At 44.5% G+C, this 144,179-nt stretch overlaps 1 protein-coding gene and 1 pseudogene across 1 annotated transcript; one reads left to right on the top strand and one right to left on the bottom strand.

The window, feature by feature from the left end:
• Nucleotides 1–27,453: 27,453 nt before the first annotated feature.
• Nucleotides 27,454–131,523, bottom strand: LOC141476654 (polycomb group RING finger protein 3-like). Its single transcript, XM_074165447.1, has 10 exons — nt 131,299–131,523; nt 88,758–88,800; nt 73,585–73,702; nt 58,513–58,609; nt 54,492–54,547; nt 53,384–53,494; nt 52,515–52,603; nt 50,620–50,757; nt 44,356–44,436; nt 27,454–30,266 (listed from the first exon to the last, which is right to left on the bottom strand). Exons 3-10 carry the CDS (start codon nt 73,691–73,693, stop codon nt 30,219–30,221), a joined length of 729 nt encoding a protein of 242 aa, XP_074021548.1. The 5' UTR covers nt 73,694–73,702; nt 88,758–88,800; nt 131,299–131,523; the 3' UTR covers nt 27,454–30,218.
• On the top strand, nt 63,892–69,844 carry LOC141476732 (uncharacterized; annotated as a pseudogene).
• Nucleotides 131,524–144,179: the final 12,656 nt, after the last annotated feature.

Genomic DNA, 144,179 nt, shown 5'->3' with positions numbered 1-144,179 from the left:
CTGTTCTATTGCCTCTGATCTCAGAGCATGATCCAGACAAAGTAAAAAGGGTGGTTAATAGAAGGGAAATGTTGGACAGTCAGGAAAACTTTCCTGTTCGGTGGCAGCATTATTCGTTGTTTGGCCTTGGAGTGGTTCTTGACTATCAGATAAAGGTAGACTGCCTGAGCAACAGACGTCATCTACCTGGACTTATGCAAAGCATTTGACACTGTCCCGCACGACATCCTGGTCTCAAAATTGGGAACTCATGGATTCGATGGATGGACCACTCGGTGGATAAGGAACTGGCTGGATGGCCGCACTCAAAGGGTTGCGGTCAACGGCTCAATGTCCAAGTGGCGGCCGGTGACGAGTGGTGTTCCTCAGGGTTCGGTACTGGGACCAGTGCTATTTAACATCTTTGTCGGAGACATGGAGAGTGGGATAGAGTGCACCCTCAGCAAGTTTGCCGACGACACCAAGCTCGGTGGCATGGTCGACACGCTGGAGGGAAGGGATGCCATCCAGAGGGACCTGGACAGGCTTTGAGAGATGGGCTTGTGCAAATCGCATGAAGTTCAACCAAGCCAAGTGCAGGGTCCTGCACCCGGGACATGGCAATCCCAGGCACAAATACAGGTTGGGCGGAGAATGGCTGGAGAGCAGCCCTGAGGAGAAGGACTTGGGAGTGTTCATGGATGAGAAGCTCAACATGACCCGGCAGTGCGCACTGGCAGCCCAGAAAGCCAACCGCATCCTGGGCTGCATCAAGAGAAGTGTGGCCAGCAGGTCGATGGAGGGGATTCTGCCCCTCTACTCTGCGCTCGTGAGACCCCACCTGGAGTACTGTGTCCAGCTCTGGAGTCCTCAACACAGGATGGACAGGGACCTGTTGGAACGGGTCTAGCGGAGGGCCACAAAGATGATCAGAGTGCTGGAGCACCTCTCCTATGAAGACAGGCTGAGAGAGCTGGGGTTGTTCAGCCTGGAGAAGAGAAGGCTCCGGGGAGACCTTACAGCAGCCTTCCAATATCTGAAGGGAGCCTTCAGGAGAGCTGGAGAGGGACTCTTTGTCAGGAAGTGTAGCGACAGGACAAGGGGTAATGGTTTTAAATTGGAAGAAGGGAGATTTAGATGAGATACCAGAAAGAAATTCTTTACTGTGAGGGTGGTGAGGCATTGGAACAGGTTGCCCAGGGAAGTTGTGGATGCCCCATCCCTGGAGGTGTTCAAGGCCAGGCTGGATGGGGCTTTGAGCAACCTGCTCTAGTGGAGGTGTCCCTGCCCATGGCAGGGGGTTTGGAACTCGATGATCTTTAAGGTCCCTTCCAACTCTAACCGTTCTATGATTCTATGATTCTATGATCATATTTCAGAGAGCAACATGGTTACTTTAATCTTTACAGAAGTGGAATTTCCAACTTCTGGATTCAGCTGTGAGCTCTCCAGTTGTGTCCAGGTCTGGTTTTGTTGTGTCATTTCTACGTTTGTTCTTGAAAACATTCTTATAGATTGCATATGTTTAAAAATGCATAACAACAACTTTTTCTAGGTGAGAAAACGCGCTGCTCCCATTTCAGAAACAATATTGGCTGCCTGTTACTCAACCACTGTGCACACTCAGTACATCATGCTAATTTATTGTTGCTGTTAACTATTGTAGCATGGCACAAATTCAAACTATTGCAACAGCAGATATTTCCACAGGTAGGAAGTAATGTATGAGATAGGCAAACTAGAAATGGCTTTCCTGTTACAAAAAGAAAGAGCTTTTCTCGCAGTGGTTATTCTGCAAGTGGAAATTGAATCCTTAATAATGAAGTTAACTTTTTTAAGAGAAAATTAACATGAAGACTGATCATTAAGCGAGCAGAATTTTCATTATCAATGCCAGTCAAAATATTGGAATAGTAATGAACATGTCATAGAAAAGCCGGTTTTTGAAAAATTTATAATTTGTGCTCTCAGATTGAAAGAGCTATAAAAATGCTATAGAGGATATTATGTTGGGAGTTTCTTTTTAAATAAAATACCACGGTAGATGGGGAGGGGGGACTTAACAGTAGAAGCCAGGAAGTAATGAAGTTAGGAAATCTGCAAGCAAATAAATCTGGAGACAGTTAATTCAGAGCAGGGACTTGGTAGAAATACTTGGGAAATTAATACATATAGTGTTGGAATTAAAAGTAAACACATTGCATTGCTCTGATTGCTTTAGTGATTGTGTGGCAGTGGCACTTAGGGACAGCAAATGATTTGCTACACAAATCCTGGTCCATGTACATTAAATTGAGGGAGGTCAAAAACACAAGCAAACATGAAGTTCAGTGTTCTTTGCATTTGATTTGGTTTGAAAAACATAAGCATGTTTTATGGTGCGCATGTGGATAGGTAGATCCAGAGCTGGTGAAGGTGGTGAAAAGCAGAAGTTGCCATCTTTTCTGCAGCTGAGACAGCCTGGAGATGTCTATACCACTTCTGTGTGTTCAAAAACCACAAGAACACAGAGAAGTTGAGATTTCTAAAGGAATAATAGCCACATGTGATGAAGTAGAGTTAATGAGGTTTGACACTGAATATCAAAGGGAGATTACTTACAAAGGAATAACCCCCCAGGCTAGTAACGACAGCAGCCTTATGCGGCGATGATTGACCAGGATGCAATTGTATGCTATAAGCAGAAGCAGAAGCAGAAGCAGCCTTTATTCACATACACAAAGCTATATATATAGAGCTAGTTTCTGAGCTGTTTTGCCAAACAGGGCGAGCACTCCCATTCTCACAGAATGCGACTGTCTTCAGCCACATCTCTCTACACACACTCCTCCAGGTGGTTTTCCAGCCTGACCTTCACAGACACACACAATGTTTGGTTTTTTTTCCTTCTGTCCAGCCAGCTCGCACAATCTTATTCTTAAAGCAATATAGTCCTAGTTCTGATCAAGTTTTGCTTGATCTGCCACATGCTCAGAAGGGCTCCAAAATCAGTCTTAATCGATCTTCCAGGTGTTCTGCACGGCCCCAACACTCTTGGCCTCTCTCATCCACTCCTTCGATGGCTTGCTCTGTCTCCTTCTAGCTCGCCTTCCTCCATGCTCTCTCTTGCCCTTGGCACGTCTCAAGCTCTCTTTCTCATCCAGTCTTAGCACCCCACTCTCCTCCCCTTCCCTCCCTCTCTAGAGTTCTATCAGCATGTCCCTATCTCTCAGTCTTAGCCTCTCTCCCTTGGCCTCGGCCTCTCTTGTGGATGTGGTCTTGCCATCTCTCTTTTTTGTCAGTCTTTCCCTCTCTCTCTTCCTCTCCCAGTCTCACCCCCAACCTCAGTCTCACCACCCTCCTCTTGTTCTCCCTCCCCCATTTTTATTTTTTTTAGGTCTGCTCCCCCAGTCTTTGGAGATAGCACGCTCGCTCTCTCCCCTCCCACCTTGGCTCCTGTCTGTCTGCCTGCCTGTCACTCTCTGTCTACATGTTTCTCAATCCCTTTCCCCCTTGTTTGGCTTCAGTCTCAGCCTCTCTGTCTCCTGGTATCAGCCTTTCCCTCTCTTTCTCTCTGTCTAGCCCTTTCTTTCACCCCCCAAATGCCTCAATCTCTCTCTCTCCCCCCTCAGTATAAATCTCTCTCTCTGTGTCTTAGTGCCTTTTCCTCTCTCCCTCTTCCCATCTACCTACCCCTCGTCTCAGGTGTTTCTCAGTCACGCCTCTCTCTGTCCCTCTGTCTCTTGGCATTTGGACCAGTCTCTCTCCTTACTGCTCTGTCTCACCCTCTCAGCCTCTCTCTCGCCTTTCCCCCCCTCTCGGTCCTGGCCCCTCTCTCACCTTTCTCCCTGTCTCAGCCCCTCTCTAGCTCTATCAGCTTTTGGATTTTTCCCTCTTTCTCTGTGCTTCTGCCTCTCTCTCTCTGGGCCTCTTGCTTTCTCTCAGTTTCGATCTCCCTCCCCCTGCCTTTGGACCTCTCTCCTCTCTGTCTCTCTCTCAGGGTCTCTCTTAATCTCTCTTGGTCTCAGCCTCCCTCCCTCTCTGTCTCACTCACTCTCTCAGTATCACACCCCTTCCCCTGTCTCGGTCCTGGCCTTTCTCTCTGCCTTGTCCTCCCCCTTCCTTTCTCTCTCTCTCTCTCCACCTCACCCTCTGTCTCTCTCACTCTATCTTTAAGTCTCTCTTGGCATGTATCAATCTGTCCTACCCATGGTCCCCCCCCATGCCTGGCCTCTGCGTGCTCGCTCTCTCTCTCTCCCCCCACATCCCCACCTGAAACACACTCTGCAGTGCCCTCCCTCTCTGGGTCTCTGCCCCTCTCTCTTTAAGTCTTTCTTGCGTCTTGGCTCCCCCCACTCTCTTTCTTGCCATCGGCCCATCTCTTTCTTGAACCCCCATATGCAAAAAGTGCAGTTAGTTAGAAGAGACTTAACTGAAAAGTAAAACTACCAAAAAGAAAATTGGTTCTATTTTACCTCAAACCAGGACTCTCAGTCTCAGCTCCCCACTCAAGCTCTCGCACTCTCTCTCTTTGCATGTAGCACTCTCTCTCTCTCGGCCGCCTCCCCTTCCCATCTTGGCCTCCCCCCCACCTTTGGATACCCCCCCTTTTGTTACCAAAGGCAGGCCTATAACCATATGCTAACTAAAATGAGTTATTGAGAGCACCATCAGCAAGTTTGCAGATGACACCAAGCTGTGTGGTGTTGTCGATACACCAGAGGGACGGGATGTCATCCAGAGGGACCTGGACAGGCTGGAGAGGTGGGCCCAGATGAACCTCATGAGGTTCAACAAAAGCAAGTGCAGGGTTCTGCACCTGGGAAGAAACAATCCTCAGTATAAATACAGACTGGGGGATGAGGTATTAGAAAGCAGCCCTGAGGAAAGGGACTTGGGGGTGCTGATGGACGAGAAGCTGGACATGAGCAGGCAATGTGCACTTGCAGCCCAGAAGACCAATCACATCCTGGGCTGCATCAAAAGAAGCGTTGCCAGCAGATCCAGAGAGGTGATTCTGCCACTTTGCTCTGGTGAGACCTCACCTGGAGTACTGTGTGCAGGTCTGGAGCCCTCAACACAGGAAGGCCATGGACCTGATGGAGCGGGTCCAGAGGAGGGCCACTAAAATGATCAGGGGGTTGGAGCACCTCTGCTATGAGGACAGGCTGAGGGAGCTGGGGTTGTTCAGCCTGGAGAAGAGGAGGCTCCGGGGAGACCTAATAGCGGCCTTCCAGTACCTGAGGGGGGCCTACAGGAAGGCTGGGGAGAGTCTGTTTACAAAGGCCTGCAGTGACAGGACGAGGGGCAATGGTTTTAAGTTGGAGAAGGGGAGATTTAGATTGGATATTAGGAAAAAGTTCTTTACCATGAGAGTGGTGGAACACTGGAACAGGTTGCCCAGGGAGGTGGTTGAGGCCCCTTCCCTTGAGATATTCAAGGTGAAGCTCGACGAGGCCCTGGGCAACCTGGTCTAGTTGGGGGTGTCCCTGCTGACTGCGGGGAGGTCGGACTAGATAACCTTTGGAGGTCCCTTCCGGCCTGGACCAATCTATGAATCTATAATTACTGAGCTTCTTAATGTGTGAGAAAATAGTTGGTCACTGAGCTGATAGTGATAAGGATGGGATAACAAGAAGTTAATTTAATACGCATGTGCAAAAGGGCTATTCAGTCATCCTAATGAATATGTAAGCCTAGGTGGAGTTACGTATTAGATAAGCAGAATAATGATAATCTTTTGTGTATAAATAATGGGTGAAAGTCCCCAATAAAGTGTGCTAGATTTATGGATTTCCACCTAGTACCCGACATCGAATAAAGCAATATCTCCTCTCTAAACTGCTTCTGGTTTTGAGAGCTTTTGTTTCAGGTAACAAGATAGTGGATGAGACTGAGGAGAGGGAGTAAGGGAGAAATAGAGGAGGGCAGGAATCTAAATGCTGAGAGGTCGAGAGAGCACGGGGATGGGGGGATCAAAATGCAGGTGTGCAAGAGCGAGACTGAAAAACAGAGAGGCGGGGGTGGCAGAGAGAGGGTGAGGGCAAAAGAGAGATTGAGAAAGGCAGACTGAGAGAAGTCCAAAGGCAGCGAGACAAAGACGCACAGGATGAGAGTGGGTGGGCGAGGCCAAGACAGTGGCCGGTACTGAGAGAGAGTGTGTCTGAGCAGGAGGGGCATACATAACTCCACCTAAGCTTACATATTCATTAGGATGACTGAATAGCCCTTTTGCACATGCGTATTAAATTTTGCGGCATCTGCAAAACACTTCTGCGCAAGCGTGAGTTCCTCAGTGGTTGTTTGGGTAGGGATACCCTTCCTCACATTATCCTTTTAAGGTATTGAGTCATCTCAGGACAGTAAAAGTTTACTGCAAGTTTCCCAGCTTCTGAGGATGATAAGGATGTTCTTTGAAGTAGTCACAGCTCTGTCCTAATTGGTATAGGAGTACATACTTTGACATATGAGAGAACCTTGAGGTGATTAACTACTTCTTGTTATCCCATCCTTATCACTATCAGCTCAGTGACCAACTATTTTCTCACACAGTAAGAAGGTTAGTAGGAAGCAAACAACATTTTAGTTAGCATATGGTTATAAACAAAGCAGAGGCCTGTCTTTGGTAATAATCTCTTGCCCTCTCTCACCCCCTGAAGGTTTCATAGTGTATGTGTGTGTCTCCCCCGCCTCCTTCCTTCCTTCCCCCCCTCCAGCCCCCCACCTCCCTCCCTCCCTCCTGGTCTTGGCCTCTCCCCCACCTCTGTTGGTTTCAGCCTCTCCAGATCTCTCCCTCAGCCTCGGCGGCCTCTCTTTCAGTCCCAGTCTCCCTATCTTGATCACAGAAAGGGGATGAGGGACAGAGATTTTCTTCAAAATTTTGGAGCCAGGAAGATGCTCTCTCCACAGTTTTTGTATCTGTACCTGTGCCTCAGCACAGGAAAGACATGGAGCTGTTGGAGTGGGTCCAGAGGAGGGCCACGCAAATGATCAGAGGGATGGAACGCTTCCCCTATGAGGAAAGGCTGAGAGAGTTGGGGTTGTTCAGCCTGGAGAAGAGAAGGCTCCGGGGAGACCATATTGTGACCTTTCAGTATTTAAAGGGGACTTATAAGAAAGATGGGGACAAACTTTTTAGCAGGGCCTGTTGCAATAGGACGAGGGGTAATAGTTTTAAACTAAAAGAGGGTAGATTTAGACTAGACATAAGGAAGAATTTTTTTATGATGAGGGTGGTGAAACACTGGAATGTGTTTCCCAGAGAGGTTGTAGATGCCCCATCCCTGGAAACATTCAAGGTCCGGTTGGATGGGGATCAGAGCAATCTGATCTAGTTGAGGATGTCCCTTCTCACTGCAGGGGGGTGGGAGTAGATGACCTTTAAAGTTCTCTTACGACCCAAACTATTCTATGATTCTATGATTTCCTCTTATCCAACATTCTACCAAGGTGTCAGGGCTTCCTGAAGAAACAGCTTATCAGCCCGTAGAGCTGATGAGTTAAATGCTTAGAGTCAAAGATGTCAGGCTAACTTGATACAAGAGCAGAACTTGCGAGTTCTGCTGCGCAAGCAAAACTGCAATACGAATAACTGTCTTGGCCTACCTGAATTCCCTCAGATTTTTCAACTGGATATCATATTCTTCACTTTCTGGCCTTGCTCAAATGTCTGTGCCCTGCTACTAGGCCCTCTTAAAACAGTTGTAACATTTCACTCAGATACACCAGCATTTCAGATGTGACTGAACTGATAACAGTGTATTTAGGTTTTAAGACAAAGTAGCTGAGGTCTTTTCAAATAAAAGAGGTCAAAAACACATCCAGTGGCAAGGTAGTGTATCCTGCTTTGTTCTGACGTGTATACTGTACTGCAATGCTGTCTTCCACACTATCTTCTTAGTACCTCTGTTTCAGAGAGAATATTAGAAAAGAACATATGTCAAACTCTGAATACAGTGAAGTCAAATGAAACCAAGGAAGCTCCTAAGTAATGCAGAAACTCAATTTGTGCAACATTCCTGTACACTGCAAGGTCTCTGGAAACTGAATCGCCTTACGTCTCTGTAGTGATCCTGACCAGAAGACCATTGTACATCGAGGAGTAAGTGATCCACAGTACAGTTAACCCGAGTAGGTCCAGGCCTGTACTGGCACCTACAGCTCGGGCTTCAGGCCTGTGTTGGGCTGTACAAATTCCTTGGCCACGGGATAAACTCAGTCAGTTCACTGTAACACAGGAGCCTGCAAGCAGCTCCCACTTGGTACCAGTAATTATGCCATCTGCGTGGCCTTGCCTTTATCTAACAGTGCAGCAAGCAGTTTTCATGAGAACATCGTTTCTGTTTGACAATAGAAATGATGACTAGAGTTGTTTCCTTGTAAGAAAATCCTATAATACCTTGAATGACTGAAAGGGTAGAATCTCTTCTATAGATGGTGTCTGCCCAGCGTGCTGCGCATGGATTGGAGGCTTGTTCAATGCCACACCACTCGGGGTTCCTACCATCTTAGATTAGCTATGCTATTCTCTTCTTATAGAGTTAGCTCTAAGGAATAGCATTTTAAAGGATACTTACAGAGTCAGAGTGTGTCTTTCTTACTGGGATCATAACAGACCAGCACCTGCTGCAAAACAATCTACATGCTGCAATTCACATGGACCTGAGAGAGTAGGAAGGAATTTAGACTAGAGTTTCATTCGCCATTCTGCATTTTCTTGATTCTGTACGTTTCAGTCACACATCAAAAGCAAGCATAAGCCTGTAGGTCCCACTGTGTGAGTGCGATTAAAAAAGAATGCTAGTCAAATCTCCAAACATCAAGCATCAGGGTAACTGGTCTAAGGGCTCCTTTCAAATCAAGATGGCCTGTTTAAGCCATTGCTCAAATAGTGAGCAAAACAGAATGTGTTTGGAGGTCTGGACAAAGGCAGAGGAAAGGCAGAGGAAATAGCCACAGACTATTCAACCATCCAAATCTTTGCAAGAATGCTATAAAACTAGTATTGTTGAGGGGAAGGAGATTTAGCATCTTCCAGAAATGCTGATTCAGGTTTGCTTGAGGCTCACAAAAAACCCCAAAGTTTTTGCAAAGGCCAATGCTATAAGCTCAGTGCACCTGCTTTTAAACTGGCACCTGTTCCTACTGTTATTAGGAGTTGAAAGTGAATTGAGTGGTAGGACTCTGAAAGGAGAGTTCAGAAATCCACATTATACTCCAGATTAAAGGTTAATCTCCTCAAACACAAAGCAGCAGAGGAACAGTGCCAGGCAGAGAAACCCCAATAACCTAATCAGAGCCAACAAAGCACTCTGACCAGGCTACTCTTAAGGCTATCAGAGGAGGATGATCAGCCTCATTGTCTAGTTGTGACACCCACCAGATGAGTCAACTGGACAGGCTCTCTCCGACCTCCCAATCACCTTATAGACTGGGCATATGTGTGTGTTTATTGCCTACAGGGGTATGGGACTCATGGGATGCTAGGAAGAGCATCTTGGAATTGTACAAGACTTATTATGGGATGTTTAGAGGAAAGCCCGAAGGCAGGTGATAAGATAGGGTTAGGAGTGTCTTTACAAATAGGGGAGTTAACTGAAACTGCAAAAGTTAGATAACTGAAAAACCGCAAAGGCTGAATTTTTCACCTTTTCAGTTCAGTGCACGTGCTTAATAAGCTTATGAATATTAACCTCTCCGCCTCTGGGTGGCATAAAGGTAGAGTTAATCATACATGCGACGTATGATATGTATGATGGGGGGGGTACATGTTAGAGGAAAATATGTAGTAGGTGGATCAGGAAGTCTGTACCTGCCAAGTACCTCAGCTAATGGGGAGAGGAAGAGGGTCATATGCGGCCGGGGAGTTAGGATAAAAAGGAGGCTGTGTCCTCCAGCAATTTTGAGAGACCCCACAGGGGTATGCCCCAGTGGACTCTCCCTTTATTCAAATAAAGTTAACTGTTTCCAGGACTCCTCTGTCTCCTTTGTGAACACCGACCTCTGGCAACGAGATTTTCTGTGCACAGGGAAAGGGAAGGATCAAGGTGGTTTGGGGAGGAACAAGCATGGGGAAAACAGAGGTAAATAAGGGGTTGAAAAAGGGGTTGGTCATGCATAAACAGGTCAGTATACTTGTCTGGCCATGCCCTGCGCCTGATCACAACAGTCTGTCTGTTCTTCTCATTAAACTCAATTTCTAACTCTTTTTCCTGGGTGAGGGACTCTATTCTATGTGCACGTGTGTGTGTATGGGTGTCTGAGTGCCAGCAACTGGATAGGGGGCTATGGGTCATAGGGTCCTATGCATCTAGGGTGCCAGCAACTGGAGAGACTAAAGTGCATGCATATTATGTGTGGGTGCGTATGTAGGTGTGTGTAATTGCTAGTAAACATCAGAACCCAAATTAGCCAGTGAGTAGGATAAGAAGTGAGGGAGCCAAGTATCAGAGAGGCCCTGATCATTCTTTTCTTATGTTCTTTCTTCCTCCCCTTCTCCCTTAAATAACATTCTGCAAACTAAATAGTGTTCCTCACTGGTATAATTCCACTATCTTTAGTTAAACCCTCCATTTTAGCTGTGCAATTGCCTTGAAAGTGTCTCTGGGGCTAGAAAGTATATTAGACTCCAGAAGCAGGCAATGACAGAGGAAGAAAAGAATGTGGCTTATTTCCAGTTGGTGAGGGTATCTGGTGAGATAAAACCTTCTCCCCCTCCATCTGTCAGTACTATTTTGGTTGTACCCTCTGTGAATTTGAACCAAAAGGAGGGTCAGCACATCATTTTTAAAGTTACATCAATTTCATAAGCAGTCATCCTGGATGAGAGAAGAAATCCCTCCTAAAACCCTGTCGTGGTTTGGCCTCAGACGGCACCAAAGGACCACGTGGCAGCCGCTCGCTCAGATCGGGCCCCCCCCCGCCAGCGCGGCCGGGAGGGGAGAATCGGAGGAAAAAGGCAAAAAACTCGTGGGTTGAGACAAAGGCAATTTAACAGAACAGCAAGGAGAGCAAGAAACAACAACAATAATAACACCGACAGAGAAATACACAGCCACGAGTACGATACCACCGCTTGCCGATCGCACCCGGGACGCCCCCCGACCGCTCCGCTCCCCTGGGGGAATGACTTCCTCCTCCCCCCCCCCCCGACTTCCTGCCCCTCCCCTTCCCCGGCTAGCTCCTGTTACCCCCTGGGCATGGCTCACATGGGATGGAATACCTGTGTCCCTGCTAGGTCCTGGAGAGAATTAACCCTATCCCCGCCAGACCCAGGACAAACCCTTAGACTCAGTTCCTAACAGCAGTAACAGAAAAGGGCAGGTACTCTGTCATCCGGATAGGAAAATTCAGCTGATGTTCCAGCTCTAAGTCATAGTGGAAAAAGGAAAACATAGCACCATGCAAGCTACTATTAAGAAAGTTAACTCTGTCCCAGCCAAAACCAGTGCACAAAGTTAATGTTTTAGGATGTACACAATTTACTGGCCAGTCTGCTTCTCCTGGTTAAATACTCTATAAACAAAAGGGCCCTAACACTATGTCAGTGAAGGTTTTATTGTGGAACATTTTTTAAAAAGCAGATCAGTACCTGAGAAAATGAGACAGGCAGAATGCCTCTGCATACCTCCTTGCTGTGTGCTTTAACTTCTCTACATTTAACATGGAAGTTGAAATCTGTAGTTTTGCACTGAAAACCTGGTGTTGGGAAGGTGCCTTGTGGTGCCAGGTCTGGAGTTTGTAAGTTACTATCTCCAGAGGGAAGACACGAGCAGTCCTGACAACCTCACTTCTCAAGCTGATCTTTCCTTTTAAAAGTGTGCCCATCGCACATGAGGCCAGAGTGAAATTTTCAGGGAAAATGAGAAAGGATGAACTTATTCTATGGGACAGACAATCAACACTGGATCTTTCCCTCCAGTTAAAAGTTGAATACACTCTGTAGTATTTTGAAAGAACAGCCATAAACAAGACAAGCTCTGCCTCCCCCTGCTCTCTATCTGTACACCTGGCTCCTTGCTAGGCATCATGTCAACCTGATAGGCGGTAGTCAGGAGGATACAAACTGTAGACAATATACTTCAACTACATCTGTGCAGTGGACAAATCTGAACTGAGAACCCTGGCATAAGCCATCCGACCCTGGAGCAGACAGTCTGCTGTACGGATGTGTATGACCTATGGTCTCTCCAGTAGCCAACCCTCAGACTCCCTGGTCTCTACATAACCTTCCCAGCAAAAGAAACCTTGTGGTTGGTGTTTACTACAGTGTCCTGGTTTGAGGTAAAACAGAACCAATTTTCTGTTCAGTAATTTTACTTTTCAGCTAAGCCTCTTCTAACTAAGTGAACCCTCTGAAATGAGGGTCAGAAGTGGAAAAGCATAGAGGGGTTGCACCTGCGGGGAGGAGTGGACAGGACAGGTGACCCAAAACTTACCAAGAGGGTATTCCATACCTTCTGCCTCATTCTCAGTATAAAAGCTGAGGGATCAAAGGGTCAGCCCTCTTTCTTCAATGGCCAGCATCCTAGGAGGACTCTCTCTGTTAGTCTGCCTTGGATTCTGATCTGTGCATTCCTGAATCCAAATCCGGAATCCAGTTCCTGTCCATCTCTGAGTCCAGCATGGGACTTTTCCCTGTGCCTGCTGTTGATGTGATCATCATCCTGGGAGCTTGATACTGGTTTTGTATACATTGTATATATTTCATTATTTTCTTTTCTGATATTATTATATTTTCTTTTAATTATTTTATTATTAATATTTCATTAAAGAAGTTTAGTTTCTTTTAAACTCATAAATCTCTTTCTTTCTCTTACTCCTCTCCCTGAAGCGAGATGCTCTTGCTTCTGTGAAGAGAAGTTCAGAGAGCATCTGTCATTTGTTTCAGTGGCCAGTCCAGCCCAAACCACAACAGATTTATTGGTGCCCAACTTGGGGCACAACTGGGTGACCAGGGCTCAACCAGGGCTCCTATAGATTGCCTGAATAGTTTGAATTACAGCTTGCTCAGAAATTATAACAGAAAGCTCACATCATGTCGTTCTTAAGCGAAATGTTATATCATGCCTTTAGAGAGCTTTGTTTAAAGTTAATTGATGCAATGCTACTTAACCTGCATGGTTTATTTACTCTTTGTGTTTGTATGCAGTGGTTTAAATGTGCTATTCTGCTGTGGTTTGGGACAAAGATGTATAATATGTTTACTTGGATAATGGTTTTACCTGCATATCTTGGGCATCACGTAATGGATTCTATTACTAATTACACTTTTGATTTTACCTGGGGAAAGTTTACTTCGCCCTTTAATGCTTATGCCAAATTGACACCATCAGAGCTAGGGGATGGAGACCTTTTGAATTTCAGAAATGGTTGTTACTTTCTTAAAGTCATGATTTTATTGCTGATTCTTCTGAATGTGTTGCAGGGGTGGTTTCTTATTAAAAATCAGTGTAGGAGTAGGTATTATATGACATATGCTGCTGCTACTCAAATCCCACAAGCCACTCCACCACCTGCACTGGTACAAGTGTGGCGGTGTGCTCTCCCTGGTTTTCCCCCTCTTCCCTCCCCCGCCTCCTGCTCAAGCCATAACCATCAGTGGGAGTTGTGATGAGTTAAACCTGGACTTTGGGGGATGGCTGGCAACACAGCCAAAACACTGTCTGGAGTGGGGACCTAGATATTTTGTTCCCATGAGAATATGACTATAGGTCAATTATCTTACTCTATAAATAGTGGACAGCCCAAGAGCCCTTTGAGCTCTCCTGCACGGCAGCGGGCTGCACGCCAGGATCTCCCCTTGTGTGGGGATGCTCGCCTAAGGTTCTACTCCTTGAGGTCAACAGATTCCTTGCTGCAACAGATTCTCGGTAAGTGACTAATAGCATGCTAAACTTTGAAATCTTAGGTAAGTGATATAAAGGATTGATTGCGCATATATAATCCTTTAGACATAAACCGTTGACCAAGTCTGGGACTAGGATTGGATCCAGCCGCACCTAGACTCCTCTCTGAGAAGGAGTTTAGAAAGCAAGGGGGTCCTTTCTGAACCTCGTGACTCAACGGGAGGGTCTCCCTGACAGCTTGTCTGACCCTGTCCTCTGTGCAGTAAATAATCAAGTGTACCTTGCCATCGAATCTCGCAAAACACTGTCGCATTCACTACCAACTTTGTTAAATCACTGTTGCACCTTAATAAATATTTCACTACTTCTCTCTTACCAGTGAAGTTAATCACTCTGCAGCCTGCACTGGCACAAACCACTCTGCAGCCTGTGGCAAAAGCCATTCCCCTGCCTGTACTGGCACAAGTAACTCTGCTGCCTGCACTGGCACAAGCCACTCCACAGTCTGTACTGGCACAGGCCACTCCACTGCCCGCACAGGCAAAAGCCACTTCACCGTCCATGCCGGCACAAGCCACTCCATTGCCTGTACTGGCACGAGCTACTCCAGCTTCGACAATGAACATCACCGCTACTGCAACTCTGACAATGACCAGTGCCACAATTCCAGCTGCTCTGACAATGACCACTGCCACGATTCCACTCCTCAAAAGGGAGGCACAAGCCATGCCACCCTCTGCACCAGCACAAGCCACTCCACCACCCGCATAGGCAAAAGCCATTCCATTGCCTGTACCAGCACAAGCTATTCCAGCTGTGACAACAAACACTGTCACTACTCCAGCTGCTCTGACCACGAGTACTGCTGCTATTCAAACTCCATCAGAACCAGTACAAGTTGTCCCGGTGACCAGGAAACAGAAAAGGAGGTCACCTTGTTCCCCTGCCCCTTACGACAAAGACCAGCTCAAGCTAGAGAGCATGGGAGAGAATTCTTCTGACTAAGAGCCAAGAAAGGGTCCTTCTAAAGTAGGCAAAGGAAAGGGTCCTTCTAAAGCAGATCAGGGAGAGGGTCCTTCTCAGACAGCATCAATGCAGGAGGAGGAATCAGATGCAGAGATAATCATTAAATCCTTCTCTATGAAGGACTTGCAAAATATCAGAAAGGACTTTAGCTGTCGTGAAGGTGAGACACTTATCTCCCGGTTGCTCTGGTGCTGGGATAATGGGGCTGATACCATACACTTAGAAGGTAGAGAAGCTAGGCATCTGGGAAACCTGGCTGGAGGTATCAATAAAGCAATTGGGAGAAAGACAAACACTCTCAGTCTCTGGAGGCAATTGGTGTCAGCCATAATGGGCAGGTATCCCTTAAGGATGATATCAAATGCCGTCCAAGCAAATGGATGATCATGGAGAAAGGTATTAAGTACCTGAGAGAATTGTCTGTGTGAGAGGTGATTTATGGTGACTGGCAAGTGAATGTAGGCCCTGATGAAATGCCATGCAAATTACCTATGTTGAGAAAATTTGTGCTGATTGCGCCATCAATCTATTGTCACACACTAACAACAATGGTCTGGGGAGGATCTGATGCTGACACACCAACTGTAAATGAAGTGGCTAACAGGGTACAACAGTATGAAGACAGTCTCTCTCATCCCCTTACTGTGGCAGCTGTGGAAAAACTTGCTGAGAAAATTTAGCAAATGACCAAAACAAAGGCTGAGCAAACCGAGAGAATGACTAAGAAAACAGCTAAGAAAAATGAGAAACTGTTTGATAAACTGCTTGAAAAACTGCCTGGGATGGAGAAAGGATCTCACTCTTCTCCTGAATGGACCATCATCGCAGTCATTAAGAAAAAACACCCTCCTAGAAAACCAACTCAAGAGAAACAGGACCTGCTCCGAGATTTCCTGTGTCTTTGCCTCTGCAACTATGGAGAGGACAGGAGTAAGTGGGATGGACAGCCTAACTCAGCCCTAAGGCATGAGTTCTTGAGTTGCAAGGTAAAACATATAGAAGAAAGAATTCTTCCAGGAGGATAGCTCCTCCAGTACACAGGGGACGGTCCTCTGGTCCAGGTAGGAACTCATCTGCTAATTGCAGGTATTATGCTCAAGATTAGAGGGGCCATGCCTCCAGCCAGAAGGAGGAGAGGGACAACTGAGTTTATTCGACTGTGTGGATTCGATGGCCTGGCACATTAGAGCCACAAAAGTATAAAGTCCTGGTGGACACTGGTGCACGGTGTACCCTATCACCATCAAATCATAAAGGGACAAAATCTGTCACTATTTCTGGAGTGACAGGGGAGTCTCAAGAACTGAATATATTGGAGGCTGAAGTTAGCCTAAATGGGACTGGCCCAGATGCTCCATGCATGCTTGGCATAGACTACCTCAGCAGACACGGAAAGGGTATCACTGAGCTTCTGGTATAGCAGCTGTAGAGGCTGAGGACATTACACAGCTGTCTACCTTGCCTGGCCTTTCAGATGACCCTTCTGTGGTGGGACTGCTAAAGGTTAAAGAACAGCAGGTGCCAATTGCTACTGTCATGGTGCATTGATGACAGTATAGCACCAACAGAAACTCCCTGATTCCCATCCAGAACCTGATTCGTCAGCTGGAGAGCCAAGGAGTGATCAGCAAGACTCACTCACCCTTTAACAGCCCTATATGGCCAATGCGAAAGTCTGATGGAGACTGAATCTTAACAGTAGACTATTGTGGCCTGAATGAAGTCACACCACCACTGAGTGCTGCTGTGCCAGACATGCTAGAACTTCAATATGAACTGGAGTCAAAGGCAGCCAAGTGGTATGCTACAATTGACATTGCTAATGCCTTTTTCTCTATTTCTTTAGCAGCAGAGTGCAGGCCACAGTTTGCTTTCACCAGGAGAGGCATCCAGTACACCCAGAATTGACTGCTCCAGGGGTGGAAGCACAGCCCTACTTTTTGCCATGGACTGAACCAGATTGCACTGGAGAAGGGTGGAGCTCCAGAACACCTGCAATACATTGATGACATCATTGTGTGGGGTAATACAGCAGAAGAACTTTTCAAGAAAGGTAAGAAAATAATCAAGATTCTTCCGAAAGCAGGTTTTGCTGTAAAAAGAGGTAAGGTCAAGGGACCTGCACGAGACATCCGGTTCTTGGGAATTAAATGGCAAGATGTTCATCACCAGAACCCAATGGATGTGAATAACAAAATAACAACTATGTCCCACTCCCAGGCGGCAACTTCCTGCCCTCTCACCCGGCTAGCTCCCTGCTACCAACTGGGCATGGCACATGGCTCACATGGTAAGGAATACCTGTGTCCCTGCTAGATCCTGGGGAGAATTAACCGTATCCCCGCTGGAACCAAGACAGTCTCCACCTACTAACACAAAGGTAACACAAGCCTTTTTAGGTTTTTTGGGTTTCTGGAGAATGCATATTCCAGGTTATAGTCAGATTGTGAAACCTCTCTATGAAGTGACTCAAAAGAAAAATGAGTTTGTGTGGGGTCCTGAACAATAATTCTTTGAGCAAATTACACAAGAGATTGTGCATGCAGTAGCACTCGGACCAGTCCGAACAGGATAAGACATTAAAAATGTGCTGTACACCACAGCCAGGGACAATGGCCCTACCTGGAGCCTATGGCAGAAAGCACCAGGGGAGACTCGAGGTCGACCCCTGGGATTTTGGAGTTGAGGACACAAAGTCTCCGAGGCCAGCTATACCCCAACTGAGAAAGAAATCTTGGCAGCATATGAAGGAGAGCTGCTTCAGAAATCATTGGTACTGAAGCACAGCTCCTCCTGGCGCCCCGATTGCCAGTACTGGGCTGGATGTTCAAGTGTAAAGTTCCTTCTACTCATCATGCCACCGATGCTACCTGGAGTAAGTGGGTTGCCTTAATTACACAGCGAGCTCGAACAGAAAACCCAAGTTGTCCAGGAATCGTAGAAGTGATCACAAACTGGCCCAAAGGCAAAGACTCCAGAATGCCACCAGAGGAGGTGGTGACTCATGCTGAGGAAGCCCCACCATATAATGAACTCTCAGTTAATGAGAAACAGTATGCTCTGTTCACTGATGGGTCTTGTTGTATTGTAGGGAAACATCAAAGGTGGAAAGCTGCTGTGTGGAGACCTACACAACAAGTCACAGAAGCTGCTGAAGAACAAGGTGAACGGAGTCAATTTGCAGAGATAAAAGCCATCCAGCTGGCCTTAGACATTGCTGAATGAGAAAAGTGGCCAATGCTCTCTCTCTATACTGACTCATGGATGGTGGCAAATGCTCTGTGGGGATGGTTAAAGCAATGGAAGCAGAGCAACTGGCAGCGCAGAGGTAAACCCATCTGGGCTGCTGAAGATAGTGCTTACCGGATAGGGAAACTGGTCGTAAAGGTACATTATGTAGATGCCCATGTACCCATGAGTCGGGCCACCGAGGAACATCAAAACAATCAGCAAGTAGATCAGGCTGCTACAATTTTCCAGACAGATTTGGGCTGGGAACATAAAGGTGAACTATTTTTATCTCGGTGGGCCCATGACACTTCAGGTCATTGTTATGGTTTGAGAAAACCCATAACAATTTATTGTCCTTTAGACAATTATTCTATCACCCGATGACACCTCCCCACTCGGAAAGGGGAATCAGGGAACACAAAGAAACACGGGGGTGGAAATATAAATAGATTTAATAGAATAAGACTAAATAATTAACAATAATACTAAAGAACTTAATCCTGATACTGATATAAGGTATACAAGAATTATACTCGGCCAATTATATCAGCAGGAAGCTGTGCACTCCCAGCAGCAGACTACAAATGTTGGACACTGCGACCGCAATGAGTCGGGAGGAAAGGAAGGCCTCAGAGGTCCAGCGCTGGGGCAAGGATTTCTCTGGACTACTGCCATCAAGGGAGAGAGAACTACACAGCAAACTTTTCTAATTTATATTGAATGTGACGTTCATGGTATGGAATAATCCTGTTGGTCAGCCTGTGTCAAATGCCCAGGCCTTGCTCCTCCTCATCCCTGCACCTGGCAAGGCTCGAAAACACTGAGACCTTGAATCCCACGTAGCCTAGCTGGCTATGAAGTAAATATTTTAATATATATACTTCATATATAAATATATGAAGTAAATATTTTAATGAATTCAGACAGTAGAGTCTTCTAAAAGTGGAGTTTTCCCCAGCATTAGAAAAAAAGTTAGTCCTGTGTCGCTCAACCCAGGACAGTCATCAAGGAAGGGACCGAGGGGTGGATTTAACCATGGATGCTATTGCGCAGGTTATCCATGACTCTGAAACATGCGCCGAAATCAAGCAAACTAAAAGGTTAAAACCTTTGTGGTATGGGGGATGATGGTTGAAATATAAGTATGGGGAGGCTTGGCAAATTGACTATATCACACCCTCAAACCCGCCAGGGTAAGCGTTACGTGCTTACAATGGTGGAAGGAAGCACCGGATGGTTGGAAACCTATGCCGTGCCCCATGCCACTGCCCAGAATACCATCCTGGGCCTTGAAAGGCAAGTCCTGTGGCAACATGGTACTCCAGAAAGAATTGAGTCAGACAGCGGGACTCATTTCAAAATCAATCTTGGGCAAAAGAACATGGCATTGAGTGGGTATATCATATTCCCTATCATGCACCAGCTTCAGGCAATATTGAATGATACAATGGACTCTTAAAAACTACCCTGAAAGCAATGGGGGGGTGGAACCTTTAAAAATTGGGAGAAGCCTTTATCACAAGCTACCTGGTTAGTTAACACCAGGGGATCCATCAATCAAGCTGGTCCTGCTCTATCAGACCTTTTACATACTGTAGAAGGGGGTAAAGTCCCTGTGGTGCATGAAAAGAATATGTTGGGGAAAACTGGTTTTTTCCTGCTTTCAGGCAAAGGCAAACCCATTCGTGGGACTGTTTTTGCTCAAGGACCTGGATGTACTTGGTGGGTGATGCTGAAGAATGGAGAAGTTCAATGTGTACCTAAAGGAAATTTAACCCTTGGTGGAAGCCAACTGTTCTGGTTTTGACTGGGATAGAATTAATTTTCTTCATAGTAACTAGTATGAGGCTATGTTTTTGATTTGTGCTGGAAACAGTGTTTATAATACAGGGATGTTTTCGTTACTGTTGAGCAGTGCTTACAGAGTCAAGTCCTTTTCTGCTTCTCATGCTGCCCTGCCTGCAAGTAGGTTGGAGGTGCACAAAAAGTTGGGAGGGGAGACAGATGGGACAGCTGACCCCAACTGACCAAAGGGATATTCCATACCATATGATGTCATGGTCAGAAATAAAGCTAGGGGAGAGTTTGGCAGAGGGGCCACTGCTCAGGGACTGGCTGAGCATCAGTCAGTTAGTGGTGAGCAATTGTTTTTATTTGCATCACTTGTCTTTCTTGGATTTTATTTCTCTCAGTGGGAAAGTCTGGATCAAGGAAGACTTACCTTTGGTGGAGGAGGATCAAGTTAGGGAACATTGAAACAGACTGGACATACCCAAGTTCATGGAACCTGATGGGATGTATCCACAAGTGCTGAGGGAGCCAGCCAATGTCACTGCAAGGCTACTCTCTATTATCTTTGAAAGGTCTTGGCAATCAGAGAAGGTTCCTGAACGCTGGAGGAAAACAAATGTCACTGTCTTCAAGAAGGGAAAGGCAGGCTTTGTGGAACTACAGACTGGTCAGCCTCACCTCAGTCCCTGGGAAGCCAATGGAGCAACTAATCCTGGAAACCACTTCCAAACATTAAGGACAAGAAGGTTACTGGGAGTAGTCAACATGGATTTAGGAAGGGAAAATCATGCTTAACCAACCTGACAGATTTCTACAGTGGAATGATTGGCCAAGGTGGATGAGGAATAAGCAGTAGATATTGACTTTAGGAAAGCTTCCAACATTGTCTCCCACAACATCCTCATAGAAAAGCTGATGAAGTACAGGCTAGATAAGTAGTGAGGTAAACTGAAAACTGTCTCAACTGACAGACTCAGAGGGTTGCGACCAGTGGCATGAAGTCCATCTGGAATCCAGTCACTAATGGTGTACCCCAGGGGTCATTATTTGGGCCAATCCTGTTTAACCTCTTTGTTAATGATCTGGACAATGGGACTGAGTTCACCCTCAGCTAGTTTGCAGATGATACAAAACCAGAGAGTGGTTGATAGACCAGATGGTTGTGTTGCCATTCAGAGGGATCTGGACAAGCTGCAGAAATGGGCCAACAGGAACCTCGTGAAGTTCAACAAAGGGAAATGCCAAGCCCTGCACTTGGGGAGGAACAATCACATGCACCAGTACATGCGATCCTTATCCTCTCCTCAGCACTGGTGAGGTCACATCTGTTGTGCTGTGTCCAATCCTGGAGCTCCCCAATACAAGGACATGGGCATACTGGAGCAAGTCTAGCAAAGGACCACAAAATTGATTAAGGAATTGGAACATCTGACACATGAGGAGAGGCTGAGAGAACTAGGACTGTTCAGCCTGGAGAAGACAAGGCTCAGGGGGGAATCTTATCAATGTGTGTTAAAACCTGATGGGAGGCAGTAAAGATGGAGCCAGACTCTTCTACTAGTGCTCAGTGACAGGACAAGCGGCAATGGGCACAAATTTAAATACAAGAAATCCCACTTTAACATAAGAAAAACCTTTTTTACCATGAGGGTGATTGAACACTGGAACAGGTTGCCCAGGGAGGTTGTGGAGTCTCCATCCTCAGAAATATTCAAAACCTGACTAGACATGTCTAGGTGACTGTACTTTGAGAAGAGGGGAATTGGAATACATGATCTCCAGCTGTCTCTTCCAATTTCAACCATTCTGTGAATCATATGCCAATTAAGAATCCATAGCTTATACACTGTATATTATGTACTTCTGTCCAAACATGTTGGGTTACAGATAGCAGTCATTTTAGTCTCACTATTCCAGCATGGTACAGGAGTTGGAAAAAATAAAATCTATATTTATACTACTATGGAATAGAACATTTCTAGCACTATTTTTTTTTCTGGATTCCTGAAATTTGCTAAAAACAGGACAGTAGGGAAAAGCAAGCTGAACCAGATGTGTCATCAACTAGTTCACAAATAGATGAACAGCAGTAGAAAGGACAGGGGAAGTGTCAAAACCACTAATAATGAGAACATGTAAGATTTAAAATTTGCAGTGCTGCTCTGTCTGTAGAATTAGTGCTAATGCTTATCCACTTTTAAATGACTATTTATAAATAAAGTGTCCTTCCTCTGTTAGATCTCTCATGTCATACATTTAATGAACCAATCAGTGGCAATCTGTGGCATCTCCTTGGGATGATTATACATGATTATACATGGCTACTATTTGTGTGAGAACTGTGTGCAAAAACAAACCTCTGACTTTGAAACAATTCAAAACTCTTGACAATTCTTAACTCATTAGCAGGAAAAGAACCATTCTGCATTCCTGTGGGAAAGTAATGGAAGATTGGCGAGGAGGACTGTAAAAACGCTCAAATGACTTGCATGTGGGGTGCTGGAAAAAACATATATCACACTAGAATCATAGAATCATAGAACGGTTAGAGTTGGAAGGGACCTTAAAGATCATCAAGTTCCAAACTCCCTGCCATGGGCAGGGACACCTCCACTAGAGCAGGTTGCTCAAAGCCCCATCCAGCCTGGCCTTGAACACCTCCAGGGATGGGGCATCCACAACTTCCCTGGGCAACCTGTTCCAATGCCTCACCACCCTCACAGTAAAGAATTTCTTTCTGGTATCTCATCTAAATCTCCCTTCTTCCAATTTAAAACCATTACCCCTTGTCCTGTCGCTACACTTCCTGACAAAGAGTCCCTCTCCAGCTCTCCTGAAGGCTCCCTTCAGATATTGGAAGGCTGCTGTAAGGTCTCCCCGGAGCCTTCTCTTCTCCAGGCTGAACAACCCCAGCTCTCTCAGCCTGTCTTCATAGGAGAGGTGCTCCAGCACTCTGATCATCTTTGTGGCCCTCCGCTAGACCCGTTCCAACAGGTCCCTGTCCATCCTGTGTTGAGGACTCCAGAGCTGGACACAGTACTCCAGGTGGGGTCTCACGAGCGCAGAGTAGAGGGGCAGAATCCCCTCCATCGACCTGCTGGCCACACTTCTCTTGATGCAGCCCAGGATGCGGTTGGCTTTCTGGGCTGCCAGTGCGCACTGCCGGGTCATGTTGAGCTTCTCATCCATGAACACTCCCAAGTCCTTCTCCTCAGGGCTGCTCTCCAGCCATTCTCCGCCCAACCTGTATTTGTGCCTGGGATTGCCATGTCCCGGGTGCAGGACCCTGCACTTGGCTTGGTTGAACTTCATGCGATTTGCACAAGCCCATCTCTCAAAGCCTGTCCAGGTCCCTCTGGATGGCATCCCTTCCCTCCAGCGTGTCGACCATGCCACCGAGCTTGGTGTCGTCGGCAAACTTGCTGAGGGTGCACTCTATCCCACTGTCCATGTCTCCGACAAAGATGTTAAACAGCACTGGTCCCAGTACCGACCCCTGAGGAACTCCACTCATCGCTGGCCGCCACTTAGACATTGAGCCATTGACCACAACCCTTTGAGTGCGGCCATTCAGCCAGTTCCTTATCCACTGAGTGGTCCATCCATCGAACCCATGCCTCTTCCAATTTTGAGACCAGGATGTCATGCCGGACAGTGTCGAACGCTTTGCATAAGTCTAGGTAGATGACGTCTGTTGCTCTGCCCTTGTCTACCGAGGCTGTTGAAATATCGTAAAAGGCCACCAAATTTGTCAGGCATGATTTGCCCTTGGTGAAGCCATGTTGGCTGTCTCCAATCACCTCCTTATTTTCCATGTGCCTTAGCAGAGATTCCAGGAGGATCTGCTCACAACACTAATTGTTGTTTAGTTTTGTGTGCTCAACAAGTAGAACATCTGCACTTAGATAATGTAGGCCTGGGATGGATTCAGGGGCACCTTATCGAACACGCCTGAGATTCCTGCCCTGCTGTTGAAGAGATCAAAGCACAGCGGAAAACTATGCCTGCCTGAATCCTTGAAATACAGGCCAGAACAGCAAGTGTGAGCTCTCTCGCTCTCGCACTCCCTTGCTAACAAGGACTCTTGCTAATAAGGACTCTCTCTCACGCTCCGCGGTGCCTGCGTCCCCTGCTTGCATGCCTCTGCCTGGGTGCTGCTTCAGAGATTACCCGATCCATGAGGTTTTGAGATTAAATTTGTTCTTTGCCTTTCATCCATGGTTTTGTGGTTGTTCCTGCACCCTGCCTGCATCAGCTCACACAATTCCTCAATACAAAGAGCAATAGAATAGTCTGTAAATTCACAGTACTGTAGGAAGATGCTGCAAGAACACCCTCTCCCAAGCCCATCAGGGACAGCTGTGCTCTCTTCCTCCCTATTCAAAAAAGAGAAAAGTCAGAATTTGGGTTAGCATGTTTTTTAATCTGACAAATGTCCAAAAGAGTGTCACAGTCCAGTCTACTCCTCTGCATCAGCATCATCAGATAAGAGCAAAACTTGAAGTAACACGTATAGGTAGGGCAAGTAACTTTTCTGGATTTTAGTAAGGCTTTTGATACTGTCCCTCACAGCATCCTTCTGGACAAGTTGTCCAAATGTGGGATGAGTGGGTTCACAGTGAAGAACTGCCTGAAGGGCAGGGCTCAAAGGGTTGTAGGGAATGGAGCTACATCTGGCTGGTGGCCAGTCACTAGCGGTGTTCCTCAGGGCTCAATTCTAGGGCCAGTCCTGTTCAATATTTTTATCAATTATCTGGATGCAGGAGTTGAATGCACCATTAGCAAGTTTGCTGACGATACCAAACTGGGAGGTGCTATTGACTCTCTCTAGGGACAAGAGGCCTTGCAGAGGGATCTAGATAGATTGGAGAATCTCCCAACAGAAGACATGTTAATTAACTGATAGGCTATTATGGCCACACATTTGGCATAGACATTTCAGCTTCACATGTCATAAAGTACTCCTTTGGGCCATGCCAATGTCTCAACTGAGTAAGATGTGAATAAAGATTGATTACAAAACCATGTATGTCATTTTTCTTCCAGTCACACTGTGTTTGTTTAAGAACATAAAGGACTAGATCACATAATATAGTACATGCGGGGTGGGGAGGGGGGAACAGAACAACTATCATCAGTCTGGCAGGATTTCAGTTAGCTTTTTTACTTTTATTAACAAGCATATAGTATCATTTGGCAAAACACTGGATACAAGCATCACTATCGTAAAATCAAAACATTAAGCAATAATCCCAAAAGGCTTCTTCAGACCAAAACTAGCCACCAATAGTACAAAAATCACACAGGAAACAGTATAAAAAAGTAATCTCTCAAGTGAAGCCAAAAGTGAAGTCAAAAATATGGTCTTACACTGTGATAGTTTCAGTATCTTTATTATGTCACATATCAAGGATTGGCTTAATGATTGTACTGATTTATTGTCCTTTAACCTTAATTTAATGTTGTTGCAGAAAAAGAACTGAATTGTCTAATTAAATTACTTGGATAAAAGAACTTTATTAAACCAATGCTTTTTAAGTTAAAAGATACAGAAAAATCAGTCTGTCCTTCAAAAATTAGGACTCCATCTTGCAGACACACATTTAAGCAATTTTGTCCGCATGAATGATTCTACTGCTTTCAGTGGAACCATCTAGGTTAGTAATAAAGTTACCACTGTAAGAATTTGCAGAATTGGCCTTTTAGCCCCCATCTTGCAATCTGACCTCAGCAGATCATGGTAGCTTCAAAAGGTTTCCAAGAAGCATTGAGGATCCACTCAAGTAGCTCAAACAAGAACAGAGTTTTAAATTTGTGTATAGGCATATCAAACTCTATTGTAAAAATATGACTGTTGGCTTCCCACAAAAGGCAGGTACCTAGAGAGTGTCTGCACATGATTATAGATTTTGATGAAAGCAGACATTATTTTTCCATGCTGATGTTAGGCACCTTAATGCTCTCTCTGCACCTTTAAAAGAGACACAAGTTGATACCTCTCAATTACAGTTAAGTGAATCTTAGCAAAGATTCTAGTATTTATGACATTTTTTCTTGTTATTAACTTCAGGCAGAAAAACTGAATCATATATTGCATTAACATCTCTGGTAAAATGTCCAAACTGAATCAATTATCTGAGGAAATATAGAAACTAGATTTCTCTGTAAAATTCAGTCTTATGTACTAAATAAATTTCTTAAGTACTGCTGAGAAAACGCATTTATTAAGATTGTGTTATTGTACAGAACAGCTGGCTCTTTCTAATTATACTTAACTCAATGGTAAGATTCATATAATTGAAAAATAGGCTAGCTGTATAGTTTCATTTACCATCCAGTAGGAAAAAACGTAAATCTCCTAAGACTAATTGTGCCATTATAACAACAATAGAGCCAGATAAGCTTTCAAAGGCTCATAGTCTATTGAAAAAAAAAATAGTACCATCATAAATGTAGTCTCATTTTTGCAGTCCCACATTCCCAGAGGTGACAGTGTTGTGTATATTATTGCACAACCAATAAAAATAAATATTCTCAGGTTAGATGACACACAAAGATACCAGACATAACAATGGCACAAACCAATTTTGGATAGGCTGCATCTTTTGCATATTACTTCCACAATTCATATTGAAGTTTCTTGCTATATCATCCATTTTAAAATATTGCTGATGCGTAGTTCTTGCACTTAAAGATTTTACAACCCCAAACTTCATTCTTAAAAAAACACAAAAAACCCCAACAAACCTCAAATGAAAATCCCAAGCAAAAACCCACTGAATGTATATATGAAAATCCCCATCTACGTTGTTTTTCAATTTAGAAGTAGATGCTACATTTACAGTTTAAACATATGCTTATAAATGCATGTTTCTGACCCATTGTACAAAAGAAAAAGCAAAGCTCTTTAGCCATACATAGCAAAGACATACAAATAAAAGCCATTCAAATCTAATATAACAGGAAGAAGCTGTAAAAATGTTTTACAGTTTTATATGCCTGCAAATAAAGCTGGACCTTTGAAACAAAAAAAATACTCATAATGATAAAATAAAACAGAATGCTTAATATAATAAATAATTTTTATAAAGTTAATTTTTCCAAGCTCCCAAATCTTGTTTAAATTCAATATTATATATTTCTGTTAATTATCTATTTTTAATGAAAACTGTATCTAGTGAGACTCTGAGCCTGGGATAACTTAGTCTCATTGCTGCTGAAGACAGTGCTACAAGATACCGCAATTATTTACCAGCGTAAGTGGCTGTAAAAATTAATTCACAGTAATGCTATCTTCATTAAGATCAAAATAAATTAATCATGACCTCATCAGGATTCAAGAAATATCTATACTGAGTCCAACTTTCAGATTTAAAAGTTTAAAAAAAGAAAAAAAATAGAGAAGTCAGTATTGTTTTAGCCAATATAATCTTGACATTAAATCAACTGTTTCTTAAGCTTGAAAAGAAGTAAAACAGAACTTTGACCTCAAGGCTTGCCTCTAAATTGAATTCAGTTGTAGTCTAGTCTTTCTATAAAGCTAGAAAGCAAACAAATGGTGCAGACACCATCCCATCTCTCCCCATGGGAAATATTTTTTGTAATGAAGATATCTATTGTGACAATAGGGCTGTGGTTGGGGGGAGGGGTGTTTGTTTTGTTTTTAAAAGCACTGCTGAGGTTTTATCAGATTAAACACATTACAAAAGCAGTTACACACAATTATGAGCAATCACCAGCTATAGGTGTTAACACTGGCTACAGATGTGTACCTATATAAACAGATTTAAATATATTGATATAGCACTGTAACAAATTCAAGTGATTCCAAAGGTAGTTACCAACTTGCAAACATATATTCTATACTATAGACTGTTAGAGCAAGATTTAGAACTGAATGACAGAGAGCTTTCTGAATTTACATATTTGTAACTGCCAACCTCTCAGTTGTAGAGCTCCATGCTAAAATCCCAATAAACTTCAACAGCACTGCATCAACATCCGATCTTGCAATAAGGTTCCACAGTGTATATATACTGAGGTAGACCAATCACAAATATATTTATTAAACCCTTAGACTATAGCTGAACAATGAATTAGGCATTTACATGGTCTATGGGCTTGAGCTCCATGTCTGTGTCAGGTACATTAGGGGTGCATGGAGGATGGGTGTTTATAACCTTATTTGCGCTCTCTGAAGGCCTCACCAACTGGAACCAGCCCCTGATTTACACTGGGAAATATACAATGACTGCCACATGAAGAGCTCCAGAAAGGCCTTTTATGTTAACTTACATATACATCCATATCACCTACATTCACTATTCTCTGAAAAACTACCAAAACCAGAGACTAATTAGATCTCACCTGTCCTCTTCTGTCACTTCTATTAATGCTAAAAACAGATAAAAGCAAAATTGTAGGTAAGCGAGTCCAGAAACAGTACAGCAAAACCAGAGCAAACTTCTAATTCCATCACACACACATTCTCTAAGCCTTTACATAAAGAAGTCCTGTTTAACTCAGGTGTTCAAATGTAGTGGTCTCACATCATCATTTGCAGAGATGGCAGTACTCCGCTGGCCTTACTGTGGCTCTCTTGACCATCCCCATAGTTCAGTAGACTTTTTCTTTCTCTTTGCATTTCTTTCAGCTTCTTCACCATTCACCATCTATGGCCATAAATGAAAACAAGGGACCCATTTCCTAAGACAAACAAGTGAACTTAGCGCTTCCCTCTGGTAACAGCAGAACTAGGAAAAGCACTGAAAAGTTCAATTAAGAAAAGCATGGGAGATGCATAGAGCAACATGGTGCTTGGAAAACTCAAGAAAAGGCAGTAGGATTTAGAATACTTGAATAAGCCTCTTATGAGATCAATTTCCTATTATCAAGTAACATTAAGCAATGCTTTCTTGCAAAGTAGAGGAGTGCAGCTAGAAGAAGCGGGACAGTGCAAACAGGCATACTGATTTTCCTAGTCATTGACATTTTATGAAAGTGTTTGATATAACTGCCATTTTCAGCTGACAGGAAAACTCAAAATTCTTGGCAGCCTCCAGCTGCTAATAATACTGCTTATCTTCTTTTCAGTTACTTAAGACCCCATGTCAGACACACAGCTTGCAGAAGTCACTTTCAACTACTACCACATTTTTATGAAGCTGACTATTTTAAAAAGCCTTTCAATCACTGTAGTCAACACTGCTAAGCACTACTGAGGGTGGATTCTCTAAGGTGCACACATGTCTGTACACAGACACACATACACATATGGTAGTTTGCATCTCTCAGGGCTTGACACAAGCAAAATTATCAGTTAAGGCCAGACGGTGCCCCTGTAATCTAATCTGACCTCAAAGATAAATAATAATTGAGCTATAAACAGCTATGGTTTCATATAGAAAAAAGTAAAAGAAAGACAGAATTGGTTTGCAGTTAACTGAAGAATTTTTAGTTAGTGAAATGGAAACTTGTGTAACATCAACAAAAGATGCCCAACAGCCACAGTTTTAACAGCTAATGAAATAGCAAATACTCCCTTAAGTAAAACTTGATTTTTGCAAGCCCCAATTATATGACATATTTGCTTTAAAACAATTTAAAACACTTATGAGTATTTGTTATGATTGGATGCAATTTATGCCACGGCAAAACATTACGGCATATTTTAAAAAATCAAGTGAACTCATTTCAAATCAACGTGCAAAGGGTGGATATTAAAACTGAAATACACTGAAATACAAAATAAAGAACAAATATTGTGCAAAACTAATGAAGTAATTGGATCTCCAGATCTTCAGGAAGTTTTTAATGCAGCATAATAAATATCACCAGTCACTGTACCGTTAGGTCTGTTCAACGCTCTGTAGAACATCTTGATTAAAGCTGACATAACTGGGCATGCTACATAAAACAAGAACACCTCAGAAAAACATACCGAAACAAATTGTAAAGTTTAAAGACAAAAAAATAAGTAAATGTAGTAATTTGGTGTTAAAAGCAACATTTTAAATCTCTCCCACACCATTTTAACTTATTTTTGTGTAGCTACAAATAGATGAATCAAGCTGAGCTCCATGGAACTGTGAAGTGTTTTCACTACCTGTAACTCAGTGCTGGTAGAATGTTGTTGAGTTGTGATTTATTTCATTTGTACAAAAATAAATATTTTATTTTATTTTTGTCCAAAAATCCATGCAGTACATCCTTAGAATTATTCAGAAGGTACAGTCTGCTATAGAAGTACTACAGTCTTCCAAAATGATTTTGCTGGTTCATGTCACATGAGAGTTAAGTGGTGCACTAAGGTGCCAGATGATAGTCTCTGCAAAAAAAACTGTGCAGAAGGACAATAAAGTTCTCCTACAGCAAGTCCATTTTGGGTCTGTAATGTAGCAGTAGAGGTGCTTTCTGCAAGACAGAATCATCAGACAGGTTAAGGGGCAAAACCAAAATTAATTCATATACTTTATAAATAAAACTTATCTGTTTCATAAATTAAAGCTTAGAGAGACTATCAGAGTAGCTATATTCCAAAATTTCACCAAGATACCCCACCTACAGAGCCCCCCCAAAAGAATCCTTCTACTTTTGTCTCAGTAATTGATCATCCTGAGTAGCTAACTAACACTAGGTCTGGCCATCTAGAATAGAACCTGCTTCCAGCAGGAGTGAATTGCAGACCCTTGGGGAAGGGCATAATAACAGGGCAAGTAAACAGCAATAGTCTCCAGAATGCTCCACATTCTCAAACAATTCAGGAATTTCCTAAGCCAGATGTAGAGCCTTGTATTAATAGTCCTCACTCAATAGTTCTGTGAATTTACCCATTGCTCTTTTAAAGCTATGTAAACTTTTAACATCTACAATATCCTGCAGTATAGAGTTCTACAGTTCAAGTTTACATAACATAAAGAATAGTCATAAAAGACTCTTCTGAATGAATTTGTGTGAATTGGCTCTTTAGGTACTTATGTGCATGGATGGAGCAATAGCTACCTGAAAAGAGCAGGCCAAAGAGAGGAAAAGTACATGCTGAGAATCACAGAATGATTGAGGTTGGAAGGGACTTCTGGAGGTCACCTGGTCCAAGCCCCCTGCTCAAGCACGGTCACCTAGAGCCAGTACAATTACTTATCTACTGGATGGAGTTAGTTTTCTTCATAGCAGCTCTTATAGTGCTATGTTTTGGATTTGTGACCAAAACAGTGTTGATGATAACTTGTCCACATTTTAGTTATTGCTGATCAGTGCTTGCATAGCATCGAGGCCTTCTGTTTCTCACACTGCCCCATCAGCGAGTAGGCTGGGGGTGCAAAAGAAGTTGGGAGGGGACTCAATAAAAGCTGTACGAAAGAAGGAGGAAGTGGGGGAGATGTTTGGACCATTATGCATAAGGAAGCCCTGCTTTCCTGGAAATGGCTAAACAGCTGCCTGCCTACAAGAAGTAGTGAATGAATTCCTTATTTTGCTCTGCTTGCACACACAGCTTTGCTTTACCTAATAAACTGTCTTTATCTCAACCCACAATTTCTCTTACTTTTACCCCTCCAATTCTCTCCCTCATCCTGCTGGGAAGGAGCAAGCAAGCGGCTGTGTGGTGCTTAGCTGCCTACTGGGGTTAAACCACAACACACAGAATTCTTCCAAGCAGATCCCTGAACAGACCACAGCCTGCTCTCCTGAAGTCCAGGAACATGATCTGGCCATTTACCTTGTTCCTTTCTTTCAACACAGAACCTGGCTTCCCCCTGCCTCATTGCAGCTGCAGATTCAGGCTCTTGTATCTCTAGGGTCTTAGAGAAAATCCTATCAATCTCCTTTTCATCACCTTTGATGCCATACAGTCTGCTGACTTCCTCCCTGCAGCTCCTTTACTTTGCAACAGAGATTCTCCACCAACACACGTCTTCTGCAGACAAGGGCACGATCTCCTTCTACTCCAGCCTCAGCAAGAAGCCCCAGGCGCTCCCTGCAGCCAAAGGCCTGGAGAGATACATCTTCCTCTGGAGGTCAGAGTCTAGACCTCTGATATTCCAGGTATAGTTGCTCTCGTTAGTACTGGGGACCATGCCCTAAAGCACATCATTACTGTTGCTGAGAGGATGGAGAATGTTTTATGAACAAATGTGGGGTTTCTCAAACACTGGCAAGACATGATATCTATTCTGTACTGACCACCCTTTCCTGATGGGGTACAAGTAGTTCCAGCTCCCCTGACAGAAATAAGGATGAATCAGGTTCCTTGAACAGTGGATGAATTATGAGAATTAGCTGCCCAATGCACCCCTGCTATTCACAACAACTGTCCATGCAGCAAAATGCAGGGGGACCTACTGAAATCAATGGGTAGAGATAACACAGTGTGTTACGAAGTATTAGGGACTAGATTCAGGAGAAAAGGGAAAATTTTTTTTACATGAATCAAGAAAAAACAGGGACAGTAAAGAAGTACAGTAGAGAAGAGGTTGCAGAGAAATAAGGATGAGATAAATAGGTGCAGGAAACAGTGACAATAAGGTTAGTAAATCAGAAGAAATGGACCAAATCTGTCTAAGGCTGTGGAAAGTGTTAAAGGATTCAGGAGAAAATATGGCAAAATGGATTAGTAAGAAAACATGGGATAAGCTAAAAAGAGTGATACAACAGCTGAAAAGAAGAGCAGTAGCAGCAGTATACCTCAGTGCTCAAGCTCCGCTGCCCTACCCCCAATTGATGAAAACCAACAACAGGGAAGTCTGCAGTCCTGGCAAACTGGGGAGGTCCTAGCTGACTGGCATCTAGCAAATGTGATGCCCATCCACAAGAAGGGTCGGAAGGATGATCCGGGGAACTACAGGCCTGTCAGTCTGACCTCGGTGCCTGGGAAGGTCATGGAACAGATCATCCTGAGTGCCATAATGCAGCACATGAAGGACGTCCAGGCGATCAGGCCCAGCCAGCGTGGGTTCATGAAAGGCAGGTCCTGCTTGACAAACCTGATCTCCTTCTATGACAAAGTTACCCGCTTGGTGGATGAGGGAAAGGCTGTGGATGTTGTTTACCTGGACTTTAGTAAGGCCTTTGATACAGTCTCCCACAGTATCCTCCTGGAGAAACTGGCTGCCCATGGCTTGGATGGGAGTACTTTCTGCTGGGTTAAAAACTGGCTGGAGGGCTGGGCCCAGGGAGTGGTGGTGAATGGAGTTAAATCCAGTTGGCGGCCAGTCGGTCACGAGTGGTGTCCCCCAGGACTCAGTACTGGGGCCGGTTCTCTTTAACATCTTTATCAATGATCTGGACGAGGGGATCAAGTGAACCTTCACTGAATTTGCAGATGACACCAAGTTAGGTGGGAGCGTTGATCTGCTGGGAGGGTAGGAAGGCTCTACAGAGGGACCTGGACAGGTTGGATCGATGGGCCAAAGCCAATTGTAAGAGGCTCAATACGGCCAAGTGCTGGATCCGGGACTTGGGTCATAACAACCCCATGCAGCGATACAAGCTTGGGGAAGAGTGGCTGGAGAGCTGCCCGACAGACAAGGACCTGGGGGTGTTGGTCGACTGTCGGCTGAACATGAGCCAGCAGTGTGCCCAGGTGGCCAAGAAGGCCAACAGCATCCCGGCCTGTATCAGGAACAGTGTGGCGAGTAGGACTCAGGAGGTGATCGTCCCCCTGTACTTGGCACTGGTGAGGCCCCATCTCGAGTACTGTGTCCAGTTTTGGGCCCCTTACCACAAAAAAGACATTGAGGTGCTGGAGTGGGTCCAGAGAAGGGCAACGAAGCTGGTGAGGGGTCTGGAGAGTAAGTCTTATGAGGAAAGGCTGAGGGAGCTGGGGTTGTTCAGCCTGGAGAAAAGGAGGCTGAGGGGAGACCTTATCGCTCTCTACAACTACCTGAAAGGAGGTTGTAGAGAGGCGGGGGTTGGTCTCTTCTCCCAGGACACAGGCAATAGGGCAAGAGGAAATGGCCTCAAGCTGCGCCAGGGGAGGTTCATACTGGATATTAGGAAAAATTTTTATACTGAAAGGGTTATTAAGCATTGGAATGAGCTGCCCAGGGAGATGGTTGAGGCACCATCCCTGGAAGTATTCAAAAGACAGGTTGATATAGTGCTTAGAGACATGGTTTAGTAATGGGGGGGGGGGCGGTTGGGGTTTTTTTGTGTTGGTTTTTTTTTTTTTTTTTTTATCAGAGGTAGGTCGATGGTTGGACTAGATGATCTTAAAGGTCCCTTCCAACCTAGACAATTCTATGATTCTACGATTCTATGATTTGGGCCCAGGACTACCCATATGCCTGGGTGCTGAATACATTGGGATCCTGGTGGGGGGGAATCCCAATATTTTGTATGAAGTAGAGGAAAAAAATATGGTGTTTTTCTGGACACAGGAGCATGAATCAGTTTGTCTAAAACTTTTCTCAAATAATCTATTAAACAAGAAAATATTAAAGCATCCTCTTTCAAGAGGAAGGAAGGAAGGAAAAGGCCCTAAATATTATATTATAAATCTAATAATAGGGCAGTGATCTGTTGATACCAAACATGAGATTGTAAATAATAGCAAAGAACCTCTTATTTTAGGAACTGACTGCATAATGGAACACCGAATCTTAATTTTTATAGTGATATTTTGTAGAAATATAAAGGAATACAGGAAGCAAGGAAAGGCTGGTATAAAGATTCAAGAGAACAAGTACAAACTTTAACTGAAATTGATAAAGAATTCTGGAAACAATAGATACGTCAGAAAAAAAATCCTGCAGTTTGGAAAAAAGAAATGACCAAGTTGAAACAGTGGGACCCTCGGTTTGTCCCCCTTACACAATATCCGTATCCTAAAAAAGCTAGGACTGCTCTGGGAGAAATCATTAAGGAATAGATGAACCTGGATGAAGGGACAGAGTGTACCCTCAGCAAGTTTGCTGATGACACAAAACTGGGAGGGGTGGCTAACACACCACAAGGCTGTGCTGCCATAAAGCAAGACCTGAACAGGCTAGAGAGTTGGGCAGAGAGAAATCTAATGAAGTTCAACAAGGGCAAGTGTAGGGTGCTGCACCTGGGGAGGAAGAACCCCATGCACCAGTACAGGTTGGGGGCTGACCTGCTGGAGAGCAGCTCTGTGGAAAAAGACCTGGGAGTCCCGGTGGACAATAGGATGACCATGAGCCAACAATGTGCCCTTGTGTCCAGAAGGCCAATGGCATCCTGGGGTACATCAAGAAGAGGGTGGCCAGCAGATCGAGGGAGGTTAGCCTCCTCCTCTACTCTGCCCTGGTGAGGCCACATCTGGAGTACTGTGTCCAGTTCTGGGCTCCCCGGTTCAAGAAGGACAGGGAACTGCTGGAGAGGGCACAGCAAAGGGCTACGAAGATGATTAGGGGACTAGACCATCTCTCTTATGAGGAAAGGCTGAGGGACTTGGGTCTTTTTAGTCTGGAGAAGAGAAGACTGAGGGGGGATCTGATCAATGCTTATAAATACTTAAAAGGTGGGTGTCAGGAGGATGGGGCCAGTCTTTTTTCAGTGGTGCTCAGTGACAAGACAAGAGGAAATGGGCACAAACTTGAACATAAGAAGTTCCACCTAAACATGAGGAGGAACTTCTTTACTTTGAGGGTGGCAGAGCACAGGCTGCCCAGGGAGGTGGTGGAGTCTCCTTCTCTGGAGACATTCAAAACCTGCCTGGATGCCATCCTGTGCAACCTGCTCTAGGTGGACCTGCTTTGGCAGGGGGGTTGGACTAGATGATCTCCAGAGGTCCCTTCCAACCCCATATCATTCTGTGATTTTGTGAGTATTTAGAACAAGGTATTTTTTGGGAAATTATAAACCAAATATGTCAGGGTACAGTGAGGGCCATCAGCTCCCTAAGGGATGAAGAGCCAAATGCGATAACAGGGCTAGAAGGGCAGGGATCTTGCTGGCCAGAGCCCTCACAGTACCTGAGCAAGGTGAGCAGGGTAGACCCAGGGATGGTAAACAGGTTCAACTAAGAGTCCAGATCATCAGGCAAGTTCATGGTGATCAGGCAAGTCCAAGATCAAGCCAGGAAGTCAATCTTTGGATTAGTATCAGGATCAGGTCTGATGAGAGTAACCAGAGTCAGACAGTGATCACCGAGTAGGTCCATCGTGATGAGGCAAGGCCAAGGTCAGACTAGGAAATCAGTCTGCAGGTCGGAGTCCAGATCAGTGGGGTCTATGGCCAAGCACAGCTGTGGCTGAGCTGGAGTCCAGTACTCCTATGACATAGCTCAGGCAGGGACTGAAGGCCCAGGTCTGAGCTGAACTGGGGCTCCTGGGCAGAGGATGTGGAGGCCCCAAGTAAGGCTGGTCAGGGCCATTAAAACCTATTAGTGCCCTCAGGGGCCTAAAAATATAATTCTCCATTATGGTCTGTTAAAAAGGCTGATAAAAATCCTGGAGAATGATGTTAGGCTACTGTCAGATAAATAAGTTCATCCTGAGGATGGCTCCTATTGTAGCATGCATGTCTGAGATTATTGCTAATTTACAAGAAAATAACAAGTGGTTTTCAGTTATAGATCTGTTTCATTGCCATCTGAATTACTGAAGAATCAGTTTAGAGATTTGCTTTTACATTTAGAGACAAATGATATACCTTTACTTAGGTACTGCAGGGGTTTTACAAAGCAGAAACATGCAGATAATATTCTAGTGACTGGCACTACAGAAGGGTAAGAGACAAGTATCTGAGTTTTAAGATTAACAGATCAATCAGGATTTAAAGTCAATTTGAATAAGGCCTAATTAGAGCAACCCCAGGTAAACTACTTGGGAATTATAATTGGGGAAAAAGAAAGCTTTGCTGGTATCAGGAGACCATTATGGAAATTAGTGAGAAAGAATCAGGAATGGAACTGGAACAAGGAGCACGATGCTTTAACTAAACTGAAAGAAGTTGCTTTAAAAACCTCTGGCTGATTCCATGGGAGCAGTACCATTACAAAAATAAAACGTGCATCCTCTTCAGAGGGCAGAACAAAAATTATCTGGCTGTGAGAAAGACTGTTTAGCAGCAGCCTGGGCTATAACAGTCTTTAAGGCTTTCACCCTTGGCAGTCCAGATGTAATCCAGTTGTATTAGGTGTCTGTGGCAAGGTTTTGGTAGTAGGGAGGCTGCAGGGGTGGCCTCTATGAGAAGAGACCAGGAGCTGCCCCATACTGGACACAGCCGATTTCAGCCAGCTCAGCAATGGACCCACTGCTAACCAAAGCTGAGCCAATTAGCGAAGCTGGTGGTGCCTCTGTGAAAACATATTTAAGAAAGGGCAAAAATGCCAGACAGGCAGAGGAGAGGGAAAAAAAAGTGAGAAACAGCAGTGCAAACAGCAAAGTCAGAGAAGAAAAAGGAAGGAGAAGTGCTCCAGGAGCCAGAGCAGAAATTCCCTTCTAGCCCGTGAAAGAGACCATGCTTGAGCAGATATCCCCCAGAGCAGATAGTCACACTGCAGCCCATGGAGGACCCCCACACTGGAGCAGTTGGATATTTCCTGAAGGTATTGTGGCCTGTGTAGAACCCATGCTGGAGCAGATTTTTTCCTTATGGACTGCAGCCTGTGGAGAGGACCCAATCTGGAGCAGGGGAAAAGTGTGAGGAGGAAGGATTGGCAGAGAGGATGTTATGTACTGACTGTAACCCCCCCAGTCCCCGCTGTGCTGCTTGGGGGGTGGGTAGAGGAGTTGGGAATGAAGGAGTGAAGTTAAGACTGGGGGAAGGTGGGGGGAGGTGTTGTTTTAATTTTTTTTTGTCTTTGTTTCTCACTATCCAAATCTATTTTCATTGGTAATAAATTAAATTAAATTATATTAATTAATTTTCCCCAATTCTAATCTGCATTGCCTGTGACGGTAATTGGTAATTGGAGAGTTGGGGTTGTTCATCCTGGAGAAGAGAAGGCTTCAGGGGGACCTTATTGTGGCCTTTCAATATATAATGGAGACTTATAAGAAAGATGGAAAAAGACTTTGTGCCAGGGCCTGTAGTGACAGGACAAGGGGCAACAGTTTTAAACTGAAAGAGGGTAGGTTTAGACTGGACATAAGGAAGAAATTCTTTACGATGAGGGTGGTGAGACACTGGGACAGGTTGCCCAGGGAAGTTGTGGATGCCCCATCCCTGGAAGTGTTCAAAGTCAGGTTGGATTAGTCTTTGAGCAACCTGATCTAGTGAAAGATGTCCCTGTCCATGGCAGAGGGGTTGGACTAGATGATCTTTGATGGTCCCTTCCAACCCATACCATTTTATGATTCTATGATTCTGTACTGGGGCCAAAACCATAACATCTTCCTAAATGACTTGAGCAATGGGACAGTGCACTCTCAGCAAGTTTCCAAATGATACAAAATTGGAAGGAGTGGTTGATACACTTGATGGTTTTGCTGTCACTTAGAAGGACTTTGTGAGACTGAAGAAATGGGCTGACAGGAACCTCATGAAGTTAAGCAAAGGAAAATGCCAAGTCCTGCACCTGGGGAAGAATAACCCCAGGCACCAGTGCAGGCTGGGGGCTGACTAACTGGAAAGCAGCTTTGCAGAAAAAGAGCTGTGAGTCCTGTTGGACATCAAGTTGTACAAGAGCCAGCAATGCACCCTTGCAGCAAACAAGGCAAGCAGTATCCTGAGCTGAATTAGGAAAAGTGTTGCCATCAGGTTGAGGGATGTTTTTAATGCCCTCTGCTCAACACTGCTGAGACACCACATCTGGAGTCCTGTGTCGTCACCACAAGAAGGACATGTACATACTGGAGGGAGTCCAGCAAAGAGTTCATTAAGGTATTGGAGTGTCTGGCATTTGAGAAGAGGCTGAGAGAGCCGAGATAACTGGAGAATAGAAAGCTCAGGGAGGAACTTATCAATGTGTACAAATACCTGATGGGGGGCAGTAAAGAAGATGGAGCCAGCCTCTTTTCAGTGGTATCCAGTGAAGGGATCAATTGGCATAAATTGAAATACAAGAAATTCCATTTAAACGTAAAAAAACTTTTTTACTGTAAGGGTGACTGAGCACTGGATCAGGTTGTCTAGAGAGGTTGTAGAGTCTCCATCTGTGAAGATATTCAAAACTCGACTGGACATGGTCCTGGTCATCTAGTTGACCCTGCTTTGAGCAGGGGAGTTGGACTACATGATCTCTAGAGTTCTTTTCCAACCTCGACTATTCCTTGATTGCATGGATTTGCCAAGAGTGGGGACACAGAAATTTCCTGAAAGATCTACCTCCAGAGGCTATTTAGTCTAGTTTCCCTTTCTTCCTACTCACAGTAAGACCAAATGTAATCATATGCATAAAAAGTAAGGCAGGCGGTATAGCTTTGCAGGTCAACATACTTAACTACAATTCCATCAACAAGCAAGGGCTGACAAAGTTATAATGTAACAAGGTAAACTCTGAGGCAAGACCAAGGAGTAAGATATGCAGCCTGCCAGAAGAACTTAATTCAGTAGTGGTTAGTAGACTTGAGCTATAGTGAGTGGTACACATCAGTGCCTATCAGACTCAGAGGTTTCCCGAAATCGCAGGAATTCTTAACTTGGCTCTACACCCTTTAGTAATAGTTTGCTTGTTTTTATAAATCGTGTTAATCATAGACATTTAGCAAATCAGGTACTGACTATACACTGCCATGAAGAACTGTCAGACCTTTACAGATTATCATGAGGCAAGACCTGATAGGAGAAAGCAAATGCCTCCAAGAAGAGTCTCTGTTCAGTCTTGATTAGGAGCCCTGAGCCATAGGAGAGTTTGCAGCATCCTTGTTGGACTCATTGAGCAATAACCTGTGATTCATGGACTACCAAAGGAGAGAGAAGTGACCTTGTAGCCCAGGAAACATGGCATTGCTGTTGCTAACAAGGCCACAAATTCAATATAGGCCTCACTTGTCATATTTTGCTTGTTTGGAGCTTTATTTTTGTCTGTTTAAGTGGAGTAGCCAGTAATTCTTACAATAAAGTTTTCCATGGCTGGATAGCTAATCTGTGACTTAACCTTTTTTTGTCCTGCTTAGCTTGGTCTAACTATTTAATGTAATAACAACAGTTTAAGACACTTGAATTAAGACTCCTTTTAGAGCTCTAAGAGATTTAAGTGCTACAAATCAGGATTTGGGTCCACCCAGGCTGGTGGATCACAGTTAAAGCTTTGGAAAATGCTCTAAAGTTATAATAACCTTACAACCTTGGTAGTTTTATTTGTTTACAGGATAATACTCAAAGAAACAATTTGAATAGAAGCAGCCAGACCAAGTGACAGAATTGTTGATTTCAGTAATGTTCTTTTAAGCAAATGTGTAAATATAAAAGGAATTTGGGAGAGAGATCAAAGAAGAAAGGAAAGAGAAAGAAAGGCTTGAAATAGAGGGGAAACAGAATACTAACGGTACTTAAAGGTTGAGAGAATTGTGGGTTACACATGTGTATATATCAAGGTCTGAAAGAGGGTAATATATAATGAATAGTGAAATATTATGGTTGAACCAGAATAGAAGTAACACTGACGTGAGATACTTATCTATGCCAGGTATTGGAGGTTACTTATATCTAATAATCAGAACTTAATCGCTAAACTCAATATTTCTGTAAGAGAAAAAAAAAAGAAAGAGAATGGTAGAAGTCTATACATGAATGTGACGACTGATTAGGTGAACAACTCTGTGTATTTTCTCCTCTACTATATCTCCTTCTCCCCTCCCCCAACTACTCAGATGCCTGTGTTCTGAGGATCCAAAGCCCAGCTCTGATGCTACACAGCTGCATAACCTTGGGACACATATCTGAGAAAACCACTAAGTTATGAGAGAACCTGCAAGAAGATAAGAAGGGCAAAAGCAGGGCGAGGCTAGCTGAGAACTTTGGGTCAGATGAAGCCACTACTATCAACAGTGAAAGCTAGATGAAACTGGTTTGATCATTACAATCATGTGTTAACTTCTTCAGTAGTGACCAGGAATATCACTATTCCTGTACTGGGGCTACATTAGGTGACAATTATATTAAGATACCTAACAAGATGTATGTTTAATAGAATTGGGAAAGATCTACTGTAAATGCAATCTTATTCATGATAAAAGAGAACATACTGGTTAACTAAACAATTATATGAGAAATTAATAAGAAACATTTCATCATTGTCATGTGTTATGAGGAGATATTAGATAAAAAGTTTTAAGGAATAAAGCTTAAGGAAATATTAGTATATCTCTTAAGACACTCTGTTGTATGGTTAATCACATTTGAATGGTTTTATTAAATGTGATAATCATAAAAGAGTATAGAATCAAAATGTTTATGCTTATAAAGATTATACAGCTAATGAAACATTCTGTGATTATGTAAACTAAATGAAAATTGACAATACCATAAGTTTAACTTAGGTATCAACAGGACTGTTTGAACATCTACCTAAAAGCTACTGGCATGTCAGTATGACACTCTGCTTCTGAGTACACAGCTGGGGTTGGTCTGCCTGCTGTTCCTCCAACTGGATGACTATGACCGAATGTGTGAGGAAAAAAATGAATATACTATATAAAGTTATCTGCTATTAATAATAGCCTGATGAAGTTTGCTGATGACACCAAACTGAGTGGGGAAGTGGACACTTCAGAAGGGAGAGCCACACTGCAGGAAGACCTGGATAGTTTGGAAGAGTGGGCTAACAAGAACCTTACCAAGTTCAACAAAGACAAATGTAAAGTCTTGCACCTGGGAAAACATAATCCAGGAGTGCAGCACAGGCTGGGATCTACCCATCTGGGGAGCAGCTCTGTGGAAAGGGACCTGGGGATCCTAGTGGACAAAAAGCTCAATATGAGTGAACAGTGTGCTGCTGCAGCAAAGCAAGCCAACAGGATGCTGGGTTGCATCAACAGGGGCATCACCAGAAGTCATTATCCCACTCTACTCAGTGCTTGTCACGCCATACCTGGAATACTGTGTTCAGTTTTGGTCCCTGCTATGCAAAAAAAGATGTGGACAGGCCAGAGAGGGTCAAGAGAAGGGACACCAAGATGATCAAAGGACTAGGAAGCCTGCCATATGAGGAAAGGCTGAGAGAACTGGGTTTGTTCAGCCTTGAGAAAAGAAGGCTTAGGGGAGACCTTATCATCATGTTCCAATATTTAAAGGGTGGCTACAAAGAAGATGGAGACTCCTTTTTTACAAGGAGTCACATGGAAAAGATGAGGGGTAATGGCTACAAGTTACTCCAGGGGAGATTCCGATTGGACACAAGAGGAAAAATTTTCACAATGAGAACAATCAGCCATTGGAATCATCTTCCCAGGGAAGTGGTGGATTCCTCAACATTGGACACTTTTAAGATTCGACTGGACAGGGTGCTGGGCTCTGTGTTCTCTCCTATAGCTATAGAAATAAACTGCCTCTGTTCTGACCTGATCAAAATTGCATTCTGGTTATTCCATGGCATTCCTCACAGGTCTAATAACAGAATCACAGAATCACAGAATAACAGAATCATAATGGTTGGAAGGGACCTTTGAGATCATCGAGTCCAACCAACAAAAACCAAAACAAAACCAAAACCAACCAAACAAAACCAACCAACCAAACAAAAAACCCCCCAAAAAACCCAAACAAAAAACCCCCCACAAACAGACACAAACCAACAGTCTCGGGCACTAGAGCATGCCCTGAAGTGCCATGTCTACACGTTTCTTAAATACCTCCAGGGATGGCGACTCCACCACCTCCCTGGGCAGGCTGTTCCAGTGCCTGACCACTCTCTCAGTAAAGTAATTCTTCCTAATATCTAATCTAAACCTCCCCTGTCGCAACTTCAGACCATTTCCTCTGGTCCTGTCATTATTCCCTTGGGAGAAGAGGCCAACACCCACCTCTCTACAACCTCCTTTCAGGGAGTTGTAGAGGGCAATGAGGTCTCCCCTCAGCCTCCTCTTCTCCAAACTAAACATGCCCAGTTCCCTCAGCCTCTCCTCATATGACTTGTTCTCCAGACCCCTCACCAGCTTGGTGGCTCTCCTCTGGACACACTCCAGCACTTCAACGTCCTTCCTGTAGTGAGGGGCCCAGAACTGGACACAGTACTCGAGGTGAGGCCTCACCAGTGCCGAGTACAGAGGCACCATCACTTCCCTGGTCCTGCTGGCCACGCTATTCCTGATACAGGCCAGGATGCCGTTGGCCGCCTTGGCCACCTGGGCACACTGCTGGCTCATGTTAAGCCGGCTGTCCACCAGCACCCCCAGGTCCTTTTCTGCTGGGCAGCTTGCCACTCTTCCCCAAGCCTGTAGCATTGCCTGAGGTTATTGTGACTGAAATGCAGGACCCGGCACTTGGCCTTATTAAAGCTCATCCCATTGGCCTTGGCCCATTGATCCAGCCTGTCCAGGTCCCTCTGTAGAGCCTTCCGACCCTCAAGGAGATCAACACTCCCACCTAGCTTGGTGTCATCTGCAAACTTACTGAGGGTGCACTCAATCCCCTTATCTAGAACATCAATAAAGATATTAAACAAGACTGGCCCCAAAACTGAGCCCTGAGGGACACCACTGGTGACCGGCCACCAACAAGATTTCACCCCATTAATCACAACTCTCTGGGCATGGCCATCCAGCCAGTTTTTTACCCAGTGAAGAGTACACTTGTCTATGCCATGATTCGCCAGCTTCTCCAGGAGAACGCTGTGGGGGACGGTGTCAAAGGCCTTACCAAAGTCCAGGCAGACAACATCCACAGCCTTCCCGGCATCGAGAAGGCGGGTGACATGGTCATAGAAAGAGATCAAGTTGGTTAAGCAGGACCTCCCTTTCATAAACCCATGCTGGCTGGCCCTGATCCCTTGGCTGCCCTGCACTTGCCATGACAGCTCACTCAAGATGATCCTCTCCATGATTTTTCCCGGTACCGAGGTCAGGCTGACAGGCCTATAGTTCCCTGGATCCTCCTTCCGGCCCTTCTTGTAGATGGGCGTCACGTTGGCCACCCTCCAGTTATCTGGTACCTCTCCTGTTGACCAGGATTGTTGATAGATAATGGAGAGAGGCTTGGTGAGCAATCCCGCCAGCTCCCTGAGTACCCTTGGATGAATCCCATCCGGCCCCATAGACTTATGCGTGTCCAGGTGCATAAGCAGATCATTAATTACTTCCTCCTGGACTATGGGGGGGTTGTTCTGCTCTCCATCCTTATCTTCCAGCTCAGGAGGCTGTATACCCTGGGGGTAGCTGGTCCGACTACTGAAGACAGAGGCAAAGAAGGCGTTAAGTATCTCAGCCTTCTCCTTGTCCTTAGTTGCACATTTTACATTTTCTCCCATTTTTCTCTTAAACATAGGTATTTTTCTTAATTCAAAGATAGTTTATTAGACATTTAAAAATATATATTATAACCATTTTGAAGTCATTGCAGTATAGGCCTGCATGATGTATGCTCTTTGAACTTTGTTCTTTAGTCAGCTAATGATTTACATGGAACATGAAAATTTTGATGAAAAGCAGTTGTGTCATACCTTAAATCTCCATCTAGTAACAACTACAAACTTGAGTGTGTGGTCCTTGCCAAGAATCTCTTCATTGCATAATATATCCAGCTGATGTAAAAAGAAGAAATAATTAATTCACTGAGATACAGAACATGGCTTTGAAACAATACACTTCAGATAAGGACCAATAAAAAGATCAAAGAAACAGAACTCAGTTCTCATGTAAAGACAGCTTTGTCCTTTGACATGCTATGAAAATGTTTACACAGTACCCAGCAAGTAACATTCTACTTTGAAAATACATTTTTAAAAGGCTATCCCCCACTTATACATCAGTGTTTAGGGCTTTTTTTCCCCGAAACTTTATAGTTGTTTTTACTTTTCTATGTCAGCTTTGAAAGATCTTGATACTGGAAACAGCAAGGGTATGGACTCATAAGCAAATGTGAGATCATGTGACCAGCCATCAGCTGAATTGCAGTAGATGATCATGCACATGATCTTAGCCTATTTGACTGCAAGATGACATGTACTGAAAGGGTAAGTCACCATGAAAGTGACATATGCTAATTGTACTTTACCACAACCTAAGAAAGCTAAGAATGCATGCAGTCCGCTAACATGGCTTAGCTGACAGACAATAACTCAAACCAGGATTTGTCTATAGCATTCAACCAAGTGTTCACATCCTTAGGACCTTCATCCTAAAAACATATTTTTCACTGGACATACCAATACACTGTTTCCACAAAAATGCCATGTGCCCTTAAAGGGGGAGGGAGGACTCCTGAAACACAAGTACTGTTGAACGAACATTTCATTAAGAACCAAGTAGGTTGTAAAACCAGAGATTGCTGCAGTGGAATAGTGAGTTTAAACACAAAAGCAAAAGGTGTAATTAGTAAGAAAGCAATCCAGGTTTATGAAAGGTGTTAGGAATTTTAACACAGATGCTAGATGGGCCAACCATAGGTGACATACAGCTGGATCAACTACTCACGAAAAAGGAAGAACTTTCTGGGGACATGATAATCAATGGCAGCCTTGGTTGTAGCAACCATAAAATAGTGAAGTTCAAGTTCCTGAAGGGAGTGAGGAAATCAAGTAGCAGAGTACAGATCCTGGGCAGAAATTTGCTTTTTCGGGAAGCTGGTAAGTGGGATCCCATGAAAGGCAGCTCTGAAGGGCAAAGGAGCTCAAGAGATGACAAGACCTTAAAGACATCATCCTCCAAGCACAAGAACAGTCCATCCCAATACTCAGAAAAATGAGTAGATGTATCAGGACATCAGCTTGGCCAAACAGGGAGCTCATGAGAAAAAGGACATATACAGGAGGTGGAAGTGAGGACAGGCTACAAAGAAGGAATACAGAAACATTGCCCAGGTATACAGAGATGGTTTGGGGAAAGCCAAAGCTCAGCTGGAGCTGAAACTGGCAAGGGCAGGGCAACAAGAAGAATTTCTACTGTTACATTATCAATAAAAGAATAAACAAGTAAAATGTGAGCCCACTGCTGCATGGGGTGGACAATTTAGTGACAGTGTCTGCAGATAAGGTTGAGGTACTCAGTGCCTTCTTTGCCTTGGCTTCCACCAACAAGGTCTCCCAGCCTTTTTGTGCCTAGAGACAAGGTTCAAGGAGGAGATGAACTGCCAGTAGCAGAGGAGGATCGAGTCAGGGATCTATTGAGAAATCTCAACCCATACTAGTCCATAGGACCAGATGGGATGCATCCAAGGGTGCCACAAGAGTTTGCTGATGTTATTGTGAGGCCACACTATCATCACTGAAAGGTCACAGAGATCAGAGAAGGTACCCAATGACTGGAGAAATGTTGTACCCATCTTCAAAAAGGGCAAGAAGGACTATCTAGGGAACTAGAGGTCAGCCATCCTCACTTTGGTGATCCCTGGGCAAGTCATGAAGTGGGTCCTCTTGGAAGCCATTTCTGGGCACATAAAGGCAAAGGTAAATCCATGCTGGCTATTCCCAATCACCAAGGGAGAAAAATCATGCTTGACCAACCTGATTGCCTTCTTTAATGAAATTAATAGATCGATGAATGAGGAGAGAACAGTGGATGTTGTCAACCTTGACTTAAGCAAGGCTTTCAGCACCATCTTGCACAGCATCCTTGTATCCAAATTGGGACGTTATGATCTGGATGGGTGGACTACCTGATGGGTGAAGACCCAGGTGGATTGTCAGGATCAGAGAGTAGTGGTTAAATGAGTTGTACTCTACATAGAGGCCAGTAACACATGGAGTATTGCATGGGTCTATCCTGGGACCTGTGTTGTTGAATGTCTTTATCAGTGACCTGGAGGAGACAAAATTCACCTCATCAAGCTTGTGGATGACACCAAACTGGGGGAATGCAGCTGACACACTTGAGGACAGAGCTGCCATTTAGAGGGACCTAGACAGGGTAGAAGGATGGGATGACAAGAATCACATAAAATTCAACAAGAATAATGGCAAAGTCATGAGACATTACAAGCTGGGTAGGACCTGCTGAAAGGACCTCGGGGTCCTGGTTGAAAGCAAGTTGAACATGAGTCAGTGTCCCGGTTTGAAGTAAAACCGAACCAATTTTCTGTTCTGTAACTTTACATCCTAGCTAGGCCTCCTCTAACTCTCTGAAATTAACGGCATATTGTGGAGAAAACTGCTCGTTCTCAGAATGATAAGACCAATGTTTGTGCTCCATGCCAAGGAATGGTATGCAGAGAGGCCCTTGCTTATACTTATTGCTATAACAACCAAGGTCAGCCAATTTTCGTTATTTGCCCCCTTAGAGGGTCGGAAATGGAAAAAACGTAGAGGGGTCACATCAGTGGGGAGGAGTGGACAGGACAGGTGACCCAAACCTGACCAACTGGGGTATTCCATCCCATCTGCCCCATGCTCAGTATAAAAGCTGAGGGATCGAAGGGTCAGCTCTCTCCCTGATGGCGGCGGTCCAGACAACTCCTTGCCCCGGTGCCGGAGCCCTGAGGCCTTCCCTTCCTCCTGAAGCCATTGCGCTCGCAGTGTCTGATACTTGCTATCCACTGCTGGGAGTGCACAGCTTCCTACTGATATAGTTGGCTGAGTATAATTTCTGAATATCTTATATCAGGGATTAATACTGGTTCTTTAGTATTATTGTTAATTATTTAGTCTTAGTCTATTAAATCTATTTATATTTCAACCCTTGTGTTTCTTTGTGTTCCCCGATTTCCTCTTTCCGGGTGGGGAGGGGTCATCGGGTGATAGAATAATTGTCTAACGACAATAGATTGTTATGGGTTCTCTCAAACCATAACAGTCAGCAGTGTGCTTTGGCAGTGATGAAGCCTAACAGGATACTGGAGTGAATCAACAGAAGCACAGACAGTAAACTGAAGGAAATCAATGGAACAATGTCCAAGTGGAATCCAGTAACAACTGGTATCCCTCGAGGGTCCATAATGGGACCAATACTATTTAATATCTTCATCAGTGACATCGACGTTGGATTTGAGTACACACTCAGCAAGTTTGCAGACGACACCAAGATGAGCAGTGCAATTGATTAATTGATTCCCTAGAGGGAAGGGCTGCCATCCCTTCAAGGACAGGCTTGAGGAGTGGGTCCCTGCGAACCTCAAGGAGTTCAACAAGTGCAGAGTCCCACACGTGGGTCAGGGCAATCCCCAGTATCAATACAGGCTGGGTGATGAAGGGATTGAGAACAGCCCTGCAGAGAAGGACTTGGGGGTACTGGTGGATGAAAAATTGGACATGAGCTGGTAATTCCCACTTGCAGTCCAGAAAGCCAATTGTATCCTGGGCTGCACAAAAAGAAGTGTGGCCAGCAGGTCGAGGGAGGTCTTTCCCCCCCTCTACTCTGCTCTCATGAGACCCCACCTGGAGTACTGTGTCCAGCTCTGGGGTCCCCAGTACAAGAAAGACATGGACCTGTTAGAGCGGGTTCAGAGGAGGGCCACAAAGATGATCAGAGGGCTGGAGCACCTATGCTATGACGACAGGCTGAGAGTTGGGATTGTTCAGCCTGGAGAAGAGAAGGCTCCGGGGAGACTTTATTGTGGCCTTTCAATATATAATGGAGACTTATAAGAAAGATGGAAAAAGACTTTGTGCCAGGGCCTGTAGTGACAGGACAAGGGGCAACAGTTTTAAACTGAAAGAGGGTAGGTTTAGACTGGACATAAGGAAGAAATTCTTTACGATGAGGGTGGTGAGACACTGGGACAGGTTGCCCAGGGAAGTTGTGGATGCCCCATGCCTGGAAGTATTCAAGGTCAGGTTGTATGGGGCTTTGAGCAACCTGATCTAGTGAAGGATGTCTAATGAAAGCTGCCTGGTAGAAAAGGACATGGGGGTATTGGTAAACAGCCAACTGAATATGAGCCAGCAGTGTGCCCAGGTGGCCAAGAAGGCCAACAGCATCCCAGCCTATATCAGGAACAGTGTGGTGAGCAAGACTAGGGAAGTGATTGTCCCCCTGTACTTGGCACTAGTGAGGCCGCACCTCAAGTACTGTGTTCAGTTTTGTGCCTCTCGGTACAACAAAGACATTGAGGTGCTGGAGTGTGTCCAGAGAAGGGCAACGAAGCTGGTGAGGGGTCTAGAGCACAAGTCTTATGAGGAGTGGCTGAGGGAACTAGGGTTGTTTAGTCTGGAGAAAAGGAGGCTCATGGAGACCTTATCGCTCTCTACAACTACCTGAAAGGAGTTCTCCCAAGTAACATGTGATAGGACAAGAGGAAATGGCCTCAAGTTGTGCCAGGGGAGGTTTAGGATGGATATTAGGAAAAATTTCTTCACTGAAAGGGTTATAAAACATTGGAACATGCTGCCCAGGGAAGTGGTTGAATCACCATCCCTGGAGGTATTTAAAAGACGGGTAGACGTGGTGCTTCGGGACATGGTTTAGTGGTGGTTTTGTCAGTGTAAGGTTGATGGTTGGACTCGATCTTCTTAAAGGTCCTTTCCAACCTAGATGATTCCATGCTTCTGTGTCCCTGCCCGTGGCAGAGGGGTTGGACTAGATGGTCTTTGAACGTCCCTTCTAACCTTCCATTTTATGATTCTAAGTGATTATTCCCCTTTACTCAGCACTCATTAGACCACATCTGGAATGCTGCATCCAGTTTTGAGCAAGTTCAGTGGAGGGTCACCAAGATGGTCAGGGTGCTTGAACACAGGCCCTATAAGGAGAGGTTGAAGGAACTGGGCCTATTTATCTTGGAGAAGAGAAGGCTTAAAGTGGACCTAGTTACAGCCTTCCAATACCTAAGAGAAGGCTATAGAGAAGATAGAGCTAGGCTCTTTACTGATATGCATGGTGGGAGAATGAGGGACAATGGTCATCAATGGAAACAGGAAGTTCTGACTGACTATAAGGAGCAAAAAAAATCTCTACAAGGATAATTAAGCACCAGAACAAGTTTCTCAAAGAGGTCATGGCATCATCACCCTTGGAAGTTTTCAAGATTGAAAGATGGCAGTTTGAGAGTCAAACTGGATGGAGGCAGACTGTGACTAATACCAACAAAGAGGGAACAGAGGATGCATTTTCACATGCCTGCTGCCATTATGTGTTCTAGTTTTAGAATCTGAAATGATAGAACTTGCAGAGGATAGAAAAGCCTCTTTCTCCCCTTACCCTCCACCATGATTTCTTCCTACAGACAGTCCAATTATGTACTCCCTGCAGAGATGGTGGCACCAGCTGATACTACACAAGGCTGAGTTTCACTCAGAGTAGAGAAGCAGAAGAAAGTGTATGTGCTTTTATCCATTTATTCAGTCTTTCAGTAGTTTTCAAGTGTTATAATCCATTCTCTGCATTGAGTGAAAAATCTCTGCTAGGGCAGCATATCCCTTCATTTAAGCCACTAAACAAAGCATCTTGCAGGAGTCAGTTTTAACACAGATGGAAAACACATAACCAAGCCTTTTGGTATGTTTTAAAACTGGTCATGGAACAACACACTGAGCTGCACTGCCAACTCTTTATAAAGCCAAGAACCAATAAGAACGACATCTCCATTGTATTGGAGGGGGAGAAAAAAAGGGAAGTTGATCAGAATCCTTAAATTAAAAGGGGGGGGGAGGTAAATTTGGAGGAAAACTTATTTGTCTGCATTCAGCTCTTCAACTTAAATAGCCATTTTCTGTTCCTTTATATTAGGAAATAGTGTGTGCTTCAGTTTTTTAAAAAATCTGTTTGCAAGGAAAGACACTGTTTTGAAAATAATCCATAAGATTTTCATTTGCAAAATCATTTTAAAACATTACCTCATTAAAAGAAGAAAGGTTAAGTTTTTTAGCAATGAACTTCTTTAGATGCAAGACTGTTGCTTGTGCTGAACAGCGGATCCATTTTCGTTTCAATCCACGTAATTTGCTGCTATTGCATTCTAAGCAGATGCTTACCTTCAGGAAAAAGCAAACACAGTCCCTATAATGCATTTTACATGCAGCATTTATTAGTCCAACAAAAAGGTGAAAATGTAGAATACCAGTATTCTTTAAAGCAAAACCCATGCAGTGTCATTAATAAAAGTTGTCTAGTGTTTTGTAAGCTTACTGTTAAGCACCATTCAACTCAAAAGGGATCTGGACAAAAGTTCAAGGCAGAACTTTAGGGCTGCCTTGTTCCAGAGCTTTTTTCCTAACTGCAGAAGTTACAACTAGTTCAGAAGAAGCCTAGATCAAGGCCAAAGTGAGATATCTAATATGAAAACCTGTCAGGACCCTGAGCTCATTTCCCTTCCCCCTGGGGGTTTGGTTGCCTGAGCTCAGGGCCAATTTTGATAAGCAGCTGTATGACCATGAAAATGTTGTGAAGAAAGAGCTGTTTGAGAAAAAGCTTGAAGAATTTTCAGTGTGAGCTCACTCTGCTCCACTTAGCAGCATCAATTAAGCTGAAGCTCCCTCCCTTGGTTGATCCCCCCTGCATGAGCTACGTTGCAGCCATGCCCGTGCCTGGCCTAGACCCTGACCCACAGATTAGACTTCCTGGCTTGACCTTGGACCTGTCTCATCACAATGGTCTTGGCTTGGTGATCACTGGACTGTGTATGACCTTGGCTACTGTCATCTCTGGACCTGACTTCAACTTGCTGATTTCACTTTCTGGATTAACCTTGGACCTGCCTCATCACTAATCACTGGTGATCACTGGACTGTGGCTGAATCTGATCACTGTCACCAGAGCTGCTATGCTCTCCTTATTCAGGTATTGTGGAAATGCACCCCTTGTTGGCGAGATCAGTGCCCTGTCTGCGTTGCTGTCACTCTTGGCTCCTGGCTTGCCTGCCCCTACGGAGCAGCAGCCTGCCCTTGCTGCTCCCTGACAAAACCATTACCGCTTCTTAATTACTGTTTCTAATCTAACCTCTGAATCCAGTAACATAGTTTAATATTTAAGGCATGTTTTAAAATAATATTTTTAACTTTAAAATGTATTGATGCAGATGATGCAACAAATTTTTGAAGTTCAAAAGATTATATGGGAAAAAATGGCCTTTTGATCTTTGTTTCAGTTCCCTCTTCTCAATCATCTATTTTCTTTATTTAGTCTAAGCTCTTTAGGACAAGTTTTATTCTGTGCACTTAAATGATCTGGTACAAAGCACAATCCATCTGAATACTACCATTGCACTATCATTAAATGGAAAATTAATCCAAATTTAATTTACTTTAGACACAGTTAGCAGGGAAACATGAAGGCAGTGACTTGTGTATTCCAATAGCAAGTTTCACACTCAAACAGGTTTTGTGTTTACAACTTGATGCTAAATACTAAGTAAAAAAAGACTTTTCATACTAATTATTGAAACATATTCAGTCCTGATGCACCAGAGTGGTATGGGAGTAGACTCTCAGATAAAGGGCCCAAATGACTTGAAATCTAGTTGAGATGAAAGCCAACACAGAGTTTAGCCAATATTCAGGAAACTCAGAAATAGTTATAACTATCAGACCTTAATGAAATTCTCAAAAACAAATTTCTCCACAACTGCCTAAATAAAAAAGATGAAGCTCAAGTTTACACAAAAGCATGGGAGAACAGTGTATCTTGTCTCTGTCAGAGGGAAAAAAGTTTATCAAAGAAAAATAATCATTTAAAGATAAAGTGGAAATACAAAATAAAACCAAGAAATGCCCTATATCAGAAGTAAGCCCACCTGTTCATCACTTCGATGATAGTCATTATCTTCTTCCTGTTTTTCTTCAGAAGTTTCTTTGTTTGAATTTTCATCTGGTTTAGTTTCACCTTTCAGAAGAAAGCAGAGCATTACAATAATTAAATTAGACATATCAGATGACAGGGTAAAACAGGCTGAAACAAAGTCAAGACTATAAGAGCAACTGTGGGGTTTTTTTGTTTGGGTTTGGTTTTTTAAGTAATTAGGCTTGTCAGAGCATGATCAGCTTCTCTTCTAACCAGGAAAGAAGTTGGAAAGCAGCTTTATTCTTGTTAGCAGAGATATGGACGCTAATACAAAGCTTCCCATAAAATCAGTTCAAGACACCTTGCTACAAATTTGTCAGGGCTCATTCAATATTCTGTAAAACTGATATGCTCTCCTGACAGTCACAAATTTGAGAATTATTTTGCCCTTGGATAAATACACACATACACAGATACATTTTAAGTGTAACCACCACAGCATTTCTATCACAAAATTGCACTTAACATCAGTAGTTTCTGAAGTTAATGAAATTCAGCACTGGGATAAAAAGTAACCTTTTCTTATGATAGAGTTCCCACATAGATGCTACTGAAGATCTTCATCAGGAACACATTACAGCCAGCTAAAAGAACACATTCTATAACAAATGTGATGCAAAACAATACTGCACTTAGATGGTGAGTTCAAAGTGGCGAGTTCTTGTATATAGTCCAATATATATATACAATATATACAAGCAAGCCTTGTAATATATTATACAACAATTATGAGTGCTAATAAATATTAGCTAGACACCTACATCTGACAGATCCTTTCAGTAACTTAATGGCAGTCTGCGCCCCCACCCCAAGACCATTTACCATTGCGATGTGAATCTAGATGTTGCTTTGCAGAGCATGTCTCCCCTTTGATGTCCCCTGGTACTTCCATACCCAGTTTGTGATAGAATTCCCTCTGCTTTTTCATTTCCGCTGTTTAAAATTGTAAATATTAGTTATGTAATGTTCCAACACAATATTTATCAAGGTATTCCAAAACCCTCCTCTGTCCTGTAAAAGAAGCTTGTCAGGCAGGAAGTGGTATCAGCACTTTTTGCTACTTCTCTACTCTTGTTGACATAATCAAGTGACCCCAGATCTTATTCTTGAGAAGCAGAATACTACCAAGTCATTTGCAGAGCTATTATTACACCATTCTGTATTACATATAAAATAAATTTTAAATACTATGCCATACTTTGTGGTTTTCCCCCTTCAATATTTCTGTCAAAATATTGGTTTTGAATTTTTATCCGTATTTTCTGATTTTCAATATCCTAGAAATAGTTACCTAAACTTGCTTATAAATGTCCAATAATGTCCTCACTTGACAGCTTAATTGGATTGAAATATTCTACTTAAACAAAAGTAGCAACAAACCACTGAAAAATAATACTGAAGAATTACTATAAAGCATTCCTTTAGTTCAACAGATTCATTATCAAAGTAGATTATAAGAATACAAATGCAAAGGTACCTGCTAGCAAAGGATTTAAGTACATCTTAGGAGAAGAAAAATTCACTGAAGCTAAAAGTTATGTTACATTAGTATTCTACCTCTGAGAACTCTTCAAAGCTGTCAAAAAAGACATGCATATGTACACAGTTTAATAAAGAAGAATGTATGCAAATTATAGAATGCCAACATGAAAAAGTTGTAGTGCTATTTAGGTTTACATAATGTTATTTTTCCCTGAAATAACACCAGCATTTTCATTTCTAAAGTTTTTTCAGTAACATTGCTAGTACAAGTCTAAAATTAAAAAAAGCACTTAAGTATAGAGGAAAAGTAGTATTAGAACTGAAACAAGTGAAGATGGCATTTTTCATCCTCCCATGAACATCTTCCTCACTTCCTCCTTTCGTTAATGTAAAGGAACTATGTGTAAATCTAACATTCAGTAAAAATAGGTCATACCAGAAAACTTACCTTCTTGGAGGCCTGGCACAAGTTTGTAAACAATATCTTGCATTGTTCTATCATGACTAGCAGGAAAAAAAAGAAAAATTGAAGGTTTAAATTAGTCATCTTGATTCAAAACATTTCTCTTACAGAGATTCATTATTAAATTGATGCTACAAACTTCTAAAGTCTTCGAAGAAATAAAAATATTTATCTTGGATAATTGAAATATCAAACACGAGATTACAATAACAAGAAAGGAATGCAGATAAGGTTCAAGCTAAGACAAGAACTGACAAAAGTTAAACTGAAATGCTAGGAAGGATGCTAGGAAGAATGGTCTTTATGATGCAAAGGATGGCATTCTGTGAGAGATGCCATATACCTGCATGTGTATCAGTAACATAACTCTCAAAATTCCTTGACAATTTTGACAAAAGTATTTTTTTATTTTTTGTTTCTAGACACTAGACACTTTTCTGTTTATATAAACTGGACTGTTTCTTACCCCTTTTAATTAATCTCTCGTGTTGCTAGGTTGTTTAGTTATCCATAATGGGCTTTTTAAAAAACACAAGGAAAAAAGCCTATAGGGGAAAAAAAAGAAGAGAACAAAGGAAAGAAAAATTGTGTTTGCTCTTATAATCCAGCATTTTAGTCAAGAGCAACATCATGTAGCTCAGAATACCATCTAGCTAAAAAGGGCAGAACAACCAACCTGCTTAACCAACTTGATCTCTTTCTATGACCATGTCACCCGCCTTCTCGATGCCGGGAAGGCTGTGGATGTTGTCTACCTGGACTTTGGTAAGGCCTTTGACACCGTCCCCCACAGCGTTCTCCTGGAGAAGCTGGCGAATCATGGCATAGACAAATGTACTCTTCACTGGGTAAAAAACTGGCTGGATGGCCGTGCCCAGAGAGTTGTGATTAATGGGGTGAAATCTTGTTGGTGGCCGGTCACCAGTGGTGTCCCTCAGGGCTCAGTTTTGGGGCCAGTCTTGTTTAATATCTTTATTGATGTTCTAGATAAGGGGATTGAGTGCACCCTCAGTAAGTTTGCAGATGACACCAAGCTAGGTGGGAGTGTTGATCTGCTTGAGGGTCGGCAGGCTCGACAGAGGGACCTGGACAGGCTGGATCAATGGGCCAAGGCCAATGGGATGAGCTTTAATAAGGCCAAGTGCCGGGTCCTGCATTTCAGTCACAATAACCCCAGGCAACGCTACAGGCTTGGGGAAGAGTGGTTGGAAAGCTGCCCAGCAGAAAAGGACCTGGGGGTGCTGGTGGACAGCCGGCTTAACATGAGCCAGCAGTGTGCCCAGGTGGCCAAGGCGGCCAACAGCATCCTGGCCTGTATCAGGAATAGCGTGGCCAGCAGGACCAGGGAAGTGATGGTGCCTCTGTACTCGGCACTGGTGAGGCCTCACCTCGAGTACTGTGTCCAGTTCTGGGCCCCCCACTACAGGAAGGACGTTGAAGTGCTGGAGTGTGTCCAGAGGAGAGCCACCAAGCTGGTGAGGGGTCTGGAGAACAAGTCATATGAGGAGAGGCTGAGGGAACTGGGCATGTTTAGTTTGGAGAAGAGGAGGCTGAGGGGAGACCTCATTGCCCTCTACAACTCCCTGAAAGGAAGTTGTAGAGAGGTGGGTGTTGGCCTCTTCTCCCAAGGGAATAATGACAGGACCAGAGGAAATGGTCTGAAGTTGCGACAGGGGAGGTTTAGATTAGATATTAGGAAGAATTACTTTACTGAGAGAGTGGTCAGGCACTGGAACAGCCTGCCCAGGGAGGTGGTGGAGTCGCCATCCCTGGAGGTATTTAAGAAACGTGTAGACATGGCACTTCAGGGCATGCTCTAATGCCCGAGACTGTTGGTTTGCGTCTGTTTGTGGGTGGGTGTGGTGTTTGGTTGTGGGTGTTTGTTTTGGCTTTGGTGTTGTGGTTTTTTTGGTTTTATGTTGTGTTTTGGTGGGTTTTTTTGTTCTTTTTTTTTGTTGGTTGCACTCGATGATCTCAAAGGTCCCTTTCAACCAAGAAGATTCTGTGATTCTGTGAAAAAAGACGACAGACTGATCCAGCACATAAGGAGGGAAATGGAGGGGAAGCAGGACTGATTAAGATTCTAAACACTGATGTTTTCAACCAAAGTTTAACTACAAGCTGCCATTTCCCGGATTACTCTAAAACAAGTCATTGCCTGAAAGGACCAGAATATTACCCTGTCTTCCAAACCATAAATAAAATCCAATACAAGCTAAAATGTCAGCCTCAGCTGCTACCAGGGCATTAACTCCAGAAGAGTTTACAATACCAAACTCCAGCTTTGACTCTCAGGTTAGGATTTTTAAATGTCATTTAGATATTGCAGGAACATCTCCAAAAACATTTCAATCTAAATGAATGATTTTAGCCACCAGCATGAGAGCAGAGGTGAGAATTTAACAGCATTCTTAATGATGAAACATGAGATGTGTTTTGTTTTACCTATTCACCAGATGGATGGGGATGAGTTAGATCACAGATTCTTGTAGCTAAAGCATAAGTTCCTCCCTATTAATTCTCTGTTGAAGAAACCACAGACTTCCAAAAGCAGGTTGGACAAAGGTTATATGTTTTGATCTTTAAGGGGCAGTATTTTGTAACTACCTCAGAAAAATACTTCTCTAGGAGGGCATCTTCATTTTTCAAAGCAGTAGAGCAAAGAACCTAGACTGAAGAAGTGGAATTTTTAAAAAGACATAATGCTGTGCATTCAGTGTCCACAAACAACTGTCAAATCCACTTCTAGCTACTCAATCTGAGGCTATGCTCCCAGGCCTCTCTTAGCATTGAAGACAAGCTTCTGAACCAATACACTGATGTATTCCTGTAGCTTTACAGAGGACAACCGTGTTAAGTGCCGTTTGTTTCTTCTTGCCTTCTGGCATGGATTTGTCATTACTGTTTTGTCATATATCAAAATACACTCTAGTACAGTCTCTACATCATTCTCGGAAGGTAGAAGAAAAACCTATCTTATTTCTGAGTCCTGAGGGAGACTCAGTGTTGAGCAATTCAGAAAGTTTTTACGGACATGCACAATTCTCAGTGAAAGTGGTGAAAGAATCACATTCATTTTCTATAGCCACTTCTTCAAAAGTTGCACTAGAACTGAGACGTGCATTTGAAGCAGTGCCACAAACAAAACTTTGCATGAAGGTAGACAAGAGTCTAAACAACATGCAGCATCTATTGTGACCACACTCTCAATACATTTCTATCAGTGAAAGTTGCTATGGTACAAATTTCTAGTGCAGATCCGGCCAAGTCAGGTAGTATAAACATTTGACTGATAACTTCAAAATTTTTAAAATGAGAGGTAACTGTTGAAGAAAAAGAAAGGTAATGTACAAATAAACAGAAAATACACTGAAAAAGAAGGAAATTATGATACAACACCCTGTTCATTTAAGGTCACACAGTAAGGGAGCTCTGTATGGGAATGGAAAGAAACAGGCACAAATCTATCAGAGACTTTTCCATTCAAGATGTTGAAGCCACTACTCTAACTTTTCTATTAGCAGCTTTCTCATCTGCACCTATGAACTAAATGGTTCTTTGAAAGACTAAATCAACAATAATGCTGCGTATTTGCAAAGTCTTTGAACACACCCTCTCAATTACTGAAAACCACTGTCATTGTTCTGAAGATTTAATGAAAGTGTAATTCATGTTAAATGTTCCATATGTGCAACTTCTATGATCCAGGCATACAAAACAGGAAGTGACTAAATCTCATTTAACTTCACTCAGGAATTAAACAATAAAGTCTATTGTGTTTGTCCGATTCAAGAGAAAAGGATTTGCATCAAAAGAATTGCAAATTCACAGCAGAATTCAATATCTTTTATATACATCTTCTATATTCTCATTAAGCTTCTTTATATATATTTAAAATATTGATAAACAAATAAAAAAAAGTAGAGAGAAATTGTGCTGCATTTGAGAGGTTTGTACAGTCCAGAGAGTAAGTAGTTGTGCTTTTCCTTTCATACTGCACACTTACCCGATATACTGTAATGGATGGCTTTGGTGTATAACAATCCGACATGTTGGACAGGTGTTGTTTTCCTCCAAATACTTCACCAAGCAGCTTCTACAGACTAATAACAATAACATTAATAATTAAAAAGAAATAAAACAAGATGTAGTTTGAAGAACCTTGTGAGTTTGTCAGGGGTATCTGAGTGGGTTTCTGACACCCTTGGGGCTATGTCTGTGGAGGGACTGGCCGACAGGCAAGAGTTGGCCAGTGCTGGTGCTCCTCATGGCCAGTTCAAACCCTGGGAAGCTGCATGTAACAGGCCCCTTGGGAGCACTAGCGCCCAAGAGTGTGGCATCAGTTGGGAGTGGTGTTGGCAGTTTTCATGAAACTGTCAGTTGTTGGGCTGCTCCCTGCTCTCCTCACCTGCAGGCTTAGGCTGCAGCCCTGACGGTCACCCCAACAAACTGGTAGCTGTGCAAGCCTACCCAGAAGCTCAAGGTCTCCAGGGAATTAGAATTAGAAGGATGACATCTTTCAAAAGAATTACCCTTCTATAAGTAAGTGGGACATTTTTTTCTGAGAACTACGAGGAGACTGTGACCTGCCGAAAGAAAAAGGTGTCTACCCACCACAACTGCAAGGCTGAGGCTGAAACCCAAACAGAAGTACTACAGCCTACCTATGCTGATGTCTCCACCCAAACAGACCTCCCAAGGACTGAAATAGCCCAAGGTACCATTGGCTTTCTGGGCTGCGAGCACACATATATGGGTCATGTTGAGCTTCTCATCAACCAACACCCCCAAGTCCTTCTCCTCAGGGCTGTTCTCAATCCATTCCCCGCCCAGCCTGTATTTGTGCCTGGGATTGCTGTGACCCAGGTGCAGAACCTTGCACTTGGCCTGGTTGAACTTCATGAGGTTTTCACGGGCCCACCTCTCAAACCTGTCCAGGTCTCTCTGGATGGCATCCCTTCCCTCCAGCATGGTGATCGCACCACAAAGCTTGGTGTCATCAGCAAACTTGTTGAGGGTGCACTCAATCCCACTGTCCATGTCACCGACAAAGATGTTAAATAGTACCGATCCAAATACAAACCCCTGAGGAATGCCACTCGTCACTGGTTGCCATTGGATGTCGAACCGTTGACCACAACTCTTTGAATGCGAACATTCAGCCAATTCCTTATGCATCAAGTGGTCCACCTGTCAAATACATGTCTCTTCAATTTAGAGACAAGGATGTCATGTGGGACAGTGTCCAATGCTTTGCACAAGTCCAGGTAGATGACATCAGTTGCTCTTCCATTATCCACAAACAGTGTCACGCCATCGTAGAAGGCCACTAAATTTGTCAGGCACGATTTGCCCTTAATGAAGCCATGTTAGTTCCCCGGGTCTTCCTTTTATCCCTGTTTAAAAATAGGCGTTATGTTTCCCCTTTTCCAGTCAGTGGAAACTTTACTGGACTGCCACGACTTCTCAAATATGATGGATAGTGGCTTGGCAACTTCATCCACCAGTTCTCTCAGGACCCGCGGATGAATCTCATCAGGTCCCATGGACTTGTGCACCTTCAGGTTCCTTAGATGGTTTTGAACCTGGTCTTCCTCTACAGCAGGCTGTTCCTCATTCTCCCCATCCTTGCCTTTGCCTTCTGCAACTTGGATGGTGTGGACAGAGCACTTGCCAGTGAAGACCGAAGCAAAAAAGTCATTAAGTACCTCAGCCTTCTCCATATCCTGGGTGACCAGGTCTCCTGTTTCCTTCTGAAGAGGGCCCACATCTTCTTTAGCCTTCCTTTTATCACTGATGTAGCTGTAGAAACTTTTCTTGTTACCCTTGACATCCCTGGCCAGATTTAATTCTATCTGGTCTTTAGCTTGCCTAACCTGATCCCTGGCTGCTCAGACAATCTCTGCAGTCCTCCCAGGCTACCTGTCCTTGCTTCCACCCTCTGTAGGCTTCCTTTCTCTGTTTGAGATTGTCTAGGAGCTCCTTGTTCATCCATGCAGGCCTTCTGGTGGTTTTGCCCGACTTCCTCTTTATTGGGATGCATTGCTCCTGAGCTTGAAGGAGGTGGTCCTCGAATATTAACCAGCTTCCTCAGGCCCCTCTTCCCTCCAGGGCTTTATCCCATGGTACTCCACGAAGCAGATCCCTGAAGAGGCCAAAGTCTGCTCTCCTGAAGTCCAGGGTAGCGAGCTTACTGTGCGCCCTCCTCGCTGCCCTAAGGGTCTTGAACTCTACCATCTCATGGTCACTGCAGCCAAGGCTGCCCTTGAGCTTCACACTTCCCCACCAGCCCCTCCTTGTTGGTGAGAACAAGGTCCAGCATGGCTCCTCTCCTCGTTGGCTCCTCTGTCACTTGGAGAAGGAAGTTATCATCAACGCATTCTAGGAACCCCCTGGATTGCTTATGCCCTGCTGTGTTGTCCCTCCAACAGATATCAGGGTGGTTGAAGTCCCCCATGGAGGACCAGGACTTGTGAATGTGAGGCTGCTCCTATCTGTCTATAGAGGGCCTCATCCGCTTGGTCTTCCTGGTCAGGTGGTCTGTAGCAGACCCCTACTGTAACATCATCTGTCCCTGCCCTCCCTTTAATCCTGACCCATAAGCTCTCAGTCAGCTCCTCATCCATCCCCAAGCAGAGCTCCATGCACTCCAGCTGGTCCTTGACATAGAGGGTGACACCCTCTCCTCATCTCCCCTGCCTGTCCTTCCTGAAGAGCTTTTATCCTTCCATTCCAACACTTCAGTCATAGGAGCCATCCCACCACATCTCTGTGATGCCAATGAGATCATATCCCCATGCTACGTGCGCTTGCATAGAGACATTTAATTTGGGCCCCCAATTAATCTGATTTACTGGCTGGAGTGGCTGGAATTCATTTGTGCTGCACTCCAGGTGCTCTCCTGTTGACCTGCGACCCTTCAACAGGCTCTGGGTATCTATTCCTGGCATTTGCATCATACTGGTAGGAGTGGGATGGATTGAGTCTCCCCTCCCCCAGCAACTCTAGTTTAACGCCCTCTTCACGAGCTTGGCAAGCCTCTGACCAAATATGTTCTTCCCCTTCTCTGACAAGCGGACTCCATTACCCCCCAGTAGACCAGGTTTCTCAAAGCAAGTCCCATAGTCTAAGAAGCCAAAACCCTGGCAAATGGGTGCCTCTGTACCTCTCAGAAGCAAGTCACCTGCTACTATCACCCATTGCCTTAGTTGTGCTGGTTGTTATATGGGGAGCAGATCAGGTTGCCTTATTCAGCTCCAGTGCCCCATCTGATGCAATGGGTCTTTCCTCTTCACTCTGTAAAGCTGTGAAGCAGTTCTGCAAGGGCACCTCAGGCTTCGGGGGAAGTCTCTTCCTCCTGCTGGTCCTTGCCATCACAAGCTTCCAGTCTTCCATGTTACTGGCCCCCCTCCCTTCTGTGTGTGATGGTGGGGAAGTTTTTTACTGTTTGGCCATGGGCTGTTGATCCACTGCAGACTGCATTTGGAACCAGCTATCTATCTCCTTCTCAGCCTCCCTGATGCTACACAGCCTCCTTGACCACCTCCTGTAGCTCAGACACCTGCTGCAGGAGGTCCTCTACCTGGACAAACCTTTTGCAGGCAGGCGTGCCGCCTATCCCTACCCCAGGAGAAAGGTCTAGTCACTTCCTGCAGCCTGAGGTCTGCACTGCAGCCTCTCCCTTCAGCAGCTCCGTCTGGGTGGAGGCATCGACCACTGCTGGGGTGGATGATGAAGACCGCCCCAGTCCGGGGTGCAGCCTTTGCTCTCAGACAAGTGCCCACCATTCTGCCCTGAGGGTCAGGTAGGATGAGTACCCTTGACTTCTGCAGATGGTCACAGAACGGTGCCCGGTGCTTGACCAGTGAAGTGCTCTTCCTTCGAAGAGGTGCCCTCCCTGCACAAACTGCGCATATATAATCCTTTAGACATAAACCATTGACCAAGTCTGGGACTAGGATTGGATCCAGCCGCACCTAGACTCCTCTCTGAGAAGGAGTTTAGAAAGCAAGGGGGTCCTTTCTGAACCTCGTGACTCAACGGGAGGGTGTCCCTGACAGCTTGTCTGACCCTGTCCTCTGTGCAGTAAAGAATCAAGTGTACCTTGCCATCGAATCTCGTAAAACAGTCACATTCGCTACCAACTTTGTTAAATCGCTGTTTTATATTAATAAATATTTCACTACTTCCCTCTTACCAGTGAAGTTAATCACTACGCGCATGACATCGTGGTGTAGTCGGCAGGATTATTTACGGAGGCATGGAGTGAACCTGAGCACCAAATTCTCAGAGGAATGGGCTCGTGACAATTGGCACAATTGGGAAGTTGTTGAAGAGCACTTAAAAGCAATTAGGGGCCGTACAAAGGATGGAAAAAATAAGGGAGTTATCAGCAAGAGGTTTGACACCTGTTTAGAAGCCCCATACCAAGACAGGGAGAATAGAGATAGGAGAGAGCAGGACCTAGAGAAGGACATAGAGAGCAGGAAGGCAACTGAGTTACTGATGTCTTTAAAAATTGAACAGCTGCAAAAACAACTGCAGGAAGAAAAGGAGAAAAGGCAAAAATTGGGAGAAAAGGTCAAAATAATGCTTATACAGGCTCCCCACCCCCCGACATTGTACAGATTAGGAAACTGATAGTATCCCCTGAAGATTGGGACGGAGACATCTGGGGTGATCCCGATGATAGTGAGCCAGAAGATGACATTCCTTTGTTCCCCATAAATCCTCCTGAATATGAAGCCAGACCTGTTGTTAAAACAGAAATAAGTGGGGGACCTCGGAGTAGTAATCCGCAGCATACTACACGAACCAGCCCCTGGGATCCGTTGCAATTGACAAATTTGCAAGAGAGATATAGCAGAAACCCCCGGGGAAACTGAAACTGAATACTTGTGGCGAGTATGCTTAAGTGGCGGCGACAGAATAATGTTAAGTCAGGATGAAGCCAGCGGCTACTGGGGTCCGGGAGTTTTCTTAAATTTAGGACCCGACCCAACAAATACACCCCATTCTATCACCAGCCGAGTAGCTTATTGGGCGTGAAGAATCAATACCATGGAGCAGGGTGAGCCCTCCATAATCCCCATTAAATCTCTAAGTGAGCTATCCACAGCTGTCACAGAAATCACTTGCATGCAAGCCATGCATGAACGAGGATGCCACGATGTCCCAGTATCTGCTACAGTAGATTTTGCAGTGATCCAATGACCACTGATCAGAGGAGCCCCAGCAATTCTTAAACCCCATCTAGCTGCAAAATGGGATGAAATTAGAAGAGATACTGAATTTAATACACAGGGCAATCATTCTCCCAGGCGACTCCCTACATGGGCAGAATTAATGCACAGAATTGTTAACTACTGCCATAAAATGGGCCGGAATGGTGCAGCAGTTGAAAAACAAAGCCAGATATCCTGGGGAGGAGATCACAAAGTAAGACTCATGAAACAGGGAACAGGAATTAAATCAAAGGGAAATAAAAACTTGCAAACAGAGTCTCAAGAACAGAGGAATGAATTGTGGAGGAAAGCATTAGCACTAGGCATTCCCTGAGCCGAGATTCAAGGTCAGCCTACTGGCATTATCTTGAGTCTGACTGAAGCATTCCAGAAACGAGATAATGGTGAAAACAGAAATCGTATTTCAACTTCTTTGAAGGGGGATAATCCCTTTCTCCCCCTTAAGGAGGAATTGCAGGACATGAAGTAAAAAAACGAGTGATGTCCAGAAGGCAATTGGGCCTGCCTGTTCGGAAAGTGGACACTTATCAGTGGATAAATGATGATGGCCCATACATATTAATTCCAGTTGGTCCTCGAAGACAATTAGTAAAGTTTTTAATAGATACGGGAGCACAAATTTCAATATTAACACAACAAGATGCTGAGAAGCTGGGCGTGCGATCCAGATGGCAAAAAGTTAGAATTACAGGTGTGAATGGGGGAACTGATCTATGTCAAACTGCCAAGGTTAGTTTATGACTCCCGGCAGAGAAGCGCATGTCGTCTACTCGCTTTGCAATTAAAGGGCATCATGAAAATATTTTAATTTTCGATATTTTAAACAGCTGAACCTGGTGCCTGCCAGACGGCAGCGTGTGGTCCTTCAGCTCAAACACCAACCCTAACCCGTGCAGAAACTGGGAGGCCGCAGTGCGGGTGCTCCACTCGGCCCCTGTACTCCCCGAGTCAAAGATTACTAATGTACCACAGCATCTGATCTCTGCTGTAGCACAAAAAGGCATTTCTGAAGTCATAGCTGACTTGGAGAAAAGACAAATTATCTCCAGAACCCTCTCCCCATATAACTCACCTGTCTGGCCAGTTTGGAAACCAGATGGGAGGTGGCGTTTAACAGTCGATTATCGTCATCTAAATGCTAATACAGCCCCGCTAATGGCCGTCGTACCAAACATTGCAACCTTAACAGCTACTCTGCAAGCAGCTGCACACCCATGGATGGTGACACTAGATGTAAAAGATATGTTCTTTATGGTTCCCTTGAAGGAGAAGGATAAAGAGAAGTTTGCTTTCACTTGGGAGGGAATACAATATACCTTTAACAGACTCCCACAGGGGTATAAACATTCACCCACGATTGCTCATGCTGCACTTGCTGAATTTTTACAGATAGTCTCCGCCCCCCAAGGTGTGAAACTGTACCAATAAATAGATGATATTCTGACTGGAGAAACTTCTCCTGAGACAGTGGGGGAAGCAGCAGCAGCAGTGTGGCAAGCACTAAATAAAGCAGAAATTGAGGTTCCACATGGAAAATGTCAGGGACCAAGTAAAGAAGTAAAATTTTTAGATACTTGCTGGATAGCAGGCAGTGCCGTGATTCCTCCAGAAAAATTGAAGAGCTGCAAATGCCCCAATCAAGGAAGTAGTTCCAACAATTAATGGGAACCTTAGGATATTGGAGGAAGCATGTGCCTGGATTTTCTATAATTTCCCATCGATTATACTCACTTTTACGGAAACACAGATCCTGGGAGTGGAGATCAGAACATAATGAGGCAGTAAAAATTCTGATTGAAGAATTAAAATCATACCAGTCACTGGGACCAGTACACCCCCGCGACCCTATCATAGCTGAATGGGGTTTCACAGACCATGATACTTACTGTAATCTGTTCCAAGCTGGCCCTGATGGGCAAAAAATACCTCTATTGTTTAGCTCAACTGCATTTAAAGAAACAAAACAATGGTACTCTGAATGGGAAAAGGGATTTTTGCCTTTAGTCCGAGCAGTTAAACAAGTTGAGAAAATACATCAGGGACAATCTGTGCAAACTAGAGGACCCTTTAATTTACTAGAAGCAATCCTAAAGGGAACTGCTCCCCCAGAAGGAGCACAGAAACCTACTATCAGAAAACAGTATGCCTACCTAACAGGAGTTGTAGAAAATATGCAATTAACTGAAGGGCACACTAAGGTTTCCAAATTGCAGATGCCCGTAAATACAGACCTTTTAGCGTTACAGTGTGGGAGAAGAGGAAGGCGGCAGCCTTGAGGGAAGTTTCGGCCTTGGAGGAAGTACGATAAACATGCTGAGCCTCAAGAGCAAGGAACCGTGGAAACAGTAAGCCGCCCAGATGGTATCCGCCACATAGCAACATCAGGAACTCAGAACTGTGATAAGGAACTGCTGACAGGGTCATTAGCAGTGTGAACCGCATGTGAACGGCTACCACAAGCCAATCCGCGTAGAGACCAGGCGCGTGAAGTAGTGAACTACTATGCGCGTGAAGTAGACACGGCTTAATGCATGATCTAACACTGTAGACTATATTAGAGCCGCGGGATAAGCAATAAAGGTCTTCGCTTCTCCACCTGGCGGAGTCCGTGCCTTTGGTTGCCACATTACAGCAACCTTTTAAACCTTCACCCATTCTGGATGCATCACCCCTCACTGAGAATACCCCAACAGAAAACATTTGGTTTACAGATGCTTCTGCAAAAAGAGTAAATGGTAAATGGCAATATAAAGCTATTGCATTAGATATTACGTATGGCAAACAAGTAATAGAGGAAGGTGAAGGCAGTGCACAAGTAGGAGAAATAAGAGCAGTCGTTTTGGCGGCACAGAATGGAGCAAAAATTATATATGTAGACTTTTATGCTGTATGGGCCAGCGCCACACAGTGGCTCTGTCAGTGGGAAACCTTAAACTGGGAAGTAAATGGATCCCCAGTTTGGAGAAGCAAAGACTGGCAATTATTGCTAGATATAGCCAGGAAAACACATTTTAAGATTGGATGGGTTAAAGCTCATGCTAAGGATAATCAGCCAGCCACAAAGTGGAATCAGAAGGTAGATGAGCTAACCAAAATTAGGAAAATCACCTTAGATTCAGAGTGGTATCGACTGGGAAAATGGTTACATCAAAACTTTGGCCACACAGGTAAAGAAGCACTTTGCTGCACAGAGTAAAGGCTGGCCTATAAACAGGAAAACTTGTGAAACTATTCTTATAGCATGTCCCCAGTGTAGACTGAGATTGCAGGCAGATCCTGCTAAAGCACCACCTCTACATATCAATGAAGGGAAAACTTTATGGTCTACATGGCAAATTGATTATATTGGACCATTCAAATCCTCTGCAAGATATCGACATATCATCACAGGAGTGGAGGTAGTCTTCGGCTTGCTTATGGCCACTAAGTGTCAGAGAGCCAATGGAAAAAATACAGTGCGAGGACTATCGTTGTGGTTCTCAAATCTACCTACTCCTGATGTTATCCAAAGTGATAATGGCTCACACTTTTCATGTAAAGAAGTACAAAATTGGGCAAAACAACAGGGAATTAAATGGGTATTCCACACCCCATACTACCCTCAATCAAATAGGATGGTAGAAAGAGCTAAGGGCTTATTGAAAAAGTATCTCAAACAACACAAGGCTCAATGAGATAGGAGACTTTCTAAAGTAGTCCATCAATTAAATAATCGATACGGGCCCAATGGAAGCCCTATAAGCCGAGCATTCTTTGTAAAAACTGAGCTCAGTGCTCCATCCATTGAGGAAAGATAATATCTAACAACATTACAGCCAGGACAGCCTGTGATGGTCAATTTACCAGCCATAGGTACTGTGCCTATGACCTTAACTAAACCTCATGGCCCACGTGCCTGGGAAGCTACTGATAGCAGTGGTGCAAAACACAGTATTAGTGCATGATGGATTTTTCCTTCTTTTTAACGGGGTAACCTGTTCGGACTCTCCCCACAGAAACAAGTCTCTGTTTTCTCTTACAGCACCCTGCAGGGTGGCAAACAGAAATGCTGTGTTCATGTTAATACTCCAAATCTCAACAATGCTGCTCCTAACCTGTGGTCAAAGAACTCTAGAGTGGCCACGGTCTCAAGCTCGTGTTAAGTATACTGGGAGTATGGGAATACACTCTAGGAAGGGAGATTTAAATCTTTCCACTGTGGTCATGCATGGAAGCAAAGTATACTCAGAAAATGAATGGAGCTGGGATACAGACAGAGCTGATAGAGTTCCCTGACTTCAGGGAACGGCAGGGAAAAGAATTCAAATAGGGTGCCCGATGATCAATGGGTCTACCCATGAGAGGGCATCTCAGATTTCAGTGTACAGCACTGTATCAAACCTAATAATCAACAGTACGAAATGCTGCGCCTCTGAAAAATTGGACTGTTGGTACAATTTTACCTTAGTACAGCCTGTTTTTGTAGTCTGTCTCTGGGCTCGCCATAGTGTGGGACTATCATTTAAATTCAAAATTGACATTACTGAGCCTCATACGACAACATCCACACCAACTGTAAAGGATGAGAAAACTCTATCCCCACAAATTTCTGAAATTGGACCATATGTGATAAAAAATACAGGCCAACAACGAGTGTTATTCAATCCATCATGGTCTCTTAAATGAGTAGAATTTCTGATGCAAATTAACATCTCTACCATCAAACTGACCTGTTCATCATTCCTGAGTACGTCCTACGCAGGATGGTTAGCATGGTTACATGGGCGAACACTCACCTCTCTGAGACGAACAAGGAGAGATGCAACCGGTATCATAGGGACAGGATTAGGAGTCTTAAATAGTATAGATGCCGAAGTACTTGCAAATAAACTGAGCACAACAACAAATGATTTAAGCAAATTGGAACACCCATTGCGATCGTCTCTATTAGCACTGGGAATTAACTGATGGCTCTTATCGGATGTATTGCCTCAGTGGGAAGGAATTAATAAGAGGGATCACCAATTGATTGTGGATGAACTTGGTATAGCCCAAACCAATGTTTCTCTAGCTCTTAGTTGTATCCAAGCTCAGCTGTGGATGCAATCTACAGTAGCAGCAATTGCATGAGAAGGTGAAGAAGGTACCTTACCCACTGAAATTTGAAAGGTAATCTGGGATAATGCAACTGAATTTGAAAGGGAATTCCAGTCCTGGTGGTATTTAGTCAGTTTTACTTATGACCCCATCAACAATAAGGCTACAGCTTTTGTCCTAACAATATGCGATGCTTCGGTATACACCATATACCCAATCATTGCACTAGGATTAAATCACAATGGAACTATACTCCATCCATTAGAACATAGAGTGTGGGCCCAATGGAATGGGAACAAATGGCAGACCGTTGATGTTAATGCATGTGTTGTATGAGAACAACAAGGATTTATTTGTGAGAGTAACACCATCAAAGCCCAAGACATTTGTCTTGACACTGAACAGAATGTTTGTCATTTTGAAATACATCTCGATGAAAACCCTGAAACTGTACTTATATATATTGGAAAAGGATGTGTTTCTATGAGAACCCTTTGTAATACTATATCCGTAGATAACGTTACTGTAGATACAAGTAATCACTCAAATGTTTGTGTTTGTAACTTTACTAAAGTTATGGGATGTGACTTCAATTATTCAGCTCCTGTTACATCTTATCAATTGCTACAATCTAATTATACATTGATTCGAGACTTGTTGCCTACCCCTATCGGAATGAATCTTACATTGGTGAAGAAACTTCTACAATACGATGACCTGTGTCAGCTGCTAGAACAAATCCAAAACAATGGTCACAAAACTCTAATCACTGTTCAGTATGATACAGAAGAGATACACTGTGTCTTTGAAAGAATAAAGAAGGATGGAGAACACCATTGGTGGGAAATTCTTCTTGGATGGTCACCAACAGCAACGGGAGTGCTTAATCATATGCTTCACCCAGTTGTGATCTTACTGGTTCTAATTTTAATATGTTTGTTGCTTATAGTTATGCTGTATATAAAAATCTGGTACTTGACCAAACAAATAACCCAACTTCAACCACCCAAAACATAAAAATTAACAAATAGCAGTGCTTTACTGTCTACTTACCATGGATCTCTAAGCGCATAAACTGTCAATATACTATTTATGGCACAGAGGCAAGAGGTGACCGCACCACCACTCTGTGAAGGTAAGATGAATTGACTATAGTCACGGGGTGGAGTGTGGTGGTGTGCTCTCCCCCTCCCCAGCTCCTGCTCAAGTCATAACCATCACCTGGACTTTGGGGGATGGCTGGCAACACAGCCAAAACACTGTCTGGAATGGGGACCTAGATATTTTGTTCCCATGAGAATATGACTATAGGTCAATTATCTTACTCTATAAATAGTGGACAGCCCAAGAGCCCTTTGAGCTCTCCTGCACGGCAGTGGGCTGCACGCCAGGATCTCCCCTTGAGTGGGGACGCTCGCCTAAGGTTCTACTCCTCGAGGTTGAGAGATTCCTTGCCGCAACAGATTCTCGGTAAGTGACTAATAGCATGCTAAACTTTGAAATCTTAGGTAAGTGATATAAAGGATTGATTGTGCATATATAATCCTTTAGACATAAACCGTTGACCAAGTCTGGGACTAGGATTGGATCCAGCCGCACCTAAACTCCTCTCTGAGAAGGAGTTCAGAAAGCAAGGGGGTCCTTTCTGAACCTCGTGACTCAACGGGAGGGTGTCCCTGACAGCTTGTCTGACCCTGTCCTCTGTGCAGTAAATAATCAAGTGTACCTTGCCATCGAATCTTGTAAAACACTGTCGCATTCACTACCAACTTTGTTAAATCGCTGTTTTATATTAATAAATATTTCACTACTTCGTGTTGAGGGAGGTGATTCTGCCCCTCTACTCCACTCTAATGAGACCCAATCTGGAGTACTGCATCAAGCTCTGGTGTCCCCAGTACAAGAAAGACATGGACCTGTTAGAACAGGTCCAGAGGAGGGCCATGAAAATGATCAGAGGGCTGGAACACCTCTCCTATGAAGAAAGTCTTAGAGAGTTGGGGTTGTTCAGCCTGGAGAAGAGAACATTTTTAATGAAAATTTTTCATGACTCTTCTCAATTCTGAGAAGTGATGCATTGTAGCTATGGTAAGAAAATCATATCTAGTTGGAGTCTTCCTAACAAAACATGCTTAAATTTGGAACACAGTGCCATTCCTAAAGTTACTAGAATAGCATTTCAAATAGGTCAGTAGCATATTTACTTACATTGTAAACAAGGCAAAGTGCAAGGTCCTGCATGTGGGTCGGGGCAATCCCAAGTGCAAATACAGGCTGGGCAGAGAATGGATTGAGAGCAGCCCTGAAGAGAAGGACTTGGGCGTGTTGGTTGATGAGAAGCTCAACGTGACCTGGCTATGTGCGCTTGCAGCCCAGAAAGCCAACCACATCCTGGGCTGCATCAAAAGAAGCATGATCAGCATGTCGAGGGAGGTGATTTTGCCCCTTTACTCTGCTCTGGTGTTCAAGACAAGGCTGGATGGGGCTTTGAGCAACCTGGTCTAGTGGGAGGTGTCCCTGCCCATGGCAGGGGGTTGGAACTCGATGATCTTTAAGGTCCCTTCCAACCCGAATCATTCTATGATTCAATGGTTGCTCAAAGCCCGACCTAACATGGCCTTGAACACCTCCAGGGATGGGGCATCCACAACTTCCCTGGGCAACCTGTTCCCGTGTCTCACCACCCTCATTTTAAAAAATTTCATCCCAATATGTGATCTAAATCTAGCCTCTTTCAGTTTAAGGTGCTCCAGCCCTCTGATCATCTTCGTGGCCCTCTGCTTGAGCAACCTAGTCTACTGGAAGGTGTCCCTGCTCATGGCAGGGGGTTTGGAACTAGATGATCTTTAAGGTCTCTTCCAACCCAAACCATTCTATGATTGTATGATCGTTTAGCTTTCACAAAGGATGTTACGGACACTGCATGACATTAAGATACCTAGACAATTTGCTGTTTATCATGGATGCACATAGAAGAAAAATGTGTTATGATAATAAACCTTTGGCAAAAGAGTAATTTCTTTATTCTCAAGTCATATGCTTTGAATCATTTTATTCAAATGCAATTTAACTTTTCACTTTCACAAAATACACTACAATTAGTCATCAATCAGAAAATTAAATGAGGAAAGGTCTTTAGTATACAGATAAAACCTGTTGAAATGGATACTGCAGGGAAGCATGCTTGTGGAACTGTTTCTAAGTCTATACACAACCATGTATTTGATTCAAAGAAAAACAATTCCCTCATTTTAACCAGGACTACTCTTTTTTCACTAATAATAATACATTACAGTATTGTTTTCCTAACCTGAAGTCCTAAACGAACTCCAGCTCAAACTTCAGAACTTAAAAAAGCTCAAGTTACTTAAATTATATATATATTTATTATTAAAAAGGTTAAATATCTTTTCCTTAATAGTGATTCCTTTAATCTTTGGCAGCCTTACAACAGCCCTTATGGTATAAGGCAAAAGAGCTATAGCTGTAGTGCCATCTACGTCTCAGGCATGATGGTATCTTTGAATAAACACCAATTAAAGCAAAAAACGTAATTACATTTGCTTATATATTGTATTTACATATTTAAGATGAAATTACTGTTGCTGGTAGAGGTTATTATTGGACCAATCCTAGTAATTTTGCCCACTAAGCCCAGATCTTGCACTACAGTCTGCTCTAGCAGATCCAGTTGCAAGGGTGAGGCTATAACCTGTTTGAACCAAGTAAACAGAAGAACCAAACCCATGTTCTAAAACCACTAACTTCTCACTTGCCATCAGTAGATCCTCCAGTTTTGAATAAGGAGATACCAACCCCTCCAAAACTAAACTCAGCACAGGTCAGCTCAGTTTGTCACAGACAAACTAAAATGTACAAATGAAGAAATAAAGTGGGAAAACTCACTTTCCCTATAGCTGTTCTTTAAAAAGCTGCTGCTCCCCTTCCACCCATAATATGAGGCTATGTCTCCCCTCAGAATTAATACCATAAGTCTAAGGATGAAACCAAAAGCAACAAAACTTTCTGAAAACATACATTTATAATAAGGGACATTCCACAAGACACCCCATAGGTTTGCTCTAAAAATGCATTCCTGAGAAATTGAATGGCTATGTGAACTGAGCACACCTGCTTGCAGTGCATGTTTCAGGGTTGCAAATAAATAAATACATTTTAGAACAATGAAAAAGTGACTCTCTAGCAAGACTAATTTTAATAGTTAACAGCAGCATTATAGAATTTAGGACAAAACAAAGGAAAAGCCTAGATTAGGTTTCTAAATGCTTTATTCCAAACAGAAAACCAAGGAACTTGAGATTTGGAGTACCTGGAGAAGGGACTCAAGAATGAGCTAAAAATGGAATGGGAAAAAACTCAAGAAAAGAAAATACATTAAAGCTGATGAACAGCATCTAGAAATCAAATCTAGTGGAAAAAATTATTTCTGGCAAATCTGAAACATCATATCATCTCTGTAAAGCATGCCACATTTCTTCTAATATTCAGCAGAAAAAAAACATTCCTAAACATATACATTATCATTTACTAAATATGGTTTCAAGTTTGTTCTCCTTATTTATCTCACAAAACAATATATTTTTGTTGAAAAATTATAAGTGCATAGAAAAGCTTGCATTATTCTGGCTTATCTGATACACAGTAAAACTTTAAACTTCAACTAAAACTTAAAACATCTACCACATCAAGTAAAAACAACAGTTTTAGCTTACTCACAGCATTATATTCCTACTTACAAGTATGTAAGCATTCTGTTACAGTGGTGGCATCAATCAGGTATCCGTTGCATAAATGACAGGTTATATGGACATTAATGTCCCAAAGCTTAATCTTTCTAGTCATCATCTTTGGTATCTGTAAGGAAAAAATAAAATTCACCCACACATTACATAGCAACTCAGATGTACTGATGAGGTAAAAGTGGTTTTGGAATAAATGAGTAACTATAATTCACCTTAAAGATATACTTATGTAGATAGCTTCAGGCTCTTGTATACTTATGCATATATTTTGAGTGAGTACTAAACTTCTAAAAGATGATAAAAATGAATGGTGACATAATTGAAATCTACACTATTTTACATGTCAAAGTTTCAGAGTGGAAGAGTCCTAGTACATTATTAACACTGACAAAGTGTGGTAGGTTAGTTAGCCTTGACTAACTGCCAAACTCCCACCTAGCTGCTTGCTCACTTCCTCTCCTCAGCAGAACAGGTAGAGAAAGTAGGAAGAACAGGAACGAGAAAGCTCATGGTTTGAGATAAAAATAGGGAGATTGCTTACCAATTACAGTCACAAGCAAAACAGACTCAACTTGGGGAAAATTAACTTAATTTATTGCCAACTAAAATAAAAATGTAATTACTAAGTCAGGTAGGGGGAAACAAAAGACAAACATTAAACCAACACCTTTCCTCCCCCCATTCTCCATGCCCAACTTCACTCCTTCACTCCAGACTCCTCCACCCCACCCCCCTGAGCTGCACAGGGGGAATGGGGGTGGGGGGTTATAGTTAGTATATAATGTTTTTTCTCTGCTGCTTCTTCCTTCTGACACTTTTCCTCTGCTCTGTTGTGGGTTCTCCACAGGCAGCAGTTTCTTTAGGACTGTCCATCTACTCTGGCATGGATCCTCCACAGGCTGCAGGGAATATCTGCTCCAGCACCATGGAGCACCTCCTCCTCCTTTCTCTGACCTTGGTGTTGCCTCTGTTGTTTCTCATTCTTTTTGTGCTCTCCTCCTCTCTCTGTCCAGTTTTTTCTGCCCTTTCTTTAATATGTTTTCACAGAGGTGCCACAGACTTTTATTATGGGCTCAGCTTTGGCCTGTGGTGGGTCCATTGCCAAGCCAGCTATGTCCAGCACAGGGCAGTCCCTGACCTCTTCCCACAGAGGCCACACCCCTGCAGCCTGCCCCCCTTGCCACTTGCATCCAATACACTAAGGGATGCAGATTTAAGACCAAATCCTATTTTACTCATCCAAGTAATTTCAGTCAAGCTACTAATTAAGACATCTGAAAGTGAAGAGAGATGATCCTCCTGTAATTGGAAAAGTGCAAAATCAAAAGGAATAGGTCTGATTTGACAAATTTGGGTTAGCCACACTAAGTGTCAGCCTCACATCTCCTTATGATTAGAGCATGATTTTGAATCCATATCTGAAAAATGGAGCTGAAAAGTAAAATAAAACAGGTTTCTTAAATGTCAAAAATCAATTTAAATAAAGAAAATATGACAAACTAAACTTCTTGTCCCGTCAGTAAATCTACACACTGTTGTACTAAGAAATGTGAAATACAGGAGTGAATCCAAGCATTAACCAGGATAAGAAGCTAAAGGGATTATGGTAAAAACTGAAATAAAGAAATAATTTGTCTTCTGGAGAATATTGGATATTTCTTTCCCCCATTATAGTGTAGTCAAGCAATGCCAAATGAGGCATCAACCAGTAAGAGCTCAGGTAGGACAAAATATAATAAGATGTGAAATAACTATAGAATAAAGAAGAAAAAATGCTACAAAATAGGTAGTCTAATTAAAGTAATTTTTGTCAGGAAAACAGAGGATAGCAAAGATAATACAAAATCTAGACAAACATCCATTTAATGAATGGGAAATAAAAATCAGATATTTTTTGGTAAAGGAAAAATATACATCTAGTAGAATGCCCTGATTACACCTAAGCAGCAAATAAACCTGGTAAGTTTTATAGAACTTGCAAAAAGCACACCAGAAAACTCAGTAGTTGTTTAAAGAACACACTGGAATCTATTAGCATGAAGTAGAGGTACAGAGGCAACTTTTTCCAAGGCATTAGTCACTTCAACTTCAAAATAAGATGCAAGCCACAATAAGAGTTTTCTCCAGAAGGCCTGACTCATACTGCCAACATGCAGGTGTTAAAACAAGAGAACAGATTTACTACACATGCAGAGGTCCTGACATACAAGTTTCAGCACAAGATGAATCTCTGACAGGCAATGAAATTTTGAATGTTCATAAGTTCTCAGCATCAGATTTCACTTTAGCTTGCATCTTGTGGGCTTGAGCCATACACAACTCAAGCCACACATTGTCCTTTGCTCACAGAAGGGTCAAAGAATTGGGATACATCAGCATTTTTAAAGATAGCTAAGCCATAACAGTGAAATGCCTTAAAATGCTATGTTAGAAGAAGCGATGCCAGATATACTTGTAACTATTTAGAAAGACAAGAAGAAGCTAGCAACAAAATGGTACATTATGAAGATGTCACTTCGAGTAGACTAGAGATACTGACTGACCTAGACCTTGGAGACAAACTGATGTGTTTCCCAACATGCTTTTTTTAATCTGCAAAGTGAACATTGCTTTATAATTCATAACTCTTAAGTTATCATTATCCTTTCTCGTTAAAGTAACATCTGAAATAGGAAGTTCTAAGTCTGCCATGAGGCAATTCCCATTTGAGTTGAGATGCTATTTTTAGAGAGGAAAAGAGAAAACAATTATTTAAAAAAACCCACAAACAATATGGCGGGTTAACCTTGGCTAGCCACCAGGTGCCCATGAAGTCATTTTCACTAAAGATAAAGTTTTCACTTGCTGAGTGTTGTGCTTCATCCCTGAGGGATCTGCATCTGCTTTACGCTCATAACACTTGGTGCAGTTGGCAGGATCCATCAGGTATGATGCCGCTTTAGTCTAAAGTGGGGGAGGCAGGGAAGCTTGAGCTGTCCCTGTGGCGCATACCAGGATGGCCCCTGACAGAGGAATGGGGTTCAGTTTGTGCGAATGGTGTTAGGCTGGTCAGCTCCGCAGACTGGCCAGAGTTGCAAAAAGCGGCCAAAGTAACACTGCAAAGCAGTGAGTGAAGCATCGTGGTTGTTCCACACTGCGCTCCACGCTCTGGATGAGATCTTACAACTACATAGGATGCTCTCAGGTAAGGAACAAGAATGTCAGGATTTGGTGGATGCACAGAGTATGGTTGGAATGGACGCAGCAGTTAACACATGCTTGTGAGGTCTCAGCAGCCAGAGTACCAAACACAAAGTGAGCGAAGGTCAGGAAAGGGCCAGTCTCTGTGTCACAGGTACAGGCTGTGATAGCGACAGACACTTGGGATCCGGAGTGCTGGGATGGAAATATCTGGAGTTCCTCCTCGTCGGAGGGGTGGTCTGAAGGCAATTCTATGCAAAGTACTAACAATCGCCAGATGCGGCCCATCCGTGAAATGTGCATGGAAGGCAGAAGGATGCAGTCCGAGGTGTGGCAGACATTTAAAACAGCAGAATTACAAGCACTTTCAAACAGACTCCTGGAGAGGGTCTATTGGAATGTAACATATGGGTGTGGGATAATGCAGGGAATACTGTGCTCCTCCTTCACGATGAGCTACAGCAAATGGGAGTTCTCAGATTCGTCAGACATTGTAGGAGATTCAGGGAATAGGGGACAACAGTGGTCAAGACATTGAGGCTCCTTCTTTGTATCAATGGTTGCTGGTTGTGTCTGATGCAGTATATCTGTCTACTGGAGAGCTAGCAGCCACTGTTCAACCATGGAGAACAATCCCTGAGTGTGTAAATGCTCTATGGCAGTTGGGGATGGCTCACATGGTAACGTTGGGATGCACCAAGGCTCCTGATGATGTCCAAGTCACAAAATCGATTGAGACAACATTCCTTAGGTTGGCCCCCACAGAATTAGAAGTGCCATTAATGGCAATTGTAATGGCCACTGATGAATGGATGGGAGAACTGGTGGGGGCACTGATGCAATTGGATTCTGTATTGGGTACAAAAGCGGTGCGAGCAGCAAAAGGGAAGAGAACGATAAGGGAACCTGGCCAGGCTGGACAAGAGAAGGGAAAAGGAAAAGTGACATGGAATACAATATGGGCTGAACTTCTATGGGCAGAGGTGCCCCAGGAAGAAATTAATGGATTACCAACTCCAGAGTTATATAAAAGTTGGCTACAATTGTCAGCAGGGCAGCGTAGTGCATCACCGATCAGAAATGGCAAGGGGGGGCTGCAAGAAACACTGCAATGTCACCCATTCCTGCAGTGCCCAGTGCCCCAGTTGAATGGTCCCTACCGCCAGCATGGGATTGACTTGTAGATGGGCCCTCCACAGTGGGAACAGTGACAATGAGCGAGGGGGACCGACACTCTACTGGGGCAGGTGGAGACTGTGGCTGGAGTTGTAACAGTAAAATTGACAACAGGTAAAGCACTCCCATTTAAAGCTACAGTGCTTGCGGCTCCAATTGGTGAATATGTATTGGGAATGGACGTGCTGTGTGGCCATCAGGTCGATACACAGTATGGACTTTTTGCATTTGGGCACCCCTGATATATTTGGGTGTTTTGAGTTGCAGAGATGATTTTGCAGGGTCATCCAAAGTGGGACCCGGTGAAGTTGCCAACCTCAATTCAACCCGTGTCATTGTGTCAATACTGCATTCCGGGGGGTGAAAAAGAAATTCAAAAGACTATCACTGCTTTACAGCAAGCTGGCATTGCACAGACAGCATTGAGCCCGATTAATAGTCACATCTGGCTGGTGAAGACGGAACATGGCATATGACAGTCAATTACTGTGCTCTGAACTGGGTAACCCCAGAACTCACAGCAATAGCGCCAGATATGGTAAGATTGCTAGAGCACATAACCACTACTGCTCAGCTATGGCACAGAATCACAGAATCTTCATGGTTGGAAGGGACCTTTGAGATCATCGAGTCCAACCATACACACACACAAAAAAAAAACCCAACCCAACAATCTTAGGCACTAGAGCATGCCCTGAAGTGCCATGTCTACACGTTTCTTAAATACCTCCAGGGACTCCACCACCTCCCTAGGCAGGCCGTTCCAGTGCCTGACCACTCTCTCAGTAAAGTAATTCTTCCTAATATCTAATCTAAACCTCCCCTGCCGCAACTTCAGACCATTTCCTCTGGTCCTGCCATTATTCACTTGGGAGAAGAGGCCAACACCCACCTCTCTACAACCTCCTTTCAGGGAGTTGTAGAGGGCAATGAGGTCTCCCCTCAGCCTCCTCTTCTCCAAACTAAACATGCCCAGTTCCCTCAGCCTCTCCTCATATGACTTCTTCTCTAGACCCCTCACCAGCTTGGTGGCTCTCCTCTGGACACGCTCCAGCACTTCAATGTCCTTCCTGTAGTGGGGGGCCCAGAACTGAACACAGCACTCGAGGTGAGGCCTCACCAGGGCAAAGTACAGAGGCACCATCACTTCCCTGGTCCTGCTGGCCACGCTATTCCTGATACAGGCCAGGATGCCGTTGGCCTTCTTGGCCACCTGGGCACACTGCTGGCTCATGTTAAGCCGGCTGTCCACCAACACCCCCAGGTCCTTTTCTGCTGGGCAGCTTTCCAACCACTCTTCCCCAAGCCTGTAGCGTTGCCTGGGGTTATTGTGACTGAAATGCAGGACCCGGCACTTGGCCTTATTAAAGCTCATCCCATTGGCCTTGGCCCATTGATCCAGCCTGTCCAGGTCCCTCTGTAGAGCCTGCCGACCCTCAAGCAGATCAACACTCCCACCTAGCTTGGTGTCATCTGCAAACTTACTGAGGGTGCACTCAATCCCCTTATCTAGAACATCAATAAAGATATTAAACAAGACTGGCCCCAAAACTGAGCCCTGAGGGACACTACTGGTGACTGCCTGCCAACTGGATTTTACCCCATTCATCACAACTCTCTGGGCACGGCCCTCCAGCCAGTTTTTTTACCCAGTGAAGAGTACACTTGTCTATGCTGTGATTCGCCAGCTTCTCCAGGAGAACGCTGTGGGGGACGGTGTCAAAGGCCTTACTAAAGTCCAGGTAGACAACATCCACAGCCTTCTTGGCATCGAGAAGGCGGGTGACATGGTCATAGAAAGAGATCAAGTTGGTTAAGCAGGACCTCCCTGTCCTGCTTAATCACACTGTAATCGATCTGGCAAACATATTCTTTTCTACTGATATCCACCCTGACAGTCAGAATCAATTTGCTTTTACTTGGCAGGCATGGCAATACACAAGCATTCTCCAATCATTTGCCATTTGTTGGTGCAGGCACATTTGGAGCAAATTGCTCTTCCTCATGGAGTCTAATGCTACCATTACATCGATGACATAATGGTGTCGGGACCAGATGAAAAGGTAGTTCAAGAAGCGCTGGATATTACACTGGTGGCGCTACAGGAGGGGGATGGGTGGTGAATCCAAAGGAAATCCAAGGTCTCATAGAAAGTGGTGTGTACCTTGGTGTGCTCTGGGTAGGTGCCAAAAGGCAAATTCCTCCGAAAGTACAACATACCATACAAGCATTTCCCATACAAGCAACTAAGGCACAGTTACAGAGTCTTTTAGTTTTGTTAGGGTTTTGGTGGGCACCTGGCATTCTTAACGAGACCCTTGCAGGAACTGGTACGAAAAGCAGCAGTGGCACCTTCACCACCACCAAGCTTTTGATCTATGTAAGGAAGCTGTGGTGGAACGTGTGTTTGGTTTCACCTGAGAAAGAGCGACCTTTTGAATTAGAGGTTACTACTGTTGGAGATGTTGCATCTTGGGGCCTGTGGCAACAAGTGGCACTGCAACACAAAGAGCCTATTAGGTTCTGGCTGTGGACATTGTGAGGAGCAGAAGACGGTTATATGCCCTGGAAAAACAGATTCTAGCAGTAGTTTGGGCACTGCAAGACACTGAACGTATCACAGGTTCCTTGCCTGTGACTGTTCGAACACCCATTCCCTTGGTTGGCTGGGTTGCAGATGAATCAGATCAAGCTCATACAGGGATGGCACAGGTGCCCACTCATTTTAAATGGAAACACTATCTGCAACGGTGCCTGCGTATGGGCAGTCCAACCATTTCAACCCCACACGCACTTTTGTTAGGAGCTACCACTTTTGAACATGAGCCATCTCTATCAATTGCCTGTGATTAGGCCGCTGACTGCCCTGTCCCCCATGGCGGAAGCACCACCAGTTGAAGATGGTCCAACAGAATGCCAACAAGCAGTTTGGTTTACTGATGAGTCAGCAAGCTACACCCCTACGGGACATCATCAGTGGCACACAATAGTGTATGTATGTCCCATATAAGGATGAAGTTGCATATGCATGGAGGGGCAATTCTAGTCAATGGGCTGAACTGCATGCAGCAACTCTCAGAATAGAAAAGGCCACTGGAGAAGTTTTCTTATATACTGATAGTTGAATGGCCTATAAAGATCTACAGACTTGGATAACATCCTAGGAAGCAGCTAACTGGCAAGCAGCAGGCCATCCTATGTGGAGTGCTGTGTGAGTCAGCACAAGCAGGGCGCAGGAACAACCACAAAACCATAGATGAAATGCAAAGAGCAAATTTATTTTTGTTACCTTACCAACTGGGGGATCCCTGAAGCAGCACCCAGTCAGAGGCACACAAAAAGAAACGCAGGCACTGTGGAGCTTGGTCCTTGCTAGAGGATCACCAAACCTGCTGTTTTCACCTGTATTTCAAGGATTCGTGCAGGCGTAGTTTACCACTGTGCTTTGATCTTTCCCACAGCAGGGCAGGAATCTCAAGCATGTTCAATAGGGTGCCTCTAAGTCTATCACAGGCCAATGTTATCTAAATACAGATGTTCTATTTGTCCAACACACAAAGCTAAATAACAATTAGCATGATATATGTTTTTCTACACCCCAGCTGCAAGTCACTTGAGCGTGTTTACAATCCTCCTTGCCAATCTTCCATTATTTTCCCACAGGTGCTGACCTATGGCAGCAGCTACTTGAGTTTGCGTGACACTTTCCCTTGTCAGTCCAACACGTAGACACACACATGAAAAATAATACGCTGGAAGCTCAGTTAAACGCAGAGGCTGATACCACGGTGAGTACCCATATAAGCGTACAGGTGGCTGTTTAACATGAGGCTGCAGGCCATCATGGTGCCTGTGCTATGTGGCTTCATGGTTTAAGCAAAGGTATAGACATTCCTTTGATGGCTTATTGCACTGCACAAGCTAATTGTGCCATTTGTACTCAGCTTACTCCGGTTGCTGATGGTGCACACCAGTGCAACCACAGACGGTGCCATACAATGTGGATCAGCCCCATGTCAAGATTGGCAAATTGACTACGTTGGTCCTCTCCTGCCTTTCAAAACATATTTTTATCTCTTGACTCCAGTAGACACATATAGGGGAATATTAGTAGCTTTTCCTAGTACAAGGGCAGATGCAGCTGCCACCGTTGCTGCCCTCACCCAATTATGTATGCGTCATTACGGTGTACCATTCAGCATGATCAAGGAATCCATTTTGCTGCACAGAGAGTCCAAGACTGGGCCAATGATGTGGGTATATGATGGTTATATCACCTACCATATACCCCAACAGCAAACAGTCTGGTAGAGCGTACAAATGGCCTCTTAAAGGATCAAATATGAAAATTGACAGCTACGCACACACTGAAGGGGTGGAGGGAGGTGCTGTGACAGGCAGTGTTCTACCTGAATAATCGTCATGTTGGGAGAATTACACCCTATGAGCATTTGTGAGATGCACCCGATCGCACTGTAACTATTCGTATACAGCAAGAAGACCTGACAGGACAACTGCGGATGGATGGCACATTACTTCAGTCTTGCCCCTGCCGCTACTGCTATCCCATAGGACACAGGTGGGAAGCTACTTAGCACACCAAATACCATTTTTGGGCTGACATCACTGATCGTGGACCTGCAGTGGAGTCCAATTTTATGGCAACCAGAAGAGCTACCATTAGCAGCCCTCCATTGCCGCAATTGTGGTGATCATGAAATATCTTGGGCAGCAGGTCAACATTTATTAACCATTTCTGCTTTGTTACCCAAAACAGATCAAGTTATCCTTACCAAACCATAATCTGCTGGTGTACCGCTCGTCAGCGCTTGGTTTCATGAGGGGCCTGGAACACAAGCAGTCCCTGTAGCTATCCTCGGGGATGGGCAAAGGATTACTGCTATTCTCCCCGAGAAAGGATAAAATGTGTTGTGTGTGTCTACCAGCAGGTTAACTCAGCGAGCACTATGAATGGTGGAGTTTTGTTCCCTGTTCTGTTGGGAAGCATCGTTGCAGACTGATGAGTACCATGTGGTGAAGATACTACAAACATATGGGTATTGTTAGCACACACCATTTTAAGTACATCAACCTTATGTTTACCTCGCACTGTAGCTGTGGGGGATCTGATGGAGACATTTTTTTAGGAATCAATACACCACTGAACGTTTTACAGAATTATACTCTATTGAAAAATTTCCAAATACATGCAACTTTTGCTAACCTATATGATATGGGTACTGTCACTTCCCAGTTAGATTATTGCACCTATGCTTTTCGCATTGCTAATGTTACCCCGGCAGAAGTTTGTGTAATCTTTAACGCCACTAAAACCTGAGTAATTTAAACAATGCTGCCGCAAAGGTATTCTCCAAAACTGCATGGCTGTGGATTATCTATTACCTAGACATGGCCACCGCTATAGTCGGCATGATGGTATCTGCTGTTAGGACATTGCATATGTATGATATGTTAATCAGTGCAAGTTTTATTATCCACCCTTGCAGTGCTTTCCCTTAAGCTTTGAGCTTCACTCCTGAGCAGTGTTCCACTGCATTGGGTCCCTATTTGATTAGTGTCGGTGTCCCGGGGCTCCCACTGTGGTAACACTATGCCTTCATCAAAGCCAAAGTTTTCACTTGCTGAGTGCTGTGCCTCGCCCCTGAGGAATCCGCACCTACTTTTTGCTCGTAACAGAGATGCTGTCTGATCTTGCAGGAATGGGGTTAGAAAAGCCAAGGCCAACTTGGAGCTGAATCTGGCAAAGGGTGTGAAGGGCAACAAGAAAGGATTCTACAAGTACATAAACAGCAAAAGGAAGACTAGAGAAAACGTGGGGCAGCTGTTGAATGGAGCAGGGGAACTGGTGACAAGGGACATGGAAAAGGTCAAGGTACTTAATGCATTCTTTGCCTCAGTCTTTACTGACAAGCCTGGCCTTCAGGAATCCCAAGTCCCTGAGACTAGAGGGAAAGTGTGGAGTAAGGAAGATTTACCCTCGGTGGAGGAGGACCAATTTAGGAAGCACTTAAATAAACTGGACATACATAAATCCATGGGGCTTGGTGGGTTGCACCCACGAGTGCTGAGGGAGCTGACCGATGTCATGGTGAGACCACTCTCGATTATCTTTGAATGGTCATGGTGACTGGGAGAGGTTCCTGAACACTGGAAGAAAGTAAATGTCACTGCTATCTTCAAAAAGGGCAAGAAGGAAGATCTAGGGAACTACAAGCCAGTCAGCCTCACCTCAGTCCCTGTGAAGGTGATAGAGAAAATCCACCTAGAAACTTTCTAGACACATGAAGGCCAAGAAGGCTTCTGACACTGTCTCACATAATATCATCATAGACAAGCTGACAAAGTACAGATTAGATAAGCGGACAGTGAGGTGGACTAAAAACTGGCTGAATGGCCAAGGTTGTGAATGGCAAAGGTTGTGAGCAATGGCACAAAGTTCAGTTGGAGGCAAGTCAGAAGTGGTGTATGCCAGGGGTCAATACAGGAGTAAATACTGTTTAACATCTACATTAATGACCTAGATACTGGGACATCCTCAGTAAGTTCACAGACCATACAAAACTGGGAAGAGTGGCTGATATGCCAGAGGGTTATGCTGTCATCCAGAGGGACCTTGACAGGCTGGAGAACTGGGCAGAGAGTAACTTCATGAAGTTCAGCAAGGGGAAGTGTCAAGTCCTGCCCCTAGGGAAGAATAACCCCAGGCACCGGTACACACTGGGGGCCAACTGGCTAGAAAGTAGCTCTGCAGAGAAGGACCCTGGGGTTCTGGTGGACAAGTTGACCATGAGCCAACAATGTGCTTTTGTGGGAAAGAAGGCCAACAGTATACTGTGCTGCATAAGGAGGAATGTTGTCAGCATGTTGAGGGAGGTGATCAGCATTGGTGAGGTCACATCTGGAGTACTGTGTCCAGTTCTGTGCTCCTCAGTACAAGAATAATATGAACTTACTGGAGTAAGTCCAGTGCAGGGCTACTAAGATGATTAAGGGACTGGAGTACCTTTCATATTAGGTCAGGCCAAGAGATCAGGGACTCTTCAGCCTGGAGAAGAGAAGGCTCAAAGGGGATCTTAGCAATGTGTGTTAATACCTTATGGGAGAGAATGAAGATGAGGGAGCCAGACACTTCTCAGTAGTAGCCAGTAACAAGACAAGAAGCAATCAGCATAAATTTAAACATGTGAAATTCTGACTGAACAGAAGAAAATACTTTTTTCTTTTTTTACTGTGAGGGTAGTCAAACACCGGCACAGGTTGCCCAGAAAGGTTGTGGAGTCTCCATCCTTGGAGATATTCAAAACCCAACTGGAAACAGTCCTGGGCAACCTTCTCTAGGTGACCCTGCTTGAGGACTAGATGATTTCACGAGGTCCCTTCCAATCTAAATGATACTGTGAAAAGCATGTTTACCAGCAACTAAATTTGTCTGGACAATTCCACTTGAAGTAACATTCTTCTGCTCAGACTACTGACATTTTCTGCACAGGTAATTAACCTGATGTGTAGCAGATAAGGACCAGCACTATATAGCAAGCTAATACAAGGTCCAAAAAAAAGCTTAGATTAGGAAGACTGAGATTAGCCATCTTGCTTTAACTAACCCTATTCTCTAGGCAAATCCAAGCTTTCCTCTTAATTCCTTCTACAATATTATCTTTGAAAAAAAGGTATGAGATAGAACGTAATACACTTCCTATCCCCATTTGGAATGCAGGCAACAGGCTTTGTAAAAATCTCATCTTCCTACCTCTTAATCAGCAAGCATCTTGTCCAAAAGGAAGCAAAAAGTGAATTTGAAAACTTTTCCAGAGTAAGTAATCCAATCTAATTTTGAATTTAAAAAGGAAAAAGAAATACCTCTGAATAGTATATACATATTTCCAGTATACAAAAGTTGTAAGGTGGCTTGCAACATTCAAACACAACTTATTATGCCTTCCAATAGTTCAAGCAATAATTGTAACTGAGGGAAGTCCTATGGCCATTGTTAAACAAGAGATGGATTTGGAACAAATTATCCCATCCCTCCTGACTCTATAATCCACTAACATAGTGCCCAGAGTCTTACCTGCATTCAAGTTTAAATGCATTTTTTTCCAAAGAAACAGGAATTGCCCATGTAAAGCTCAGTCTATTTAAAATTGCAAAACAGACGAAATCACATTGTTCACCCCTATTAAGCAGGGAATCAAATATTAATACCTCATGCATTGGTCTATTCAAGTGATATGAAAGAAAAATTTCTTATCCTTTGGACTGTTTTCAAGCTGCACTGAGTGCTTGAGGAAAACAATATCTGGCCATAATTACATAGCAATCAACGCTACTTAATTAAGATAGCATGATGTCCTGGTTTCAGCTGGGATAGAGTTAATTTTCTTTCTAGTAGCTGCTGTGTTTTGGTTTTAGCCTGAGAATAATGTTGATAACATATTGGTTTAGTTGTTGCTAAATAATGTTTATATTAAGTCAAGGACTTTTTCAGCTTCCCATAGAAGCTGAGAGGGAGCATAGACAGGACAAGCTGGCCAAAGGAATATTCCATATCATAGACGTCATGGGGGTTGACTGGGGAGCAGGGATCCGTGATCGCTGCTTGGGACAGGCTGGGCAACTGATCATCAGGTGGTGAGAGCAACTTGTGTTGTATCACTTTATTTTGTATATTCATTTACCATTATTATTATTATTATTATTATTTTCCTCTTCCATTACTGTTCTATTAAACTGTCTTTATCTCAACCCACAAGGTTTTTTCCCCCCTCCTTTTCTCCCTCTTCTCCCTACCCTACTAGGGGTGGGGGGCAAGTGAGCGAGCGGCTGCGTGGTTCTAGTTACTGGCTGGGGTTAAACCATGACACATGATCACAGCATTTAAACCTTGTTGCTTTTACAACTATCAGAAAAAGATTAGAGGTGAAATTAGCTGTAGCTTTAAGTTACAAGAAGAGAGTATCTAAGTTTACCTTTGCAAAGCATCACCTAGACTAAAGGCTTCTTGCATCAATTTCTTAATTTAAAAAAAATCACATCTCCAAATTTAGCCTTCTGTATTAGAGATTGATTTATAAACTCACTAGAGTGCACTGGAGTTAATATGGGAAACACACACCTATATATTAACTGAAGTTGGTTTTAGCTTGGCTTCCTTCAGTAACAATGCTTACGTGACTAGTCAGTGCATACAAGATGCACGCCCAAGAACTCCTGAATCTTTCATATGATTGCAGTCAAGTTCACAGACAGAAATCTCATAGATATTTATGTTCTTAAATAAAAGCAAACAGCCAAGGAGGTGGGACTAGAACTTGAACATTTGCAATTTTACCCTCAGCTTTTGAATGTCTGTTTTCCACAACTGAACACAGCAAACCTTCAGCTACCACCAAACCTCTATCCAAAATATTGTTTTGTAGCGATTAGTGGAGAGTTACAGAAAAATCTTAGCATAACTTGTTTAAAAAGTCAGTCACAGCCAATCAAGACAAATCTGTAGGATACAGTTTCATTAGCTCCGCTACTCAGTTACTTGTTTAAATTATCTGCTACAGCAGAAAGTCTTAAACAGAGTACTGTAAATAACTGTCTGAAATTCTTTATCTAGTGCACAGTGGCATTTGATCAGAAACATCTTACTCTTAACCCAGTCATTAAGTGAGAACCAGCATCATAACATGATCCCCTACCCTTAAATCCATTATTGGAAGAGAGGAAGCTACTCTTAACTCTAATTTCACAATTTTTAAATGATAAAACTCTTCTCAGCTAAAGAATACCTCTTTAAAATTAATTTGTGCCCCAGATACTGAAAAATAAAGCAGGAAACATGAAATGTGCAGGTTAGATCACTCTTTAGGACCCTTGCAAACAGAGCTTAGAAGCCAGTGAAATAAGCAGTTCTGTGATGAGCTGAAGAGCTGTTTTTAACCCAAAAAATAAGTACTTTTCACTAGGAACCATTCTTTAGACAGAACAATAAAATCCACATTGTGACTACTTAAAGAAATAGGAGACCTTCTAAAGTTTCAGAGATCTGATTCAATCATGAGGAGGAGGAAATGTTTTCTTCAGAAAAATTAGAAAAACGAGACTACTAAAAAGATTGAATGAGACCTAGCTTTCTGTGAGAATGAGAAAAAAGGCTATTTTTCTAAAATCTGTTCCAAATTGTAAGAAAGGGCACAGATTCCCTACAATGTCTTGAATGAATCCTGAAATTGATAAGGGAAGAACTAGCAAATTTAATTTCTGTGAGAGTGATTTTGCTCACAGCTGTAAAGCACTGAATTATTCAGACACAACATATCAACACTGGAGAGGAGTAAAAGAGGCAGATCTCTGAATAAATGGAACATGAAAACCAAACCAAAAAAACCAATCAGATCCAAATATCCAGCCAATGTGCCAAAATGATTGTTTGAACAGACTAGTATTTATTCTTTTTGGTTCTAAATAATGATATGCTATACCATACTGAGGCTAGGAACAGTATCGGTGCCTGATAGCTCAAGTATTCAACCAAGGGATGGAGTAGAGGAAATGACAAAAGTATTTGGAGTTAAAATTATCAACTAGAAGGGCAAGCAGTATATCACAGACCTCTTCAGTAAAGTTATGCCACTAACAAAACAGGTTTGAAGAAGCAGCTTTCAGAGATTCCAGCAAATAAAACTTATTAGAGTAGACTCACAGAAACAGAAGACAAGCAAAGAGACCCCTCCTCAAAGGAGTGGCTTATCATTAGCATATATGCTAGTCAGGAATATTTTGGGCTACATGAGGCATACCTCTTAAAACTGTATTTTTTTTTCAGTCTGTCATCCAAGAGACCTGAAAAGACAGAAAAATAATCTGAAAGTTAGCATCCAAAACTCCTTAAAATCCAGCCACCACATAGAAATCTTAACCTACTAAGCTCACCTAACAATACCTACATGTATTAATTCAAAACAACTCAAAGGAAAAAGAAACATTCATCTTTTTATAAAGAAAACAAAGGAAAGCCTGCCAGAATTAGAAGAAAAAGGAACTTCAGGAAACACCCATGTAACATCCTCTATGAAAGGACAAGCTTACCACAGAAAAGTAAAAACAGCCCAAAATTCAAGCAGTCCTGATACCATGTGGTGGCAAAAATACCAAAAAAAAATCACCGTACTGGGTCTGTCTGGGATGGGGTTAATTTTCTTCATAGCAGCCTGTATGGTGCTATCTACCAGCACAAAGGGGATTGCCCAGGACTTCAGCTGTCTGGCACCTGCCTGCCTCCAAAGCTGCCTCTGACAATCACAACACGAACAGTGTCATCCACAGACAGCTTGGAGCCCATCATGGGTAGCAGAGCTTATTCAGGAGGAAGAGAGATGTGGCAGTACAGTGCTGTTTTGGATTTGTGACCAAAACAGTGTTGATAACACACCAATGTTTTAGCTATTGCCAAACAGTGCTTACACAGCGTCAAGGCCTTCTCCATTTCTCACACTGCCCTGCAGTGCATAGGTTGAGGTGTGCAAGAAGTTGGGAGGGGACACAACCAGAACAGCTGACCTGAACTGACCAAAGGGATATTCCATGCCATATAATGTCATGCAGCAGCAATAAAATCAGAGAGAGGGGTTTTGGGTAAGTAGCCATAGCCGAGGGACTGTCTGGGCATTGGTCTACTTGTAGGAGGTGGTGAGTGATTGCCTTTGCATCATCTTTTTTTTTTTTTCATTTTCTCTTTCTTCTTCCTCTTTCCTTAGCGTATTATATTATCTTTATCTCAACACATGAATTTTCTTGCTTTTGGTCTTCTATTGTCTCCCCTGTCCCGCTGGTGGGGGAAAGTGAGCAAGTGGGCGGCTGTCTGGTGCTTAGCTGCTAGCTTGGGCCAATGCACCATATCACAGAATCATAGAATGGTTAGAGTTGGAAGGGACCTTAAAAATCATCAAGTTCCAACCCCCCTGCCATGGGCAGGGACACCTCCCATTAGACCAGGTTGCTCAAAGCCCCATCCAGCCTGGCCGTGAACACCTCCAGGGATGGGGCATCCACAACTTCCCTGGGCAACCTGTTCCAGTGCCTCACCACCCTCACGTGGGATGAGGCCTGAAGAGCAGAACCCCGAGCACTGCTCAATTAATTAGCGGGGACGTGCTGGAACTTGTAGGCAATAAACCATGGGAAACGTAGGCCATAAACCATGGGAAACTGAAGGAAGTCATGACCATAAAAAGACTAAACAAGGGCCTGAAAACAGAAACTTGACAAATGTTACAACACTGAGATAAGCAAGTTCCAGACACCCTGGCGCCCTGCCAAAGAAGGCCTTAAGGACTATCTCCTCAAGATAAGATATGTTTGCTAGCGTGACAGTATATCGCTGACCAATCTGATGCAGCCACGCGAGCAGCGTATGTGCAAAAGGACCAATCTGTTTAAAAGACACAGTCAATGTAAGCATATATAAAGAAATGATTGTATACAATAAATTGACATTCTGCTTGCATCAAGCTGTGTCCCATCTCTCAATCACCACACCCTCACAGTAAAGAATTTCTTTCTAGTATCTCATCTAAATCTACCCTCTTCCAATTTAAAACCGTTACCCCTCATCCTATCACTCCACTCCCTGATAGAGTCCCTCCCCATCTCTCCTGTAGGCCCCCTTTAGGTATTGTAAGGCCGCTATAAGGTCTCCCCGGAGCCTTCTCTTCTCCAGGCTGAACAACCTCAGCTCTCTCAGCCTGTCTTCATAGGAGAGGTGCTCCATCCCTCTGATTATCTTCGTGGCCCTCCGCTGGACTCATTCCAACAGGTCCATGTCCTTCCTGTGTTGAGGACTCCAAAGCTGGACACAGTATTCCAGGTGGGGTCTCACGAGAGCAGAGTAGAGGGGTAGAATTACCTCCCTTGACCTGCTGGCCACACTTCTCTTGATGCAGCCCAGGATACGGTTGGCTTTCTGGGTTGCCAGCACACATTGCCGACTAATGTTGAGCATTATATGCACAAACATTATATGCCCCAAATGCGCTAACGGTCGTTTTGCCGAGGAGATCAGCTGCAGTTGAGATAAGCGGCACTGCAGGAAGGGATCACTGCAAAAAAACCTTAAAAGGACCGGCAGGGAGCTCTTTTTGAGGGTTTTTGAAGCCGGTAAAAGTGACTGGTCCCTGCCGGAACCCAGCAGCTTATGGGCGGGCTGCGGAGGCGGTGTGGGTGGAACCACTCCCCCCCCCCCCAGCTAAAAGGGGCCTCTCAGGAGCACAGCGACCTGTCGCTGCGCACCGGGAAAGCACGCAAGGGGCATGGCGTGGCATGGCGTGGCATGGCGTGGCGTGGCAAAGGGCATGCAGGGAGGAACCTGAAGCTCTGTCGGCTAGGCAGGTGAGTCCTCCTGGTGATCATCGCCCCCCTCGGCAGGAGTTTAGCCATGGTCTCCACCTGGAGGAAGGTCATGTGCTCGACCCTAAACAGAATGGATGTGGGAACCCAGACAGAGCTCCCACAGAAACATGCGGCTGTCCAGGTCACAGGCTGCAGAGAGTGCCAGGACCTTTTACTGGTACCAGATGATAGCTGTGAGACCTGCTGTATAAGATGTGAACAGATCAATGATCTGCTTAGCATGGTGGCAGAACTGAAAGAAGAAGTTGAAAGGTTGAGGGATAACAGGGAGAAAGGCAGCAAGGGTCCAGGAGCCCCTGCAGGCACCCTTGGTCAAGCTGAAGGCGAAAGCATAAATGAAGAGAGTGAGTGGAAGTAGGTTCGTGGTCGTGGCACCAGGCAACCTCCCACCTTACCTACCTCGTCCTGTGAAGTACCTCTGAGGAACAGATATGAGGTTCTGCTTGAGAATGGCCAGTCGAGTGAGGAAGTAGGTAAGAAGCACCCTATAACACAGATGCCTCCTAAGCCAAAAAAGCATATACCCCGCATCACCACCACACCCTCTAAGAAAAAACAAAGGGTTATAGTTGTTGGGGACTCCTTCCTGAGGGGGACAGAGGGCCCAATATGCCAGGTGGACCCTCCTCAGAGGGAAGTCTGCTCTCTTCCTGGAGCCCGGGTGAAGGACGTCACCAGGAAACTTCCTGGTTTAGTACAGTCCTCAGATTATTATCCACTACTGATATTCCATATAGGTGCAGAGGAGACAGCGACTCGAAGCTCAAGAGCTATAAAGAGAGACTTCAGGGAGTTGGGAGGCTTAGTAAAGGAATCTGGGGTGCAGGTGATTTTTTTTGTCACTCCCTCCAGTGGCAGGCAATGATTCATAGATTCATAGATTGGTCCAGGCCGGAAGGGACCTCCAAAGGTTATCTAGTCCGACCTCCCCGCAGTCAGCAGGGACACCCCCAACTAGACCAGGTTGCCCAGGGCCTCGTCGAGCTTCACCTTGAATATCTCAAGGGAAGGGGCCTCAACCACCTCCCTGGGCAACCTGTTCCAGTGTTCCACCACCCTCATGGTAAAGAACTTTTTCCTAATATCCAATCTAAATCTCCCCTTCTCCAACTTAAAACCATTGCCCCTCGTCCTGTCACTGCAGGCCTTTGTAAACAGACTCTCCCCAGCCTTCCTGTAGGCCCCCCTCAGGTACTGGAAGGCCGCTATGAGGTCTCCCCGGAGCCTCCTTTTCTCCAAGCTGAACAACCCCAGCTCCCTCAGTCTGTCCTCATAGGAGAGGTGCTCCAGCCCCCTGATCATTTTGGTGGCCCTCCTCTGGACCCGCTCCATCAGGTCCATGTCCTTTCTATATTGAGGGCTCCAGACCTGCACACAGTACTCCAGGTGAGGTCTCACCAGAGCAGAGTAAAGTGGCAGAATCACCTCTCTGGATCTGCTGGCAACACTTCTTTTGATGCAGCCCAGGATGTGATTGGTCTTCTGGGCTGCGAGAGCACATTGCCTGCTCATGTCCAGCTTCTCGTCCATCAGCACCCCCAAGTCCCTTTCCTCAGGGCTGCTTTCTAATACCTCATCCCCCAGTCTGTATTTATACTGAGGATTGTTTCTTCCCAGGTGCAGAACCCTGCACTTGCTTTTGTTGAACCTCATGAGGTTCATCTGGGCCCACCTCTCCAGCCTGTCCAGGTCCCTCTGGATGACATCCCATCCCTCTGGTGTATCGACAACACCACACAGCTTGGTGTCATCTGCAAACTTGCTGATGGTGCTCTCAATCCCTCTGTCTATGTCTTTGATAAAAATGTTAAACAGTACTGGTCCCAGCACGGACCCTTGAGGGACACCACTTGTCACTGCTCTCCATCTGGACTTAAAGCCATTGAGTACCACCCTCTGGGTGCGACCATTCAGCCAATTCCTTATCCACCGAACCGTCCACCCATCAAATCCGTATCCCTCCAATTTGGCAAGCAGGATGTTGTGAGGAACTGAGTCAAAGGCCTTACAGAAGTCCAGATAGATCACATCCATAGGTCGCCCCTTGTCTACTGACCTAGTCACTTCATCATAGAAGGCCACTAGGTTAGTCAGGCAGGACTTGCCCCTAGTAAAGCCACGTTGGCTGTCCTGAATCATCCCCCTGTCCTCCATGTGCCCAAGCATGGCGTCCAGAAGGATCTGCTCCATGATCTTCCCAGGCACAGAGGTGAGGCTGACAGGTCGGTAGTTCCCAGGGTCCTCCTTTCTTCCCTTTTTAAAAATGGGTGTGATGTTTCCTTTCTTCCAGTCTGCAGGGACTTCACCTGACTGCCATGACTTTTTGAATATCATGGAAAGTGGCTTTGCAACTTCATCAGCCAGTTCCTTCAGGACTCTGGGATGGATTTCATCAGGTCCCATGGACTTGTATATCTTTAGATTCCTTAGGTGATCACGTACCATGATGCTGGGAGGAGCAGACAGATCAAATCAGTCAATACATGGCTCTGTGGCTGGTGTCGCCACCGTAACTTTGGGTACTTTGATAGTAGGTTGGCCTATATGGCACTGGGCTCGTTGACAGGAAATGGAAGATGCCTCTCTCAAAGGGGGAAGAATATTCTGGCCCAAGAGATTGCGGGGTTGATTGACAGGTCTTTAAACTAGATGTGAAGGGGGAGGGGGGTCATAACATCAGGCCTGTCCTCGAGGCTCCTGAGGCAAAAGGAATCCGGGAAACACAGATAAAGCACCACTTAGGCTTTTAGGAAGGCCACCTGAAGAGCAACACAAAGGAAATGCACCCATTCCAGCCAGTAAGTCAGCCCCATTGGGCGCCCAGCTGAAGTGCCTTTACACAAATGCACGCAGCATGGGGAACAAGCAAGAGGAGTTAGAGACGCACGCACGCCTCCAGGGCTACGATCTTATTGGCATTACCGAGACGTGGTGGGATGGCTCTTATGACTGGAGTGTTGGAATGGAGGGTTACAGACTCTTCAGGAAGGACAGGCTGGGCAGATGGGGTGGGGGTGTTGCCCTCTATGTCAATGACCAGCTGGAGTGTGTGGAGCTCCACCTGGGGATGGATGAAGACCCAATGGAGAGCTTATGGGTCAGGATTAAAGGGAGAACAGGGGCAGGTGATGTTACAGTAGGGGTCTGCTACAGACCACCTCATCAGAGCGACAGGGAGGATGAGGCCCTCTATAGGCAGATAGGAGCAGCATCGCACTCGCACACCCTGGTCCTCATGGGGGACTTCAGCCACCCCGATATCTGTTGGAGGGACAACACAGCAGGGCACATGAAATCCAGGAAGTTCTTGGAATGCATTAATGATAATTTTCTTCTTCAAATGATAGAGGAGCCCACAAGGAGAGGAGCCGTGCTGGACCTTGTCCTTACCAACAAGGAGGGGCTGGTGGGGAATGTCAAGTTCAAGGGTAGCATCGGCTGCAGCGACCACAAAACGGTAGAATTCAAGATTCATAGGGCAGCGAGGAGGGTGTGCAGCAAGCTCGCTACCCTGAACTTCAGAAGAGCAGACTTTGGTCTCCTGAGAGATCTGATTGGCAGGGTAGTGTGGGAGAAAGAACTGGAGGGGAGAGGGGCCCAAGAAAGCTGGTTGGCATTCAAGGATCACCTCCTCCAATCTCAGGAGAGGTGCATCCCGAAAAAGAAGTCGTCAGGCAAAAAAGCCAGCAGGCCTGTGTGGATGAACAAGGAACTGCTGGACAAGCTCAGGACCAAAAGGGAGGCCTATAGAGGGTGGAAGCAGGGACGGGTAGAATGGGCAGAATATAAAGAAACTGTCCGAGTGGCCAGGAACCAGATCAGGCAAGCGAAAGCCCAGGCAGAACTAAATCTAGCCAGGGACATCAAAAACAATAAGAAAAACTTCTACAGATATGTCAGGGATAAAGGCAAGACTAGGGAAGTTGTGGGCCCTCTCCAGAAGGAAACGGGAGACCTGGCCTCCCAGGATATGGATAAGGCTGAGCTACTGAACAACTTTTTTGCCTCAGTCTTCACCGGCAAGGGCTCTAACCACACTGCCCAAGTCACGGAAGGCAAAAACAAGGGCTCTGCAAATGAAGAACTGCCCACAGTAGGAGAAGATCAGGTTTGAGACCTATTAAGGAACCTGAAGGTGCATAAGTCCATAGGACCTGATGAAATCCACCCAAGGGTCCTGAGGGAGCTGGCGGACGAAGTTGCTAAGCCGCTTTCCATCATATTTGAGAAATCGTGGCAATCTGGCAAAGTTCCCGCTGACTGGAAAAAGGGGAACATAACCCCGATATTCAAAAAAGGAAAAAAGGAAGACCCAGGGAACTATAGGCCAGTCAGCCTCACCTCTGTGCCTGGCAAGATCATGGAGCAGATCCTCCTGGAATCTCTGCTAAGGCACATGGAAAATAAAGAGGTGATTGGAGACAGCCAACATGGCTTCACCAAGGGCAAATCGTGCCTGACAAATTTGGTGGCCTTTTACAGTACTGCCACAGACTTGGTGGACAAGGGCAGAGCAACAGACATCATCTACGTGGACTTATGCAAAGCATTTGACACTGTCCCGCACCACATCCTGGTCTCAAAATTGGAAAGTCATGGGTTTGATGGATGGACCAGGATGTGGATAAGGAACTGGCTGAATGGCCGCACTCAAAGGGTTGTGCTCAATGGTTCAATGTCCAATTGGCGGCCACTGATGAGTGGTGTTCCTCAGGGGTTGGTACTGGGACCAGTGCTGTTTAACATCTTTGTCGGAGACATGGACAGTGGGATAGAGTGCACCCTCAGCAAGTTTGCCGACGACACCAAGCTCGGTGGCATGGTCAACACGCTGGAGGGAAGGGATGCCATCCAGAGGGACCTGGACAGGCTTGAGAGGTGGGCTTGTGCAAATTGCATGAAGTTCAACCAGGCCAAGTGCAGGGTCCTGCACCTGGGACGTGGCAATCCCAGGCACAAATACAGGTTGGGCGGAGAATGGCTGGAGAGCAGCCCTGAGGAGAAGGACTTGGGAGTGTTGGGGGATGAGAAGCTCAACATGAGCAGGCAGTGCGCACTGGCAGCCCAGAAAGCGAACTGCATCCTGGGCTGCATCAAGAGAAGTGTGGCCAGCAGGTCGATGGAGGGGATTCTGCCCCTCTACTCTGCGTTCGTGAGACCCCACCTGGAGTACTGTGTCCAGCTTTGGAGTCCTCAACACAGGAAGGACATGGACCTGTTGGAACAGGTCCAGCAGAGGGCCACAAAGATGATCAGAGTGCTGGAGCACCTCCCCTATGAAGACAGGCTGAGAGAGCTGGGGTTGTTCAGCCTGGAGAAGAGAAGGCTCTGGGGAGACCTCATAGCAGCCTTCCAATATCTGAAGGGAGCCTTCAGGAGAGTCGGAGAGGGACTCTTTGTCAGGAGATGTAGTGACAGGACAAGGGGTAATGGTTTTAAATTGGAAGAGGGGAGATTTAGATTAGATATTAGGAGGAAATTCTTTACTGTGAGGGTAGTGAAGCACTGGAACAGGTTGCCCAGGGAGGTTGTGGATGCCCCATCCCTGGAAGTGTTTAAGGCCAGGCTGGATGGGGCTTTGAGCAACCTGGTCTAGTGGAGGTGTCCCTGCCCATGGCAGGGGGGTTGGAACTCGATGATCTTTAAGGTCCCTTCCAACTCTAACCATTCTATGATTCTATGATTCTATGATTCTATGACTTCATGCGTGTGCATTACTGCACAGAAACAAGTCACATGTACAAATCAACTTTCCATTTGTCTAAAAGATTTCTGGCAGTTGTCCATTTTGCCCTTCTGTATTTCCGAAGGAATTTTAAAAAGGAACTAAAGGTGCAAAACTGATACTTGGATGTATAGTCATTCTGGAACTTGTCACTGATAGCAGCAAAAAATGCACAATACCCCAGAGTGTGTGAGACTTAAAGGCTTCTTCCTTTTCACAAAGAGAAAGCAACTTAGTGTTTATTCCTGAACAACAAGTTATAGCAGAAGAGCTGACAGACACTTCCTCTTTTTCTACTGTTGAACATCTGAATTCTAAATTTCCTCTCTTCTGCATCACCTAATATAAGTGAAACTCTGAAAATACTCTTGGAAATGCAGCTCTGTGGTCTGTTATATGTGATATTAGAATCTGATGACAAGGGAACATAGGAAAGCTAAATGTGGCTGTTTGTTTTCAGATCACAAAAACCCTGAACTGTGACAAGATCAATGAATGTAGATGTTACACATACAGGAGATCATTAAACTTTTTGGGGTGCCACAATAGTGAAGAAAATTAGGCTAGTAGAGCCCATTGCAGAATAAAAGCTCTGACGAGATGATAAACTCTAAGAGGTGTTTTAAAAAAAATTAATACGTTAGAGAGACAGAGTAGGACACAGACTTCCCCAAAGCTGTGGAGAAAATGAAATTAAATCTGTTATTTCAGTTTGAAGCTAACTTTTATAGGCTCAGTACTACTGTAAGTATTTCTAGGTAGATATAAGTGATCTCAATAGGTGAGTGAATGCAATAAATTATTTATATGATCTCTTCATACGTGTGTCTAACATATTTGCAATTTTAAACAATGACCTTTCATTATAGATCTTTTGCCACCATATCTTGGAGAATGTATTTTTGAAAAAGATGAGTGTGTGTTTACCCAGAAGAGAGATTGTGGGAGTTAGCACAGGAGAAGGGGTCTAACTCCCACTTCTTATGCTGGACCAAAAGGAGACCACACTACTAGGGTAGGTGAGTGTAAAGGTTTTGGATGGGATACAGTTAATTTGCTTAATAGTAGCTTATATGGGCTATGTTTTAGGTTTGTGACCAAAACAGTGTTGATAACACCGGGATGTTTTAGATATTGCTGAACAGTGCTTCCACAGCATCAAGGCCTTTTCTGCTTCTCACACTGCCCTGCCAGTGAGTAGGCTGGGGGTGGGCAAGAAGTTGGGAGGGGACACAGATGGGACAGCTGACCCCAACTGACCAAAGGGATATTCCATACCATATGATATCATGCTCAGAAATAAAAGCTGCAGGGAAGAAGGGGGGTTGTTCCGAGATATGGCGTTTATCTTCCCAAGTAACCATTATGTGTGATGGAGCCCTGCTTGCCTGGACATGACTAAACACCTACCTGCCGATGGGAAGTAGTGAATGAACTCCTTATTTTGCTTTGCTTGTGTGTGCAGTTTTTGCTTTACTGATTAAACTGTCTTTATCTCAACCCACGAGTTTTCTCACTTTTACTCTTCTGATTCTCTTCCCCATCCCACTGGAGGGGGAGTGAACGAGTGGCTGTCTGGTGTTTAGTTGCTGGCCAGGATTAAACCACAACATTGAGTTAAGCTTCACATTGAACTTTCAGAACAGATATTGACAGTTAATCAAAAATACTTTGACATGTTAACCTAGAAGACAGAGAAAGTTTTTACTGTTCTTTTCAGAACAATTATTAATCACATAAAAAAAGTTTCTTAGGGACCAACAGATTAACTGGTTTTGAGAACATGACATTTAATCTGAATTATCTACAGAATGAATGAAGAATTTTATCTTAATGTCCAAAAAAAGCCCTTTCTTTGGGGAGAAAAAAGAATAGAATGCATCCCCAGGTCCCACAGAAAAGGCCTCTCCCAAACCACTGACTTTTGTGATTATTCCCTGAAACAAAAAGGGAAACTAGTGGGTGGGAGCTCAGCCCTTCTGCATGAATGCCTTCCTGTTTGAAGAAGCCACAAATACTCAAAACCCTGCACCATAACCCCATTTGTACCATTTTATTCTTTAAAGTATTTAGGCAAGTGGGGCTCACATTAGCATGAGCAAGCTCAAAGAAAACTGCATCAGAATTGCCCCCATACTGACCACAGCAAGTAGTGACTTTCATAAACAATTGCATTTAGTATTCTTGTTCCAGTAGTAGAGGGCTTCAGTAACAATTCCACTGATCTCAGTATAACAGATAAAACTACCCAAAGGTTTCTGAACTTTAAATGCTTACATGGGTTTATAAAGACTTTTCTGGCCTTTGGATTTGCCCTCATTCACAGTGCATTCATTCAATGTTATAAAGTCAGTTATGGCCAATTTGGTTTATTCACAGTAGCCATCTATCCAGTCAGCTAATTTTTTTTCTGGATTGTTAAAGCAGTTGGCCTGTTCAAAAGGCTCACCAAAAACTATTATTATTCAATCAACTGTGACTGAGCCTAAACCATGTTAAGCGTATCAAGCATAGTTATTTCGATTGTGCATATGAAATCTTGCTCTGTGCAAGCAATTAAGTTACTCTGGAAAATTGTTTTGTTTCTACTTAATAAAATAGCAAATGTTTTGTCCTCTTTCTGATCTCTTTACATAAATGATGTCCTTCTATGACAAGATAACCAGATTATTGGACGAGGGAAAGGCTGTTGATATTGTATACCTGGACTTTCGAAAAGCATTCGATGCTGTCCCCCATACAATTCTTGTGGAAAAACTGGCTTCACACGGCCTGGGCGAGCATACGATCCGCTGGATCAAGCAATGGCTGACTGGAAGGTCCCAAAGAGTGGTGCTCAATGGATTTAAATCCAGCTGGCAGCCGGTCACAAGTGGTGTGCCTCAGGGCTCAGTGTTAGGACCATTTCTCCCAAGTCACGGGCGACAGGACTAGAGGAAACGGCCTCAAGTTGCGCCAGGGGAGGTTCAGGCTGGATATTAGGAAAAATTTTTTCACTGAAAGGGTTATCAGACATTGGAATGGGCTGCCCAGGGAGGTGGTTGAGGCACCATCCCTGGAAGTGTTCAAAAGACAGGTTGATGTGGTGCTGGGAGACATGGTTTAGTGATGGTGTTGCATTTTGTTGTTTTTGTGGGTGTTTATTTTTGTCAGTTAGGTTGATGGTTGGACAAGATGATCTCGAAGGTCCCTTCCAACCTAGAAGATTCTGTGATTCTGTGATTTCTGTTTAACGTCTTTATTGATGATCTCGACAAGGACATAGGGTGTATCATCAGCAAGTTCGCAGATGACACCAAGTTAAGCAGGAGTGTTGATTCCCAGGAGGATAGGGAAGCTCTACAGAGAGACCTAGATAGATTGGATCATTGGGCCAACATCAATGGTATGAGTTTCAACAAGGGCAAGTGCCAGGTTCTGCACTTGGGCCACAATAACCCCAAGCAGTGCTACAGGCTTGGGGAAGTGTGGCTGGAAAGCTGCCTGGAAGAAAGAGACCTGGGGGTTCTAATTGACAAGCAGCTGAATATGAGCCGGCAGTGTGCCCAGGTGGCCAAGAAAGCCAACGGCATCCTGGCTTGTATTAGAAATAGCGTGACCAGCAGAAGTAGGGAGGTGATTGTGCCCCTGTACTCAGCACTGGTGAGGCCACACCTGGAGCATTGTGTCCAGTTTTGGGCACCTCAATACAAGAGAGATATCGAGGTGCTGGAGCGAGTGCAGAGGAGGGCAACGAAGCTGGTGAAGGGCCTGGAAAACAAATCATATGAAGAGCGGTTGAAGGAGCTGGGACTGTTTAGTATGAGGAAGAGGAGGCTGAGGGGAGACCTCATCACTCTCTACAGCTACTTGAAAGGACACTGTAGAGAGGTTGGTGCTGGTCTCTTTGCACAGGTAATTAATGACAGAATGAGAGGGAAAGGCTTCAAGCTCCAGCAGGGTAGGTTTAGACTGAACATTAGGAAAGAATTTTTCACAGAAAGAGTGGCCGGGCATTGGAATAGGCTACCCAGGGAGGTGGTTGAGTCACCATCCCTGGATGTGTTTAAGAGCCATTTAGATGTGGTGTTGGGGGATATGGTATAGGGTAGAACTTTGTAGAGTAGGGTAGATGGTTGGACTCGATGATCCCAAGGGTCTCTTCCAACCTAGACGATTCTATGATTCTATGATTGATTCGGAGAATGAATGGTTAAAGGTCGTTAGTGTAGATTTAGTACAGCTTGGCAAAGAACAGAGCTCGGAGCCCAGGAGCCCAGCATTCCAAGATAAGGAGCTGGCCTTGTGTATAAGATAGCAGGAACAGCCTGCACGCTAAGGAGGAACCCGATTGTCTGGGTAAAGTGTCCATCTGGTCGGGACCAGTTTCACGGTTTGGGGTCCAGCCAGCCCAGCATTCTCAGCCAAAGGTAAAAGCACACGGTGAAGAAGACTATGAGCCTTCCTCCAGAAGACCCCGGCCCACGACCACTGGGCGACAGTACGCATGTGGCAAAGGGAGGAGACTTATGATAATGAGTTCCTAGAAATAATTAGAATAGTAATGCCTTTTCTTAGAATTAATTATAATAACCCAGCCCACATTAATGAATATGTATGCTTTTTATCATAAATAGATGCTTGTTTTACGAGCCAGTGTGCAAGTTAGGAGGAGAAATCCCCCTTGCACCCGGCGCCGCAATAGACATGCCTGCTTTATAACTCTATTCGAGTTGTAGGGTTTGTTTCCGCGCGTCAGATGGCATTGTAAGTGTCTTCTGGCTCTGTCCGGAACAGGGGCACTATACAGTGTCTGTACATTGCACATGGGACATGAAGGCCAAAAGCACCCTTGGCTGCAGTGAACATGAGATCATGGATTTCAGGATCCTGAGAGGAGGGAGGAGGGTGAAAAGCAAGCTCAAAAGCCTGGACTTTAGGAGAGCAGGCTTTCACCTGTTTTGAAGAGCCCCATGGGATAAGGCCCTGGAGAGAAGAAGGGCCCATGAAAGCTGGTTAATGTTAAAGGATCATCTCCTCCAAGCTCAAGAGAGGTCCATCCCAATGAATAGGAAGTCAGGCAAAAATGTGAGCCCACTGCTGAATGGGGCAAGGGGACCTGGTGACACAGGACATGGAAAAGGCTGAGATACTGAATGCCTCCTTTGCCTCAGTCTTTACTAGCAACACCAACCTTCAGGAATCCCAGGTCCTAGACACCAGAGGGAAAGTCTAGAGAAAAGGCTTGGTGGAAGAAGATCAGGTCAGGGAATACTTAGGCCAACCAGACATACATAAGTCCATGGGCCCCGAAGGGATGCACCCACAAGTGCTGAGAGAGCTGGCTGACGTTTTTTCAGGCTGCTCTTGATAATCTTTGATCAATCAGGTGACTGGGAGAAGTGCCCAAAGACTGGAAGAAGGCAAATGTCACTCCTATCTTCAAGAAGGAGGACCCAGGGAACTACAGACCGCTCAGCCTCACCTCGATCCCTGGATAAGTGATGGAGCGGCTAATCCTGGGAACCATTTCCAAGCACATGGAGGATAAGAAGATGATCAGGTGTGGTCAGCATGGATTCACCAAGGGGAAGTTATGCTTGACCAACTTGATAACCTTCTATGATGAAATGACTGGCCAGGTGGATGAGAGGAGAGCAGTGGATATTGTTTCCCTAGACTTCAGGAAGGCCTTTGACACTGTCTCCCATAAGATCCTCTAGAGAAGCTGATGAAGTATGGGATGGATGTGAGGCAGTGAGGTGGACTGAAAATGGGCTCAATAGCTGGGCCCACAGGGTGGTGATAAATGGCACATAGTTTAGTTGGAGGCCAGTAACTAGTGGTGTACCCAATGGATCAATACTGGGTCCAGTCCTGTTCAACATCTTCACTAATGATCTGGATGATGGGGCAGAGTTTGCTGATGACACAAAACTGGGAGGAGTGGCTGATATGGCAGAAGGTGGTGCTGCCATCCAGAGGGACTTTAACAGGCTGGAGAAATGGGCTCAGAGGAACCAAATGAAGTTCAACAAGAGGAAGGGCAAAGTCCTGCACCTGGGGAGGAAAAACCCCTTGCACCAATATATGCTGGTGGCCACCCATCTGGAAAGCAGCTTTTCAGAAAAGGACCTGAGGGTCCTGGTGGACACCAAGTTGAACATGAGCCAGCAATGTGCCCTTGTGGCAAAGAGGGCAAATGGTATCCTGGGCTGCATTAGGAGGGCTGTTGCCAGCAGGTCGAGGGAGGTGATCCTTCCCCTCTATGCAGCACTGGTGAGGCCACACCTGGAGTCCTGGTCCAGTTCTGGGCTCCCCACTACAGGAGAGACATTGACATACTGGAGACAGTTCAACAAAGGGCCATGAAGATGATTAAGGGACTGGTGCATCACTCTTATGAGGAAAGGCTGAGACCTGGGACTGTTTATGGAAGAGAAGAGAAGAGAAGAGAAGAGAAGAGAAGAGAAGAGAAGAGAAGAGAAGAGAAGAGAAGAGAAGAGAAGAGAAGAGAAGAGAAGAGAAGAGAAGAGAAGAGAAGAGAAGAGAAGAGAAGAGAAGAGAAGAGAGAAGGCTTCATCATAGAATCATAGAATACCAGGTTGGAAGGGACCTCAAGGATCATCTGGTCCCACCTTTCTTGGCAAAAGCACAGTCTAGACGAGATGGCCCAGCACCCTGTCCAGTTGAATCTTAAAAGTGTCCAATGTTGGGGAATCCACCACTTCCCTGGGGAGATTATTCCAATGGCTGATTGTTCTCATTGTGAAAAATTTTCCTCTTGTGTCCAATCAGAATCTCCCCTGGAATAACTTTCTCCCCAGGAGTAACATTTCCCCTTGTCTTTTCCATGTGACTCCTTGTAAAAAGGAGTAGCCACCCCTTAAATACTGGAATATGGTGATAAGGTCTCCCCTGAGCCTTCTTTTCTCAAGGCTGAACAAACCCAGTTCTCTCAGCCTTTCCTCATATGGCAGGCCCTTCTCTGGACTCTCTCCAGCCTGTCCACATCTTTTTTTGTATAGCGGGGACCAAAACTGAACACAGTATTCTAGTTGTGGCCTGACAAGCACTGAGTAGCATGGGAAAATGACTTCTTTATCTCTGCTGGTGATGCCCTTGTTGATGCAACCCAGCATCCTGTTGGCTTGCTTTGCTGCAGCAGCACACTGTTCACTCATATTGAGCTTGTTGTCCACTAGGACCCCCAGGTCCCTTTCCACAGAGCTGCTCCCCAGATGGGTAGATCCCAGCCTGTGCTGCACTCCTGGATTATGTTTTCCCAGATGCAAGACTTTACATTTGTCTTTGTTGAACTTGGTAAGGTTCTTGTTAGCCCACTCTTCCAAACTATCCAGGTCTTCCTGCAGTGTGGCTCTCCCTTCTGAAGTGTCCACTTCCCCACTCAGTTTGGTGTCATCAGCAAACTTCATCAGGGTACACTTGATCCCATCATCCAGATCATTTATGAAGATATTAAACAGCGTTGGGCCCACTATCGATTCCTGGGGGACCCCACTTGTGACAGGTTGCCAGTTTGAAAAGGAGCTATTTACCACCACCCTCTGGGTGCGGCCTGTCAGCCAGTTCCCCACCCACCGCACAGGCCACTTGTCTAGACTGTAACGCTTCAGTTTCTCTAGGAGGAGGCTGTGGGGAACTGTGTCGAAAGCCTTGGAGAAATCCAGGTAGACAATGTCCACCACTCGCCCCACATCAGCCGAGCAGGTTACTTTGTCGTAGAAGGTGATCAGGTTTGTCAAGCACGATTTGCCCTTGGTGGATCCATGCTGGCTTTTCCTAATCACATGCTTCATTTGACTTGTGATAGCCCCCAGGAAGATTCGTTCCATTACTTTCCCAGGGCCTGAAGTAAGACTGATGGTCCTATAATTTCCTGGATCCTCCTTTAAGCCCTTCCTGTAGATGGGGGTGACATTAGCCTTCTTCTGGGACGTCCCCTGATCTCCACAACTTCTCAAAGATTATGGAGAGTGGCCTCTCAACGACATCAGCCAGCCCTCTAAACACCCTCAGGCGGATAGTGTCAGGACCCATCTATTTGTAGGGGTCAAGCTCCTGTAATAGTTTGCGTACCAACTCTTCCTTCACTGACAGTGGGTCTGTGTTTGCATCAAGCTGGATTTTTGTTCCCAAGGCCTGGGGCCCAACAGTGCTGATAAAGACAGAGGTGAAGAAAGTGTCGAGAACCTCTGCCTTTTCAGCGCTGTTGGTGACTAATTCACCTCTCCTGTTTAACAGCGGGCCAATATTTTCCTTCTGTTTCTGCTTGTTGTTTACGTACCTGAAGAACCCTTGTAGTTTTTGACATCTCTGGCCAATTTCCTTTCGAGCTCAGATTTTGCTTTTCTAACTGCATCTCTGCACACCCTGGTAATGCTCTTGTAGGTCTCAATGGGTATTCGTCCATTTATGGGGGATCTCATATATTTCAAATATCTGAAGGGAGGCTGCAAAATTAGAGCCAGGCTCTTTTCATTGGTGCTTAGTGAGAGGATAGGAGGCAGGGGGCACAAACTGAAACAGGAGGCTCCATCTGAACATCAGGAAACACTTTTTGACTGTGAGGGTGACCAAACACTGGCACAGGTTGCCCAGAGAGGCTGTGGATTCTCCCCTTGGAGATATTCAAAAGCCATCTGGACATGGTCCTGGACAACCTGTTCTAGGTGGCCCTGCTTGGGCAGGGAAGGTTGGACCACATGACATCCAGATGTCCCCTCCAACATCTACCATTATGTGATTCTGTGTGATTCTGTTTTAGAGAGGAAAAGAAAAATGAATTAGACAACTAACAGCAAAAGTAAAATAGCACTTCTGCATAAGTATGCCATTATTAGAATAGAATGTATGTAGCAAAATAAAAGGTAACATTTCAAGTTTTCCTGAGTGTAAACTCAGCTTATAGCTTTTGTCATTACAGTATTTTTGTATTTAATTGCTCTCCCTATAGGAAAATTCAATTATTAAAAATAGTTTTACATGGATATTTCTATTTCTAGGTCAAAGATAGATGGCTAAACCCCTTGAAAAAGCTTGTCAAGCAAATTAATGAGAAGTTCAATAACTTCTTTAGTTCTATGTGTGCTGGTGAAGTTGATCTTCATATAAGAAACGAGGTATAGAAGAAATTCATGTTGTCGTGCATCTTCCTTGTGGCTGGTCTGGCTGGAATGGACCTAATTTTCTTCATAGAAGCCCATATGTTTCTGTATTTTGTATTTGTTACTAAAACAGTGTTGATAACACACCAATGTTTTAGCTATTGCACAGTGTCAAGGCCTTTTCTTTTTCCTGCTCTACTCTGCCAGCAAGTAGGCTGGGGATGTGCAAGAAGGGAAAGGGACACAACCAGGACAGCTGACCCAAATGGACCAAAGGAATATTCCATACCATATGACGTCTTGCTCAGCAGTAAAAGCTGGGAACATGTTAGTGGTTATGGTGTTTGTGTTCCAAAGCAACTGTTACGCGTGCTGAGGCCCTGCTTTCCAGGAAATGGCTAAACATCTGCCTGCTGATGGGAAGTAGTGAATGAATTCCTCTTTTTATTCTGGTTTGGGCCGGACTGGCCACTGAAACAAACGACAGATGCTCCCTCCCACCTCTCTCTCCAAGGAGCGGAGGGAGAGAGAGAAAGAGACTTAGGAGTTTAGAAAAGAGACTAAACTACTTTAATGAAAATATTAAGAAAATAATAAATATGAAATAATGAAATATATACAATATATACAAAAACCACTATCGAGCTCCCAGGATGATGATCACGTCAACAGCAGGCACTGGGAAGTCCCAGACTGGACTCAGTAACAGACAGGAACTGGATTCTGGATCTGAATTCAGGAATGCATGGATTGGGATCAAAGGCAGATGAACAGAGTCATTCTCGGATGTCGGCCATTGAAGAAAGAGACAGCTGACCCCTTTGATCCCTCAGCTTTTATACTGAGCATGGAGCAGATGGGATGGAATACCCCTGTTGGTCAGTTTGGGGTCACCTGTCCTGTCTGCTCCTCCCCACAGGTGTGACCCCTCTATGTTCTTCCACTTCTGACCCTCCAACATGGCATATAACAAAGTTAGCTGACCTTGGTTGTTATAGCAATAAGTATAAGCAGGAGCCTCTCTGCATACCATTTCCTGGCATAAATTAGAAACAATCAGTTCTTATCTCTCTGGGAGCGAACAGTGAATAATATGCTGTTAATTTCAGAGAGTTCAGTTAGTTAGAAGAGGCTTAGCTGCAAAGTAAAATTACTGAACAGAAAATTGATTCTGTTTGGTACTGAACCAGGACACTTTGCTTGCATGTGCAACTTTTGCTTTCCCTATTAAACTGTTATTATCTTGATCCATGAGGTTTTGTTGCTTTTGACCTTCCAATTCTCTCCCCCTTCCTGTTGGGGGGGGGAGTGAGTGAGCAACTCGGTTGGGCCTTAGCTGCTGGTCAGGGTCAACCCGCCATGTGTTAAGCGTTGTTCATAGGTCATTCAGACTGTGAGTCTGTCGAGACTGGTCTGAACATCAATTACAAAATCCTACTCAAATGGAGAGAGTCCTTCTAAGTGGTTGTGCTATTATCTCTGCCGATTAGGAGAATCTCTCATTAGTGCCCCTCAGTAAGATAACACCCTCAAAAAGGTCAGCGCAGCATCATTTGTTTTGAAAGTGTGCCACGTGATTTTTCCACTTAGGTTCCTGATCATCAGACATGGTTATCAAAATACAATCTGCAAATCTGAGAAACTAATTATTTGTTTGATAAGCTGCTTTTAGAAGAGGTTTCTTCCTTAGTGGCGGAGAATGAAATGGTAACCAAAACCAGCTCCCAAATGGTTTTAGTTGCGGTGATACTTCACTTTGCTCCAGCGCATCTGTCATGGTCATACAGCATTCAGCAGCATGGCTGGGCTTCAGTTTTCCTTGGAAGTGTTAACCTGTTGCCAGTAGGGGAAACGCTGAGGGTGAGAAAGGTGACCTTTCTTCAAAACTGGAAAAACCTTGCACTTGGGAAAATTGAGTTTGTAATTATGCCAAATCATCTTCATTCTCTTCCAAAGTCTGTATGCATTTTCCTAAGCCTCAAGGATTCACAGTTCCATGTTTCTATAACAGAGATTTGTAGTTGTCCCGGTTTGAAGTAAAACTGAACCAATTTTCTGTTCTGTAACTTTACATCCTAGCTAGGCCTCCTCTAACTCTCTGAAATTAACGGCATATTGTGGAGAAAACTGCTCGTTCTCAGAGTGATAAGACCAATGTTTGTGCTCCATGCCAAGGAACGGTATGCAGGGAGGCCCTTGCTTATACTTATTGCTATAACAACCAAGGTCAGCCAATTTTGTTATTTGCCCCCTTAGAGGGTCGGAAACGGAAAAAACGTAGAGGGGTCACATCAGTGGGGAGGAGTGGACAGGACAGGTGACCCAAACCTGACCAACTAGGGTATTCCATCCCATCTGCCCCATGCTCAGTATAAAGGCTGAGGGATCAAAGGGTCAGCCCCCTTCCTGCGATGGCCGACGTCCAGAGAGGACTCTGTCTGTTCATCTGCCTTTGATCCCGATCCGTGTGTTCCTGACTCCAGAGCTGGAATCCAGTTCCCATTCGTCACTGAGTCTAGTCTGGGACTTCCCCAGTGCCTGCCGGTGATGTAACTGACATCCTGGGAGCTTGATACGGTTTTGTATATATTGTATCTATTTCATTATTTTCATCTTCATTTTTATTTTAATATTAATTTTTCATTAAAGTAGTTTAGTTCATTCTAAACTTCTGAATCTCCTTATCTCTTTCTCCTCCTCTCTCCTCTTTTAGGGGGGGGGAAGGGGGGGGGAAGGGCCATCTGCCGGTCCAGTTTTGGTAAATTCAGCCAAAACCACGACAGATTTATTGGCGCCCAACGTGGGGCACGACGGCTGTGGTCTGTTAAGATTGCCTGAATAGTTTGAATTCCAGTTTGCTTTCACCATGTTGTACCTACAGGATATGGTATATGATATTTTTAGGGACTTTTTTATGAAGTTGATTGATTTAGTGGTGCTTAACTGGTTGGACATATTGACTTGTTGTATTGAGGTAGGTTTATATTTGTTCTGTGTTTGGATGCAGTGGTATAGGCGTGCTATGTTGGTGTGGGCTGGTGCTCAGGTGTATAATCTGAGATTTGCATTTGGTAGGGTATCTTCATGTTTCGGGCATCGCATAATAGATTCTGCCGCTAATTACACTTTTGATTTTGCCTGGGGAAAGTTTACTTTGCCTGTTCATGATTATTTAAAAATGTTACCAATTGAACTAAGGGGTGGAAAACCTACGGGCTGGACAGAGAATGATTGTTATGATTGTCTCTGTCATGTGGGCCTCATTTTGATACTTATGACACTGAATGTGCTGCAGGCGTTAGATCTTATTAGACTTGAGGAGTATCAGAATGAGCATTGTGTGACAGGCAACCTCGCTACTCAAACAACAGAGACACAAACAGTTGCTCCCCCAGCCCCAGCGACAATCGTAGCAGGAACGCAAACAGTTACTTCCCCAGCCCCAGCGACAGTCACAGCAGGGACGCAGACCGTTGCTGCCCCAGCGAGAGTCTCAGTGCAGACACAAACAGAACCAGCCCCGGCCCCGGCGCAAGCCAAGCCAGCGGCACCGGCCAAGGCCACGCCGACACCGGTGCCAACGGCATCGGCTGCTCCCCCACAGCCACCGGCACAAGCCAAGGCTCCGGCCCCGGCGAAAGCCACGCCCCTGGCCCCGCCGACACCGGCCCCAGCGGCAGCGGTCGCCCCCCCACCGGCTCCGGCACCGGCTTCGGCACAAGCCGCGCCCCAGCCCGTCCCGGCCCCGGTCACTCAGCAGCCGGCGGTAAAAGTGGCTCCGCCGCCCGCACCCCCCGCATCTCCGTCGCCAGCCCCTCCCACGCCCGCAGCTGCACCAGCTGCTCCGGCCCCGACAGCCAGCGCTGTCACTGCTCCAGCTCCCAAACCGAGCACTGCCGCTCCCCCAGCGCCAGCAGAACCGGCACAAGTTGCTCCGGTGACCAGGAAGCAGAAAAAGAGGTTGGCTCCGTCCCCTGCTCCTTACGACAAGGACATGCCCAAGCTAGAGAGCTCGGGAGAGGGTTCTTCTGATGAAGATGCAGAACAGGGTCCGTCTGGTGTAGATAAAGGAAAACCCCCTCTTACAACACAGTCAACAGCCCCTTCTCAGGTAGATAGGGGAGAGGGTCCTTCTCAGCCAGCCTCGATACAGGATGATGCCTCAGATGTAGATGTAATTATTAACTCTTTGTCCTTAAAGGATTTGCGAAATCTAAGGAAGGATTTTACTCGTCATGATGGGGAGCCACTTCTCTCTTGGTTGCTCCGATGCTGGGACAGTGGAGCTAATTCCATAGACTTAGATGGTAGAGAAGCCAGCCAGCTGGGAAATCTGGCCAAAGAGGGAGGTATTGATAAAGCGATTGGGAATAAGGCAGAGGTTCTCAGTCTCTGGAGGCGACTGTTATCAGCTGTAAAGAGCAGATATCCCTTTAAGGATGATATCCAAAGCCGTCCAAGGCAATGGACCAGCATGGAGAAAGGTATTAAATACCTGAGAGAACTGGCTATTCGAGAAGTGATTTATGGTGATTGGCAAGTGACTATAAATCCTGATGAAATGCCATGTCAACGACCTTTGTTGAAAAAGTTTGTGCAGAGTGCACCATCAGTGTATTCCCACACTTTGTCAACAATGGTCTGGGGAGCATCTGATACTGATACCCCAACTGTAAATGAGGTCGCTGATAGGGTGCGACAGTATGAAGATAGTCTCTCTCGTCCCATCGGTGTTGCAGCAATAGAAAACCTGACTAAGAAAGTGGCTGAACAAACTAAGAAGATGGCTGAACAGAATAAGACACAGAATGAGACAATAGAGAAAATGACCAAGGCAATAGTTGAGCAAAACGAGACAATTTTTCACAAACTGCTTGAAAAACTTGCTGAGATTGGGAGAGAATCTTACTCTTCTCCAGCTCAGGCTCAAGTTGCAGCTCAGGCTCAAGCTCCTGCTCAGATCCAAGTTGCAGCTCAGACTGAGGTGCCTGCTCAGACCCAAGCTGCAGTTAAGACCAGAGTTGCAGCCATTAAGAAAAAAACGCCCTCCTATGAGACCAACCAAAGGGAAACAGGACTCATTCCGAGGTTTCCTGTGGCTTTGCCTCTGCAATAATGGAGAGGACATGAGGAGATGGGATAAAAAACCTACTTCAGCCCTGCAGTCACGAGTGCTTGAGTTGCAAGGTAAAGCAAACAGAAGAAAGGATGGTTACATGAATATGGCTGCTCCAGTTCAGAATATGCACTGCCCCTGTCCAGACAGGAACTCACCTTGCAATTGGAGATGCTGTCCTCAGCATTAGGGTTGCCCTGCCTCCAGCCAGGAGGAGGAGAGGGATAACCGAGTTTATTGGACTGTGTGGATTCGATGGCCTGGCACATTAGAGCCACGAAAGTATAGAGCCCTGGTGGACACTGGTGCACAGTGTACCCTAATGCCATCGAATCATAAAGGGACAGAATCAGTCACTATTGCAGGAGTGACAGGAGGATCTCAAGGACTGACTGTACTGGAGGCCGAAGTGAGCTTGAATAAGAATAAATGGGAAAAGCATCCTATTGTGACTGGCCCAGATGCTCCGTGCATCCTTGGCATAGACTACCTCAAGAGAGGGTATTTCAAAGACCCGAAAGGGTATCGGTGGGCTTTTGGTATAGCAGCTGTAGAGACTGAGGGTGTTACACAGCTGTCTACCTTACCTGGCCTTTCAGATGACCCTTCTGTGGTAGGATTGCTGAAGGTTGAAGAACAGCAGGTACCACTTGCTACTTCCATGGTGCATCGACGACAGTATCGCACTAACCGTGATTCTTTGATTCCCATTCAGAACCTGATTCGTCGGCTGGAGACTCAAGGAGTGATCAGCAAGACTCGCTCACCCTTTAACAGCCCGATATGGCCAGTGCGAAAGTCTGATGGTGACTGGCGTCTAACAGTAGACTATCGTGGCCTGAATGAAGTCACACCACCACTGAGTGCTGCTGTGCCAGACATGCTAGAACTGCAATATGAACTAGAGTCGAAGGCAGCCAAGTGGTATGCTACAATTGACATTGCTAATGCCTTTTTCTCTATTCCTTTAACAGCAGAGTGCAGGCCACAGTTTGCTTTCACCTGGAGGGGTGTCCAGTATACCTGGAATCGACTGCCCCAGGGGTGGAAACACAGCCCTACTATTTGCCATGGACTGATCCAGACTGCACTGGAGAAGGGTGGAGCTCCAGAACACCTGCAATACATTGATGACATCATTGTGTGGGGTAATACAGCAAAAGAAGTTTTCAAGAAAGGTAAGAAAGTAATTGAGATTCTTCTGAAAGCAGGTTTTGCTGTGAAAAGAGGTAAGGTCAAGGGACCTGCACGAAACATCCAATTCTTGGGAATTAAATGGCAAGATGGTCGTCGCCAGATCCCAATGGAGGTGATTAACAAAATAACAGCTATGTCCTCACCTACTAACAAAAAGGAAACACAAGCCTTCTTAGGCGTTGTGGGTTTCTGGAGAATGCATATTCCAGGATATAGTCAGATTGTGAAACCTCTCTATGAAGTGACTCGAAAGAAAAATGAGTTTGTGTGGGGTCCTGAGCAACGACAAGCCTTTGAACAAATTAAACAAGAGATTGTGCATGCAGTAGCACTTGGACCAGTCCGAAGAGGACAGGACATTAAAAATGTGCTGTATACTGCAGCTGGAGATAATGGCCCTACCTGGAGCCTATGGCAGAAAGGACCAGGGGAGACTCGAGGTCGACCCCTGGGATTTTGGAGTCGAGGCTATAAAGGCTCCGAGGCCAACTATACTCCAACTGAGAAAGAAATCTTGGCAGCGTATGAAGGAGTTAGAGCTGCTTCAGAAGTAATTGGTACTGAAGCACAGCTCCTCCTGGCGCCCCGATTGCCAGTGTTAGGTTGGATGTTCAAAGGTAAAGTTCCTTCTATTCATCATGCCACCGATGCTACCTGGAGTAAGTGGATTGCCTTAATCACACAGCGAGCTCGAATAGGAAATCCAAATCGTCCAGGAATTGTAGAAGTGATCACAAACTGGCCTGAAGGCGGAGATTTCACAATGCCACCAGAGGAGGTGGTAACACGTGCTGAGGAAGCCCCGCCATATAATGAACTCTCAGATAATGAGAAACAGTATGTTTTGTTCACTGATGGATCTTGTCGTATTGTAGGAAAGCATCGAAGATGGAAAGCTGCTGTATGGAGTCCTACTCGACGAGTTGCAGAAGCTACTGAAGGAGAAGGTGAATCAAGTCAATTTGCAGAGGTAAAAGCTATCCAGCTGGCCCTAGACATTGCTGAACGAGAAAAGTGGCCAATACTCTACCTTTATACTGACTCATGGATGGTGGCAAATGCTCTGTGGGGATGGTTAAAACAATGGAAGCAGAGCAACTGGCAGCGCAAGGGTAAACCCATTTGGGCTGCTGAATTATGGCAAGATATTGCTGACCGGCTAGAGAAACTAGTCGTGAAAGTACGCCATGTAGATGCCCACGTACCTATGAATCGAGCCACTGAGGAACATCGAAACAATCAGCAAGTGGACCGAGCAGCTAAGATTTTCCAGACAGATTTAGACTGGGAACATAAAGGTGAATTGTTCTTAGCTCGATGGGCCCATGACACTTCAGGTCATCAAGGAAGAGATGCAACGTACAAATGGGCTCGTGACCGAGGGGTGGATTTAACCATGGACGCTATTGCGCAGGTTATCCACGATTGTGAAACATGCGCCGAAATCAAGCAAGCTAAAAGGTTAAAACCTTTGTGGCATGGAGGTCGGTGGTTGAAATACAAGTATGGGGAGGCTTGGCAAATCGACTATATCACACTCCCTCAAACCCGCCAGGGTAAGCGTTACGTGCTTACAATGGTGGAAGGAAGCACCGGATGGTTGGAAACCTATGCTGTGCCCCATGCCACTGCCCGGAATACCATCCTGGGCCTTGAAAAGCAAGTCTTGTGGCGACATGGTACTCCAGAAAGAATTGAATCTGACAATGGAACTCATTTCAAAAACAATCTTATAAGTAGCTGGGCAAAAGAACATGGTATTGAGTGGATATATCATATTCCCTATCATGCACCAGCTTCTGGAAAAATTGAACGATACAATGGATTGTTAAAAACTACCCTAAAAGCGATGGGTGGTGGATCCTTTAAAAATTGGGACAAGCATTTAGCTTTGGTTAGTTAATACCAGGGGATCCATCAAGAGGTGGTCCTGCTCAATCAGACCTTTTACATATTGTAGAAGGGGATAAAGTCCCTGTGGTGCATGAAAGGAATATACTAGGGAAAACTGTATGGGTTTTTCCTGCCTCGGGCAAAGGCAAACCCATTCGTGGGACTGTTTTTGCTCAAGGACCTGGATGTACTTGGTGGGTGATGCTGAAGAATGGAGAAGTTCAATGTGTACCTCAAGGGAATTTGACCCTGGGTGAGAATACTTAATTCCGAGTATGATGTTAGTTGTTTACAATACTAACAGTGTTCTATAAGTGTTTTTCAGGATGACACTGCAATGATGAAACCTAGCCGGATTGATCAAGTGGCGTCTAGTAAAACTTCTCCGAGATGGACATGTTACCCATGGGCACGAACCACAATGAATTTCACACTGTCTTTCCTACCCTGAGAACCTGATCTGCTGTGAAATGGACTTAAGCTTTTGTATATAGAGATAAATTATAACTGAGTGATTTACATATATCTATCTATATATGTATGTATGTATAGATATTACAGATGATAGTAGTTGTAATCTAAGCATGATGCAAATGGTATGGAATAAGGGGTGGAATGTCCCGGTTTGAAGTAAAACCGAACCAATTTTCTGTTCTGTAACTTTACATCCTAGCTAGGCCTCCTCTAACTCTCTGAAATTAACGGCATATTGTGGAGAAAACTGCTCGTTCTCAGAGTGATAAGACCAATGTTTGTGCTCCATGCCAAGGAACGGTATGCAGGGAGGCCCTTGCTTATACTTATTGCTATAACAACCAAGGTCAGCCAATTTTGTTATTTGCCCCCTTAGAGGGTCGGAAACGGAAAAAACGTAGAGGGGTCACATCAGTGGGGAGGAGTGGACAGGACAGGTGACCCAAACCTGACCAACTAGGGTATTCCATCCCATCTGCCCCATGCTCAGTATAAAGGCTGAGGGATCAAAGGGTCAGCCCCCTTCCTGCGATGGCCGACGTCCAGAGAGGACTCTGTCTGTTCATCTGCCTTTGATCCCGATCCGTGTGTTCCTGACTCCAGAGCTGGAATCCAGTTCCCATTCATCACTGAGTCTAGTCTGGGACTTCCCCAGTGCCTGCCGGTGATGTAACTGACATCCTGGGAGCTTGATACGGTTTTGTATATATTGTATCTATTTCATTATTTTCATCTTCATTTTTATTTTAATATTAATTTTTCATTAAAGTAGTTTAGTTCATTCTAAACTTCTGAATCTCCTTATCTCTTTCTCCTCCTCTCTCCTCTTTTAGGGGGGGGGAAGGGGGGGGGAAGGGCCATCTGCCGGTCCAGTTTTGGTAAATTCAGCCAAAACCACGACAGTAGTATATGAAAGTAAATACCTTACACTTTGCAGTCCTGAGGATGTCTATCTGCCTGCAGTTGTAGTAAAACACTGGGAACACCAAAAGATTGCTTATTTTCATGACTTAGCAGATCAGCTGATAAACAATAAATCCTCTCAAATATTAGATGCTCTCTGGTCTGTACGTTACTCATCCCAAAGAAAGACACGAAGGTAGCAAAGAACCCAAACACTGTTCCTACAGACTTAAAATTCATTAAGACAGCTTTAAGACTCTAAGAGGGTGTGGCTTATTTACTTTATGGCAAGTTTTAGACCTTGTCAAACCTACCATTATCCAGGGACTCTGCTCTGATGGGTCACCCAGATTCATATGCATTTTGATGTCTGTGGTATGCAGCAATGTGGTATGCCAGCTTCTATGGGATGGCCTTCTCATTGTCTCCTTGCCACAACTCTAAAACTAGAAGTATTCTGCAAGTAACCATCAGGGAGTCACCTTCACTTTCTTTTACCCTAAGTATTAGTGTTGCCTATAGAAGAACAAGCATGGATGGCCTCGAAGTGCAGGATTTCTGTTTCTACAATAAATATAGATAGACATTAACATCTTGGAACCTAAATTCCTGAAACTTGTGAATCCTCAATGTAGCTCTCATTAAAATGATAGGCACAGATGAATATTGTCTTATGTAGACCAAATTGTAAGCAATCACTATGGAATTTCTGCACTGGGGACTATAATCCCATTCTTGCACTGAGTTTACATGAACTTCAGAAAGATTAGCAAGTACTACAGATTTTTTTTTTCTTTTTTTCTCTTAGAGTCATGAATTTATTTCCTTGCAATGACCTTCTTTGAACCACATCTGTTATCCCCACACTTATGCCTCATTGACTTGGACTGCTGTCAAGTATCAATTTTCTGTTAAAGAAAAGGCCAGAACTGGAATCCTTGTGTGTGGCTTTCCTGACTCCATAGATAAAAGGGAAATTGTAGGGGCTTTGTATCTCATCTACTAGTGGAGGAAAAGTAGCCTCCCATGTTGTTTTGGAATAAAGTTTCAGAATAATTTGAGTGCTTGCACTTGGACAGCATCAGACGTTGCCCTGGGCACTTAATGTATGTGTGTGTGTGTGTGTATACATATGTACATGTTTGTTTATGTAGAATCATAGAATATCTCAAGTTGGAAGGGGACTCATAAGGATCATTGAGTCCAACTCCCTGCTCCTTGCAGGACTACATAACACTAAACCATATGACTGAGGGCGTCATCCAGACACTCCTTGAACTCTGACAGACTTGGTGCCATGACCACTTCCCTGGGGAGCCTGTTCCAGTGATTGACCACCCTCTCAGTGAAGAACCTTTTCCTAATGTCCAATCTGAACTTCTGATGCAGCTTCATTCCATTTCCTTGTGTCCTATCACTGGTCACCAGAGAGAGGAGATCAGCAACTCCCCCTCCACTCTCCCCCCCTTGAGGAAGTGCAGTGCACTGGCAGCCCAGAGAGCCAACCGTGTCCTGGGCTGCATCAGGAGAAGTGTGGCCAGCAGGTCTCGCGAGGTGATTCTGCCCCTCTACTCTGCGCTCGTGAGACCCCTCCTGGAGTGCTGTGTCCAGCTTTGGAGTCCTCAACGCGGAAAGGACATGGACCTGTTGGAGCGGGTCCAGCGGAGGGCCACGGGGATGATCAGGGGGATGGAGCACCTCTCCTATGAGGACAGACTGGGGGAGCTGGGGTTGTTCAGCCTGGAGAGGAGAAGGCTCCGGGGAGACCTTATGGCGGCCTGTCAGTACCTGAGGGGAGCCTACAGAAGAGCTGAAGAGGGACTCTTTGTCAGGAAGAGTGGTGACAGGACAAGGGGCAATGGTTTTGAGTTGGAGGAGAGGAGATTTGGATTGGATATAGGGAAGAAGTTCTTTGCAGTGAGGGTGGTGGGGCACTGGAGCAGGTTGCCCAGGGAAGTTGTGGATGCCCCATCCCTGGAAGTGTTCAAGGCCAGGCTGGATGGGGCTTTGAGCAACCTGCTCTAGTGAGAGGTGTCCCTGCCCATGGCAGGGGGGTTGGAACTAGATGATCTTTAAGGTCCTTTCCAACTCTAGCCATTCTATGATTCTATGATTCTATGATTCTAAGTTGTAGACTGCCATGAGGTCACCTCTCAGCCTTCTCTTCTCCAAGTTGAACAAGCCAAGTGACCTCAGCCACTCCTCGTAAATCTTGCCCTTGAAACCTTTCACCATCTTGGTTGCCCTCCTCTGGACACACTCTAATAGCTTGATGTCCTTCTTGCACTGAGGCACCCAAAACTGCACACAGTACTCGAGGTGGTGCCACACCAGCACAGTGTAGAGTGGGACAATCACCTCCCTTGACTGGCTAGCTATGTGCTTGATATACTCCAGGACACAGTTGGCCCTTTTTGGCTGCCAGAGCACACTGTTGACTCATATTCAACTTGCCATCAGCCCAAACCCCTAGATCTCTTTCTGCGAGGCTGCTCTCCAGCCTCTTGTCCCCCAATTTGTACTTATAAGCAGGATTACCCCATCCCAGGTGCAGAATCTGTCACTTGCTCTTGCTAAATTTCATACAGTTGGTGATTGCCCAGCTCTTTAGTCTTATCTCTGTAAGGCCTCTCTACCCTCGAGGGAGTCCACAGCTCCTCCTAATTTATTGTCATCGGCAAACTTACCCAATGTACATTCGATGTACATGGTCAACACGCTGGAGGGAAGGGATGCCATCCAGAGGGACCTGGACAGGCTTGAGAGGTGGGCTTGTGCAAATCGCATGAAGTTCAACCAGGCCAAGTGCAGGGTCCTGCACCTGGGACGTGGCAATCCCAGGCACAAATACAGGTTGGGCGGAGAATGGCTGGAGAGCAGCCCTGAGGAGAAGGACTTGGGAGTGTTGGGGGATGAGAAGCTCAACATGAGCCAGCAGTGCGCACTGGCAGCCCAGAAAGCGAACTGCATCCTGGGCTGCATCAAGAGAAGTGTGGCCAGCAGGTCGATGGAGGGGATTCTGCCCCTCTACTCTGCACTCATGAGACCCCACCTGGAGTACTGTGTCCAGCTTTGGAGTCCTCAACACAGGAAGGACAGGGACCTGTTGGAATGGGTCCAGCAGAGGGCCACAAAGATGATCAGAGTGCTGGAGCACCTCTCCTATGAAGACAGGCTGAGAGAGCTGGGGTTGTTCAGCCTGGAGAAGAGAAGGCTCCGGGGAGACCTCATAGCAGCCTTCCAATATCTGAAGGGAGCCTACAGGAGAGCCGGAGAGGGACTCTTTGTCAGAAGATGTAGTGACAGGACAAGGGGTAATGGTTTTAAATTGGAAGAGGGGAGATTTAGATTAGATATCAGGATGAAATTCTTTATTGTGAGGGTGGTGAGACACTGGAACAGGTTGCCCAGGGAAGTTGTGGATGCCCCATCCCTGGAAGTGTTTAAGGCCAGGCTGGATGGGGCTTTGAGCAACCTGCTCTAGTGGAGGTGTCCCTGCCCATGGCAGGGGGGTTGGAACTTGATGATCTTTAAGGTCCCTTCCAACTCTAACCATTCTATGATTTTATGAAGTAAGAATGACAGAAGAAAATGACTGGTCTGTTAAAAAGAAGATTTAGATTTGAAGATCCACAGCAAGCAGTATTATTCTTAATATCTATTTTAAAGTATCTGCTCTCCATTTCACTGAATTTTCAAAAAAGTTTCAGATGGAGATCTCTAATATCTCCAAAATCTTCATATATTTTCCAACATGAAAGGAAAAAAAAAATTTCCATCACTTTCCAGAGGATAATCACATGAACATTTTAGCTTGACGGAAGTAGGCAATTTTTAAAAATTTAATTCACACAGGAAATATCCAGATGTTACAAAGACAAACAATGAATACTGCTTATTTATCTTCCTCAATCAAAATCAAAGGCATAGCCTGTAATTATTAATTTTGCTTTTATATTGCTTAAGGAATGATAAACACTATGGTACAATGAAACTTTATGATAGCAATAGGCAAAAACCAGAATGCAGTGCAACTGAACAATCTCTCAGCACCTCCTTCGGGTACTTTTATTTTTACTGCATTCAGAGAAAATTCAAAGAAATGTTAAACGTTGCCACACTGAAAGCAAAGTAGAGTGGCATTAAACGTCTTTCTGTTCATACCAACAACAAACAACACACAGAGAATAGAAAATCCTTTGGCTGTAGAGGAGAATGGACTTGAGGATGCATCTGCTGCAATAGAATCCATTCTTTCAGCAAAAAATATCCTAATTTATATTATGGTTGAAGAAACTGAATTACAGGTTTATCACCAGAGCATTCTGAAAACACATCACAACATAAGCTTATGATCAGTGAAGATGTTTTCTAAAAGGGATTATCAAATATCTCCCCTTACTTGGAGAGAACACAGCAATGTTTTAATTCAGATGGAAGGAAAGAGTGGCGCTTATCTTCTTGAGAGGGGAAAATCAAAATGCCAAACTGGTCCTATATCACCATATGCTACATGCTCTGAATGCAAGAAGACAATGATGCATTATGGAAGCTAAGAATGAAGTATTTTATTATTATTTTTTTTTTAATCTAGACCAGCTATTTTTGACTGGGCAAGGATACTTACTAACTCTTCATACAAACAAGTTCAGGGCCAAGTGAGTGCTAACGTATTAAAACGTATTTTATTTTATTTACAGGAGTACCCAAACTGCTAGGACTGCTCTTTGTAACTTGATAGATGAGAAAACTGTAGTTCTCATCTGTACCAAATGTTTTTTTAATGCAAGACAAGAAGTTAGCCTTCTCTCACGAGAGTCCAGAACGGGAGTGAACACTGTCAAGGAATGTTATAAGGCTGCTACCTCTGGCAGACTCCAGGATTCCTCCTGCCTGGCTGCTGGAGATAAGTCCAGGGGTCTCTCTGTCCCAAGCCAATGGATGTGGCTGCTGCTTTCCTGTTTGCGGGTTCAACCAGTAACAAGGCTGAGTGTATATCCAAGAGATGTGCGCGTGCACACACACTCTCTCACAGAGGACACTAACATGGCCAGCTACACAAACTGCCACAGACAGGGTGCTTCCTTTAACAACACCCGCATATAACATGATCAGAACTCACATAAGACATAGGTACAGCTAGCCAAGTTTCCCTCCTCCTCTCTGGCTGATTAGGATTAAAGTTCACTAGTGAAAACATGTACTCTCACTCTCTAGATTCACAAGCACACGTACATTCAGAGATCCCTCAAATATCAGCACAGCCCCTCTGTCCATCTAATACCCATGCCCAGATCCTGAGCCCTCTTACCCACTATATGGGTCTCCTACTTGCCAGCTAATCTAGTTTGATACTCCCTAGCAAACAGGTGCATGCACTCACACGCTCATTTCACAGGCACCCCCACACTCTCAGATCCCTCCAATATCAGCCCTTCGCCAGTCTGATACCCCTGCCGAGATCCTGGGCCTCCTACTTAATGGCTAGTCCAGCTTGAAGTTTGCTAGCAAATTGCAGAGACACATGCACACACCCATGCACAACCCCCCTAGCTGGCACCTAGAAACATGAGCCCTGTGATCTGCTGTCCCCACTTCAGTTGCTGATTCTGTGATCCTCACTCACCCTGGTCTCCCCAGTAGCTGGCACCCAGGACACAAATGGGCCCTATGACCAACGGTCCCGGCACAGTGGCTGATACCAAGACCCTCACCCACTCCAGTTGCTGGCACTGAGACTTGCACTCGCTCTAGTTGCTGGCACTACAGGCCCAGTGGTGCATACACCCTTGGTCTGACTCCAATTGCTGGCCCCATATTCACTCATACCCATCTCCTCAATAGCTAGCACTCCAGATCCATGCTCCCTCCAACTACTGATGTTGAGACCCTCACTCATTCCAGCCACCTAAAAGGAGAACAATAAGTTCAAACTTATTTGGAGCAAGGACGTTTTACTGGAATTAATAAAATGCCTCAACATTAAAAGGATTTTTTTCTTTAAAATAAAGTTTTAAAATATTCAAAGCTTTGACAAAATTCTTCCTGCTATGTTTAATAAAATAAACTAGCTAGAAACATCTTTATTGTTGAATAGAAAGAAATAGTTCAATTTGGTTTAATAAGTGAAGTTATGATTAGCAGCATGCATAGCCTCTCTATGAGACAGTTAAGCTACTTGTGAAGGTATTAGATCTTTCATTATTACAGCCATTTCTCAAATACTCATATCTGAGCAGTACTCTTAAATCATTTCTTTCATATGTGAGAAGCTATCAGCAGAGGGTGCCACAAACTTCAAAGAGCAGGTAAACAGGTTAATGAATTAATTTTCATGAAGTGGAAGGAAATATCTACAATTCAATCTTAATAAGAAAGGCCTGACAACAAAGGGCATAATAAAATAGCTGGTTTAATAAGAGAGAATAAAAAGAGGAATATTGATACTGAGTAAATCTTATGTCCCTTCAGATGCTGAGAACCCTGCTTTCATGCAGCATTGGACAGACCCCAGATGAATTTTCCCACAGCACGCTGTGCAGATCCTGTCCATAGAGTGGTTCCTGCTCCCTTCCATGCCATGGTGCCTTTTACTATGTGTAACAAACTGAATTATATATCTTCTCCTGACAAGTTGGAATGTGATCTCTGTGATAACATCCACCAGCGCAAAGCACAGGCTGGTACAGGGCATTCCAGCAGATTCCCTTACAGCAACTACTCATGCTAACCTATGGGCTTTTCAAGCCTTAAGTACAAGGCCCAATCGAGTAAACATGGCCTGCTCAAGATCACTAACAATGTCTTCTGCAAGGCTCCCAATACAGGCACTCAGTGCGTTTTTTTTTAAATTAGTTTTCACAGGTAAGGTCTGCCCTCAGGCCCCCCAGGTCCCTTAGCCTAGTGCCAGAATCTGGGGGAGTGAAGCATTACCCACAGTAGGGGAAGAAAGAATTAGGGAACACTTAAATTGGATGCACACACACACGCATGTGCCCATAGAAACAGCTGGGATGTATTGAACAGCACCAAGCTGCCTCATGTTGTTTTGAGGCCACAGTCTACCATCTTTGAAAGGTCGTGGCAATTGGATTGGTTCCTGATGACTGGAAAAAGGCAAAGGTCACACTCATCTTCAAGAAGGACAATAAGGGGGATCCAGGGAACTACACATCAGTTAGCCTCATCTCAGTCCCTGAGAAGATTATGTAGCAAATCCTCCTGGAAGCCATGTCCAGGTACATTAAGGACAAGAAGGTGACTGGGAACAGCCAGCATGGCAAAGGCAAATTGTGCTTGACCAACCTGATAGCTTTCTACAATGACATGATGGGTTGTGTGGACAAGGGGAGAGCAGTGAATGTTGCTTACCTCGACTTTAGCAAGACCTTTGAAATGATCTCTCATAGTATCCTTGTAGCCAAATTGCTGAGGTATGGACTGGGTAAGTAGACTAGAAAGTAGAAAGAAAATTGGCTGGATCACCAAGCTCAAAGGTTTGTTGATCAACCATAGAAAGTCCAATTGACAGCTTGTTACTAGTGATGTCCCTCAGGGATCAATATCAAGGCCACTACTGTTCAATATCTTTATTAGTGACCTGGATGATGGGACAGAGTACAATCTCAGTAAGTTCACAGATGACACCAAATTGGGGAGAGTAGTTGATGTGGCTGGAGGGTAGGGCTGCTATTCAGAGGGAATTGTAGGTTGGAGAAATGATCTACCATAAAGCTTAACAAAAACAAATGCTAAGTCCTGCACCTGGAACAGAATAACCCCATGCAACAGGACAGGCTGGGCACTGACTGGCTAGTGCTCTGCAGTGCTGGCTAGTGCTCTGCAGAAAAGGAAGTGTGGGTGGATGACAGGTAGACCAGAAGGAAGCAGTGTGCCCTCATGATGAAGGTGGCCAATCATATACTGGACTGTATTAGCAAGAGTGTAGCTGGCTGGTCCACGGAAATTATTCTTGCAGTCCATCTGGCACTTGTGAGACTGCATCTGGAGTACTGTGCCCAATTTTGGGTTCCCCATTACAAGACACACTGAAGCAAGTCCAACAGAGAGCCACTAAGACAGTAATTAAACATTGGAACAGGTTGTACCGAGAGGTTATATACTCAGAAGTCAACTGGTCACAGCCTTGAGTAACCTGCCCTAACCTTGAAATCAGCCCTGCTTTGAACAGGGGGTTGGACCAGATGACCTCCAGAGGTCTCTTCCGATCTAAATTATTTTATGATTCCTTGACACAGGTTCTTCAATTACAGCCAGTCTGTGAAACTCAGGAAGAAGAAATCTTGAAAACTTAGTTGGATTTTTGGGGAGTACTTAAAAAGAGAAGGAAGAAACTACTAACAATTACAGTGACATTTTAGTAGTATTTCTTTACAAAATCCACAGCAACTAGGAGCATTTCTTTGGGTCAGACCCACGCAATAGAAAATAAAGAATAAACATAATGATTTTTTCATATTCATGAAAGAAACTGCTCACTAGAAAACATCTGTTTATGAAACTTTATTTCTGATCATCACACTGGAATCCTGCATGACATTTAAACAAGATTTCTTGGTTGAGAAATTAAAAGCAGTCTTAGAACTAGATGCCTCTCTGCACTTCAGTGTTTCTAAAATACTTTCTCCACAGCACAGAGGTGCACCTTTCTGGTTTTCCACTCATTACATAGATGCAAGAAAACATGAATCTGCATTGCAACGTTGTAGCAAGAAAGTACTGAGAGTAGAGAAAGTACTGGGTGTCCACTGGCTGAGGATTTTACACAAAATAATGACAAAATCTATACCAAACACTTAATATGGTTTTGTTACCAAGGTTTTTCCAAGCAATGTTAAAACACTGAGAAGGTAGAGATCTATAAATCTATTCAAAGATTTTACAAAAAAACAAAACAAAACAAAACTTTCTCCAAAAAGACAACAGGAACGTGATTACACCGCAAAAGCAACTTCATGCTACTTACCTGAGAAAATCCTGGTACTGAAGAGCATAGACAAGAACCAGTAGCTGCAAGTTTAGGGCAGACAAATAAGACAGGAGTTTGGTCATCTAATAATTTCAAATGAAGCTACAGTGCCCTTCTGAAATAGTTTTTTATCAAAGGATCAATTTGGCCAAATAAATTCTCCCATTTGCGACAGATCCACATTAGGAAAGATGGTTTAATGGTATCATAAGCACTATAAAAATAATTGCGCTTGTTTTGAGGTTTAAAACTGATATTACTGTAGTTATGGGGTTTGCTGTACAGTAGCTGTACATGCACTAAGTACTTTTATGCATATTGTAACCATGCTATGCTTTATTATACTAGTAAAGTTTCATTGAACTTTTGTTTGGAAAACCTTTACACCTTTCAACTCCCAAATCCAATCTTCACTAGGTTTTCTCATGACAAAACCTGTCAGAAAATGCTACCATTTTAACCTGATATCTGGCTGCCTTGATTATCAAAGCTGTGTAATTTGATCATTGTATTGTTCAAAGAAGCTCTTATTTCACATGGAGTCTTACTCAAGCAGCACCTACCACACAAGTAGGTTTGCTTTAAAGGTTAGGGACACTTCAGGAATGACTCGAGGCTCAGGGCAAGAGGCTGGACTGCACAGCCAGAAGAATTGTAAATTCCCTTTGGCAGCAGTAAGACATTAGCTTTGCTCCACTGTTTGTGAAGCCAGTCTCCAACACAGTTAAGCAAGTTGCATTCCAGCTGCCTCTTTTCAACTAAAATGTATTAAACTGTTCAAACCATTAATTACTTGGGATAGGGTCTTGGCTCATGTCTGAAGAACAGCCTCTTTTGGGTGCTGAATAATCCCTACCACACAAGAGAAGGGGAAAACTTTTCTACAAGATTATAGTTGGAGAAAAACAATCTCTGACCAACCAGATTTGGCCCTACTAAACCAGTTTTCCATTTCTGACAAACGATCACTAGCTTATCTAAACCCAAATTACTCTCTGTGTTCTTTTATTTCCTCTATTTAGAGCTGAGAAAACAAGTTCATACCTGCATCAAGATGTAATACATCTGCTAAAATATCTGAAGAGGCCTTGAAGGGTCAGAGCTTTCTAAATCTTTAGAAATACTATATAAATTAGAGCGTGGCCTCAAGGGTAACCTTTTTCATTAATACCACTTTAACTTTCTCTAAATCTAGCTCATTACCATTATACAAAATTATTTATAGACGCAGCAGGCTTTTGAAGGAAAATAATATTCATTAACATGCAGTCTTGACAAAATATTACAGAAAGAATTTGCAAAATACTAGGAGGAGAATGTTACAATGCATTCTTTGTTCAGAATTTAGAGTTAGAAATTAAAAGTCATTACAAAGGCACTTTGTTTCAATTCAAATCACATGTATCATGAAGAGATGGAAAGACTTTTGACTTGCAGTAATTCAAGGTTGGCTAAAGAGAGCCCTTAGTCTCATGAAGAACAAAGTCCCTTCAAAATCAAGTCTGCAGTAAGATTCTGCTACAAAGTAGGTGAGCTACTAAAGTAACAGACACAGGACAACCTTCACCCGTGTATTATCTTAATCTTCATTAAAACATCCTTTTGTAGTACAGATGAGGGACCCTAGATACCAAATGACTTCTGGCTTTAAAGCCAGCTGTCAGCTAAATAAGGGTGCACATTTGTATTAATGGCTTTCTATAACTTTATGCAAAATAATGAAGGCTCAAAAAGTCCACCCCAAAGAAGTCAGAAGCTAAGTGATGCTGTCATCAAATCCTACAGAACTTAAGATTTAGTTGTTATGTTTGAAGAGATCTTCCCTTTCCTTCCCCCATCATATACAGAACAAATATATGACTTGTATATACAACGAAAAAATCCAGTTACATAAGATGTTATACATATGTCTGTATCTACAGAAGCCAAACACTTACTCAGACTAGGAAATATTGGCTCTCTCGTGAATAATGTTGTAATATTATGTAGTAGAGTATAGAGATTTTTGTATCTACTTATGAAGCAGTTACTGACCTCTATTAATCAGGAAAGAGATGGCTACAGGCTGTTCAGAAGGGACAGGCAAGAAAGGAGAGGCGGAGGCACTACCCTCTACATCAAGATAGAGTGTGAAGAGTTCTCTCTGAAGAATAGCCATGAGCAGATTGAAAGCCTATGGGTAAGAATCAGAGACTGAGGCAACAAAGGGAACCTTGTGGTTGGTGTCTACTGCAGGCTGCCCCATCAATGAGAGCCTACTGACAAAGCCTTCTCACTCCAGCTACAGGAGGCATAGCGCTCAAAGGCTCTCGTCCTGCTGGGGGCCTTCAACAACCCTGCCATCTGCTGGAAAAGTATCATGGCGAGCTGTAGGTAATCCAGGAGACTCCTGGAGTGCATCAAAGATAACTTCTTAATCCAGGTAATAGACAGCCCTACCAGAGGGGATGCGATACTGGACCTGATGGTCACCAATGCCTGGCAGTGATCCACCAGTGATCATGCACTGGTAGAGTTCGCAGTCCTGAGTGATATGAGACAGCTGAAGAGTAAAGTCAGGACCCTGAATTTTAGGAAAGCAAACTTCCAGCTCTTCAAGGAGTTAGTCAATAGGACCTCCTGGGAAACTGCCCTCAGGGATAAGGGAGCAGAACAGAGCTGGCAGACCTTTAAAGACACTTTCCATAGAGCGTTTTTCCAAGAGCTCTCGATGCCCAGGTGTAAGAGAAATTAGGAAAGGAAGGCAAGAGACCATCATGGCTGAGTTGAGACCTGCTGGTCAAACTAAAGGGCAAGAAAGAGATGCGCAGGCAGTGGAAGCAGGGACAGGTATCCTGGGAAGAGTAAAGGGAAGCTGCCCGGTTATGTAGGGATAGAGTCAGGAAGGCCAAGGCACGGCTGGAGCTGAACTTGGCAAGGGACGCAAAGAATAATAAGGGCTTCTACAGGTATGTCAGCCAGAAAAGGAAGGCAAAAGAAAGCATACTTCCCCCTGATGAAAAAGACTGGCAAACTGGTAACAACGGATAAGGAGAAGGCTGAGGTACTCAACAACTATTTGCCTCGGTCTTCACTGGCAACCTCTCTCCCCACATCTCTTGAGTGGAAGGACCTCAAGGCAGGGATTAGGGGAACAAAGTCCCTCCCATTGTAAGAGAAGACCAGGTTTGTGACCACCCAAGGAACCTGAACATACAGAATCACAGAATCTTCTTGGTTGGAAGGGACCTTTGAGATCATTGAGTCCAACCAACAAAAAAAAAACAACACACACCACCAAAACCAAAACAAACACCCACAACCACACACAACACCCACCCACAAACAGATGCAAACCAACAATCTCGGGCACTAGAGCATGCCCTGAAGTGCCATGTCTACACATTTCTTAAATACCTCCAGGGATGGCAACTCCACCACCTCCCTGGGCAGGCTGTTCCAGTGCCTGACCACTCTCTCAGTAAAGTAATTCTTCCTAATGTCTAATCTAAACCTCCCTGCCGCAACTTCAGACCATTTCCTCTGGTCCTGTCATTATTCACTTGGGAGAAGAGGCCAACACCCACCTCTCTACAACCTCCTTTCAGGTAGTTGTAGAGGGCAATGAGGTCTCCCCTCAGCCTCCTCTTCTCCAAACTAAACATGCCCAGTTCCCTCAGCCTCTCCTCATATGACTTGTTCTTCTACAGAAGTCTATGGGACCTGACGAGATGCATCACAGAGTCCTGAGGAAATTGGCTGATGTAGTTGCCAAGCCTGTGAAGTCCCTGGTGACTGGAAAAAGGGAAACATTGCACCCATTTTTAAAAAGGGTAAAAAGGAGGACCCTGGGAACTACCGACCTGTCAGCCTCACCTCTGTGCCTGGAAAAATCATAGAACAGATCCTCCTAGAAAATATGCTATGGCACATGGAAGACAGGGAGGTGATCTGAGACAGCCAGCATGGCTTCACCAAAGGCAAGTCCTGCCTGACCAACCTAGTAGCCTTCTATGATGGAGTGACTATATCAGTGGACAAGGGAAGAGCTGCAGATGTCATCCATCTGGACTTCTCTAAGGCCTTTGACACGGTCCCTCACAATATCCTTCTCTCTAAATTGGAGAGATATGGATTTGATGGGTGTACAATTTGGTGGATGAGGAACTGGTTGGATGGTTGCATCCAGAGTGTAATGGTCAATGGCTCAATGTCCAGATGTAGATGGGTGATAAGTGGTGTCCCTCAGGGGTCCATACTGGGACCAGTACTGTTCAATATCTTCATCAATGACATAGTGGGATCGAGTGCACCCTCAGCAAATTTGCACATGACACCAAGATGAGAGGTGCAGTTGATTCACTAGAGGGATGGGATGCCATCCAGAAGGACCTGGTCAGGCTTGAGAAGTGGGGTTATGTGAACCTCATGAGGTTCTACAAAGCCAAGTGCAAGGTCCTGCACATGGGTCAGGGCAATCCCCAGTATCAATACAGACTGGGGGATGAAGGGATCGAGAGGAGCCCTGCCAAGAAGGACTTGGTGATACTGGTGAATGAAAAGCTGGACACGAGCTGACAATGTGCGCTTGCAGCCCAGAAAGCCAAGCATATCCTGGGCTGCATCAAAAGAAGCATGGCCAGCAGGTCGATGGAGGTGATTCTGCCCCTCTACCCCGCTCTGATGAGACCCCACCTGGATTACTGCATCCAGCTCTGGAGCCCTCAGCACAGGAAATACGTGGACCTGTTGGAGCAGGTCCAGAGGAGGGCCATGAAGATGATCAGAGGTCTGGAACACCTCTCCTGTGAGGACAGGCTGAGAGAGTTGGTGTTATTCAGCCTGGAGAAGAGAAGACTCTGGGGAGACCTTATTGCAGCCTTTCAGTATATGAAGGAGCTTGTAAGAAAGATGGGGAAAGACCTTTTTAGCAGGGCCTGTTTCAATAGGGCAAAGGGTAATGGCTTTAAACTAAAAGAGGGTAGATTCGGATTAGATATAAGAAAGAATTGTTTTGGGGGTTGTTGTTGTGGGGTTTTTTGTGGGGTTTTTTTTGTTTGTTTGTTTGTTTTGTTTTTGTTTTTTACAGTGAAGGTGGTGAAACACTGGCCCAGGTTGCCCAGAGATGTGGTAGATGTCCCATCCCTGGAAGCGTTCAAGGTCAGATTGGATGGGGCTCTGAAAAACATGATCTAGTTGAGCATGTCCCTGCTCATTGCAGGGGAGGTTGGACTACATGACCTTTGAAGGTCCCTTCCGACCCAAACTATTCTACGATTAACAGAAGCCTGATTTGAAGAAGAGCAGCAAGTTTTTCCTCAGCTCTTCAAAATACACTACAGTAATAGCTACTGCATACAGTATCTATTTCAATCAATACTAAAGCAGTACATATCACAATAGCAAGGCCTGGTTTTAACGTAGTGCAACCCCACCCTTTGATTGCATTAATTAGTTCAGCATAGCAAGTACATTTAGAACAAAGTCTGTGAGCCTTGACCTTCATCTTCTATAAAATCTCTCTTTTATTAAAATTATTTATTTACCCTAGAGACAGGACTACAAAACAAGTCCTCTATCAAGTAATAGATTCTGGAATTGGGCAGTGTCTTTCTAGCTTTCTTCTTAAGAAGAGACCGACTGCCACGTTATTCCATGGCACCACAACTCGCTGACAACTTCAACATTTGTAGAAAACAAACAGAACTTGGTAGTAGAAGAATACACCATTCAACAAATACTTGGGGGGGGGGGTGTGTGTGCAATTCAAACCACACACATTTCTTTTTTAATCTACTAGCACTACTTCAATTCCTACTTCTCACAGGACTTGAAAACCTAATCCATACACAGCATCCAAACACCACATCTGTATAATCGTAGTCATTTAGCAAGGAATACACCCGCTCCATTGTGACTAGAGACAGATTCCCTCTCCCTCCCAACAATGGGGGTTTAATCAATGCAAACCCATTAATAAGGGCTGAAGGAGCTTTCTGAACGCGATTCAACTCTTACCCAACCACCACCGCCCCTCCACAAACATTCCTTATCACCCTGCTGAGCTACACACGTAACCCAACCCACAGTAATGCAAGGTCTCCGTACAAATCTGAGAACAAGAGTCTGCTGGCAGGATGCAGGGGCACGCTGACCAAGCACCCGGAAAGAAGGAAGCGTTACTACTCCTCCAGAAGCCAGGAAGCTTAGTGGTTGGAATAGGAAAGGGAGGGATGAAAACAGAGGGGGGGGGGGGGGGAAGGTGGGAGGAGAAGAGGTTTGTGGGGGTTTTTAAAGGAAAATAGACCTTTCCCCTTGGTGGGCAAAAGCTACCCCTAAGCACGGAAAAGGAAGGGAATTTAAGGAGGGAAAAAAAAAAAAGGGAAAAAAAAAGCCACTATCTATTAAAATACCATCGAACCCACCAAGACAATAACGTGCATTTTCTGCATCACAAAAAGTTCAAGCACAGCCTGCCCACACCCGACCCGGTGTCGTGTCCGCGACCCGCCCCCCCCCCCCCCCCAGCATCGGAGGGCGGCAGACTGACCTGTCAACAAATGGCAGCAACAGAAGAAATGAGCAACGCAGTGTCCAGCCGGAAAGAGGAGGGGGGGAGCAGGAATATTTTATCTTCAGGAGGTTGATTCTCGTCCCCGTTTCCTTCCAGTTCCCCTTTTATTTTTTCCTTACCCCCGCCAAAAGAAAAAAAAAAAAAAAAAAGAAGAAGAAAAAAAAATACTTTCCGTCTTTCCTCCTCCCCCCCCCCCCCCCCCAATATTCCGACTCAGAGTTTAAAACAAAGAGACGGAAATAGCCGAGTGCGGACCGAATGAAGCCGAGTGAGCGTGTCATGCATATGGCGCATGCGCACTGTGTGTACACATACGCTCAGATCTATATCCTTGCCTCTATCGAGATATGGGATTGGTTTCACGTTATCCATTCCTCCTATCTCACTCCGTTATGCGTGTGCTGAAAGAGGAGCAGTGTTTTTCCGGTTCCGCCCTAAGCTCAGGGTGGAGGATATCTCTCTGCTGTACTCTGATTTTCTCCCTAGGGTGGCCCCTGTGGGATTCCCAGCCTAGTATTGCTCCCTCATGCATGCACACTTTTTTTAGGTAGCATCCTTGTATGCTATCTTTTTGTCAAGATGGGAGTGATTGGGTGAGGGGTGAATTTACCCAGAAATAGCCCTTGTGCAATGCATGCTTTTCCCCTGCCCCATTTAGCCTTCTTGACACACAGGTGATATTGAAACCTCTATGATTCTAACTGTAAATCATTTGGGTAAATGGTTCTTGAGAAGACAATGGGATAGAAGGAACAACCGGACCTAAAACCAGGTAGCAGAAACTTCAGTGGGCTACTTTCCCAAAAAACTTGGCTATACCACATGAAATGTGCCCTTTAGGTGAACTTGACTAATTATAATATGAAAATTTATATAAATTATGAAAAGCCCTCCCCCTCCCCCAAAAGAGAGAGAGAGGAGAGAAAGAGATAAGGAGAGTCAGAAGTTTAGAATGAACTAAACTACTTTAATGAAGAATTAATATTAAAATAAAAATAAAGAAGAAAATAATGAAATAGATACAATATATACAAAACTCTATCAAGCTCCCAGGATGACAGTCACGTCACCGGCAGGCACTGGGGAAGTCCCAGACTGAACTCAGTGATGGATGGGAACTGGATTCCAGCTCTGGAGTCAGGAACACACAGATTGGGATCAAAGGCAGATGAACAGAGTCCTCTCTGGACGTCGGCCATGGCAGGAAGGGGACTGACCCTTTGATCCCTCAGCCTTTATACTGAGCATGGGGCAGATGGGATGGAATACCCCAGTTGGTCAGGTTTGGGTCACCTGTCCTGTCCACTCCTCCCCACCGATGTGACCCCTCTACGTTTTTTTCCGTTTCCGACCCTCTAAGGGGGCAAATAACGAAATGGGCTGACCTTGGTTGTTATGGCAATAAGTATAAGCAAGGGCCTCTCTGCATACCATTCCTTGGCATGGAGCACAAACATTGGTCTTATCATTCTGAGAACGAGCAGTTTTCTCCACAATATGCCGTTAATTTCAGAGAGTTAGAGGAGGCCTAGCTAGGATGTAAAGTTACAGAACAGAAAATTGGTTCAGTTTTACTTCAAACCGGGACAACTCCTCTAGAAGTTAGGATACCTGCCTCTGCTTGAAGACCCTCATCCACTGAGCCTGCGCAGTAAAATTAAGAGACACTACCTTCAATTGAAGACAAGGACATTTTACACCAATCAGCTTCAAGATAAGGAATTATGAGCACCAGTAAAAAGTTGATAAACAATGAATATGTTAATTATGCTAATTTACAATGTATAAATGAATGACTGTTCCAATTTTGTGTGTGCTAGCTTTGCGGAGATACCCTCTAGCACCCTTTTCTGCGCAGAACTGCTAATACCTTGATTCTCTGTTATTGGCTTCCCACTGGGTAAACGATCCCATGAGTTTTGGGACAACAGAGGGACAGGCATCTCTGGCACCGCTTCCCCCAAACCTGTACCTTCTCCACGTGCAAAGACAAGCACCCCAGAACAATCCTCCTCAAACTCACACATTTCCACATACAGGGACACTCATCACTGTCACAAATGATGTAATAAACAGGGACAGACATTTTCTGCATGACCCTTTTAACATCTCCCTCACATATTGGGAGGACAAACACTCTTGCAACATACAAAGGAAGATCTCACTGCCACAGCCCACCAACACGCTTATTTACTTAAGAATAAACCCTGCACCACCCACCAACAGCTTTTCTCCACCAACAACTTCCACACACAGGACTTAAACTTAGTCCTCTATTCACAGCACAAAAAGGCACCAGAACAATCTCCCAACACTAAAGCGACACACAACCCACCAACATCTGTACTAAATTCTCTAGGACCCAAATACTCCCCCATCCAAATGTGTAGACTTCAGAATCAGATCACATCCTCTCCAAGACACACTCACATTTTAAGAGTCCAAAAAATGAATGTCCAATTCCTAACAGTACTAACATTCCCCAGACTGTAAAGATGAGTTGAATTTTTGAAAATAATGAGATTAATAAATAAGACTTACATTCTGGACAATTTTTATGCTTTCAGATTTCAGTGTTTCAAGCCATATCATATTCCAAAGTTTTCTCTAGAAGCATATGTCATTGTTGAGACGGACAAACGACACGGACGACACTCTTCTGAAGTTCAAGCAGTAACAGTCACTTTTATTGCCACACATACTTTCTTATATATTCTTTCTTAACACGTGTTCTTTTACTATTGGTTACATATTGTCATAACAATATATCATTGGTTAACTTTTGCAAACATCAAAGCTACTCCTTATCTTGTCAGTCTCCAGCTGGTACCTTAAAGTTGTTTACTTCTCAGGATGTTTTCTACTCCCTTCTTTCTCAAGGATATACTTTAATCTCTGCAAGGTCAATTCCTGACTCCATTCCCTCAATCAAGGGGTCCACGGACCCGCTGTAGTCCCCCACAATTCCCCCTTTTTGTATTTGTGCCAAAAAGATTGCCTTCATCGTCTGCTGCAGGGCCCTTTGCAGCAAGGAGATGACAAATGGCAACATTAATAGCACAACTACAACAATCAGTAAAATAACTAATCCTGTTCTTACTACCGACAACAACCATCCCGACAGTCCCCATCCACTAAACAGTCTGTTCAACCAATCCCATCCATTATCGACTTGCAGCTTTTGTACTCCTTCCTTCAACAACTGTATGCTTTTATGAATTGATTCAGAGTGATCTGACAAGTTCATGCAACACATTCCATCAATATCCTCGCATCCATGTCCTTGAGCTAATAACAAAAAATCTATCGCCACTCTATTTGGTAGCGTGGCATGCCTAACTGAGTCTACATCTAATAGTAAATTGCTTGTATAATTAAAATATAAACAATAGTCCATTTTTATAGATCCCAAAAGCTCAAGCTCTTGAGGTTCCAAAGGCACTTTAGGCAAATAAGGCACCCATGCGTCCCATGTATTAACCAACGACTCGTTTTGAAAGGTTGCCTGTGCTTCATGTGGTACCGGCCACTTGTCCACTGGAACACCAACAAGGCATGTAGTAAACGGATTCTCTGGTGATGCAGTGGCCAGACATATGGAATCTTGGCCAGTCATGTTGGCTAAAGTGATCCATACGTTGGTCCTTGTCTGCGTTGGCATCCAAAATGCGTTGACTATGGCACACATCATGAGGAAGATAACACAGGCTTCACATTCCGTGCAGGCATCCATTGCGGCCCGTGATCTGTGGAAACACAAGCATAACCTCTTCCCCAGGTTAATAGCTCATGCGGACCCATCCATTGACCCGTACGTAGATCCCCACTAACACCTTTGCCCCTGGACCCACCCCCTCCTGAGTTACCAGGGAATTGAAATGGCGAAGGATGGGTGGTGTTGGGGTCGGAGAATCATCAGAAACCTGTAAAAAATTTAAAACATACGTAGCTTTGGCCAATCGTGCATCAGGTGGTTCACCCAACATTCCCCCTTTTTGTTTTTGGAGGAAGCGCTTGAGTGTACCGTGGGCTCGTTCTACAATGCTTTGTCCTGTGGGAGACTGGGGAATTCCAGTAACATGGGATATCCCCCAAAGCTGCAAAAATAATGTGACTTTCTGAGACACATAAGCCGGGCCATTGTCTGTCTTAACTTGTTGGGGAACACCTAAAATGGAAAATGCACGTTGCCAATGGCAGATGACATCACATGCAGATTCACCAGTATGAGCAGTGGCCACAAGAGCTGATGAAAAAGTATCTATAGAGACATGCACATATTTCAAACGCCCAAATTCGGGTACGTGCGTAACATCGGTCTGCCAGATCTGCAAGGCACGGAGGCCGCGAGGGTTGGTGCCGCAGTAAATGGGGACATGATGGCCCTGACAATCAGGGCATGCAGCAACGATGGCACGCGCCTCAGAATTTGAAATATGAAATTGGCATTTCAGGGCCCGATAGCCCTGATGGTAAAAGCGATGTGAAGCTATTGCATGTTGTTTAATATCGGGAACAGGTCCCAATGCCATTGCGGACACCAAAGCATCTGCTTTTGCATTTCCTTCCACTATAAAGCCCGGTAACGTAGTGTGACTTTTAATATGCATGACATAATATTCATAGTGACGTTTCTGAATTTCCAACCATAATAGCTTCAGAACCCCAAACAGTGTTTCATTAGACACATGCCCTAACACAGCTTTATCCAATCGTTGTACCAGTCCAGCCACATAAGCAGAATCTGTTATGATGTTTACTGGGCCAGGGAAGCTTTGAAACACCATGGCCATTGCTCTAAGTTCAACCACTTGTGGTGAGCCTTCTTGATGTTCGATTTTATGCCGCCATTGTGGTCCATCTTTCCAAACGATGGCCGCTTTTCCTGTTTTCCCTGATCCATCCGTAAACACTGTGGGTCCCTCTACTGGATCCAATTGACTCAACTGTTTCTGACCAAATCTCACCTGACTTCCTAGTTTGACCAATGGATGTGAGGGCAAATGATAACTTATTTGCCCTGTATAATTCATCATGGCTGCTTGTAAGGCAGAGCTGTTGGCCATGCACCATTCAAAATAATCACTCTGCACTGGGAATACAATTTTTTCCGGGTCTCTCGCTGTTAATTCACAGAATCACAGAATCACAGAATATTTTTGGTTGGATGGGACCTTTGAGATCATTGAGTCCAACCAACAAAAAAAAGAAAACAAAACAAAAAAAAACAATCCCAGAACACCAAACACCAAAACCAAACCAAAACAAACGCCCACAACCACACACCACACCCACCCACAAACAGACAGAAACCAACAATCTCAGGCACTAGAGCATGCCCTGAAGTGCCATGTCTACACGTTCCTTAAATACCTCCAGGGATGGTGACTCCACCACCTCCCTGGGCAGGCTGTTCCAGTGCCTGACCACTCTCTCAGTAAAGTAATTCTTCCTAATATCTAATCTAAACCTCCCCTGCCACAACTTCAGACCATTTCCTCTGGTCCTGTCATTATTCACTTGGGAGAAGAGGCCAACACCCACCTCTCTACAACCTCCTTTCAGGGAGTTGCAGAGGGCAATGAGGTCTCCCCTCAGCCTCCTCTTCTCCAAACTAAACATGCCCAGTTCCCTCAGCCTCTCCTCAAATGACTTCTTCTCTAGACCCCTCACCAGCTCGGTGGCTCTCCTCTGGACACGCTCCAGCACTTCAACGTCCTTCCTGTAGTGGGGGGCCCAGAACTGGACACAGCACTCGAGATGAGGCCTCACCAGTGCCGAGTACAGAGGCACCATCACTTCCCTGGTCCTGCTGGCCACGCTATTCCTGATACAGGCCAGAATGCCGTTGGCCTTCTTGGCCACCTGGGCACACTGCTGGCTCATGTTAAGCCGGCTGTCCACCAACACCCCCAGGTCCTTTTCTGCTGGGCAGCTTTCCAACCACTCTTCCCCAAGCCTGTAGCGTTGCCTGGGGTTGTTGTGACCGAAATGCAGGACCTGGCACTTGGCCTTATTAAACCTCATCCCCATTGGCCTTGGCCCATTGATCCAGCCTGTCCAGGTCCCTCTGTCGAGCCTGCCGACCCTCAAGCAGATCAACACTCCCACCTAGTTTGGTGTCATCTGCAAACTTACCGAGGGTGCACTCAATCCCCTTATCCAGATCATCAATAAAGATATTAAACAAGACTGGCCCCCGATTCCATACAGCGTGTCCTGATTTTTATAATTACTTGAGCCACCAGCTCAAAAAGGCCAGGGGCTGTCTTTTTTGTTTTATTTGGCAAGAAAACCCACTTCAAAACATGTAGAGAATCATCCCACTTCTCATGCCATTGTGCAATCATGGCAAAGGGTACCAACTGGTCAATCAAAATGATTGCCTGGACAGGCACTGTCAGTTCAATTCTCCATACGTTTGCTACTAATTGCTCGCTCAATGTCTGCAATTGCTTTTTGTGCACCTACCGTCAAGGTGCATGGGGCAGAAATATCTGTGTCTCCTTGCAGTAGTTCAAATAACGGTTGCAATTTAGAAGAAGGAAGCCCCACGTAGGGTCAAATCCAATTAATCATCCCTGCTAATCTTTGCATGTCATTTAATGTTTTCACTTCCACTTGCAATTGTATGGGTTGTGGCATCACCATTTGAGTTAAGACTTTCATACCTAAATAAAGCCATGGTTGCTACCGTTGCACCTTTTCAGGCGCAACAATCAGTCCATATTGGCACAGAGATTCCCGTGTTTTGTTCTCCATCTCAATTAACTCCTGTGGAGTTGCTGCAGCTAACAGAATGTCATCCATATAATGATAGCAATAACCTGATGGGAACAAAGCATGTACTGGACTCAATGCCTTTGCCACGAACCACTGGCAAATTGTGGGTGAATTTTTCATACCTTGCGGTAACACCTTCCAATGATATCTTTCTGCAGGTTCCATATTGTTTATGGATGGTACAGTAAAGGCAAATTTCTCCATATCTTGATCTGCTAAAGGAATCGTAAAGAAACAATCTTTCAAGTCCATTACAACAATTTCCCATCGTATCGGAATCATGGTGGGAGAGGGTAATCCAGGTTGTAAAGCTCCCATGGTTGCCATAACCTCATTAATCTTCCTCAAATCATGTAGCAATCTCCATTTTCCAGATTTTTCTTTATAACAAACACAGGGGTATTCCAAGGGCTGTGTGAGACCTCTATGTGTCCTGCAGCTAGCTGTTCTGCTACAAGAGACTGCAGGGCAGTGAGTTTTTCTTGACTGAGGGGCCACTGATCGACCCACACTGGTCTTTCAGTTAACCATCTTAACGCCAGAGTGGGTCGAGAAATGCCCTGCAATACAGTGACCCCTACTGAAAATCTGTTGTTATCCGTACTCCCCATTGTCCTAAACAATCCCTTCCCCACAAATTTAATGGGGCCGAGGTCACATAAGGTCTCACCGTAGCCCTTTGACCTTCAGGATTAACAATCGTAATCGGTTTGGCTGATATTAGGCTAGTCGCAACTCCTCCAAGTCCTGCCACCCCCAAGGTGTTTGAGGCCAAAGGCCAAGTATTCGGCCATTCGCGCAGTGAGATGATAGTCACATCTGCCCCTGTATCGAGTAACCCAGTCAGTTTCACCTGATCGGGGGTAACGCTGTTCATCATGAGTGTACAGATCATTTGCAGCCATTTCTCCGACACTGTCTGAGACCAAAAAACAAGTGGTTTTCCTGTTGATCCAAATCCACTGTCACCGCGAACAACCTGTTCAGTCCTGGGGACACAACTCATAAATGGCACAAGTTGAGCTAAGCGTGTTCCTTTTTCTATTGTTACCGGTGGGGTTACTGTTGATACCATAGCACAAATTTGTCCTGTATAATCGGCGTCAATAACTCCCACATGCACCATGAGTCCTTGTAGGGTGGTACTTGATCTTCCTATTAGTAAAGCACTCAGTCCCCTACCAATTGTCCCCCAGGCATCTAAGGGCACTTTGTGCACCCCTTGAGTCGTTATTGTAATGGATAACTGAGGAAGATTTGTTGCTGATCAAATCTTAGGATTATCCACTTCTGTTGTACATAGTGTAAGAAAGTCCTGACTTACACAAACTGCAATGCTATCAAAATGTGTCCATGTAAGTGAATGTTTATCTTTGTATTAACCAAATGTATGTAAGAGATGGCACAAGCTAATTATGCCACCACCACCTGCAAAACTCCCCTGAAGCTGGATTGTAATTTATTGTGGCAGTCTTGAGAACTCCCTAACAAGAAGAGACGTCCACTATATTATATTACTAAACTGTATAGGAATGTCCTGTTTTTACAAGATAAGCTTAACCCCAATGTTATCCCTGTTTTAACTTTGTAACTAATCAATCGTGTAGAAGGGGAAGGGTGTAAACTAATTTACAACCAACATTGCCTTGAAACCGCTGTGAAGCAAGACAGACCAGATGGAGTAAAGATAACGGAAGAAGCAGAGGGGCGTACTGAAGATGTCGAACCCGACCTCTGTGAGGATAAAAAGAGATGTTCAGTTTGCTTGAATTTGCGAGCCTTTGGTGGAGCTGTGACTCCCCGGCCGCCCAGCGCTGTTTTTGCTTCCCTACCTTAATAAACATTTAGTGAATCTATTTCGGACTTAGCCTTTTTTATTTTAAACTATAACAAATTTGGTGCCGTGACTCAGATCCAGACAGCTGACTTGGAATTCAACTCTGGGAGGGCGCCCCATCTTCGGATGGTCCCGGAGGAGATTCCGACCTAGCTCACCTGGATTTTCCGAACTGAGATAGGAAAGCAAAAAGAAAGAGAAAGGAGATACTGCAGTTCCCCGTAATTTTTGTGCACGAAGAGCCGGACGAAGACTCGGGAGTGAGTGAGTATATTGCGGTTCCGTTCGGTCGGGGATTGGGTACCCGGGGTGTGAGTGACTGAGACGACCACTGGGCTTAGTAGCCCACCGGGCGAAGTGAGTGTGGTCCTCCTAATAGTGCGGTTCCCATTGTCCGCGAGGACGTGGGCCACGAACGGAGGGAAGCGAGTGAAATTTGAGTGAAAGAAGGCACTCTCGGAAGATGGGCCAGAAGAAAAGTAAGGTTTCTGGTTCCATGCAGGAGATACGGGGCGGGGGTGGGCTCCCTGATATACCCCAAGACAGCCCGCTAGGATTGATGATTCAATATTGGGATAATTCCCCGTGTCGGAAAGGAAAATCTAAGGAGAAAATGATCCATTATTGTATGGAAAAATGGGGAGGAAAACAGATAAGAAAAGATTTATATTGGCCAATTTATGGATCCTTAGAGGATTGGATATGCCAACAATTAAACATATACGTTAACAACAAACGACCATTTAATAAGGAGGAGAGTGAATATGCCTTTTTGTGGATCCTGGGCACGTCCCAGGCCGCTAATCTGTTTCCATTAAAAGAAAAGAAAAATGATAAAAAGAAAAGGTGGGATGTAAATGAACCTCCAGCGTCCCCCCCACCCTATGTCCCCCCTCCCCCCCCACCGCAAGGTCCTGAGCAAAATCTCCCTCCAACAGCCCCCTCAGAACCTGAGGAAGAGACGACTCCTTCTAATCGAAGAATAACTAGAAGTCAAACCAGAGAAAGGAGGGAGGAAAATCAATTGTATCCGTTAAGGGAAACAGCTATGGGGGGACCACAACCCGGAGTTGGATTTGTATCTGTACCTCTCAGCTCCGGGGATGTGAGGGAGTTTAAGAAAGAAATGGGACACCTGTTAGAGGACCCATTAGGGGTAGCAGAGCGTTTTGATCAATTCCTCGGGCCTAACATTTATACTTGGGACGAGATGGAGTCTATCTTAAAAATCTTGTTTACAAACGAAGAACGAGGAATGATTAGAACGGCGGGCATGAGGTACTGGGATCAGAGGCATCTGAATGGTCCCAATGGAGATATTAAATGGCCCCTGCAGCGGCCTAACTGGGATAACCAGGATCCTGCACATAGAAATAACATGGTTGACCTCCGGGATATGATAATTCAGGGGATTAGAGACTCTGTACCCCGGGGGCAGAACATTAATAAGGCCTTTAATGAGCAACAAAAGAAAGATGAGACCCCCACTGAATGGCTAGAAAGATTAAGGAAAAGTTTGCAGTTGTATTCCGGGTTAGACCCTGATAACCCAGTGGGTCGAACTCTATTAAAAACTCAATTTGTGGCTAAATCGTGGACAGATATCAGAAAGAAGTTAGAGAAAATAGAGGACTGGCAGGGGAGAGGGTTAGATGAGCTACTCCGAGAAGCTCAAAAGGTATACGTAAGGAGGGAAGAAGAAAATCAGAAGAAACAAGCCAGAATTCTGATGGCAGCGGTGAGAGAGGGGCAAAATCAAGTCAGGGGAAGGGAAGGTCCCCAAAGGGGTCCAGTGGAGCTGAGGAAACAGAAGGTTGATACACAAAGCATGGAATGTTTTTATTGTCATAAGAAGGGACACATTCAGAGAAACTGCCGGAAGAGGGCGCAGGATGAAAGGATTTTTAAGGAGGATTAGGGGGGTCAGGGGCTCTATTTGCTGGGGACCCAGAGAAACACAGAGCCCTTGATAAAATTGAAATTGGGTCCTCAGCATGAGGTGTTCGAGTTCCTTGTGGACTCAGGCGCCGAGAGATCAACCGTCCAAAGATTACCATCTGGATGTGTTAAATCAAAAGATACACTCCAAATAATTGGTGCAAAGGGGGAACCTTTCAAAGTGCCCCTGATAAGGAATGTAACAACAGAAGCCCCAAACAAATATGGGGTGGGAACCTTTTTATTGGTCCCTGAAGCTGAATATAACCTCTTGGGACGGGACCTGATGGTAGAATTAGGAATCAATTTAGAAGTAGACCAAGAGAAATTGAAAATAAAATTATGCTTATTAACCGCCGAAGATGAAGCCAAGATAAATCCAGAAATTTGGTATAGCCCAGGGTCGGTGGGAAAGCTAAATATCAAACCAATTACGGTTTCCATAAAAAACCCAGACCGGCCAATTAGGATAAAACAGTATCCCATCTCTAGAGAGGGGAGGGAAGGGTTGCAGCCAGTAATTGAGAGACTTTTAGCCCAAGGGCTTCTGGAACCCTGTATGTCTCCCCATAATACTCCCATATTGCCCATAAAGAAATCAGATGGGTCTTATCGCTTAGTACAGGACCTGAGAGCTGTAAATGAACAAACCGTTACCCGGTTCCCTGTGGTGGCTAATCCTCACACTATACTCAATCGGTTAAGTCCCGATTATAAATGGTATAGTGTTATAGATTTAAAAGATGCTTTTTGGGCCTGTCCATTAGAGGAAAAATGCAGAGACTATTTTGCTTTTGAGTGGGAGAATCCCAAGACGCATAGGAAACAACAGTTACGGTGGACCGTTTTGCCCCAGGGATTCACAGAATCCCCAAATTTGTTTGGACAGGCTCTGGAACAGTTATTAGAATCTTACGAATTAGGTCAGGGACAAATCCTAATACAATATGTGGATGATTTACTAATTGCTGGAAAGACTCAGGAAGAAGTCAGAAATGAGAGCATCAAGCTATTGAACTTTTTAGGCCTCAAAGGATTAAAGGTTGCTAAATCCAAATTACAGTTTACTGAAGAAGAGGTAAAATACTTAGGGCATTGGCTCACAAAGGGACATAAGAAATTAGATCCTGAAAGAGTAAAAGGAATTTTGTCTCTAACAGCGCCCACTAATAAAAGACAGATAAGACAGTTATTGGGATTATTAGGGTATTGTCGACAGTGGATAGAAAATTACAGTAGTAAAGTAAAATTCTTGTATGAAAAATTAACTAAAAACGGATTAGTAAAATGGTCCATCGAGGATGACAATCGCTGGGAGAATATAAAAAGAGATCTGATAGAAGCACCTGTCCTCAGTTTACCCGATATCCGAAAACCCTTTCAACTTTTTATCAATGTAGATAATGGGACTGCTTATGGGGTTCTGACCCAAGGGTGGGCAGGACAAAGAAAGCCTATAGGATATTATTCTAAAATACTGGATCCTGTAAGCCGCGGGTGGCCCACCTGCCTGCAGGCCATAGTGGCCACTGCATTACTGGTAGAAGAGGTTGGAAAAGTCACCTTAGGAGGTGAACTAAAGGTATACACCCCCCATAACATTCGGGGAGTATTACAACAAAGGGCTGATAAGTGGCTTACAGATAGTCGATTGTTAAAATATGAGGGAATTTTAATCAACTCCCCTAGGCTAGAAATGGAAACCACTGCTATTCAAAATCCCGCCCAATTTTTGTACGGAGAACCTAAAGAAAATTTGACCCACGACTGCCTCCAACTAATAAATTTACAGACTAAGATAAGGGAAGACTTAGAAGAATATGAACTGGATGAAGGAGAAAAATTATTTGTGGATGGCTCTTCACGAGTGGTCGAAGGAAAACGGAAATCAGGATATGCTATTGTGGATGGGCATACCTTTGAGGTAAAAGAATCAGGACCATTAAGTAAAGCATGGTCCGCACAAGCGTGCGAGCTATATGCCACGTTAAGAGCATTAAAACTCTTAGAAAATAAAATTGGAACTATTTATACAGATTCAAAGTATGCCTTTGGGGTGGTACATACTTTTGGAAAAATTTGGGAAGAGCGAGGTTTAATCAACACCCAAGGAAAGGGATTAGTCCATGAAAAACTAATCCAGGAGATTTTAAAGGCCTTACGAGGTCCACTAAGGATAGCTATAGTCCATGTAAACGGACATCAGAAGGGACTAACACATACAGTAAGAGGAAACAATCTAGCCGATGCAGAGGCGAAACAGGCCGCATTGTTAATAGTTCAGACATTGGGAGAAGAA

This window comes from Numenius arquata, chromosome W (genome assembly GCF_964106895.1).
Source record: "Numenius arquata chromosome W, bNumArq3.hap1.1, whole genome shotgun sequence".
Taxonomy (NCBI): Eukaryota; Metazoa; Chordata; class Aves; order Charadriiformes; family Scolopacidae; genus Numenius; species Numenius arquata.
Note: the sequence above shows the minus strand (reverse complement) of the source record. Positions and strands in the feature narration are given on the sequence as shown.

Bases quoted from the DNA above. Each gene is read 5' to 3' on its own strand.
- LOC141476654 (XM_074165447.1), bottom strand. From the start codon at position 73,693: ATGATGACTAGAAAGATTAAGCTTTGGGACATTAATGTCCATATAACC. The intron at 58,610-73,584 runs GTAAGTAGGAAT...TATTGTTATTAG, and splicing joins AACAGAATGCTTACATACTT to TCTGTAGAAGCTGCTTGGTG. The intron at 52,604-53,383 runs GTAAATGGTCTT...TTCTTCTGAAAG, and splicing joins TCTAGATTCACATCGCAATG to GTGAAACTAAACCAGATGAA.